At 49.2% G+C, this 103,031-nt stretch overlaps 10 protein-coding genes across 20 annotated transcripts; 7 read left to right on the top strand and 3 right to left on the bottom strand.

Moving 5' to 3' along the window:
- The first annotated feature begins 1,316 nt into the window (after positions 1-1,316).
- On the top strand, positions 1,317-10,003 carry ARRB2 (arrestin beta 2). Of its 4 annotated transcripts, none has more exons than XM_068530284.1 (15): positions 1,317-1,411; positions 4,249-4,279; positions 4,923-4,983; positions 5,096-5,140; positions 5,370-5,566; positions 5,849-5,908; positions 6,281-6,348; positions 6,482-6,617; positions 7,133-7,217; positions 7,514-7,586; positions 7,882-8,019; positions 8,728-8,811; positions 8,914-8,993; positions 9,108-9,162; positions 9,450-10,003. In XM_068530284.1, exons 1-15 carry the CDS (start codon positions 1,389-1,391, stop codon positions 9,541-9,543), a joined length of 1,230 nt encoding a protein of 409 aa, XP_068386385.1. In that variant the 5' UTR covers positions 1,317-1,388; the 3' UTR covers positions 9,544-10,003. The 4 variants fall into 4 exon arrangements, 3 of the variants coding, with proteins under 3 accessions (XP_068386385.1, XP_068386384.1, XP_068386386.1); XM_068530283.1 differs by having other exon boundaries at positions 9,072-9,162; XR_011071873.1 differs by lacking the exons at positions 7,882-8,019; positions 8,728-8,811; positions 8,914-8,993; positions 9,108-9,162; positions 9,450-10,003 and having other exon boundaries at positions 6,727-7,217; positions 7,514-7,571.
- An 8,470-nt stretch (positions 10,004-18,473) lies between these two features.
- Positions 18,474-20,139, top strand: MED11 (mediator complex subunit 11). Its single transcript, XM_068530608.1, has 3 exons — positions 18,474-18,638; positions 18,835-18,965; positions 19,644-20,139. The coding sequence occupies exons 1-3, from the start codon at positions 18,554-18,556 to the stop codon at positions 19,779-19,781; spliced, it is 354 nt and encodes a 117-aa protein (XP_068386709.1). The 5' UTR covers positions 18,474-18,553; the 3' UTR covers positions 19,782-20,139.
- A 358-nt stretch (positions 20,140-20,497) lies between these two features.
- CXCL16 (C-X-C motif chemokine ligand 16) lies at positions 20,498-42,593 on the bottom strand. Of its 4 annotated transcripts, none has more exons than XM_068529644.1 (9): positions 42,525-42,593; positions 28,796-28,918; positions 24,976-25,587; positions 24,501-24,583; positions 23,749-24,001; positions 23,253-23,391; positions 22,864-22,946; positions 21,233-21,652; positions 20,498-20,782 (listed from the first exon to the last, which is right to left on the bottom strand). In XM_068529644.1, the coding sequence occupies exons 5-9, from the start codon at positions 23,813-23,815 to the stop codon at positions 20,736-20,738; spliced, it is 756 nt and encodes a 251-aa protein (XP_068385745.1). In that variant the 5' UTR covers positions 23,816-24,001; positions 24,501-24,583; positions 24,976-25,587; positions 28,796-28,918; positions 42,525-42,593; the 3' UTR covers positions 20,498-20,735. The 4 variants fall into 4 exon arrangements, with proteins under 4 accessions (XP_068385745.1, XP_068385742.1, XP_068385743.1 ...); XM_068529641.1 differs by lacking the exon at positions 42,525-42,593 and adding an exon at positions 29,186-29,354 and having other exon boundaries at positions 23,749-24,045; XM_068529642.1 differs by lacking the exon at positions 42,525-42,593 and having other exon boundaries at positions 23,749-24,045; positions 24,976-25,352; positions 28,796-28,994.
- ZMYND15 (zinc finger MYND-type containing 15) lies at positions 25,014-30,219 on the top strand. Its single transcript, XM_068529646.1, has 13 exons — positions 25,014-25,614; positions 26,053-26,287; positions 26,374-26,529; positions 26,794-26,954; positions 27,499-27,651; positions 27,972-28,052; positions 28,199-28,315; positions 28,420-28,508; positions 28,596-28,694; positions 28,858-29,011; positions 29,094-29,152; positions 29,389-29,549; positions 29,923-30,219. Exons 1-13 carry the CDS (start codon positions 25,029-25,031, stop codon positions 30,092-30,094), a joined length of 2,223 nt encoding a protein of 740 aa, XP_068385747.1. The 5' UTR covers positions 25,014-25,028; the 3' UTR covers positions 30,095-30,219.
- Positions 42,594-53,348: 10,755 nt separating the features above from the next.
- Positions 53,349-59,775, top strand: TM4SF5 (transmembrane 4 L six family member 5). Its single transcript, XM_068529645.1, has 5 exons — positions 53,349-53,568; positions 58,497-58,577; positions 58,954-59,090; positions 59,328-59,511; positions 59,586-59,775. Exons 1-5 carry the CDS (start codon positions 53,395-53,397, stop codon positions 59,598-59,600), a joined length of 591 nt encoding a protein of 196 aa, XP_068385746.1. The 5' UTR covers positions 53,349-53,394; the 3' UTR covers positions 59,601-59,775.
- An 826-nt stretch (positions 59,776-60,601) lies between these two features.
- Positions 60,602-61,539, bottom strand: VMO1 (vitelline membrane outer layer 1 homolog). 2 transcript variants are annotated; one of them, XM_068530456.1, is made up of 3 exons: positions 61,354-61,539; positions 61,160-61,275; positions 60,602-60,899 (listed from the first exon to the last, which is right to left on the bottom strand). In XM_068530456.1, the coding sequence occupies exons 1-3, from the start codon at positions 61,537-61,539 to the stop codon at positions 60,602-60,604; spliced, it is 600 nt and encodes a 199-aa protein (XP_068386557.1). The 2 variants fall into 2 exon arrangements, with proteins under 2 accessions (XP_068386557.1, XP_068386558.1); XM_068530457.1 differs by having other exon boundaries at positions 60,802-60,899; positions 61,180-61,275.
- A 2,368-nt stretch (positions 61,540-63,907) lies between these two features.
- On the top strand, positions 63,908-65,921 carry GLTPD2 (glycolipid transfer protein domain containing 2). Its single transcript, XM_068530455.1, has 4 exons — positions 63,908-64,052; positions 64,159-64,223; positions 64,480-64,646; positions 64,746-65,921. The coding sequence occupies exons 1-4, from the start codon at positions 63,947-63,949 to the stop codon at positions 65,260-65,262; spliced, it is 855 nt and encodes a 284-aa protein (XP_068386556.1). The 5' UTR covers positions 63,908-63,946; the 3' UTR covers positions 65,263-65,921.
- A 5,221-nt stretch (positions 65,922-71,142) lies between these two features.
- On the top strand, positions 71,143-73,165 carry PSMB6 (proteasome 20S subunit beta 6). Its single transcript, XM_068530271.1, has 6 exons — positions 71,143-71,282; positions 71,706-71,773; positions 72,102-72,233; positions 72,349-72,478; positions 72,677-72,821; positions 72,947-73,165. Exons 1-6 carry the CDS (start codon positions 71,181-71,183, stop codon positions 73,087-73,089), a joined length of 720 nt encoding a protein of 239 aa, XP_068386372.1. The 5' UTR covers positions 71,143-71,180; the 3' UTR covers positions 73,090-73,165.
- Positions 73,166-74,745: 1,580 nt separating this feature from the next.
- C20H17orf114 (chromosome 20 C17orf114 homolog) lies at positions 74,746-75,429 on the bottom strand. Its single transcript, XM_068531142.1, has 2 exons — positions 75,357-75,429; positions 74,746-74,918 (listed from the first exon to the last, which is right to left on the bottom strand). Exons 1-2 carry the CDS (start codon positions 75,427-75,429, stop codon positions 74,746-74,748), a joined length of 246 nt encoding a protein of 81 aa, XP_068387243.1.
- An 11,358-nt stretch (positions 75,430-86,787) lies between these two features.
- On the top strand, positions 86,788-99,304 carry PLD2 (phospholipase D2). 4 transcript variants are annotated; one of them, XM_068530110.1, is made up of 25 exons: positions 86,788-86,928; positions 87,624-87,733; positions 87,822-87,952; positions 88,058-88,200; positions 88,636-88,741; positions 88,834-88,899; positions 89,023-89,081; positions 89,229-89,321; positions 89,414-89,566; positions 90,180-90,329; positions 93,400-93,483; positions 93,626-93,704; positions 94,484-94,594; positions 94,775-94,945; positions 95,323-95,449; positions 95,642-95,760; positions 95,861-95,974; positions 96,115-96,219; positions 96,441-96,529; positions 96,636-96,749; positions 96,927-96,976; positions 97,242-97,376; positions 97,611-97,764; positions 98,148-98,262; positions 98,514-99,304. In XM_068530110.1, the coding sequence occupies exons 2-25, from the start codon at positions 87,625-87,627 to the stop codon at positions 98,736-98,738; spliced, it is 2,802 nt and encodes a 933-aa protein (XP_068386211.1). In that variant the 5' UTR covers positions 86,788-86,928; position 87,624; the 3' UTR covers positions 98,739-99,304. The 4 variants fall into 4 exon arrangements, with proteins under 4 accessions (XP_068386211.1, XP_068386210.1, XP_068386212.1 ...); XM_068530109.1 differs by lacking the exon at positions 86,788-86,928 and adding an exon at positions 86,983-87,071; XM_068530111.1 differs by lacking the exons at positions 86,788-86,928; positions 90,180-90,329 and adding an exon at positions 86,983-87,071.
- Positions 99,305-103,031: the final 3,727 nt, after the last annotated feature.

Here is a 103,031-nt window from a genome sequence, read left to right as displayed (position 1 = left end):
CTTCCACTCTACTGTTCATCATCTCTCCTTGACTAGTTTTCACCTACAACAGCCATGCCCCACTCCCTCCACCCTCCACACTGCCCAGAATTATCTTCCTAAAGGAGAAATCTCACCCTTTAGGAAGATTTTAAGCCACCCCTTGGCTTAAAAAAACCACTACTGGATCCATGTGTCCTCCTCCACGGGAGGCCCCTGTCTCACTCCTTTACCTGCTATACAATATCCTTCACACTCCTGTTCCAGCCATCCTCCTCAGCCTTATCTCTCCTGCCCTCTAACCCCACAAACACCTCAGAACAGGATGTGCCCCTTGCCTTTCTCTCTCTTTGGAAAACCCTTTCTCAACTTCTGCCCACCCTTCAGAAAGATTGTCCTCAAATGTCCCCTCCTCTGGACAGCCTGCACTGCCTCCATCCCTCCCCCCGTCAAGCGCTGGGAGTCACTTTGTCTTCTGAGTCATACCTCTATTATAGCATTCCTGGAATCATAATACCTCTTTATTTGTCTCCTCAACCATACGAGGAAGGCAGGGGCCATGTTAATTCATGTCTGGGTCCCCATCGCCTAGCATAGTGATTAGCACAAAATAGGCATGGATGGATGCAGGCGTGCATGAATGGATGTTAGCTTTGATGAACGGATGGAGAAGGGTGGTTAAGAGAGATTAGGAAAAGTAACCCTGCAAAGATCAAAGACAGACACCAGGGGGAGCTGACACACCACAATAAAGAAGCGGGAGGGCGGGCCAAAGACGGCTACAAGCTCTGGGGTGAGCAGGTGAGCGACGCGCAATAGGCGAGTATCACGCAACTGGAACCGTTCACCCACGTGTGCCTCCCCTCATCCTCCTTCCTAGACTGTGCTTGAGCTCATCCACCGCCCCCACCACCGCCTTCGCCTCCACCGCCACTGAGAAAGCAAACAAAGGGGAGGGGACCCCTGCAGGGTCCAGGATGCAGGGAGCCAATCAGAGGGCTTCAATCCCCTGGAAGGCGGGCGCCTTCGTTTGAGGAGGCCCAATCAGTTCCTAAGCGGGTGCGGAGGGGCGGAGAGATGGGCGGGAAGAGCAGGGTGTAGGGACAGCGCACGCCGGCGAGGGATCCTTCGGCAAGGGTGGGGCTGGGGCGCGGAGGGGAGCGGGTGGAGCCAATCACCGCGCGTGCCTGTGAAGAGAGGGCGGGCAGCGCCGTGGCGCGCGCGATCCGGGCTGACGCATCTGGCCTCGGTTCCCCAGGATCCGAGGCGGGGGGGACAGGAGGGGAGGGGGGAGTGGAGAAAGAGCGGGGGCGCGCGTGCGCAGTGGCGCGGGGAGGAGCAGGGACCTGGCAGCGGGCTAGGAGGCTGCGAGCTAGCCGCGAACCGGGCGGGCGGCGGGCGCGCGCACCATGGGGGAGAAACCCGGGACCAGGTAAGAGAGGTGGGGCCACGCGGCGGGACGTGGGCGGCGGCTCGGGGCGGGTGCCGGGACGGTCCCCAGACAGGGACCCGGGGGAGAGAATCCGGGGGTCGGACTCCTGGGTCCCTAGGGGACGGCCATCCGGGGCCGCACGCCTAGGTCCTCGGGGATGATGAGGGGGACGCATGCCACAGCCCCTGCAGAAAGCGAGGGCTGAAGGGGATCAGGAAACCTGCATCTGGGTTCTCGCAGAGATGTGGGGGCCGGACGACTCCGGTACAGGCTGCGATGCAGGGGCGGAGGAGGGCGGAGCAGGTGGCCGGCCCCGAGGGGACGGGTATGGGCAGGCTGGATGCCAGGAGGGGATCCCCCCTAGACTCGTGCCGAGCCACTGGAAAGCCTCCTGTCCAGTAACCCACAGGCAGTCGGGCTGCCCCAACCTGTCCCAAGGGCCGGGTGGCTCCGCTTCCAAACTTCTGCCTTCCCCCGGGTTGCTAGGAGCAACAGCTTCATCTTGGTGGAGCAGAGTGCTTGGCGACCCTTCCCGATTCTGGGCCTGACCCCTCTTCCCGGGGGTGAGGGAAGGCTGTATCTGCCCTGGGCACGCCATCCACTCCCCGGATGTTTTCTGTGCAATCGAGGCTCCTTCCTTCCACTGACACCCCGAGTTCTCCTTTTTGGTCTCTAGCAAAATCCACTTCCTGTTGTGACCCAACACCCCCAAGGGGACAGTGGGTGAACGCCTGAGTCCCTGGGGATCAGGAGCAAAAGAGGAAAAAGATTGGGGCTATTTGCTTCTCTCCAGAGAGGATCAGGAATGGGGGCCTGGTTCTGATCTGTCACTTGTTCTGCAAAAAAATTTTACCAGCCCTACCACTCCCCACCCGTAGAGTAGAAAAGCATAGGTTTCTGAGCACCAAGTCAACTGATATTGGAGAGATGATCAGAGGGAGGATTGGTGTCCTGGATTAGGGGTTAAACACAGAGAAAGGGGAAGTTGCTGACTTGAGGGAGGCCCCAGATTTCCGTTACGTGGTTCAGGGAGGGGGACGGATGGACCAAAGGGGGACTGCTGACTTGGCACAATTCCTCCCACCCCCATCAAATTCTGGGCCACAGGAAATGGAGAGAATAGCAGGAAGTGTGAAGGGGCATCTGCTTCTGCTGCCCCCCGCCACCTCACTGGGTACCTCTTTGGTCACGCCAACCTCAGTATACACATTGCTCCTCCCTAGCCCGCAGGAGGCTGGCTGGGTTAGGATCCAAAGGGCAGGTGCCCTGCAGCTGCTTCAGGGCGATTACCCCAGAGCCACACTCCAGTTGTCCAACGGATTGTGGCTGTCCCAACCCTCTGCCAGTACTCCTAATAGGAAGAAACACTAGGACAAAGAGGAAAACCAGAAGCAAAGGGGAGGGAGAGCTGGAGGATGCCACAGCAGTCAGCCCCCAAGTGGGGACAGGAGATAGGGTGCTTATCCTAGCTGCCACCTTACCAATGTTTGCTCTTCTTTATTAGATGGGGATACCTGGGGGCCTCCATACCCTATGCCTAATAGTCTTTGGATAGCTTGGCCTTCTGGGGAGAAGGGGCATGTGAAGTTGTTATAGCAAAAACTAGGGTGGTGGAGTTGGAGGAGGGATAGGCCAGTTGGCAGGATTTCAATTTCTACTACCTGGCGACCCTTCACAGATATCACTGCGGAGGCAGAGTGGATTGGGAGGAGTAAGATGGTGCAGCAAAGAATAGGCCCACAAGTGGCCAGGACATAGGGGTTGCCAGACACCTCCCTACCCTCCCAGCAATGGGTGGAGTCCAGGCTTAGATTGTTTCAGCAACTGGAAAGTGAATCTCCTTCACTCCAACAAACCTAATGCCAATAACAGAGGCAGGATAGTACAATAGTTTAGTGATGAAGAGCCAGAATACCTGTTTGCACCCAAATTCCACCATTTACACTCTCTGTGACCTTAGGTAAAATATTTGACCTCTCCTGTGCCTCAGTTTCCTCACCTGTAAAATGGGAACATCAGGACCTCCATCATTGGGTTGCTAAGAGTGTTAAATGAGATAACACACATGAAATACTTGCAACAGTGCTGAGCATAGACCATTCATCCAATAAATGTTAGCCAGCATCATCATCTTTGTCTCATGGCTGGTGCTGTGCTGGGGACACCCAAATTAATAAGGCCTCTGCTGCTCACAGTCTATCTAGTGAGACAGATGATACACAGCTAACTGCTTTTGCACGCTATCACACCATAGGTAAAGCATAAACAATGTGTGACAGGAATCCCAAAAAAGGGAGTGACCAGAGTCTGGGCTGGATCTGCTTTCTAAAGGAGGTGATACCTGAGCTGGGCCTTGAAAGACAAATAAGCTTTTAAGCTGCTGAGATCAGAGATGGGGACAGTTGGAGGTTAATGGAGAGTAGGGTCACACTTAGGTACTGCCCATAATAGAAACCATTTTAGAGCCATTGCTCTTTCAAGTACTCCAGCTCTTGTGGGAGGTGGAGACCAGAGATGGAAAGAGAGTTAGGCCTTACACAGACACTACTGCAACCTGCCCATTCAGGTTCCCTTGGGGGAGGTCCTCTGGGAAGAGCCTGAGCGGTTCCTCTGGCAACCAGCTTTGAGGGGCTGCCATGCTGGGAGTATTAAGGACCTCTGGTTACCTTTCCTTCTGGGAAGAAGTGGGAACAGGTAGGGCTGGGTAAGGCCCCAAAGCCTCCAGGCAGGAATCTCCGGTGAGCTCTGCTTCTCAGGCTGGGAGGGACAAGGTCCTGGCACCGGGGTCCCTGCTGAGTCTGAGGGAGGCAGTGGGGTTTCCCTTTCTGTTTTGTTAGGGTCTTCAAGAAGTCGAGTCCCAACTGCAAGGTGAGTCTCCCACAGTGCTTCTCCCAACCCCCCCTGGGCCCTCACAAGGCCCAGCCTGCCCCTAGACAATCCCCAACCCCAAGCTCCCCACTTCCTGTGACAGCTAAGAGCCGACTTCCTTCCCTCCTGGAGCCCCTTGCCGCAAAGGCCTGAGCCAGCAACAGGGCTGGGTGGGGACTGGCTCAGTTCAGTTCGGGTCCCTAAGTGAGACCGCGGGGGAGGGGCCAGAAGCTCATGCCTGGAGCCCTCTTAGGAGCCAACCCACGGTGCCTGGGGCTGGGAACAGATAACATCCCCACAGGCTATGGCCTGTTTATCCCAGAGGTCCTTGAGGACATGCAGTGAGGCTCTCTGCCTGCCTGCCTAGCGCCAGGTCCTCCTGGACCCATGCACACACATACACACACCCAACTGGTGTTCAGAAGTGCGAAAAGATATTAGGGAGCAGTTAAAAAGCCTCAAGATTGGCTAGTCCGGCAAAGCCCACCACTCTCCTCTTCCAACCCTACTGGGAGGAAACCAGGAGAAACTCCTTCAGATACCCCAGCCTGGGAAGACCAGGGTCAGGGCAGCCACTTCTGAGGGCTCTGAAGCCCTGCCACCCGCCTACCCAATCTTCCCTGTGACCCCTCTACATCCTCAGCTCACCGTGTACCTGGGCAAGCGGGACTTCGTAGATCACCTGGACAAAGTGGATCCTGTAGGTAAGTGTGCCCAGAAAGTGGCATCACGTGCCCCAAGAGGGGAGGAAGTTCCTGGGCCCAGGAGTGGAGGAGAGGCGCTGACAGGAACTGAGCTCATGTGTCCCCTTCCCAGATGGCGTGGTGCTAGTGGACCCTGACTACCTGAAGGACCGCAGAGGTACTGGCCCCGCGTCCAGGGGCCCCAGGGGAGGCAGCGAAAGGGGGACGTGGGGAAATGAAACGGGCGGCACTGAGAGGGGCCCTGGGGAGACAGAGGGCCAAGGCGGAAGCCAGGAGTAGGATTCAGGCAGGTGTTATGCTGCTGAGGAAGGAGCAGCTGCTGCTAGGAAGTGGGGGGACTGTGGGAGGGGGGCTCCTGACCACCCTACCTTGCCCACCTTTGCCAGTGTTTGTGACCCTCACCTGTGCCTTCCGCTATGGCCGCGAAGACCTGGATGTCCTGGGCCTGTCCTTCCGCAAGGACCTGTTCATCGCCAACTACCAGGCCTTCCCCCCAACACCCAACCCGCCCCGGCCCCCCACCCGCCTGCAGGACCGGCTGCTGAGGAAGCTGGGCAAGCATGCCCACCCCTTTTTTTTCACAGTGAGGACGCCCCCACCCTCTGCAGAGCAAGGCGTCTGGGACTGTGTTGGGGGGGTGGTGAGGCACCTGTTACGGGCAGGTCTGGGAGAAACAGTGAGGAGGGACCCTAGACCACCCCCCTTCAGGGTCACCCTGCACTCAGGAAGCCCTTGCCTCTCTGCCTCCCCCCCTGGGGCCCCTTCCTTTTTCCTTTCTCTTCCCCAGGAGTCCTCCAGCCTCTTGAGATTGGGAGGAAAATTCCGGGGCTTTCTGGAAGAACTGAACTCTTTTCTTCTGCCACAGATACCCCAGAACCTGCCCTGCTCCGTCACCCTGCAGCCAGGCCCAGAGGACACAGGGAAGGTACGGGAGGAACAGGGTCCAGCAGGAGCCCGGGAACACACCCGAGGGGGGGAGAGGAGACGTCAGGGTGGGACTAAGGATAGGGAGATGTCCCCGATGGCAGTGGGTATACGGAATGGTCCCTGTTCAGTTGCGACACCCCCTGCTCTTGACCTGCACGGCCCTGAGTAGAGGGGCTCACCTTGTGCAGCGAGGACCGAGCCTCTGCCGGGCCGGGCCTCGGGGAGGCAGAGGCGGAAGACCCAGGCCCTACGCTCCTCAGACCATGATGGGGCAAGAGTCCATGCCCAAGACAGGGAAGTGGGAAGGAAGGGAGTGGCCACAGTGGCAGAGGCCTTGTGTAAGATGTGACCTTTTCTTCCCCCTCCCAAGGCCTGTGGGGTAGACTTTGAGATTCGAGCCTTCTGTGCCAAATCACTAGAAGAGAAAAGCCACAAAAGGTGAGAGAAGCAACCTCCCCTCAGGTCTGACCATTCCCTCTGGGTCCCAGGAGCCCCAGGCCCCTGTGGGAGGCGGGAGCCAGTGTCTGGGCATCTGAGGACTGACCCTCTCACCCCTCATCTCTGCCCCCAGGAACTCTGTGCGTCTGGTGATCCGAAAGGTGCAGTTTGCCCCAGAGAAACCCGGCCCCCAGCCTTCGGCTGAAACCACACGCCACTTCCTCATGTCTGACCGGTCCCTCCACCTTGAGGCTTCCCTGGACAAGGAGGTGGGGTGGGGACCCAGGTGCTGCAGACCCGGGGGGGAGGGGTGAAGCCACATGTCAGGATGGTGGGTTTTTTTGTTTTGTTTTTTTTTTTTTTTTTTTTTTATTTTAGCTGTGTTGGGTCTTCATTTCTGTGCGAGGGCCCTCTCCAGTCGCGGCAAGCGGGGGCCACTCCTCATCGCGGTGCGCGGGCCTCTCACCATCGCGGCCTCTCCTGTTGCGGAGCACAGGCTCCAGACGCGCAGGCTCAGCAGCTGTGGCCCACGGGCCCAGTCGCCCCCCGGCATGTGGGATCCTCCCAGACCAGGGCTCGAACCCGTGTCCCCTGCACTGGCAGGCAGACTCCCAACCTCTGCGCCACCAGGGAAGCCCCAGGATGGTGTTTTTAAAGGAGGCCGCCTTAGCTGGGGGTGGGCTTGGGTTTAGAGGGAGGAGGCCCAGCAACGTGTGGGGGGGGGGGCACACCAATAATGGGACCAGTGAAAAAAGATCCGATTAACCTGACCCCCCCCCAAAAGCTGTACTACCATGGGGAGACCCTCAATGTCAATGTCCACGTCACCAACAACTCCACCAAGACTGTCAAGAAGATCAAAGTCTCTGGTAGGACATGGGGGTTGGAAAAGTGTCTTAGGGGAGGGCGTTGCTGCAAATGTGGCCTCAGGCATCAGCTCAGCCCCAGGACATAGCCCAGTGGGGAGACCCGAGGGGCTCAAAGGACTCAGGCTGTCTGTCCCAGGATGAGATGGGGGTGGGGTTTACTGTTAGGGGGAGGGTGCGGGTCATCAGAGGGGCAGAGGCGGTGATGCGCTGGGGCCGGGCCCTTGCCTGGGTCTGGAGTTGGGGGGAGGGCTGCCGGCACTCCATGCGGAGCTGCTTGGCCCTACCCCACCCCACAGTGAGACAGTACGCCGACATCTGCCTCTTCAGCACCGCCCAGTACAAGTGTCCTGTGGCTCAGATCGAACAAGAGTGAGTAGCACAACAGCCCTGGGTCCCAACCTCAGGGGAGAAGAGTAGGCCCAGGGAACGTGAGGTTGGGGGGCATTTCTTCCCGAACTGTCTCCGCTTACAAGGGCATTTCCTCCAGCTGAGTGGCTCTGAGCTGCTCATTTTATTGAGCAGGTCGAGCCAAAACCTACTCCCTATGACCTGTGCCCAAAGAGGGCAGGGGCTAGTGACGGGGGAGAAGCTGCTGGGGCGGGGGAGCTGCCCCCTCACCCCATCTGCGCCCCCAGAGTCTCGCTCTCTTGCCCCCACCCCCCAGTGACCAGGTGTCGCCCAGTTCCACGTTCTGTAAGGTGTACACCATAACCCCCCTGCTCAGCAACAACCGGGAGAAGCGCGGTCTCGCCCTGGACGGGAAGCTCAAGCACGAGGACACCAACCTGGCGTCCAGCACCATGTGAGGGGGGCTGGGGGAGGGGAGTCCTGCAGCACAGGAGACAGACACTCGCTCCACGCCAGGCGTGTGCCAGGCTCTATCGGCGAACAGGACAGACCCAAAACATCTCTTACGTTCTCGGAGACGGAGGCCAGACAGATCAGATAAATGGCAAAATACAGAGCATGTTTAGTCATAGGTGTTGAGAAAAAGCAAGGCAGAGAAAGGAGATATAAAGCCGCGGCGGTGGGGCGGGGGGCGGGGTGCGTAATCCAGAGGTGAATTCTGAGGGAAGGTGTGAAGGAAGTAGGTACTGTGGATGCGCAGGGGAAGAGCCCTCCGGGCAGAGGGTACTACAGGCGCAAAGACGCAGAGGCAGGCGGCCCCTCGTGTCTGAGGCGGCAGGAGGGGCCGCAGAGCCACTGCTGGCCTCTACGGGCCCCGTGCCTCTAGGAACAGCTCCGGCAAGTGTGGGCTGGATTTCACCCACACTGGCGCCTCTGTACACGACCACACACAGCAGGCCTTGAGGCCAGCATGGGAGCAGGAAGTGAGGTCAGAGGGCTAATGGAGAGCAAGACAGTGCAGGGCTGCTGGGTCACAAGGACTTGGGCTTTTACTGGAGAGAACTGAGAAGATGAGAGGAAGGACGCAGCCGGGTACCTTACACGAGACCAGCCTAGGGTGCAGGGCAACGGGCTCTGGTCCAACTCCTCCTCCCACTTGCAGCGTTAAGGAGGGTGCCAACAAGGAGGTGCTGGGAATCCTGGTGTCCTACAGGGTCAAGGTGAAGCTGGTGGTGTCTCGAGGCGGGTGAGTGCTGGGGTCGGGGAATCCTGGGGGTGGGGCGATGGCGCAGGGCTTTCCTCTGGCTCTGCACTGTCATCTCTTCACGGTGCCTCTCTCTCTCCCCAGGGATGTCTCTGTGGAGCTGCCTTTTGTTCTTATGCACCCCAAACCCCATGACCACATCACCCTCCCCAGACCCCAGTCAGGTGAGCTTGCCACCTGCCCAAGCCCCGCAAGGGAAGGCCTGAAGCAAGTCCAGTGGAGAAAAAAGCCGGTCCTTTCAGCAACCCCCCACCCCGCCTCTCTCCTCCTCCCCTCAGCTGCTCCTGAAACAGATGCCCCTGTGGACACCAACCTCATTGAATTTGATACCAAGTAAGAGACTCACCCCCTACCTTCCGAGCTTTGACTCTCTTTGGACAGAGATCCCTGTAACATTCAAACCTACCCTCTGCCCCTCATTGTTTTTCTCTTTTGGGGGAGGGATGGTTGAAGCATCCAATCGAGAGGACTTAGCCTTGTGAGCTGCCGATTACCTGCCCTTCTCTGTCCCTTCTTGCAAATACCTCCAGCCCCATGGCTGCCTCTGTCTCCGGGAGGGGAGTGGGAGGTGGAGAAGGAGGGCTGGAGCCCTCGCCTCACCCCTCCTTCCCACCACCAAGCTATGCCACAGATGACGACATCGTGTTTGAGGACTTTGCCCGGCTTCGGCTGAAGGGGATGAAGGATGAGGACTACGACGACCAGTTCTGCTAGGAAGCGGGGCTGGAAGAAGGGAGTGGGTGGTGCTGGGAGACGCAGGGGCAGGACCAAGACCCCCACCGTCACTGGGGGGGATCCCAGCCTCTCTTCCTTTCCCCTCCACCCAGCGGCTTCCTCAACCAACCCCTCCCCTCCCTCCCTCCCCCATCCCCCACCAGATACACACTGGACCCTTCTCTTGTGGATCGTGGGCATTAATTTTTTGACTACGGCTGTGCTTCCCCAGCCCCCCAGTGGGTGGCAAGCTGGGTTCGTACCTAAATTTTTTGGAGGGGGACACTGAAGAGGATAGTAGGGAAAGGGGGGGTGGAAGAGCTCCCACATTCAACCTCACACCAACACCCCCTCCTGTCACTATCTCTGCCTCCCATTCCTTCAGGATGAGACCCTTTGGGGGGCAAGGCCAGTTCTTTGCTTCTGAGCATAAAGAAGAAAATAAACCTTTTAATAGGCATGAGCGTGTGTGTTTTCTATGCAGCGTTTAAGGAGCACATAGTGTGCGTACCCATGACTCTTAGCTGTGAGTGAGGACGCAATCTCTTCTCTGCACCCACATGGCACCTGGCCCACAGGCTGTCAGTAAACGTTTACTGAATGGCTGAGCTGTACCTGAGCTCCAAGGTAAACATGGAAACTTGATTTGGTCAGTCCCAACTCAAAGGTACAGTTTGGTAAAGCCACAAAGTAAACTTACTCATTTACAGAGGGAATAATAACTCACTTCCCTGCAGACTAGATGCTCTTGGGAGGTGGGCAGGGCAGGCCCTTCCCTGTTGCAGCTGACACACATGACCGCATGGTGACCTGTTGTGACCGAGTGTGTTCACTTCCACTGCTCCTATGGTTGCTCAAGCTGTCCACTCCTGGGGCTCAGCGGGACCACGGCTGCAGGCAGAAGCCACACGACACACATCTCTGTGGAGCCTGGTCCTTACACTGTTAACACAGACACCGAGGCTTTGGGCAGCCACAGAGAGTCATGCCGCTGTGGACAGGTCCAAGAAGCTACATCCTACTGCTGCTCCTCTGACGTCCATCAGGGACTCCCAGAGGCTTGGCTGAAGCCCCAGGCTGGGCTGGAGGGAGCACTACTCCACTGACATCCCTCACCCCACCACCCACTCCCACTCCTGTAGCCCAAGCCTTCTCCTTTTTCTCTTATGGCTCATTCATTCATTCCATGAACAATCTTGATTTAAACCACTATTATGTGCCAGGTATAGTATAGGGTTGGCAGTGACCGAAGCAAACATTAAATCATTGCAGTATCTGTGCTCCAAAGGAGAAATGCAGGAGCTAGGGAGTTCTGACCTAGGCTAGGGCTGGAAGATTTCCCTGGAGCTAGGGAGTTCTGATCTAGGCTAGGGCTGGAAGAAGATTTCACTGGAGGTAGTGACCTTTGAGCAGAGTACTGGAAGATGAGGAGGAGTTCCAGTATCCCAGGCAAAAAAGTGTAACACCACGTGTGAAGGCAGGAGGGAACACAGAACATTTCAGAGACTGAAAGAGGCCAGAGGGACTGGGACAGAGACAGCCAGTGGCAAAGTAGTTCCAGATGAGGCTGGTGAGGCAAATGGAGCCGCCCATACAGGCCTTTAGTCTATGTTATGGCTCATGACATCTAATTAAATCATGATTTACCCACAGGCTTTAAGTGCTGCCAAAATGCCAATGACCTTGCTTACCTCTCCACAGTAGCAGCCTACCCTGCACACCCTGGTCTTCTTCATGTGGAGGAGCCGTCATCATCCCTCTGACAACTACAAACCCACTCCTTGACCTCTGAGCTCTTGGCCCATGGATCTCAAACTTTTTCAGGTGAATCAGAATCCTCTGGGGTACGTGATAAAGACACAGAGTCCCAGGCTTCTACCTTCCCCAATTCTGATTCAGTCGATCCCAGGAAGAATCCATGAATCGGGATTTTGAATTAGCACATGCTTTGAGAAACAATGCCTTTTTTCTTTTAGCTTTTCACGTTTTTAATGTTTTTAAGTAAAACAAGCACACGGCTTAAAAAAAAAAAATCCAAACAGTAAAGAGTGAACAGAAGGCTCCCTCCTGCCCCGATCCCCAGCCTCCCGTTTCTCATTCCCAGAGGCGATCACTATCAGCAGTTCCTTGATTACTCTTCCAAAGACATTCTTCAGACACAGTCATACACATATGAACATATTTCCCCCTTATTTTAAATATAGATAGTAGCATACTATGCACACTCTTCTACACCTTGCTTTTTTCCCTTAATAATGCAGCTAGGAGAACATTCCTTTAGCAATCCACATAGATCTACCTCATTCTTTTAAAGAGTTGCCTAGGGGCTTCCCTGGTGGCACAGTGGTTAAGAATCCACCTGCCAATGCAGGGGTCACGGGTTCGAACCCTGGTCCGGGAAGGTCCCACATGCCGCGGAGCAGCTAAGCCCGTGCACCACAACTACTGAGCCTGCGCTCTAGAGCTTGCGAGCCACAACTACTGAGCCCGCGTGCCACAACTACTGAAGCCCATGCGCCTAGAGCCCGTGCTCCACAACAGGAGAAGCCACCACAAATGAGAAGCCCGCGCACCGCAACGAAGAGTAGCCCCCACTCGCCGCAACTAGAGAAAGCCTGCACGCAGCAACGAAGACTCAACACAGCCAAAAATAAATAAATAAAATAAATATATTAAAAAAAAAGAGTTGCCTAGATGTCATTTACTTGTACCAATTTTCTATCAATGGACATGAAGGATGTCCATTCTTGCTAATTCAAACAGTATTACAATAATTATCCTTGAAGATATGTCTTTTTGCACATGCAAAGTGCATCTGTAGGACAAACTCTTAAAAGTAGAATTGGTGGGGGAATTCCCTGGCAGTGGTTAGGACTCCCTGTTTTCACTGCCAACGGCCTGGGTTCAATCCCTGGTCAGGGAACTAAGATCCCACGAGCCACCACGTGGTCAAAAAAAAAAAGTAGAATTGGTGGGTCAAAGAGGGTAAGCATCACTACTGTATATAAAATAGATAACCAACAGGACCTAACGTGTAGCACAGGGAACTACACTCAACATCTTGTAATAACCTATAATGGAAAAGAATCTGAGAAAGTATATATATATAAAAGTATCCGGTTGGCCAAAAAGGTCATTCGGGTTTTTCTGTAAGATGTTACGGAGGTCATTCGGGTTTTTCCGCAAGATGTTACGGAGGTCGTTCGGGTTTTTCCGCAAGATGTTACAGAACATCTTATGTAACATCTTACGGAAAAACCCGAACGACCTTTTTGGCCAACCCAACATATAAATATAAAAGTATACAAGGACTTCCTTGGTGGTCCAGTGGTTAAGACTCCACGCTTCCACTGCAGGGGGCACGGGTTCGACCCCTGGTTGGGGAACTAAGATCCCACACAGTGTGGCCAAAAAAAAAAAAAGTATATATGTAAGAAAGTATATGTATATATTAAAAAGTATACATATAACTGAATCACTTTACTGTACACCTAAAACACATTATAAATCGACTATACTTCAATAAAAACTTTTTTAAAAAATGAGATAAAAAAAGGGTGAGCGCCTTTTTGATTACGGCCAATCAAGCAGATGACATATGGTATCACCCTAGTTTTAATTTGCATCTCTTTGATCATGAGTGAGGATGAACCCGATTTACTGGGTTGATGTTGTTTTTCTTAAAGTACCCTGAGAACTCTTTATATAGTAAAGCAATTAACCCTTTGTCATTTATTTTGCTCATATTTTTCCCACTTTGTCTTCTGAATTTGTTCCTAGCTTTTTCTTCTTTTCTTTTTACTGAGGTAAAATTCATATAACATAAAGTTAACCATTTTATTTATTTTATTTATTTATTTTTGCTGCGTTGGGTCTTCGTTGCTATGTGCGGGCTTTCTCTAGTTGCGGCGAGTGGGGGCTACTCTTCATTGCGGTGCATGGGCTTCTCATGGTGGCTTCTCTTGTTGCGGAGCACGGGCTCTAGGTGCACGGGCTTCAGTAGTTGTGGCTTATGGGCTCTAGAGCGCAGGCTCCGTAGTTGTGGCACACGTGCTTAGTCGCTCCACGGCACGTGGGATCTTCCCGGACCAGGGATCAAACCCGTGTCCCCTGCATTGGCAGGCGGATTCTTAAGTACTGTGCCACAAGGAAAGTCCCAAGTTAACCATTTTAAAGTGTAAAATTGGGTGGCACTTAGTTCATGCACAATGTGTGTAACCATCACTTCTAGTTTCAAAGTATTTTGCTTCTGGTATTTTTAATAATTCATAATTTTTATATTTAATATGTAGTCAATTATAATCACTTTTTTTTAATGACTTCTTGGTTTTTTGTCACAAAGCTCTTGGCCCTTCTGTTTTCTCGCAATTTAACACTTCCTTTTCTTTCCAGACTAAACTTCAGGATCATCACATCAACCACTATCTCATCAGCACCCTCAACTGTTCCTCCTTTCACAAAACCTGCTCTCAAACCCCACTCTTGGCTCTAACCACCACCCCGCCCTTGTCCCCTCCAACACGGGGCTGCTGAGGCACTGTCAGAGAAAAATCACACAACCACATTTACTCATTCATCCAACAAATATTTTTAACGCATCCTAGGTGCCAACACCGTGCTCGGCGCTGGGTACGGATTTGGGCCACTACAAACCTATGGCCTTTAACCTCAGCCGGGCCCTCAACACCTGATAACCCCCTGTCCCCCTCCACGACCCTGGTCACCTCCTACTCCTGCTCCCATCCAACTCATTAATTTTCTAAACCTTCCTCACATTCAGAGTGACTTCTCCCGCTCTTCACAGAGATTAGGCTCTGAGGGATGAATGATTTTAATTCCCACCTCCTACCGACAAGCACCGACATCGACACCATTTCTCCTACACAACCAAGGTTAAGATGCCGCCTCCAGGTCGAAGCTAATCCCTCCACCTGTGCTCAGATCGCTCCCCCTCCCACCTCCTCTGAGACCTTGATTCATCAAACCGCCCCCATCTCTTCAAACTCTGCCTCTCTCTACTGGTTCTTCCTCCATGGTAAATAAACCCGTGCAAGTCTCTTCCGTTAAAGAAAGAAAGGGAGAGAGGAAGGAAGGCAGGGAGGGAAGGAGGGAAAAGGGAGGGATAAAGGAAGGAAGCCAAAGAAAACACTCCTCCACACTCAGGGCTCTTTCACAGTAAAGTCTATCTCCTCTCTCGCTTTTCATGTTTAATTTTTATTTCCAAAGTTGTATATCCACATAGTTGAAGGAGTCAGATACGACTACAAGGGCTATTACAAGAAAAAGTAAACTCCTTCCCCCTGCAATTTCCTTCTCCTCAGAGGCAATCACTTTCACCTCCGTTCGATGTTTCTTTTGGCATTTACCTCCATCTCTAAACAACATGCTTGTTTTGCTACTTCTTGATTTTTGTTTTAAGCATTGTCTACAGGCTTCCTGCCATGTAAGGTGAAGCCTGAGAGCCCTTTCGCCCCCCTGCCCCAACATGGGAAGCTCTCCCAAGGGAATTCTATCAATCGGGGTCAGATCAACATCCAGGATTTATTGCAAATGTTATCCATAGCTGCGTCATGTGGTCTATTATGATTACCTTTCTCTTCTTGCACAACTGTTTTCCCTGAATAACTATCATTTTTAAAATTTGCTTATTCTCTGATTTATCACTAATTCTGCTCTATACTTTCCTCCAAAAATCTATGTATCCTCTCAATTCATTCAAAACAAAACAGATGTTATCTCTTCCATCTCCTTGAAAAATCTCTCTCCAGGAGCCTTCTGACTTGGGTCTAACTCTAGTCACCTCCTGAGAAGGGTACTTGGAAGAGAAACTTGAGACCTTGTACATATCAAAATGTCCTTATTCTATCTTCGTTATTGATAGTTGGGCTGTTGTGAGAGTCTAGATATCCCCTAAAACCTATTCTGCCATGGCGCTAGAATAGCTAGCCACCTAGGTAAGGACTGGATTTCCCAGAACCCCGGAGCTGGTAGGACCACATGACTGAGTTTTCTTCAAAGGAATGTGAGTAGAAATTATATGTGCCACTCCCTAGCCAGACCTCCGAGACAGGTGTGCCTCCTCCATATTTTCTCTTCTGCCTTCCTGCCAGCTGCAACCCACGGAGGGCAGCAACCCAGTTTTGACATTGCACACAGCAATGTCCCAGAGCAAAGCACCGTTTCTCAAAGTTTACTGTGCATACAGATCACCTGGAAGAGAAAAGCAGTGTTTCTCAAAGTATACTGTGTATACAGATCCCCTGGGATCTTCAAACACAGATACTGATGCAGTGGGTCTGTGGTGGGGCCTGAGATCCTGCATTTCTAAAAAGCATCTAGGTAATGCCAATGCTGTGGCCTGAAGACCATACTTTTGAACATAAGAGCCTAAAGGATGGCAGAGCTGCACTGCTTGCTAGCCTCGGTCTCGGTCTGATTTGTGGAGCACACTGAACTACCCACACCAAACTGTTTTCTGAGAAAAAGTTAAGTTCTATTTGGTTGAGCCACTGCATTTTTAGCCTTCACCCTACTACAGCTGGAGTACAGAACTCCACATTGGAAATCACTTTCCCCCAAAACGTTGAAGGCGCTGCCCCACTGGTGTGGAGTGTTAGTATTCAGAGGATCAAGGCCATTCTGATTGCTGATCCTTAGCATGTGGTCTATTTTCTCTCTGGAAGCTTCTGCAAGACCCTTTTCTGTGAGACTAGTGTTCTGATATTTCATGATGTGCCTTGATGCTGGGCACTTAATGGGCCCTTTTCATCTAGAAACACAAGTCCTTTCTTCCCTTTGTTTTCCCTGTTCTCAGAGAATTTAAGCCCGCTGGACTGATTCTCTAATTTTCTCACGTCGTCTTTCCTATATGCCATCTCCTTTCTTTTGCTTTACTTGCTGGGAGACTGCTTCAATTTCTCTTTCAACCCTTTTGCTCAATTTTTCATTCCTTCCCTCATGGTTTTATTTTTCAAGTGTGTTTTCTTGGATTCAATCCTTTATTATAGTATCTCTGACCCAAGCAAGTCAATATTTTTTTTTCCTTAAGTTTTACTCTATGTCATCGAAGTTGGGGTTTTTTTGGTTTGTTTGTTTGGGGTTTTTTTTTCTGTTTATTTTGGTCTCTGCCTTCCATGTTAGAAAGTTTCTGCAAACATCTAGAAATCCTTTGTCTTATGTCTGCTCATTTTAAGGGTGACATGCTAAGAAGCTGACTAGAAGATCTGTGGACACAGTTGGGACTTATCAACTGTGGGTTTCACTATGGCGTGATCCGGCTAACTGCTTTGTTGGAGAATCCCTGATGTTAATACCCTTAGATCCTTCCTCTGAATAGTCAAATTCCCCAGATGAGAGTCTTCCAGTCTCTGACCTGGAAGGTAAAAGCCTGGTTGCCAGAGTTCTAGAAACCACCACTCAGTAAATAAACTTTCACTCAATCTCTGTTTTAAATACAGTCATGCCCTGGTGCCCTCCATGCCAAAGACTCTCTGGTTTCCATCTCCAACCAAGAAACCTCCAGCAATCTGATGAGTTGGGGGTAAGCAGCTGCCAAGATATATGAGGATATAAAGGAGGAGATGGGGGGGGTCTAACTATTTCAAATAATCCTCCTAATTTTAGTACTACCTACAGCCCAGCTGTACTGTGATGCCACTGATTTAAGGGTAAATCAACTTGCTTCTAAGCCAATCAACTATATTTCAATAAAAAATTAAATTAAATTTTAAAAAAAGTTGCTTCTAACTTTCTTCACTGCTGGCTTAATTACCACTTCACTGCTAAATCAGTTACCACATACGCTTCTGTCTTGCAGTTTCTATTTAAAGTTTTGCTATTAACTCCTCTTTCTCCTTGACTCCTTTCTAAAATCCCCTTATTGCTATCTTCCTAGGATTTAGTAAAGGAGTGAAGTTAAACGCTAGATCCCTCAAGTTTAACTGAAAGTCTCCACTCGTTTGCTAACCCTGTGCAAACTGGCTTCATTCTCAATCTTCCATAAACTGTTAAGATTGATCTTTCCTAAAAGGTACAGCTGGTCAGAATACCCTTGAAAATCCTTCAAAGGCTCCCAAATGCTTTCAAAATAAAGTCCAAATTCCTTAGCTTGCAAGCCATTTCCTGATCTGGCTCCCCACTCCAGTCTCCCCAGTCACACCTATCCACCACCACACTGCGTTCACTCCAGTCAAACTGAACCCCTTGCTGGACTTCCAATGTGTCAGCCCCCTCACACCACCATGCGCTTGCCTGTGCCTTTCCCTTTTCCACTCCAAGCTCTCATCCACCTGGTTAACCCTTCAGATTCAGTTCACGCAGCATTTCCTCCCAGAATCCTTTCTCTGTGCTCCCAGAGACACACCCTGGGCGTATCCCTAACGAAACATTTATCCCTCTATCACGTGAGAGTCCACCTCACTCACCTTTGTATCCCCAGAGCCAACCACATTAACAGGCGATCAGAGAGGGAAAAGGCTGATAGGAGCCAGCTTCTCAGAATATACTGACAGTCCGTGTTTCAGGGCTCCCGTTCAGGGGGAATCGCTAGGGCGAATAAGGTCACACTCACCAAGTCCAGCTTTCCCCAGGCTCCGATAGGTGGCGGAGTGGGATAGGCAAACACAGGGTCCATGGCTGTCCAGTCTGTAAACACCCAGAGCTCCCACCATCATCACCTAGCACCCAGCAGACGCTCACTAAATTCTTGTAGAAGAAATTAAACACAGACCACAAGACAGTGTCGTGAAGGTGAACAGGTTTGAAGGGCGTGAATATTTCGATACTGCCTCTTACCACAGGTGGTCACGCGGTGGTGGCGCAGACCTGGGCATGCGCAGGAGACCCTGGGAGTTGTAGTTCACCAGATGAACCGAGAACGGCGAGACCGCGCTGAGCATCCCGGGAACTGTAGTGTTAGCTAAGGGGCGCGCTCTGCGCGGGCGCAAACGGACAGCCATTTCCGGGCACTTTTCCGCAGCATTTCGCAAAAGGAGAGAATCCAGGAGTAGCGATGGCTACCTACAGCTTGGCGAATGAGCGACTACGCGCCCTGGAAGACATCGAACGGGAAATTGGAGCCATTCTTCAGAATGCAGGTTCGGGATACGACGACCAGAGGAGGAGCGGCAGCGAGAGCGAGAGCTAGACCGACCGTGCGCACATGCGCCGACCGGTGACTGGGAGTGTGGCTGGGAGGGATCCTAAGTGGGTGCAGGGGTGGGTGGGGCTGGCTCTGGGGCGCGGCTATACTGGCAGTCTCCGGATAGCCCCGCCCACTCTCCACCCTGGCAGGTACAGTGATCTTGGAACTTTCCAAGGAAAAAACCAATGAGCGGCTCCTAGACCGACAGGCAGCGGCCTTCACCGCGTCGGTGCAGCACGTGGAGGCGGAGCTGTCGGCTCAGATCCGCTATCTCACTCAGGTGGGTGGGTGTGTGGGTGTGTGTGTGTGTGTGTGTTGGAACGTCCTACGCGCGTGTGTGTGTGTGTGTTTTGGACCATGCAACACGCCCACCCCAGCTCTCTGCCTTAGCCTTAGCCTTCAGGAGTCCCGGGCAGAGCTTTGGTCTCGGGAGCCAAGCAAGACCAGCCCTACCCAGCAGGCCTGTTGACCCTGGCAGGACCCCTCCCTTCCAGGGTAGGTTTCCTATGTCACTGAGTTGCATCACATGAGCCACTGGATGGGGAAGTCCTGGGAGAGGGTGTGTGAACAATACGAAAGCCACAGGATATGCTCTTAGAAACTTGACCTGACCTCAAGGGTATGGAGCCCCAGATGGCTACCTCCTGAGGAAAGGAACAGGATTGAAAGGGTTCTGAGGTCATTATAACAGCAACTACCCTTTACTAAACTTTTACAGTGTGCCAGACACTCTGCGTTATCTAATCCTATAACAACTCTAGGAAGTAGTTAGTTACTGTCATCCCCATTTTACAGATGAGGTTAACAGAAATTCAGTGATATGCCCTAGGGAATCCAGCTAAGCACGTGGCATAGCAAATTCAGACGCAGGGAAGAAATGAGGCAAGAGACCTGATGCCTGGCTGGGGAGATGGGAAAGGGGAGGGGTGCTTCTTTGATCAATCTAAATGTCCTGTAGGTGGCCACAGGGCAGCCCCATGAGGGCTCCAGCTACTCTTCGAGGAAGGACTGTCAGATGGCCCTGAAGCGAGTGGACTATGCTCGTCTCAAGCTCAGTGAGGTGGCTCGAACCTGTGAGCAGATGCTGGAAAACTAGGCCAAGCAGGTGAAAAGCTTGGAAGGAGAGCTCCACCTACACCCCAGGACAGAACCTGGAGAGCATGGGCTGCCCCGTACATGCCTTGCTGGTCAGAAGCCATGAGGACAAAGGCACAAAAGGTGGGAATGGAGAACCTTAAAGACCAAGCCCATGCATGGCTGTGCCCTGGCTCCTCCTGCCATGCACTTCGCCGAGCGCTGACAAGCTCAGAACAGGAGACAGAGACTAAAGACGCCCAACCCAACTTCCTCAGGTCCCTGCCCCAGGCTTCTGGCAGACTTGGACCAATGCAGACACATTTTTGTTCACTGGAAAAGATAAAATGAGAACTAAGGGTTTTGATAATAAAAACAATAACACTAAAAACAAGGAGCTCAGACTCTCATTGGGGCATATATGGGTGATGTAAGGGGTTGAGGAAGTAAAACCAGGCTGTATGGCAGCTGCTGAGGCGGGGGGGTGGGAAAGTGGGAGAGGGCTGAAGTTGGGGAGGAACACTGCTGTGGTGTGAAGAGACAAGGACAAGGACAAGACACAAGGGACTTGGGACAAGGAGGTTGGCAGGGATTGGGGGATGCGCCGAGGGGGAAGGTGTCAGGTGGCCATCAGCAGAGAAGCTGAAGCCAGGAATCATGGTAAGGGGGCAAGGGCATGAGACCAATGTCTGCAGAAAGAAGAGTCAATAATTATAAAAATAAGTTTTAGTAGTTAAAAATATCCACGTATAGAATTTGTACAAGATATCTAGTATAAGAGGTGATTTTACATTACAGCATAGAAAAAAAAAAAAAAACGGAGGGAAGGTTTAAGAGAGGGCAGTGGCTGGTTAGTTGTGTATTAAACATTGACAAATATGTAGAGAGTGCCTACCATGTGCCAGGGATTGCTCTAGTATATTAACCGCATTTGATACTGAATAAATCATAATCTTCCCTCACAAGCTTCCATTCTTTAAGCATTGGCGTCTGCTGCCACACGCACATAATGAAGGTGCAAATCTGGAAAAGATAAAGAAATTGAGAGATGAGCTCTGAGATAAAGGGAAGTTGGGCGGGGGAGTGGGGGGCAAGGTGTGATAGCTTGAACTGGGGAATCAGATTCCAAAACATTGACTATAGATCAGGTACATAGTAGGTGCTCAATAAAGATGTGTGAATTGAACGAATATCTCCTACCTTCCTCCATCGCTTCATGTCCCACTCGTCTGCTCTAGCTGCAGTCTTGATGTTGCTCAAGCACTGCCTGGCTTTGAAGGCCATGCACTGGTCCCTCGGCCTATGGTGGCTTCCCTCCCTCCCCATTCTGTAGTCTGGCTGACTCTTCCCTCATCGCCTGTTGTCCATGGTGCAGGCAGCCTCCACATTTGCCAGCCTGAGAGCTACTGTGGGCAGGATCCCTGCCAAGGAGGCTCTGGATCCCTGGAGGAGGGGTTCAGAAGCCCAGTTTACCTGGAGGACACTGCAGTGACTGCTCCCTCCTCTTCTTGCACAGCATGTAGAGCAGGGCTCCAGTGAGGAGGAAAACGATGCCCAAGAGGGACAGCACCGGCACCATGGCTGATGTCCCAGCTGCAGGACCCACATTTTCTCCCAGCTGCTTCTGGTTCCCCATGGCCCCAGGCCTTGCCCCCAGACGGTGGCCCGAAGTGTAAGTGGTAGTCTCATTGGGGTGGATGAGGTTTTTGTCCAACGAAGGTGCTCCTTCTGGAGGGGTGGGCTGCTGGGAAGGCTGCAGGGTGGATGGCAGGTACTTCTGTGCAGGGGTGCCCGTGGCTGAAGGTGTCTTTTCTGTGGGCTCAGGAACCTGGGTGCTGCGGGGAGGTACATGTCCCTCGCGGGCCACACTCCTGGCGTGAGCACGTCCACATTCTGAAGAAGCAAGAAGTGAGGAATCAGGGCTATGAGGGGATAAGGTGAAGAACTAGATAGAGAGAAGGGTAGTGAGTGGGTCAAGGAGAACATCAAGGGAACAGCTAAATGCCAGGAAAGAAAGGCAGGGGCAGAGGGAAAACATGGGGAGATGGAAGTGAGCAAACCACAACATGGAGCCACTGGGGCGAGCATGCATTCTGAACTGGGAAGTCAGGAGACCTGGGTTGGAACCCGGGCTCTGCTACAAAGTAGCTGTGACCTTGCCCCTTGTCTCTTAACCTCTCTGGGACTCATTTCTTTCAGCTGTAAAGCAGGGATAATTTTAGTACTAAAGGCCAGAGTAGCCAGGAAGAGTAAATGAATAAGGTAGGTCTACGTAGCCAAAGGGCAGTAGGGGTACCACCAATGCTACAGAAGACAACTTTAGCTGGGACCTGGAAGAACACTTTGTGTCTTAATGGTTATGTATTTATTTTAGGAGAAAAATACAACCAGCATATCAAATTTGTGACTTCACAGATGTTCCTGCTTAGGACTAGTTGCCATTAAGTTTTTCATAAGTGGCTGTGTGTACACTTAAGATTTATTCGTTTCATTGTTTGTAAATTTTACCTCAAAAGAAAAAAAAAAGGAACAATAAAATATAAAACCCTCCTTAATAATACACATGATGAAATGTCTGGGGATAAAGTATAGTCAACCCTGCAACTTACTTGGAAGTGCACCAAAAAATATTAGGCAGGTTGATGAGGAATAGAGGGATGGATAGACAGATGGGTGTGCAATAAAGCAAATATAGTTAAAATGCTGTAAACTCGATATTGTAAAATATAAAATATATTTGCTTTATTATGTACACATATAAAAATCAAATATTATAGAATCTAGGTGGTGGGTATATGGATGTTCACTGTACAAATCTTTCAACTTTTATTTATGTCTTTAAATTTCCATAATAAATTACTGGAAAATAAAAATAGTGCCTTGATTTCAAGGAAAACATTAAGTAAATGCACAGGTGATAGGATGAATTGGCAAAAATCCTGGAAGTGATGGTGAGTGATTTCTGGTAAACAGGGACTTAAGTGAAAGTACACAGAATAGGAATGTGAGGTGTCAAAGGGGAAAGGGCTGAGGCAAAGAAAAGTGTAAGGTGGAGGCGCCGAGCCCTGGAGACAGAGCCTGGGGAGGAGGGAGAAAGCGCTCACCTTCACGATCAAAGCAGCGCATCAGTTCCTGGACCCACCGGTCACTGCTGCCTCCACACACACTTACCAAGGGTAGCTGGAACCTGTAAGGAAGGACGTGGTCTCAGCTGCGTCTCCGATCTCCGCTCCCCTTCCCTCCCCCCCTTTCGCAGCTCTTTCCTCGTTCCAAAGAAGTGAGGTCACTGCCAAGATTCAGCAGTTTCTGCTGGGACTGGGAAATCCCAGGTGGGACAGGGAAACTAAGGTGTGGAGAATTAGGGCAAACATAACCTAATGTTATGGGGACTATAGAGGGGACTAGGGGTCCTCCCAGAAGGAGCTCAAGTCTGACCAGAGAGGGTCCTGGAGGCTCCAGGAGGCTCTGCGCTCCCAGGGGTGGGTGAGATTACCTGACGTAGGAAGAGCAACGTTGATAGACTTTCAGGTATTTTCGGAGACGTCCCATGTATTGATCGTTAGGAGGGGAGTGGGAAGAAATTCTTCTATCACAGGGACAACTTCCAGCGATGCTACCTTCATTGCCATAGCCTGAGCGGGACCGAGGTGGTCGGCACAGGTTCCCCGGTTCAGGGGCTCACACAGCGGTAAATTTAGCCTCCAACCCACAGCCCCACTGCAGCCTCTCCCCTAGACCCGGGGATCTGAGCCCCTCCCACCCCCCGGGCTCAACTCACACATTACACTCCCCAAACACGTCCATAATCACACCTGGACCCTGGTGTTCCCCAGCCCGTCCCCAACCCCAGGCAGCTGGCCCTCCCCCTGCCCCGGCTGCCGTGGGGACCCTGGCTCCCCACTTATTCAACTCAACCCCGCGGCCCTCGTGTCCCCCAACCCCCTTCCCCGGATTCGGGGATCTGGGCACCAGCCGGGCCCCTGACGAACCTGGAGGAGTGTGGCACGCTAGAAAGAGTAGGAGCAAGAGGAACCGGAGTTCCCAGCCCAGCATCATCTCGGGCCCGCCTCGCCCTGTCTGACTCCCAGGCGTGCTCCGGAGTCTGACGTCCAGCCGGTTTCTCAATGGCTTTCGCTTCCTTCTCCCGCTACGGCCGAGATTGTGCGGGAGACGGCGGCCGTCGGCACCGAGGCGGGGCGCGAGGCGGCGGAGCCTCCCTCTGGGCGCCCTCACCGTCTCGAACTGATAAGTGCGGTCAGTACCGTTTTAACCGCGTGATCGCCGGCCTGGGGCGGCGGGGAAACTCCGGGAGGCGGAGCTCCTCCGCCCGCGCCCCCGCACCCAGCCCAGAGCCCCGTCGAGGGGGCGGCCAGGAATGTTTGAAGAAGGCGAAAGAAAGCGCAAGAAAGTCCAGGCTGCAGGGCCAGGCGCGGCGGGCGGGCACTGCCCACTAGGCTGATCCGGTTCGGCCCGGGGATGCCAGCCCCGCCCGCCCGCCCTCCGCAGGTCAGTCGGCTGGACCTCCTCCTTCGAGAGGCTTTCACTTTTCGGGCTCGGGTCTGGTGCACGGGGATCCAGTCACATGGCTGGAGTGACCGCGGCGGATGAGTCCGCGCGCCCAGCAGCGCAGACACTGCCCTGAGCGCCTCTGCGCCGCGCAAGACACGGGGGGCGTGGCAACCCGAGGAGCCGGCGCGGGGCTCGGGCAGCCTGACGTCACGACCCACCCCGAGGTATTTACCTTCGAAAAGTGGTGGCGGCTGCAGGTACCGGAGTAGCGGACCGGACGGGAGGGGCTAGGTGTACCGGGGCTCACCGCCAAACCTATTCAAGCCGAAGAGATGCCCTAGCTCCTGTCCCCCTCCTCCCACACCCCACAGACGGATCCAAAACTTCCCTCCTCACCAAACCCTTGCCCATAGGATTAGCCCTCTCCCACTTCTATCTATCCTCAACTCAGACCCTACCTTTGAGGGTTTGAGCCTCAAATTTTGAGCCCCAAAGACCATCTCCCTCCCGACTACTCATCCTTAACCCTAATCACCCACTTTCAAGTCTGGACCCCATTCTCACCCTGAATTCCCATCCTCAGCCCTGAAAACTCCTTTCTCGCTCCTAACACTCATCCATAGATTCCACCCTAAGTGACCCTCAGACCCACACTCTCCCCCATTTTATGACCCAGCCCCAAACTCTCCCGAGTACCTCTCTCTCACCATATATCCCTCCCTCTGCTCAGTCTGGGCCCAGGCCTTGTGCCCCTGAAGACATGGAGTTTGTGTCTGGATACCGGGATGAGTTCCTGGATTTCGCTGCCCTCATCTTTGGCTGGTTCCGCAAGTTCGTGGCGGAGCGCGGGGCCGTGGGGACCCGCCTTGAGGGCTGCTGGCGGGAGCTGGAGGCTCAGATCAGGAGGCTGCCCCAGGACCGCGCCCTTTGGGTGCTCCACGTCTTGCCCAATCGTAGTGTGGGCATCAGCCTGGGGCAAGGGGCAGAGCCAGGCCCTGCACCAGGCCTGGGGGCTGCCCGGCTCCTGGGAGACGAGCCCCCACTCCACCTGCGGGACCTAAGCCCCTATGTCAGCTTTGTCAGCCTGGAGGAAGGGGACGAGGAGGAGGAAGAGGAAGAAGGAGAGAATGGAGAGGAGGAGGATGCAGGCACCGAGAAAGCAGAAACAGAGGAGGATGGGGAGCCAGCCCCTACCAGCAGGGACTCCCCACAGGAAGCAAACCCCCCAGGGGAGGCAGGGGAGGCAGAGGAGACCGAGCAGGAGGCAGGAGGTCGCGAGGTTGGCTGCCAAGAGGACAGGGCGGAGGACGAACCAGGGCCTGAGAGGAGGAAGGGACAGAGAAGTGGTAAGAACCCAGGGCTGGCCCTGCCCTGCCCCCACCCAGGCATACTCCCCTTCAAAGCCCTCCTCTGCCCCTCAGAATCCAGTTAGGAGTCACAAATGGGTGGCCCTCAGGCCAATCTGGCCTAAAAAGGTGTCTTCATTGATCCACAATGTTCTTTGTTTTTTAAATTTGAGCCAACATTTAAACATTAAAAGAAAAAAATTCCAGAAGTCTGGAGTTACCCCTTCTCAAGAAAAATGTAAACTTCCCACGGCAGGCCCACATTTCCACCTGGCAGCAAATGCTGGTTCTGTGTAGCCGCAGTCCCCTTCCGATGAGGCATGCCCTCTCTACCTAGTCCCCTTCGCTCAGTCTCCTAGTCCCCGTGGGCATTTGATTTGGTATCCCTGACCCTGACAGTCTTTGCCCCCCCGCCCCCGACTTTTCCCTTTTCCCCAGAGGCGGCCCCCCTGCACCTTTCCTGCATCCTACTGGTGACGGATGAACATGGCACCATCTTGGGCATTGACCTGCTGATGGATGGAGGGCAGGGGAGTGCAGGCAGGGGCTCAGGGACACAGAACCTGGCTCCTCGGGCCTATGCTCTCCTCTGCCACAGCATGGCCTGCCCCATGGGCTCTGGAGACCCCCGAAAGCCCCGAAAGCTTACTGTGGGAGACGCCCAGCTGCATCGGTACAGAAACCTGGTAGAGGGTGGGGAAGCCTGGGGCCCTGGGCTCCTGAGCCCCCCAGCCTGATGCCGTCTCCACCCCCATTCAGGGAGCTGGAGAATCTGGTCCCAAGGCTGAGAGTGAAGCTAGCCAAGACCCCGATGCGGACATGGGGTCCCCGGCCCGGCTTCACCTTTGCCTCCCTTCGGGCTCGAACCTGCCATGTTTGTCACAGGCATAGCTTTGAAGTGAAGCTAACCCCCTGGTGAGCAGCCTGCAGAGATGGAGCGAGCGGAAGGAAGACCCCAACAGTCAGGCAAACAGAGAAGAAGCAGGCTGGTGGGGGGCCCTGCAGACAGAGTGAGGGACAGGGAAACAAGAAGATGACACACACAAAAAAGCTGTTATAGGCAGAGAGAGTACAAACAGACTGAGTGCGTACGGGCAGCCGCAGGACAGATGGACAGCAGACAGGGGACCTACATACACTAACACTGAGTGCCCACCCCCCCACCCCCTGTGACCCCAGCCCCCAGTGTGGCGCTGTCTTGTACTGCGGAGAGGCTTGTCTCCGGGCTGACTGGAAGCGATGCCCAGATGATGTGAGCCACCGATTTTGGTGCCCAAGGCTTGCAGCCTTCATGGAGCGGGCCGGAGAACTGGCAACTCTGCCTTTTACCTACACCGCAGGTACCCTAAGGAGGTCAGGATGGGTGGGGGAAAGTGGGACCCGGTCTTTGGAACTGGGGCCCCAGGTGCCTGGGAACAGGGTCCTGGGCTTGAAGGCTAAGTGCCTGGGGCTGGAATCTAGATCCCTGGAATAACAGCTGGGTGCTGGGTATTTGGGGCTGGGGGCTAGACCCCTGGGGCTGGACACAGCATCTCTGGAGCTGAGGACTGAGTGCCCTGGTCCCTGAGAGAACTTATGGGATTCGGGAGTAGGGATTCAAATACTTGCTTCTCAGCTTCACCACTAACTGGTGACCTGAAACAAATCGCTTTACTTCTTAGAGCTATTTCCTCACCTGTGAAGTGGGCAGACTAACAAATGTTAAAACCCATGGAATTGTTATATGGGTTCTGTGGGCTACGCTGTAGACACTCAGAAATGTTAATAGTTCTCTGTCTGACTAGAACCAGACTCAGACTCAGGGTGCTGGGGAGAGACTGAGGAGAGCCAAAGTCTGGAATCCTGGCCACCAGGCCCTCAACCCCTCCCCTCATCCTTCTCCAGAGGTGACCAGTGAAACCTTTAACAAGGAGGCCTTCCTGGCCTCACGAGGCCTCACTCGTGGCTACTGGACCCAGCTCAGCATGCTGATTCCAGGCCCTGGCACCCCCGGGCACCCAAGGGGCAGCACGCCATCCCTCAGCGTTCTTCTCAATGGTGCGTGGGGCCTCTCTCCAGGCATAAGTCCCTCAGACTAGAGGGAAGGACGGGAGAGCAAAGAGTTGTCCGGATCCTAGATAACCCCTCCACATACACACCAAACTTCACCACCACCACCAGGGCATTTCATGCCTCTCCCCAACCCTCAGAAAAGTCACCCCTGCCCAGCCCATCCAGAAGCCCCATCCCTAGGCAGCTCCCCATTCCTCCTGCTGCAGCTCCAGGCCCTCTCTCAGGGAACACAGCTCCTTTGGAAGAAGGAAGAGGCCAGGTGGGGACCTCCCTGACACCAGGCTCCTCTTCTTTCATCCTCTCAGGAGATCCCTACCAGCTTCTTCAGGGGCATGGGCCTGCTCTGATGCCTCCTGTGCCCCCAGATCCACCCAGGGGCCTCTTTGGTGAGCTGGAGGGGCCCTGAGGGAGCTAGGGGTAGGGACGGGGCCTGGAGGGCCAGCAGTCTCGGTGGCTGAGAAAAGGGGCTATTAGACAGGAGAGGTGGGGGTCCAGGCCTGGGGCAAGGTCCCCGGTAACCCACTCTCCCCAGGCTCGTGGCAGGATTACTACACATGGCGGGGCCTCAGCTTGGACTCCCCCATGGCTGTGCTTCTCACCTACCCGCTGACTGTGTACTACGTCATCACCCATCTGGTGCCCCAGTCCTGTAAGGAGGGCGGAGGCGGGGGGAGGAGTGCGTGAAGCAGGGAGGCCAGGGGGGTGGGAGGGGAGGAGGAGACCGTATTCTTAAATGGCTAGCTTATCACCCAGTCCCTGAGCTCAACATCCAGAACAAACAGTCACTGAAAATCCATGTGGTGGAGGCTGGGAAGGAGTTCGACCTCATCATGGTGTTTTGGGTAAGTCCCTCCAGGCCTGAGGGCTGGGCATTTGGGTGTGGAGGTGGACACAGGGTGGGACCCAGATCTGTCCTCTTTGCCCTTCAGGAGCTCTTGGTCTTGCTCCCCCACGTGGCCCTGGAGCTGCAGTTTGTGGGTGACAGCCTGCCCCCTGAGAGTGACCAGCAGCATTTTACCCTGCAGAGGGTGAGGGCTGAGGGGGGCCCTGCTCTTTAGCCCTAACCCTCCTGCTGTCCTCCTGGCTGGGCTCTGCCTTTCCGATCCCTGCCTCCTCCCCCCTGTCTTACCTGATGCATCTTCCAGTACCGTAACTTCCACCGGCTTCTCCACCCCACTCCAAACTCCCCAGGATGACCTCGAAGTGTCTGTCCGTCCTGGTTCCGGGGTATCAGCACGGCTCAGCTCTGGGACTAAGGAGAAGGGGGGCCGCAGGGACCTGCAGATCAAGGTGTCTGCACGGCCCTACCACCTGCTCCAGGGGCCCAAGCCTGACTTGGTTATCGGTAAGCGCCTGGGGTAGGAGCATGGGGGAGGTGGGAGGAGGCCATGGGAGCCAGCTTCTCCCTGCTCTCCTTCCCTCCGCAGGATTTAACTCTGGCTTTGGTCTAAAGGACACTTGGCTGAGCTCGCTGCCCCGGTTACAGGTGGGGGATGGGACAAAAGGGACCTTCTCTCACCTCCTGCCCGGTCCCTCCTCCTTTTCTGAAAGTCTCTTCTTCCCCATCATCTGCTCTACAGACCTGGGGTGCGCCAGCGGGTCCTCCTACCCCCCTCTGTGCCTGCCTCGTGCCTCTCCCCATCCCGGTCCGTCTGGGTCCTCGGGAGGTATGTGGGGTTGGAAGCCTTTCTGAGAGTGTCTGAGGCCCCGCCCCCACCCCAGTCCCTCCGAGTGCCGGCCTTCTTCACCGAGAGCAGCGAGTACGGCTGTGTGATGGACGACCAGACCATGGCGGTGGCCACGGGAGGGGGCACCAGCCCTCCACAGCCCAACCCTTTCCGCTCCCCCTTTCGCCTCAGAGCGGCGGACAACTGTATGCCCTGGTAAGGCCTTCTTACTCTCTGGCCGCGCATCCTGAAAGGCCCACCTCTACCCTCGTCTCTGCGGTCCTGGGACCCTCCTGGCCCAGCCCTACACCCTGCTTTCGCCGCCCGCACTCCCACCACCCCCACTGGAGGGTCTCGACAACGCCCACACACCCCTCTTTAGATGCAGCTCACAAAAATCTCTCCAACTCCTCGTTTCCCAGCCTCCCCCCACCCAACCCCTCTGCAAAAAAAAGCCAGGTTACGCTCGGGCTGGCAGAGCCCTAAGTTTAGCCCCACCCCCTGAAACTCGGAGCCCACAAACTCCGCCCCTTGGGAAAATCCCGGCCTCTTGGCCCCGCCCCTGACGGCGCCACGCCCCCCCCCTCAGGTACTGCAACGCCTTCATCTTCCACCTGATCTACAAGCCTCCGCAAGGGAGCTGGGCCCGCCCCGCGCCAGGGCCCGCGCCCCCCGCCCCAACTCCTACCGCTCCTCCCGCCCCCGCCCGTAGGCGCCGAGGAGAAAAGAAACCTGGGCGGGGGGCCCGCCGGCGGAGGTGAGGGCGGAGAGGTAGCAGTCCACCCCCTCCCCTAACACGCCTCAGAAAGGAACACGAAACAGGCGAGGCCGAGGGGGAGGCCGGTTGGCGGAACACGAAAAGGTAAATAAAGTTACTTGTTTGAAACCACTGAGTCAAACGCTCATAACTGGGTCCTTAAATGGAAAGAGGATTAAAGGATTTACGGATGACATTTTCTTCCATCTTTCTTCAGTTCCTCGACAGCTGTCCCCTCTCTTACTTGGGATTCTGACCCTCCTGGGTAATCCCAAACTTCTTCTAATGTGTGTGTTGATAAGGCATTTTCCGGCCCCAGTAACAGGCAGGGACCGGATCCGAGTCAAGCAAGACCAAGAAACAGAAAGTGGCTTCTCTCTGGGGGGGAGAGGGGGCGGGGGCAGGGGAGGCATGCAACCTCCTAGGGGCACTCACAACCTTGGTTTAGAGTCAGTGAAAGACCCCAGCCACCCAACTGTCCAAGTTAGAAACTTCATGGCCATCCTTGACTCCACCTTCTCTCATCCTTCACGTCCCATAAAGAACCAGCTCCAGCTGAGTCAGGCTGCTGGTCACTCAACATCCAGCAGTTTATGTCCAGTCCCACTGCAAATGCCACCATTATCTCGTGTTCCTTCCAAAACAGACATTCGAAACATTACTCTCTGCTTAAATCCCCTCAATGACTTTCCTCTACTTTTAAAGTCCCCGTGAGTGTGGGCCGGGCTTAATGACTCTTATCACAAAGTATAGAAAGGGAAAAATAGTGGAGAAACCTGGCAGACACCACCTGCACCAAGTGACTAGGTTTACAAGAAATAAGAAGTCATGTTGACGTTATGCTCCCTGACATGATGCAATAAGGCCACATCCCTTCTGTAGTATTCTTCCCCAAAATCCATAACTTTAGACTAATCATGAGAACACACCAGACAAAACCAAACTGTGGGACAGTCTACAAAACCCCTGACTGCTATTCTTCAAAAGTATCAAAGTCACGAAAAGCAAAGAAAGACCAAGAAACGGTGACAGATTGGAAGAGACTAAGGAGACATGACAACTAAATACGACGCAGTATCCTGGTTTGATCCCTGGAACAGAAAAAAAAAATTAATGGAAAAACTGGAGAAATTCAAATAAAGTTTTCAGTTTAGCTAATGGTATTGTATCAATGCTAATTTCTTAGTTTTGATAAACACGCTGTGGTTATAGAAGAAGTAATAAGATGTGTGAGGAGTATTTGGGAACACTCTACTGTCTTTGCACCCCACCTATAAATCTAAAATTTTTTAGATTCTTTCAAAAAAAAATCTTTTTCAAAAAAAAAACTTATTCAAAAAAAAAGTTTAAAATTTCAGACTCTTTAGTATGGCTTGTAAGGTGCTTCTCTTTCTGTCATCCTCTTTTATTATAACTATCTTATTATCAAAGTTTCCAAATATACACAAAAGCCCAGAAGACTCAGCATAATGAATCTCTGTGCGCCCATCGCCCAGCTTCAACAATTATCAACATTTTTCAAATTTTATTATTACTCCCTGTGATAATGTGATAATATAAGAAATATATATTTGGTCTGCGTGCCCCATCTCTGGCACAAGAGCTTCTATAACCTGAGTGACAGAGGTGAGAGGAGCATCTTTTGTTATTCATGATAAGCCCCTTTCAACCATACCTGAGTTTAATAAGGTAACTCTAGGTGGGCCCTTATTTAACTTCAGGATGGAAGTTAGATACTAGAGGAACCAACCGTATGATTAGAGGGCTGAAACGTTCAGCCCCACCCCTTGCTCTCCAAGGGAGAGGAGCGGGGCTGGAGATTAAGTTAATCACCAAGCAACGTGCATAAAAATCCCTAAACGATGGGGTTCAGAGAGCTTCTGGGTTAATGAACACACTGAGGTACTGAGGCTGGCACACCTGGAGAGAACGTGGAAGCTCCAGGCTACCCCCTCTTCCCTCACCACACCTTGCCCTATACCTCTTTTCCATTTTGCAGTTCCTTTATAGCAAACCAGTAATAATTAGTAAACCGTTTTCCCGAGTTCTGTGAGCCATTTTAGCAAATTATTGAACCTGAGAAGGAGATCACAGGAAGCCTCAGCTTATAGTCAGTTGGTCAGAGGGCCCAGGGCTTGCAATTAGCATCTGAAGTGGGGGCAGTCTTTTAGGACTGAGCCCTTAACCTGTGGCAGTCTGTGCTCACTCTGGGTATTTCGTGTCAGAAGTGATTGAATTGGGACTTCCCAGGTGGCACAGTGGTAAAGAATCTGCCTGCCAACGCAGGGGACACAGAGGTTCAATCCCTGGTCTGGGAAGATCCCACATGCGGTGGAGCAACCAAGCCTGTGCGCCACAACTACTGAGCCTGTGCTCTAGAGCCCACCTGCTGCCAACAACTGAGCCCGTGCGCTGCAACTGTTGAAGCCCACATGCCTAGAGCCCGTGGTACGCAACAAGAGAAGCCACTGCAATGAGGAGCCCACGCACCGCAACGAAGAGTAGCCCCCGCTCGCCACAACTAGAGAAAGCCTGTGTGCAGCAATGGAGACCCAGCGCAGCCAAAATATAAATACATACATACCCTGTTTAAAAAAAAAAAAAAAAAAAAAAAGAATTGATTGAACTGTAGGACACCCAGTTGGTGTCAGGGTAGTTGGAGAATTGGTTGGTGTGAGAGAACAAACAAAAACAGAAGAAACACCTACTTGGTGTCAAAAGCGCTATTAGTAAAAACAGCTAACAGTTGGTGTCAGAAGTGAGATTTGCTAGACTGGCCCTAGCTCACGGAAATACGTGGTTTGAGAGGAGAAAGGATAAAAGGATGGGAGATGCAGAACCTTTGATTCCTGGGTGGCCATGTGGTCGCCCATGGCGTGGAGCAGCAGCTGTGCTGCACTCAGTTACTAAAGGTAAAAGGAACCAATGGAATTTAAAGTTGGATTCAACTCCCAGGAAGTTGCTTCACTAGATGCATAAGGCAATGCAAACCAAAAAGAAAAAAAAGTGAAATATACAATCCCTTGGTGATTATGTGTAACAGCTAGAATGAAATTTAAAAAGAGTTCTGGTTTGGACTTTGGTGCTAGACTAAGCTCGGGTTTGAGCCAGTCTGAGTTTTGGCCACTAGCCTCAAAGCTATCCGGTAAATAATTAGCCTGGGACAACAGAAAGTACCTCTAAGGCCTCTGCTCACCAAGAAGGTAGTCAGCATGGGGGGAAGGCAAAAGCCAGGGATCTACTGAAACCGGGAATATAGGTGTGAAGGAGTCGCTTCATTTTGTAGATCGGTACCATCAGCTTCCTGAAGGACCTTTACTAAAATGGATTGTGAGAGTGACTAATTTAGGGGCAGTGTCTTTGTTTATAAGTGGTGCAGGATAGAACAGCATGTTTGGGTTGATACAGGACCCACAGTTCACTACTAAACAATCATAGATGGCTGTACGCCAACCAGACACACAGGAGGTTATTCCTGAGGAATAATCCTAAAGCTATCCAGGACCCACCAAAAGTCACCTCATTAGCATAAACTCAGGTATAGTCAAAGGGGCCTGTTATGTATAACAAAAGACACTCCTCTCACCTCTTATCACTCAGGAAATTCCAAGGGTTTTACACGCTTCTGAGCCAAGAACCTGGGATGAAGACCAAAATATGTATTTCTTACATCACAATATCACACACCCCCCCAGCTGTTTCCCAGAGTGTTTTAAAGCACACCCCAGACATCAGTTATCTCCCTTATATGCATCTATAACTAATAAAGGCTTTTAAAAAATGTAACCACCATGCCATTATCATACCCAATAAATTTAACAATTATTCTTTAATATCATAATACCCAGTTCATATTCAAATTTCTTGAATTATCTCAGAAATGGCTTTTACAGTTGGTTTGTTACAATCAAGAAATGAATAAGATCTACACATGGCTTTCGGTTGTTATCGCTCTTAAGTTTTTTTGTTTTTTTCTGTAACAGAACTCCTTCCCTTTTTTATTTTCAGTCCACTGATTCAATGAGAAACTAAATCACTTGTCCTGTAGAATGTTCCTCATTCTGGATCTGGCTGATTATTTCCTCTGGGTGTTTTTTTAATCTGTTCATCTATATTCTTTAGTTCTATAATCTGGCAGTTAGATCTAGATGACAAGGCCCTTTTAACGTGGCCGCTGCCAGCCTCCACAGGCTGATCTCATCCTGCTTCCTGCCCCCTCTCTACCCTCGAGCCAGGGGCTCTAAATGAAGACACGACACTCTCTCAGTGTGGAACTTCCCTGTTTTCTTGCACAATTAGTTCCTTCTCAGCCTAAAGCTCACTTCCTTAGGAAGGGAGGACTTCCTTGACCCCAGATGAGGGTAGACACCCCCTGATAATACCTTGTAAATCCCCTACAGCCATAAAAGGGCAGCCTAGGTCCCTGGTGGATTGAGGGGAAAGAGAACTTTTCCCCACTCCCTTGGCCAGAAACATAACCTCTCCCTAAGTTCCTGCCATCCCCTACATGAAAGCATATTGTTATCTCCGAGCAGCGGGGTTACTAAGGATTTGTTTATTCATTTTGTTTTGCTGTCCTGCTCATTTTTCTTCCGTGAACACACAGTACTTTTGTAATAAAGACGTTTAATTTACAAATTTGCCCACCTTAATAATTCACTTACTAAATACTGATTGAATGCACACACGGCTTTGTGTTAGAGATGCAGTGGGGGAAAAAAAACAAGAGAATGGTCCCTGCTTCCATGAAATTTGCAAGGATCCCTTACCCCCATCACTCTCTATCACATTACTCTTTTATTTTCTTTGAGCATGTATCACAGTTATTTTGTTATGTCATTCATTTATTTATGTTTATTACCCCTCCTCCTCCAATACACACTAAAAAGTGAATTTCATGAAAGGGGAGACCTTGTCTGTCTGATTATAACTATGCTCCAGCACAGTGCCTGGGACGTAATAGCCACTCGGCATTTACTAAAGGAATTTTTTTTTTTTTTCTGGCTGCGCAGCTTGAGGGATCTTAGTTCCCTGACCAGAGACTGAACTCCGGCCCACGGCAATGAAAGCACCAAGTCCTAACCGCTGGACAGCCAGGGAATTCCCTAAAGGACTTTTAGAAACTTATTCCTGCTATACTGGAGGGAAAATAGACTATGAGAGGGTAAGACTTGAGACAGATCAGCTAGGAGTTTTTGGTAGCAATACAGGCAAGAGCTGATGGTGCCTTGATGCTGGAGAGAAACAGGTTAAATCCTAGGGCTAATGAGGAGGTAGAAGTAACAGGTGGTGAGCAATCATATTGGAACAAGGGGAGGGCAGAGAAGGAGCTGAACGTTCCCTGCCAGGACAACCAGATCGAAGAAGGAAGTGCCGTGTGCTCAGCGGGGACACAGGAAGAGGAGGGATGGAGTTAGAGCGGTTGGAAGGGGTGGGAGAGAAAGGTAATGAATTCAGGGTGGGACTTGTTAAGTTTGAAATGCTCATGGGACCTCGCGGTGGAGATTCTGGTAGGCAATTGACATGTGAGATGGAACTCACACAACTAGGAGAGTGGATGAGGACCCTAGAAAGAAGACGGGGCCTTCAAAACAGAATCCTGGTGGAGGTAAGGATGGTCAGAGGAAGAGGAGCCAACTAGGAGAGGGAGAAGTGCTGAGAGCAGTGGAAAACCAGGAGGGTTCAGAAACAAAGAAAGGGTGGTCAGCTGTGCCAGACGCTGCTTAGGCCAGGTCAGATCAAGGTGAAGAAATGTCCCCTGTACTTCACAACAAAGACAAGAGAGTATTCAACAGAGTGGTGGTGGCAGCCTTGAGAGGGTGGATAGTGAGAGGGAGGCGAATTGGAGGCAACAATTGGGCAACTTAGAGAATACAGAAGGCCCTAAAAGGAAAATTCAAATGGCCCTCAATCCCAACACCCAGAGATAACCACCGTCGCCATTTTGTTGTGTTTACAGTCTCTTTTATCAAAATGTACATATTTTTACAAAATTTAATCATATTGTACATCATGCTAACTAGCTTGCTCTTTTAATAAAACAATATGTTATGAACAGCTTTTGGGGACTTCCCTGGTGGCACAGTGGTTAAGAATCCGCCTGCCAATGCAGGGGGCTCGGGTTCGAGCCCTGGTCCGGGAAGATCCCACATGCTGCGGAGCACCTAAGCCCGTGTGCCACAACTACTGAGCCTGCACTCTAGAACCCACGAGCCACAACTACTGAGCCCTCACGCCACAACTACTGAAGCCCATGTGCCTAGAGCCCATGCTCTGCAACAAGAGTAGCCACCACAATGAGAAGCCTGCGCACCGCAACAAAGAGTAGCCCCCACTCGCTGCAACTAGAGAAAGCACGCACGCAGCAACGAAGATCCAACGCAACCAAAAATAAAAAGTAAATAAATAAATAAATGTATAATATGTTATGAACAGCTTTTTATGTCATTAGACAGTCTCTTTGTCTCATCTGTCTATACAGATGGCTGTATATTAGTTTACTTTATGAATGTGACATGGCCTAGTGGGACATTTAGGCAGTTCCTAACTTTTCTCTATTATAAAGGAAGGAGGAAGTAGAAAGTGTCCCAGCTGGGAACCAAAGCGGGACCCAAGACTGTCTGGGCCTCCCTGGTGGGCGGGGAGTTGATATGCCTGAGACACTTCGCATGGAGTTTCCGGCCAAGGAAGGAGGAAGGCAGTTTGCAGGGTCCGAGGTAGAAGCGTAGGATGAGGAAGACAACATGGGCCTGTGTGGGGTGCTAGTCCCAACCCAGCCTCGTGGACACAGATCTGAGGCCTAGAAGACAGGAACCACAGACAGAAGCCAAAGAGCTGCTGTAAAGCCGAGGGGCATGAAGAGCACAGCACAGCACCTAGAGCCCAGGAAGCAAAGTCATACGCTTCCACTGTCAACACGCCAGAAGTCCACACTTGCCAACATACCTGTTCTCACCTTGACTTATCCCCACATGACTCTGTTCATCCCCTCTTGGGTTCAATCTCCTACCTCCTCCCTTTCCTGCCCCAGATCCTCTCATTGGACCCTCTGGGATTTAAGATCAACAAGATCCCCCAAATCATCCACCTCTTCTCTTGGTTTTCCCTTTGCCTTCTTGCTCTCAGAAACTTGGTGCTCCTCCAAAGCCACTACCCCCTTGCAACCCTTTGAAGAAATATTTTTTCTCCCACATTCCACAAATTCTGAGATGAGGCAGTTGTCTTTCTTACCGTATGTTTTTGCTTCCAGAAAATTTCTCCTCCCTCCAAAACCCCAGCCTCTTTGAAGCACATGCCAGGAGACTAGACCAGCCATTACCCTTCCTGTGGCAATCATCTTGTAACATCTACCAGCTTCATCAAGGGCTTAAGCATTTGGCTTATGTTTACTTCTCCACCATTAATCATGTCTTCATTTGTGTAACTAAGACATCCACTGAGATAATCCATCCAACAGCCCAACCTCTCAGCTCCCTGTCCTCTTCTCTTCCCCCCCTCCTCAGCCACACGCTCCAATAGCCAAACCCTAGAGCCCTGTCATTACCAGTAACGGCACCTCTTCCAACCTTCTGATTCCCAGCGCCCCACTACTATCCATCCTTCTAGTCCCCTCTCTGATATCCTCAGTTCAACAATCCTTCAACCTTTCAGGTTCTTTAGTCCACATTTTCACTGTCCATCACCCTCTTCACATCTTCACATCCCACCTCACCCAGGTTAGGTCCGATTGTCCATGACTATAATGATTCCTTTGCACACACTCTTAATGCTCTTGTCCCACCATTTTCCTTGCAAAACTGCAAGAAGGATCAAACCAAACTCCACCAACAATGAGACTTTCCCTGAGCAACTGAGCACGGCTGGGGATAAACAAGTGTGCTGACAAATCTCACTTTGAATGTGTAACAACAAATCACAAGTGGGCTCGTAGCACACCCAACCATCCTATGATTTCTCTGCTCAATACTCTCTTCTGCCCTCTGAAATTCCCCTTCTTGCCTCGGATGGCAACACTGCACGCCCCCATCCTCAGAACTTCCTCATCTTTCCACCAGCGCTTCTTATGATATCTATTCCCCGCAATTTCCGTTTTTCTGTTTGTTTTTTGGTCATTCGTGTTAAATGCATTCCTCAAATGTCTGGTCATCCTTTCTTCTCCATTCACATCCCAACCACTCCGATGAAGAGTACCCTTGTTGAGATAATGCCAAGCCCAATGGTCAGTATTCACTCTCTTAGCAGAATTTAACAGAGTTGTTAAATGCACTCGCTCTTTGAAGCACTGTGTTGGCCTCTGGGACAGCACATTCTCCTGGTTTTCCTCCCCCTTTGCTAGGGTATCCTTTTGCTGTCTCCTCCTCCTCTTGCCTCTCTGTCTATCCTCTACTCTCCTTTCTCCCTTGCCCTCCACACCTGTCTTCCCCGTGCTTCCTCGTGTTTACTTTGTTTCTAATATTTATTTATTTATTTAGCCGCGCCCGATCTTAGTTGCGGCATGCGGTATCTTTAGTTGCGGCATACAAACTCTTAGTTGCGGCATGTGGGATCTAGTTCCCTGACCAGGGATTGAACCTGGGCCCCCTGCATTGGGAACGTGGAGTCTTAGCCACTGGACGGCCAGGGAAGTCCCTTTTTTTTTTTTTAAGTATTTATTTTTGGCCATGCCGTGCAGCACGCGGGATTTTAGTTCCCTGACCAGGGATCGAACCCATGCCCCCTGCAGTGGAAGTGCAGAGTCTTAAACACTGGACTGCCAGGGAAGTGCCTGCTGTGCCCATTCTTTGCAGGCCAAGCCCGTTTCCCCAGGGCCTTTGCACTTACTGTTGCCTTCGCTGGAACACTCTTCCTCCCAAATCCCACTCCCTTCCTGAAGGTCACTGCCTCAGAGAGACCTTCCCTGACCTCACTAACTAAAATAGCCTGTCAGTCTACCTCCTTGTTTCCTTTTTCTTCACAACACGTATTTCTCCCTAAAGTTGTATATGTATTGTTGACTTGTTTATTGTCTGCCTCTCCCCAACTGAATCCCCAGCATATTGAACAATATCTGGTACACAGTAAGTACTCAATAAACCTTTGTCATATGAAAGAAAGAAAAGGAGAGGGAAGAAAGAGAGAAAGAACAGGTAAGCAAAAAGCCTGAGAAAACAGGTTTCAGTTAAAGCCAGCTTAAATCACCAGCTCCTTCCCTCTGCATACTCCATCAATCATGTTGATGGTAGCACAGCAATTACAAGCACAAGAGTCTGCCAGGCATGAGTACAAGTCCCAGTTTGACTGATGTCAGCTGTGTGGTTTTAAGCAAGTTACTTAATCTCTCTGAGCCACATACCCCCCTTCGGCAAATTTTTATGAGTGCCTATTTACAACAGAGGCATTACGCCATATCTGTTGTGAGGATTATATAAGATAATTTATGAAATGTCTCTGATACCAATAATAAGTGCTAATCATAAGTACTCAGTAATCTGGTGTCATTTATGACCATTCTTCAAGTTTTGCCATGATACATTTTCATCTGTTTATAATCATCTGTGTTTGCAATTCAGATTTTCTCAGTGATCAAAGAATTATTTAGGACTTTTGGTGGGTTTTGTTTTGTTTTTTTTGTTTTTGGCCATGCCACACAGCATGCCGGATCTTAGTTCCCTGACCAAGGATTGAACCCGTGCCCCCTGCAGTGGAAGCGTGGAGTCTTTTTTTTTTTTTTTTTGGCTGCGTTGGGTCTTCGTTGCTACGTGGGGGCTTCCTCTTCGTTGCTGCGTTCGGGCTTCTCATTGCGGTGGCTTCTCTTGCTGCGGACCACGGGCTATAGGCCCGCAGGCTTCAGTAGCTGCTGCATGCAGGCTCAGTAGTTGTCGCTCACGGGCTCTAGAGCGCAGGCTCAGTAGTTGGGGCGCGTGGGCTTAGTTGTTCCGAGGCATGTGGAATCTTCCCAGACCAGGGATTGAACCTGTGTTCCCTGCATTGGCAGGTGGATTCTTAACCACTGCGCCATCAGGGAAGCCCGGAAGCGTGGAGTCAACCACTGGACCACCAGGGAAGTCCCAGGACTGTTTGGGGGTTTTTTAACGGTTGGATTTTTTTACTTAAACATTTGTAAATTTCTGGTTTATTGCATTGTGGTTGGAGAAGGTGGCCAGTACAATTTCAAGTTTGGGGTTATCTGGTATTTCCTTCAGAACTTCATATTTTATCAATATTTATAAATGTTTCATTGACATTGAAAAATGTGTGTTCTCCATTTATGAGATACAAAGTTCAAGAAATATCATTTGAAGGCAAGCTCCAGGATGGAGACTTTATCTATTGCTGTATTCCTGGTATCCAGCAAAGGTCATGGTGCACATCAGACACATTCAGTAAATATTTGCTGAATGAGTGGCTAATTAATCAATCACCTTATTATCATTTAGATTCTCAATACCTTTGTACCTTTGTGTATTTTTTCTTACTTCATCGGCCAAAGACTGCTGAGTTATGTCACAGTTTCTCACCACTATTATATTTTCTAGTCTATATAGCTATATAGATATATATATAGTTTCCCAGGGTATTTCTAAGTATTTGGACTTTATATATTTCAATACAATATGATTTCGTGCCTAAAGGTTTATGGCTGTTATATAATCATTGTAAATATACTCTACATCAATGTAAAATGAACACTTAACAAAACATTATCGATACCATATGGTTTAATTTTATTATGCATTTATTATTTGGAATAAGCAAAACATAATAATAAAATTCAAAATGTGCAATAGTACCTTTTCATAAAAGTGAAAAGTAATTTCCCTTTCCCTCTGGTCTCCCATTGCCCTGTTTCCCTCCCCTGAGGCAACTACTGTTAACAGAATTTTGCTGATTAGCCTAATTTGGAAACATTTATTTTTTTCATAGAGTTTAAAATAGTTACATGAATTGTTTTGATCCATATATTTGGTATAATTAGTGATCTTATTTTATGTTTTCTCTTTCTTATGCCTCCTTGATGCTTTATATTCTGCTATATGGATTACATTTTCTTTGCTTTTATCTTCTCTGGAGGTTTGCAAGCCATATATCTCATTTTTTATTTCTCTAATGTTTTCCTTTAACATTTCCAAAAGTATTCTTAACTTGTATTTCTTGACTTGAAGTCAAGAATAAAATAACATGGGAATTCCCTGGCGGTCCAGTGGCTAGGACCCCGCGCTTCCACTGAAAGGTGCACAGGTTCGATCCCTGGTTGGGGAACTAAGATACCGTATGCCATGTGGCATGGCCAAAAAAAAAAAAAAAAAAAAAAGAGTAAAATAACATGTTATGAGTCTCCCCAGTTAAATCAAGAAGTTAAGCATATCTGTTTCCTCCCCTCCTCAGATAATGTTGATAAAACTGGGAGTTACAGATAGAGATTGTTATTATTGTTCTAATCTTGCTCTGTGGTTGTAAGGGAGACTTACCCACCTGTTAAGGGTTCAATTGTATCTCCCCAAAATTCATATGTTGAAGTATTAACCCCCAGTACCTCAGAATGTGACTGTATTTGGAGACAGGGTCTTTAAAGAGGTAATAAAGTCAAAAAGAGGTCATTACAGTGGGTCCTAATCCAATATGACGGATGTCCTTATAAAAAGAGGATATCTGGACACCAACGTGTAAAGAAGAAAGATCATGTGAAGACACAGGGAGATGGCCGCCACCTACAAGCCAAACAAAGGGGCCGCAGAAGAAACCAATCCTACTAATGCCTTGATCTCAGACTTCTGACCTCCTGAACTGTGAGAAATAAATGTCTGCTCTTTAAGTCACCCAGTCCCTGGTACTTTGTTATGGCAGCCTTAGCAAACGAATACATCACCCAAAATAACTCAAGGAAAAAGGGGATCATGGGCAAGCCCCCTCTCATGGTCCCACACAGTGTCTCTAACGACCCTCTAGAGAGGAACCTATAGAGGGGGACGGAGCACGATGTATTACCGCCTGCCCTGCCCTGCCCTCTGTGGGCATCTCTTCCTTGACACTCAGTGGTCCCTGATGAGGATGCAGTGACTGATGCCTCTTGGATGACATTGACCAGGAAGTGACCCTCCCCTGCTCAGGATTCTGCCTTGCTAGCTTCCCATTATAAGGAGGTAAACAATATTTACTGCAACATTTAGATATCTTCCCCTGGAGGGAACGAGGAAGAGAGACACCAGGCATGAACTCCTGCTCTAGTGACCTTGTCCCTTGCCCCACAACCGAGATTGTGTCTCACTGGCAGATAACTCATTTCCAACGCTCCACCTCTTTCCACAATTCTCTCCCAGTCTCTGCTGAGTTGATGCCCTTTTCTCAGGAAACACCACCCCTTCCTTCCTATGGAAAGAATCTATTCCCCAAACCTTCTTGGGCCTTGTAAACATTATAGCCAAATGCATTTTTCCTGGTATGCAGTGCCTACTCACCACAAACATACAGTGGAGGGCGACTGTGGGTGCGTGGGTGCAGCGAGGTCAAGTCTCCAGGGGTCTCAGCTGGGAGAGGGAAGAGAAGAGAAATGCTGAAGGGTTGTATCTGCAACCCTGAATTCAAACACTCCACACCATCTGATGAATATTTCCCTTCTGAAGACTCCATCTGATCCTCATCTGGCTGATAACACTGGCTTCACCAAGCTAAGAGAGCATTCACCCTCCACCCTACCCAGGTTACATTACAAAACATCCGCAGTCGAAATTCATAGGGTCCTCTGAACAGCGTCACTCTTACGCCTGGGTCTCCCTCCATACCTCTCACTTCCATGGTTTTGACTTCCCCACTTCAGGGAAAAAAACCACTACCCATTCAGTTGCCCAAACCCCAAATTTAGAAACCATCTTTGATTTCCTTCTTTTTTTCCATCACCTCCACATTCAACTCACCCGTGATCCAGTTCTCTCCCTATGCATCCCCGTGGTCCACACCTACGTCATTTCTCACCTGGGCTACTGTGATAGCCTCCTCACATTGGTCCCCCTGCTTCCACTCCTCCCCACCTCTGCCAATACAATCCATTTGCCAGGCATCACCAAAATGATCTTTTAAAAATTAAATAAAATCATGTCACTCCCTTGCTTAAAACCCTCCAAAGCCTTCTAGACTCCCCAGAAGGCCCTACCTGATCTAGCCCCTGCCTACCTCTCTCATCTTGCCTGTCTCCTCCTCTTGGACCCCTCTGCCCCATCCTAATCACTGACCTCTTTCTGGTTCCTTAATACGACTCTTCTCCCCCAGAGCCTTTGCCTGTTCCCTCAACCAGAATGTGCTTTGCCTCCAGCTCATCACATGGCTGTCTCCTCCCATCCTTCAGGCCTCCTCTGAGAGGCTCCCCTCTCTGAGTGGAAGCAACAGAGCATCATGGTCAAGAGCACAGACCCTGGAGCCAAACTGCCCAGGATTCCAATGCAGGCTCTTCCAGTTTCCTGATCTGCAAAACGGGGATGAGGACAACCATTCCGCTTCCTCATAGGTTTGTTATGAGAATTACAGGAGTTAATACATGTTAAATACTTAGACTGGCATACAGGTGAGACAGTATTATGATGTCAGTTGTTATTATTATTATATCCTGCAGGCCCACTGCTAACATTTGTAAGGCCTAGGACAGCAGCACAAATGAAGGCACACGTACTGTAAGTCTAAATATTTTATTGTATTGGGACTTCCCTGGCGGTCCAGTGGTTAAGACTCTGCACTTCCAATGCAGGGGGCGTGAGTTCAAACCCTGGCTGGAGAACTAAGACCCCACATGCCACGCGGCCCCCAAAAAACAAAAACAAACAAAACCAAAAAATAAATATTTTATTGTATAAATCAAGCTATGCTCAAGGCCAGGCCCATACATATTCACCCCCTTGGCCTGCTCACCTCCTCGTAATCCAGAGGCTAAAGGAACCAAATTCTTCCCGGACCAGGGCTGCTGCCTGCAAGCCTGAGGGTTAGCCCAGAACTGGTGGGCAGAGTGAACAGAGCTGCCCAGATGCCTACATGGTTGACCGAGACCCACCACCACCCCCAACAGCAGACTCTCAGCCTCCCATCCACTCCAATTGGCCCATTGCTCTCTCGTAATTCCCATTTGCTCAGTTGCTTACCACCCTTGCAAAACCCTTCTCACAGGCCAAAAGTGAGGGAAAGGGGCCTCGTGTTTCAGCATTTGTGATACACCGGGCGCCCTGCAGCCTTGCCACCAAAGTGCGGTCCTTGGGAAGAGAAGCCTCAGCATCACCCGGGCGCGTGTTAGAAATGCAGACTCTCTGGTCCCCTCCTAGCCCTGCCGACTCAAAATCTGCATTTTAACAAGATCCCCTGGAGACCTGCATAAAGTTAAGCAGAGAGCCAGGTAGGGGCCCCTCTTGCCCAGGTCTCAGTGTGGTTCTGGTTCCCTAACCACAAGAGCTAGAGTAGCCACTGGCCCAAGTCACTCCCCATCACATCACATTGTTGATTTCCTTCATAAAACGTAGTATAGTCTCTAATTTCTAGTTTACTGCCTGTCTCCCAAAGTGTAATATAAGCTACGGGGAGGGACCTTGTCTGTCAAGTGTTTAGTGCTGGATTCACTGGGTCCAGAACTGGGCCTACACAGAGAATTCCACTAAGACATCTTCAATTGTAATACACGCTATTATTTTATGTACCACTAAGAAAAAAATGCTGCCTGGTAAATTATAACACAATGCTTTCTAAGCACTTAAAATATGTATTGTATGCTAATTAAAAGTTATTTTAGGCCCTTCAAAAAGAAAAGCATTCTGGTGCATACATGAAAAGAAAACTGTAAGTAAAACAAATTGGTTAAAATATTCACAAAGTTTCTTCCGAGTCCGACTCTCTGATTCATTTTCTGACTGACCTCTCTGCCATTAAGAGCACTGGTGATGCAGCACTTCTCAAGACTGATCCCCTACTGTCACTGAGATTTCCTTCCAAACTGCTGGTGCTTTCCTGTTTTACCTCATGGTAAATCATGTGGTAAATTAACACCTTCACTCATGTCCAATTTTTGCCCCACTACTTTGCTTCCATGACTTTCTTAATATATCATTAGTTTTTTTTTTAAATTAATTTATTTATTTATCTTTTGGCTGCATCTCATGTCATGCAGAATCTTAGTTCCCCAGCCAGGGATCGAACCGTGCCCCTTGCAGTGGAAGCACAGAGTCTTAACCACTGTACCACCAGGGAAGTCCCTATCATTAGTTTTTTTGTCTCAATTTTAAAACACAATGTAATCTTTTTGGAGACTTTTCAAAATTGAAATATAATTGACATATAACATTGTATATATTTTAAGTGTACAACGTAATGATTTGTACACATACATGTATATACATATATATGTATGCGTGACTGAGTCACTTTGCTGTACAGAACAAATTAACACAACATTGTAACATTTTTTTTAATTTATTTATTTATTTTTGGTTGCGTTGGGTCTTTGCTGCCGTACGCACACAGGCTTTCTCTAGTACTGTCGAGCAGGGGCTACTCTTCATTGCGGTGCGCGGGCTTCTCATTGCTGTGGCTTCTCTTTGTTGCAGAGCACGGGCTCTAGGAGCGCAGGCTTCGGTAGTTGTGGCACGCGGGCTCAGTAGTTGTGGCTCGCGGGCTCTAGAGCGCAGGCTTGGTAGTTGTGGAGCACGGGCTTAGGTGCTCCGCGGCATGTGGGAACTTCCCAGACCAGGGCTCGAACCCGTGTTCCCTGCATTGGCAGGCAGACTCCTAACCACTGCGCCACCAGGGAAGTCCCAACACAATATTGTAAATCAATTATACTTCAATAAAATTTCTAGGGACTTCCCTGGTGGCACAGTGGTTGGGAATCTGCCTGCCGGTGCAGGGGACACAGGTTCGAGCCCTCGTCCGGGAGAATCCCACATGCTGCGGAGCAACTGAGCCCTTGCGCCACAGCTACTGGAGCCTGTGCTCTAGAGCCCGTGCTCCGCAGCGGGAGGCCACCGCAATGAGAGGCCCGCACGCCGCAACTGGAGAGAGCCCATGTGCAGCAACAGGGACCCAATGCAGCCAAGAATAAATAAATAAAATAAATTTAAAAAAAAATTTCTAAAAAAAGATCTACTCTCTTAGCTTGGACACTTTTTTAAAAAATAGACTATATTTTTTTAGAGTAGTTTTAGGGTCACAGCAAAAGTGAACAGAAAGTACAGAGCATTCCACATACCCACTACCCCCACACGTGCAGAGTCTCCCCCAATATCAACATCCCCCATCAAAGTGGTACATTTGTTACAATCAATGAACCTACATTGACATATCATTACCACCCAAAGTCCATAGCTTAAATAAATAAATTAATTAAAAAAAAACAACATTGTTTATATAGGGTTCACTCTTGGTGTTGTACATTCTATGGGTTTTGACAAATGTATAATGATATGGATCCACCATTATAATATCATACAGTATAATTTCACAGTCCTAAAAATCCTCTGAACTCTGCCTATTCATCTCTCCCCACCCCCCAACCCTTGGCAACCACTGACCTTTTTACTGTCTCCAGAGTTTTGCCTTTTCCAGAATGTCATATAGTTGGAATCACATAGTGTGTAGCCTTTTCAGATTGTTCCTTTCACTTAGAAATATGCATTTAAGTTTCCTCTATGTTTTTCATGACTTGAGAGCTTATTTCTTTTAATGTTGAACAATATTCTATTGTCTGCATGTACCACAGTTTATTTAGCCATTCACCTACTGAAGGACATCTTGGTTGCTTCCAAGTTTCGGCAATCATGAATAAAGCTGCTATAAACATCCACGTGGGGCTTCCCTGGTGGCGCAGTGGTTGAGAATCTGCCTGCCAATGCAGGGGACACGGGTTCGAGCCCTGGTCTGGGAAGATCCCACATGCCGCGGAGCAACTAGGCCCGTGAGCCACAACTACTGAGCCTGCGCGTCTGGAGCCCGTGCTCCGCAACAAGAGAGGCCGCGATAGTGAGAGGCCCGCGCACCGCGATGAAGAATGGCCCCCGCTTGCCACAACTGGAGAAAGCCCTCGCACAGAAACGAAGACCCAACACAGCTAAAAATAAATAAATAAATAAAAACAAAAAAACAAAAAAACAAAAAACATCCATGTGCAGGTTTCTGTGGGGACATAAGTTTTTCAAATCATTTGGGTAAATACCTAGAAGCATGAGTCCTAGGTCTTATGGTAAAAGTATGTTTAGTTTTATGACACTGCCAAACTTTCTTCCAAAGTGCCTGTATCACTTTGCATCCCCACTAGCAATCAATGAGAATTCCTGTTGCTCCACGTCTTCATCAGCATTTGATGTTGTCAGTGTTTTGAATTTTGGCCATTCTAATAGGTGTGTAGTGGTATCTCATTATTGTAGGGAAATGACATATGATGTTGAGCATCTTTTCATGTGCTTATTTACCATTTATATATCTTCTTTGATGAGGTGTCTATTCAAGTCTTTTGCCCAATTTTTACATCAGGTGGCTCTTTTTTCTTCTTGTTCAGTTTTAAGAGTTCTTTGTATGTTTTGAATAACAATCCTTTATCAGATATGTCTTTTACAAATATTTTCTCCCAGTCTGCAACGTGTCTCCTTATTCTCTTGACAGTGTCTTTCACAGAGCAGAAGTTTTTTTTTTTTTTTTTTTATGCTTAATCTACTTTATTACATTATATTTCTCTGAACATTGATAATCAATACACTGTTTATTATTTGATTAGCCAAAATACTTCATTCCCTGCTCTTTCTCCATCAATGTGTTTTACACAGTATGTGCAAAACGCACATTTAACAAGAGCAGAAGTTTTTAATTTCAATGAAGTCCAGGACTTCCCTGGCAGTCCAGTGGTTAAGACTTCATGCTTCCACTGCAGGAGGCATGAGTTCGATCTCTGGTCAGGGAACTAGGATCCCACATGCCACGTGGCGTGGCCAAAAAATAAAAATAAATTAATTAAAATCAATGAAGTCCAGATTATCAATTATTTCTTTCATGGATCACACACAGAAGTTGGTTCTGCCTTTGGACATTTTAATTACCTGAACCAATAAATGCTCTTTTTGTTTCAGTAGAGTTGAGTTTCTGTGACCTGATAAGTTTCCTTAAAATGGACTCTAGTCATGGCCGGCAATAAATGATTGACATCTTTACTACTGTTAATATAATTTTTAGAATTTACACTATATATTTTATCTTTAAAAGGATTTTTTGAAACTTATATTCAGTGTCATAACTGGGTTTATAAAAATTATTTCCAGTTATGCCAAGATTTCCCCATTTTTGGAGTTTTTATTTCACTTCATCTCTTGGTGAGTTAAAATATCTTAAAAAAAAAAAAAAAAAAAAGGAGAAGAAGGAGACATAGTGGTATTTCCAAACCCAAACATTCTCAGAAATGCAGTTCTGTTGCCCTTCACACGCAAGAGGAAACTTGCATACACGTACAATAACTGACTCATAGCTTGTGTCATGACTATATATGTTGCTCCCTTGTCTTCTGGGCATTTAGTGTTACAGAGATGTCTCAAGCCTGAACGACTTTTGTTCCTTTCTAGGAAGCCTTTTAACTTTGCTGAGCTGTATTCTTTAATTCACATATTTAGTCAGGATGGATCTGGGTTCAGTTCACTTTTAATACTTCACCTGGGATACAGTATGCCCTCCAGCCCACTAACTCAAGTGGAGCCGCGCCCTGGGGAAGCCTTCTCCGAGCACAGATTTGTCACCTGTGACGTCACTCCCACCAGCTCTGTTCTTATCTTTGGGAGCAGCTGGTTTCCTTACCTTCCGTCTCTATTCTCCCTCTTATCTTCCCTTGTGCTGTTTTGATCGCTGGTCCTTTTTTCTAATCTTTTGGTCCTTTTCCTGTGCATCTTGCTCAAGTTTGTCCTCTGTATCCCTCTCCCGCTTTGCCCCACTTTCAGTCTTGTTCTTCAGTGCTTCTCACGTGGACTTTAGCTCTCTTTGTGCATTTTTTGAGTTTCCATGCAATTCTCCTTCTTCCCCAAACACGCACTGGTGCCTTTTCATCTCAGTCTTTCATTCCTTAAAGAACTCTGCTCCTCCTTCTAGTGAAACCCTTCCTGAAAATTCCTTCCAAATCCTACAGTAAATATTTCTCAAGAGTTCTGTTCCTTTCTTTCAGTCTTCAGGACGATGTGCCCTTTCCCTTGTTTTGATGAAGTTTTTCAGAATCCCTATAATGTTTTTAACATTATTATTCCGTGCATACGGAGTTGTACAAAATGTAATAGAAATGAATACACAACCACCCCCCACACACAACTTTTCTTTTTTTCTCTTTACTTATCCTGAAAAGCAGAACCATCTCTCAGACTCAGGACTGATGAACTTGCAGTGAATATGCAGCTTCTCTTGGCCCTACTCCCTGTCCATCAGGACAATGGCTGAATCCCCGCTCCAGGCTTAAGTGGGAAGACCCACGACATGGGTATCACAGCTGCTCTAGTGGTTCAACATCACTTCCGGTGACTCAGCAGAACCACGCGTCCTCTGCCTCAGCTCAGACCCGGGCTCCCCACCTCTACTCCCCAGGGCTTGTGCTTCTTCCTCCTGCACTGTTTCTGAATACCTGTTCTCTACACAATTCTCTTCCTATGGCTTCTGCTTATTTATGGATTCAGTTGCCTTGTGGCTTTTGCTCACTCCCTGCTTTCATACTTCTCTCAGTTCCCTCTGATGACTCTCAGGTTGGGGCCATCCTTCCCTCTGATGACTCTCAGGTTGTCTTCAGTCAACTTTCCCAAGAATGAAGATCCAATTCATTGATCAGTCATCATTCAGTGAGGGTACCTCTCTCTGTTGGGCAGTGTTCTTACCTCAAGCAACCACACAGGTCTCTGGTTTCATGTCTGCTTTTGGGTTGGCTACTCCTTCTTGGATCAATCAGCTGTGGCCTAGATAATGGGGTCTGTGTCAGTCAGCTATTGCTGTGGAACAAAAAAATCCCACGAAGTCTTAGTGGCCTACAAATATCAGCATTTATTTCACTCATACATTGGTTTCACTCAACATTGGTTGAGTGAAACCAGTGTGTGGATTGGTTGGAGGTCAGCTGATGTAGGCTGGAATCTTGTATCTTACACCTTCCTTTTACCAGTGAGCTAACTCAGGCATGTTCTCCCGAAGCCCATATCTGGGTCTCACGCATGCAACTGAGAATCCCTGTACTCTCCAGCAAAAGGCTCTGTCCACAGCAAGGGCTTAATGAATTCATCTCTGTGTCAAAAAAGACTCTTTAGGAAATTCCCTGGCAGTCCAATGGTTAGGACTCTGTGCTTTCACTGCCGAGTGCCTGGGTTCAACCCCTGGTCAGGGAACTGAGATCCCACAAGACACACTGCAGGGCCAAAAGAGAAAAAAAAAAACTACAGATTCAATGCAATCCCTATCAAATTACCAATGGCACTTTTCACAGAACTAGAACAAAAAAAAATCTTAAATTTTGTATGGAGAGACAAAAGACTCCAGATAGCCAAAGCCACAGTAATCAAGACGGTATGGTACTGGCACAAAAACAGAAATATGGATCAATGGAACAGAATAGAAAGCCCAGAGATAAACCCACACACATCTGGTCACCTTATCTTTGACAAAGGAGGCAAGAATATACAATGGAGAAAAGACAGCCTCTTCAATAGGTGGTGCTGGGAAAAATGGACAGATACGTGTAAAAGGATGAAATTAGAACACACCCTAACGCTATACACAAAAATAAACTCAAAATGGATTAAAGACCTAAATGTCAGGCCAGACACTATAAAACTCTTAAGACGAAAACATAGGCAGAAGACTCTATGACATAAATCACAGCAAGATCCTTTTTGACCCACTTCCTAGAGTAAAGGAAATAAAAACAAAAATAAACAAATGGGACCTAATGAAACTTAAAAGCTTCTGCACAGCAAAGGAAATCATAAACAAGATGAAAAGACAACCCTCAGAATGGGAGAAAATATTTCCAAACAAAGCAACTGACAAAGGATTAATCTCCAAAATATACAAGCAGCTCATGCAGCTCAATATCACAAAAACAAACAACCCAATCCAAAAATGGGCAGAAGACCTAAATTGACATTTCTCCAAAGAAGACATACATATGGCAAACAAATACATGAAAAGATGCTCAAAATCACTAATCATTAGAGAAATGAAAATCAAAACCACAATGAGGTATCACCTCACACTGGTCAGAATGGCCATCATCAAAAAATCTAGAAACAATAAATGCTGGAAAGGGTGTGGAGAAAAGGGAACCCTCCTGCACTGTTGGTGGGAATGTAAATTGATACAGCCACTATGGAGAACAGTATGGAGGTTCCTTAAAAAACTAAAAATAGAACTACCATATGACCCAGCAATCCCACTACTGGGCATATACCCTGAGAAAACCATAATTCAAAAAGCTACATGTACCACGATATTCACTGCAGCACTATTTACAATAGCTAGGACATGGAAGTAACCTAAATGCCCATCAACAGATGAATGGAGAAAGAAGATGTGGCACATATATACAATGGAATATTACTCAGCCATAAAAAGGAACGAAATTGAGTTATTTGTAGTGAGGTGGATGGACCTAGAGTCTGTCATACAGAGTGAAGTAAGTCAGAAAGAGAAGAACAAATACCGTCTGCTAACGCATATATATGGAATTTTAAAAAGCGGTACTGATGAACCTAGTGGCAGGGCAGGAAAAAAGACGCAGATGTAGAGAACGGACTTGAGGGCACAGGGTGGGGGAAGGGGAAGCTGGGATGCAGTGAGAGTAGCATTGACATATATACACTACCAAATGTAAAATGGACGGCTAGTGCGAAGATGCTGCGTAGCACAAGGAGATCAACTCGATGCTTTGAGACAACCTAGAGGGATGGGATAGGAAGGGTGGGAGGGAGGGGATATGGGGATAATGGGGATATATGTATACATATAGCTAATTCACTTTGTTGTACAGCAGAAACTAACACAACATTGTAAAGCATTTATACTCCAATAAAGATGTGGAAAAAAAAATGCTGTCGTGTGCAGCTCAAAACAGAGGGAGGTTTAAAAAAAACAACAAAGAAAGACTCTTTACCCTGCAGTTGACAGAAGCACAACTCAAACTGGTTCACATAATCAAAAGTTTCCAAGGACTGATCAGGCTTCAGGCATAGCTGGATCTACACGTTCACATGATGTCATCAAGACTTAGTCTTGTGAGTTCCTTAGCGGTCCAGTGGTTAGGACTCTGCGCTTCCACTGCCGAGGGCCCAGCTTCAATTCCTGGTCAGGGAACTAAGATCCCACAAGTCGGGGGGTGGTGCGGGGGGGGACTTAGTCTCTCTCCATCTCTTGACTGGTCTTTCCTCTGGATTTTCTTCACTCTCCAGCAGGCAGGTGACAATATGCCACCAGCAACTGCAGCAGCGCAACAAAAACAGGAATTCTTTGACCTCAGATTGCCAACAACAAGAACCAGAAATTGGTTCCCACGGGGCTGGCTTGGATCACGTGGCCATTGCTGAATCAAACACGGAGGCCAGGGGGATGGATGCTTTAATCAATGAGACCTCAGTGTTGGTCTCAACAGGAAGACGGTTCAATAAACAGACATTAGCAAGAAGAAACAAAAGGCTAATGAACCTCCACCACCATCTTTAGTTTCTTTCCAGGAGAAAATCTCCCTATGGGACTAATAGGGCACCATACACTGGCTTAGTGTGTCCTCGGTTACAAAATGTTTCTCACCCTCACCTTGACCCTTTTTTTTTTTTTTTTTGGCCACCCCACGCGGCTTGCAGGATCTTAGTTCCCCAACCAGGGATCGAACCCAGGCCGCAGGCAGTGAGGGTGCTGAGTCCTAATCACTGGACCGCCAGGGAACTCCCTAATCCATTTAATCCTCACCACCTGCCCGCGAGCCAAGGGCATACCTTGGCTGTATACCCTTTGTACAGATGAGGCAACTGAGACAGAGACATTAAGGGGCTTGGCTAAGTCACAAAGCAGGTAAGGAGTCGACCAAGGTTCTGTGGAAAGGTGTGTGCAGAAAAAGAGGAAGAACACACTGAGCCCAGGCAACTTCCTCTGCGTGTCAAGCTCCCCCACCTCCTCCACCACATCCTCCCCTTTGCCGCGTCTCTGCTGCTGCCCCGTGTCTCCTGCCTCTGTCCCTTATCATCAGCTACTGCCAGCTTCACCACACCTCCTCCTCGACCTTTGCTCCGGGCTTGTTTTTCCCTCTGGACCGGGGAAGCTCGGGCTCACTTTCACTTGCTGCCTGTCCTTGCCAAGAGCCTCACCATGTGCACAGGAAAGTGTGCCCGCTTCGTGGGGCTCTCCCTCATCCTCCTCTCCCTGGTCTGCATTGTGGCCAACGCCCTCCTGCTAGTGCCCAACGGTCAGACCACCTGGACCAAGGACCACCTCAGCTTGCAAGTCTGGCTCATGGCTGGCTTCATCGGCGGGGGCCTGATGGTGAGAGGGCTGGGCAGGGCACACGGGCCAGGGGGCTGGGCGCCACTCTCCGGGGTCCTGAACAGGAGGGAGAGGGAGTGAGGGAAAAGGATGGCTGCCCAGGAAGGGATGGCGGTGGCTTGGTGGGGACCAGGAGCCCGCCCAGGCTGCCCCCAAACACTAAGCACTCTGTAGGGGAGGTTCTCAGCCCCAGGGTCCTGAGCTGAATGTCTGAGGGGGATGAGAAGGAAGGAGCCTTACTGCTCGAAACTGTTCCCTCCTGGGTACGGAGTATGTCCTACCAGCCCCTCGCCATCCCCCCTGCTGAGCAGATGCTGGGAACACCTACTACAGGGGTTGAGGCAGAAGGAAGAGCTGGTTGCATGGGAGGTTATCAGGTTAAGATAATAATGGGCTTGGTGTGGGTGTGGTTTACAGTGACAGCATCTGGAGCCAGGGAGCGATGTCACAGGTCAGTCTTTCTACCTATCAGCTCAGTGTCACCTCCCCCACTTCCATGTCCCTTCACTCTCCACCCAGGTTTCTGGATACCCACTGTGCGCTGGGCACTAAGGATAAACTCAGAACCCGGGTCAGTATGGTGGGGAAGGGGTCCCCGTGGCTCCCTGGAAACTAGGATCTGTCAGGAGAAATTGAGGAAGGGGAGACACAGACTTCCTGGACTTCCTAACCCCCATTCGCCACCCCCCTCCCCATTCAGGGAACTTTTTTGTTGTTTTGTTTGTTTGTGCACCGTGTGGCATGCGGGTTCTTAGTTCCCCCACCAGGGATTGAAACCGTGCCCACTGTCTTAACCGCTGGACCGCCAGGGAAGTCCCTAGGGGAACTTTTTGGAAGGTCAAGCCAATTTAACATCTTTATGGCATGAAGACAAAAGATCTACCCTGCACGGTTCCCCACTTCTCAGGATGGCTGACTGATGAAATTCTCTGGGGGATGCCTCACCTTTGTCTCTTTCACTGGCCACAAGTCTGTTAGCTAATGGGGACACCTCTTCTCCTTTACCCAACAATCCCCTCTTACCCATCCAGGTCTGTCCTCCTACTCCCCCTCCCCCTCCCCCATGGATTTATGGCTGCTGGACTCCACATCATACCTCTGACCTCAACCCTCTGAAACGTCACACTCCTCCCAGCCCCACCCTCTCCGCCGCTGTCACATCACACCCCTCCTCCAGCCCAAACCACCACCACCTCCCCACGATCTTACTTGCCTGCTTCTGGGGAGACCCCCAAGGATGCCCCCCCAACATGCTCATTCCCAGCTGCCCTCCGGCCTCCATGCTCTCAGCCACCCTGGAGAAGGTTCTCAAGTGTATTCACAGTTCATGCTATGCCACAGGCACACAGGCAAGGGCCCTGCACTCCCTGAAGCCGGTGTTTCTGCTGGGGAGACACACAGTATCAACGAAGCAAAAATGTACGCCCCACAGGAGGAAGGGCTGCCTGTTTCATTGGCTGCTGTGTGCCAGGCGCCTAGGCCTGGATTAACAGGCACTGGATTAATAGTGAATGAACAAAGTAAACAGACGAGCGAGGTGATCTCAGATAAAAGTAGGGACCATCAAGAAAACAAAGCAGGATGCTGTCGTAAAGAGCTCCTGAGGCAAAGTGGGGGGCCACTTCTTACAGCATTTTCAAGGAAGGCCTTGATGAGGTGACTTCTGAACTGCGACCCAAAAGACAAAAAGAAGGAATCAGCATGGCAGACAGGTGAGTACAAAGTGTAAGGCAGGAATAGGCCTGCACATCTCAGGACTGGAGAGGCCGCCAGTGCAGCTGAGGTTTGATGAAGTGAAATCGGAGGAGGGCAGAGGCCAGAGCACCTATACCCTTGCAAGGCACAGTGAGGAATCTGAATTTTATTATAAGTTCACAGAAAACTATTGAAGGACTTTTTACCTTTTTAAAAAGTCATACAGACAAATGCCCAGATCCTTAATATACAGCTCAGTGAATTTTTATAAAGGGAACACACCCATATTCTCGGCACTCAGATCAAGATGTGGGTCATTACAAGAACCCCAGACATGCCTCCCACCAGGCCCTACCCCACACCAACAAGGGCCGCACTATCCTGACTTCTATCCCAGAGGTTAGTTTTGTCTGTTTAGCACTTTATATAAATGGAATCATACAGAGTGGACACTTTTGTTCTGGCTTCTTGAGGTCAACATTATGTTTGTAAGTTTCATCCATATTGTTACACAGTGCTGTAGTTTATTATTTCTAATATTTACACAATTATCTCCATTGTGTAAGTATTACTACAATTTATTTAAACATTCTACTGTTGATGGACATTTGGATAGTTCCCAACTTGGGTTTATTCTAAATAATGCTCTATAAACGTTCCTGTAAATGTCTTTAGGTGAATGTACGTTTGCATTTCTGTTGGATAGATACCTAGGAGTAAAACTGCTGATTCTTAAGGTATGCAAATGTTCAGTGCTAACAGATATTACCAAAGAATTGTCTGAAGTACTTATGCCAATTGTATTCCCACCAGCAAAGGATGAGAGTTCTAGTTGCTCCATATCCCGCTGGATATGGCTGGCTGCTGGGTGGTGAGTAAACAGTAGGAGGTCAGCACTGGATGCAGAAAGACCAGACTGAGGTCACTACAGTTGTCCAGGGGAGATGATAGTGGCTTAGATGAGGCCAGTGGCCATGGAGATGGAGAAAAGTAAACAGACTCGAGCTATAAACTCAGTGCTTCCTCCTGCCTTTTCAATTACCCTTCCCTTTTCAATGAGACGAGATAGCAGAGAGCAAGACAGACGAGTTCAGACAACAAAAGGAAACACTTTGGCTAGAAAAGTAAAAATCAGGGACTTCCCTGGTGGTCCAGTGGCTAAGACTCCGTGCTCCCAATGCAGGGGGCCTGGGTTCCATCCCTGGTCAGGGAACTAAGATCCCACATGCCGCAACTAAAGATCCCGCGTACTGCAACTAAGATCTGGTACAGCCAAATAAATAAGTAAATATTTTTTAAAAAATCACAAACAGGGCTTCCCTGGTGGCACAGTGGTTGAGAATCCACCTGCCAATGCAGGGGACACAATGCAGGGCTCGATCCCTGGTCCGGGAAGATCCCACATGCTGCAGAACAACTAAGCCCTGTGCGCTACAACTACTGAGCCTGTGCTCTAGAGCCCGTGAGCCACAACTACTGAGCCCACGTGCTGCAACTACTGAAGCCCATGCCTAGAGCCCGGGCTCCACAACAAGAGAAGCCACCGCAGTAAGAAGCCCGTGCACCTCAACAAAGAGTAGCCTCCACTTGTGGCAACTAGAGAAACCCTGTGCGCAGGAACAAAGACCCAACACAGCCAAAAATAAATAAATAAATTTATAAAAAAAAAAAACCCACAAACAGAGAGGTCGTTTGAAATTGGTAAATCCAAATTCCAGGTGTCTTTGGATCCAGGAGCTTCTGAGTAAGTGATGTAACCAGAAAGGCCAAGCAAGGGGGCCAGCACTGGCCCTAGACCTGCCATGAGACATGGAAGAGGGAAGAGTGTCTGGTGGAAAGTTCATTCAACTCTGCAGGTGTTTCTGTAAGGTTGCTGTGGATGATATAATGGAACTAAAACTCTCAGCCCCTCCCTTGGAGAAGATCAAAATGCCGCCTTGTTGGTGTGTGCCAGACAAGGAAGACAGGGAGGCAAAGATCCAGACAGCTGTGGAATTCCAGAGATGGGAGACGGGCAAAGAACCTGGTCTGGTGCAACAAAGTTAAGGCTGGAGCCAAAAGTGAGACGCCTCGAACGCCTTCCTGGAGTTCAGTCTTGATGGGCTACTCTTTGAGGAGACCCTAAAGGATTGGATCAGGGAAAAGACCAGTTGAAAGCTAAGTTTAAACTGGTGGTAGCAATGTAGAATTGAATGTGAGTTGGCACAGGGCAAGAGATACAAAAATCTAGTAGGGAGGCTGAGCACATCCTTCTCATGGGAGGTGATTGGGGATTGAACGTGGGGAAGAAAAAAGGACTGACAGATTCAAGAACCACTGAAGGAAAAGTTCCAAAGACTTGAGGTCTGGCTAGGTGTGAAGGATTCAAGTTTTCAGGCCGGGGTGACCTGCAGGGTATTTCCACTGATGGAGACAAGAAAGCCAAAGGGAGATGAATTGGGGGGAACAAATTGTGAGATTAGTATGAGGCTGGATGAACTTAAGCTAAAACCAAGACATTCAAACGAACATACCCTTCAGGCAGTTAGATTTGAATTTGGAGGCATCAATTTAGGAGACAACCATTGTTAGAGGGAGCAGCTGATGCCCTGGAAGGGGATGGGCTCTCTGAGGAGGGCCATGGGAGAAAGAAAGACAAAGAGGATCAGGGCTGTATCTTGGGGATTCCCACTCTTCCCATCAGAGTCTTACATGCTCCTCCACCCTCCACCATAATCCCAGTTCGCCAGGCATTCCAACACCACTATTCCTTCCTGCTGCTGAGGGACTCTATAGTTATTGACCATTTACTCTGAGCAAGTCTTGACATCAAGGCAACCTGTTATTTCATTAAATCCTGAGAACAGTCCATTTTACAGAGGACAAAACTGAGACCCAGAGAGATGAATCAATTCACGGAGTGTGAAGTGAGCAAAAGGTTGGCATTAAACCCAGGCCTCCTGACTCCCATTCAGTTGGGCACCTACTATATGCTGAGATTTATGGGGGATATAATGATATTGCGCCCTATCCTCCTGGAGGCTACAATCTGGACAGAGATAAGTAGGCACATAAATATAGATAAATTTAAAGCAGAGCCCCACATTGCTCCAGGAGAAGTAGAGATAAGGTCTCCCTATAGTCCAAATGACTGAAGGCATCACAGGAAGCTTACCTCGTCACATTACGGGGTAAGCACTGATCCAAGTTGGGGACCTGGGTGACTCGCTATCACATCGACTCTGATCCCACAGGTACTGTGTCCAGGAATTTCCGCCGTCCGGGCAGGGGGCAAAGGCTGTTGTGGTGCAGGCTGCTGTGGGAATCGCTGCAGGGTAAGATGCAAATTAAGACGGCACTCAGCATAGGTCTTTGAATCGGTCTTCGAAGAATCACACCTAAACCCCTCCACAGAATTCCCAGCTTCACGAGCTCCTCTGCAGAGTCCTAGGCTCCATCTTACCGCTCCCTCGCACACGCAAATCTTAGGCTTCAGTGGGCCTGACCGGAGGGAACTACAATCCCCATGAACCTCCGCGGCCACTGGCTCTTAGAATTAGCCGAACTCCAAGCCCTGGAGTTTGACGGGAAATGTATTTTTAACGAGACTGGCTAGAGCTCGGTAACAAAGGGCGGGGGTAGCTAGGCGCGCTTTGCCCACGAGTGGGGCGGGGACGGCCCAACTCACCTCTCCTCGCACTGTGTATCCAGATGCTGCGATCGGTCTTCTGCTCGGCGTTCGGGATGCTTGGTGCCATCTACTGCCTCTCGGTATCAGGAGCCGGGCTCCGAATTGGACCACAGTGCTTAATGGACGGCTCCTGGGCATACCACTTCCAACAAACCGCGTAAGGCTCAGCCTGTATTCGCGCCCCCGGCCCCATTCTCTGCTACTGCCCACCTGCCTTTCCCACGTGGACTGAGAAACCTAGGTGGGACTCGGCTTCGAGACAGCTTCCTCCACGTGGGCCGAACGAGTCCTTTGCATATCCCCCTCGGCGCCTGCGCGGGGCGGGGAGCCCCGGGGGGGGGGGGGGGCGCTCCGCGTGACCTCCTTCTCTCACGTGACCCTGCCCCGCCCGCAGAGGCTCCTACCTGCTCAACCGCACTCAGTGGAGCTCGTGCGTGGAGCCGCCTGGTGTGGTCTCCTGGAACGTGACGCTCTTCTCGCTGCTGGTGGCCGCCTCCTGCCTGGAGATTTTGCTGTGTGGGGTGCAGCTGGTGAACGCGTCCATTGGTGTCTTCTGCGGCGACTGTCGGAAGAAGGAGGTGGGAAGGTGTGGGATGGAGCTGTCGAGGAAATCTATTTACTCCCTGACTGCGTCCTCACTTTTTTTTCGCAGGGCGCCCCTCACTGAGGCTCCACGGATCTGGTCCGTCGCTCCTGGACACCCGCCTGGCCCGCCCCCGCCCTGGAATAAAGTATTTAGAGCTCTCTTCCGCGTCTCAGATTGTGCCCTATACAAGGAGTGTCCGAAGGTCTCCAGATACACCGTGGCTTGGGGCTCTCGTGTTTGGGACCCTTGCACCCGGCTTGTTATTTCCTTAATAAATAGTTATTGAACTATTAGTGCACTGGAAATACTGTGTAAACAAGACAGGCAAGTTCTGTGCTCTTAAAGAATTTAACATTCCAGGGGTAGAAGATGGGCAATTTTTAAAAGAGGCAATAGATTATTTTAATTGGTGATAAGTACTTTTTTAAAACACGGAGGTAGTGGGATAGATATTGACTGATGGATGGACTTTTTTAATAAGATAAAGTCCAAGAAAGAGAAATTGGAGCTGAAATCTGGTGGATGGGCTAACCATCTGGACAGTTGGGGGATTCCAGGCAGAGAGGGCAGCAAGGACAAAGACCCTCAATTGGACTCAGCATACAGAAAAGCCACTGTTTGAGTTTTGGCGGGGGGAGGGCGGGGAGGAAAACTATGGAAAAGACATGTTAGCCTCCTAAGTTCTAGAAAATGAAACCTTAAGACGATATAGCATTGTCACCTCCTAATTTGGTAGAAGTTTCTTGATCTGGGGTCACTGGTGGTTCAGAAAGGAGACAACCTGGTCTCTTAATGGGGACGATGTGTCTGCAGAGGCTCACAGAAAGGCAGGGACTTCCTTAACTTGCACGCAAAATTCTGTTTAAGTGTGTCTTTTCTGAACTATGGGTCGGTAACTTTCAGTAGCTTGCCATGGACTCCTGAGACCAAATCCTAATTGGGCCTGGCCCAATGCTAGGTTAGGAGGAAGATGGGGCTACGCAGTTTCCCACCCCTAAAACAAGCGAGACCAAAGCCAAGACAGAGAAGCTTTAATAGCGGAGGTGGGACTAGGCTTGGGCTGGGAGAGGGCGGCGATGGTGTTAACTGCGACAGCAGAAAAAGCGCGCGTCGTTAACAGCGGTGTCATCGCGGAGGCCTCTAGGCTGCTCGATCTTGGTCTGCAAGCCGCACACTCCTTTAGGGCAAGGCTCACTCCAGTCTCCAAAGTCTCCCCAGGACAGACCGGGCCCCTGCAACTCCGTGCTGTCGGAGCAGCGGAAGCGCACGTTGTTCGCAGCCGTGTTGTCCCCGGGGGTCACGGGTGCCTCCACACGAAGCGAGAAAGCCACCAGGAAGCCGCTGCCGGGACACCACAGCGGCTCACTCCACGCGCCCCACCTGCGAGGGAAGCAGAGACGCGCGGTCTGCGCGGGCGCCCCCTACCCACGTCCAGCCGGACCCAGGCCTCGGGGCTTCCCAGCCAGGTTCAACAGTCACCTGACCTCCACCGAGGTGCGGAGCTGGGAGTCTCCCACCCGCTTCCCAGGTCTAAACCTCCCCACAGCTCTGGAGGAACCTGCCTGTCGGTACGGGATGTGCGTAACGGAGAGCAAGGGGCATACCCCGACCCTAGGGGATCCTCGGCCCCTGCCCCCCACCTTCCAGACTGGGACTCCACCACGTGCGTGTTGAGCTCCGCATTCCCGCGCGCGCAGTGCAGCCGGATTCCGTTCAGAGCCGTGTCGTCGCCAGGAATGCCTTGGGGGGGCTCCACCTGGGCGGCGGAGGACGAGTCAGAAGACTGCCATCCTCTGCTTGGGGTCCCCACCGAGACCTAGGCCTGAGCCCCTACCTTGAGCGAGAACCCGCTGGCGAAGAATCCGTCAGGACACATCTCTGGCCAGGCCCAGTCGCCCCAGGGGCCCCCGTTGGTCACCTCGATGACCAATGTGTAGCCGCTCAACGCATCTGCTCTTGCACGCCCGAAGCACGTCGCCCACAGCAGCAGAAGCAGCTTGGCTCCCGCGCCCTGCTCCATCCCGCAGCCTCTGTGAGCCCGGGCCCTTTGTGCAGGTGTATACCACCTTTGCCCTAAGAGGGCTCCGATTGCGGAAGGGCCACCTGAATTAAGTGACACTCAAAACCAATCCGTTCCGGAAGCCTACAAACTTGTTTCTCAGCTCAGGGAGACTGACGCTCCCAGCGCCAGAGGAGGAGGGGCAGCAAGAACCCACGGGTTTAAATAACCACCAACCTACCGAACGTTTACAGACTATAGGCCACGAATCATGGTTAGCGTTTTGCTGGCATGTTTTATTTAATCCACACAACAATTTTAGGAGGTGAGAATTACCATTCCTATTCTGCCAGTGAGGGAACTAGGGCTGCGAAATTGCAAGCGACTTGCCTAAGGTCACAGTCAGCAAGCCAGGGAACATTCCAACACTAGGAAATGGGGAACCCACGGCTAGGGATGGAAGTGATGGTTCCAGAATCCCACTGGACAGGGACCCCAGGGACCTCCAGGATGTGAGGGAGCATCGGAGTGAGACAGGGCAAGAATCCATGAGCTGTGGGAGCTGGGAAGCATCTTGTGAGTGACTGGGGACCCGACGCCTTGAGAATCTGGGACACCCCTTCCCCTCAAAAGAAAATGTACACAGAGACAGGAACAGTTTTAAAAAGTTTATGGACAGGGAACTGAGAACAGGAGACGCTATTTCTTCCATTGCTTCGTGTAGCCTTTCCCTCAATGTTTTTCCCCCTGTGACCACCAGGGGGACTCCTAATTTTAAAAAAAAAACAACAAACAAAATTGCTATGGGGAGTACCACCCCTGATTTGCCTGCCCTTCATACACATTCCTTTGTCTATTCAATATATACTTATTTAGAAATAATGTGTTTTGGCCCAGGCAATATTCTAAACGCTAAATAGAGCAGCCACCAAGAAAAGGCCCCTGTCTTCATCAGAGCTCACATTCCAGTGGGGGAGACAGATGATAAATTCTCCAATGGACCCTGAGCTCTGTGAAGGCACATTTGTCTTCATGGAGCCTAGTACAGGGCCTGGCATGTGGAGGTGGTTAATAAAGGTTGGTTTGATGAATGATTGAGGAATCAATCTGGAGATTAAAAAAAGTAAACTACAAAAATGTAAAAGGTGACAGCCTAAACTATATAATTGAGACCTCAGGCATGCAGATTAAGATAAGGTCCCCTGGGGGGCTTCCCTGGTGGCACAGTGGTTGAGAATCTGCCTGCTAATGTAGGGGACACGGGTTCGAGCCCTGGTCTGGGAAGATCCCACATGCCGCGGAGCAACTAGGCCCGTGAGCCACAACTACTGAGCCTGCGCGTCTGGAGCCTGTGCTCCGCAACAAGAGAGGCCGTGATAGTGAGAGGCCCGCGCGCGCACCGCGATGAAGAGTGGCCCCCGCTTGCCACAACTGGAGAAAGCCCTCGCACAGAAACGAAGACCCAACGCAGACAAAAATAAATTAATTTTAAAAATAATAATAATAATAATTTTTTTTTAAAAAAAGGTCCCCTGGGCTTCCCTGGTGGCGCAGTGGTTGAGAATCCGCCTGCCAATGCAGGGGACACGGGTTTGAGCCCCGGTCCGGGAAGAACCCACATGCCGCGGAGCAACTAAGCCCGTGCGCCACAACTACTGAGCCTGCGCTCTAGAGCCCGAGAGCCACAACTACTGAAGCCCGTGCACCTAGAGCCCGTGCTCCGCAACGAGAAGCCACCGCAATGAGAAGCCCGCGCGCCGCAACGAAGAGTAGCACCGGCTCACCGCAACTAGAGAAAGCCCGCGCGCGGCAACGAAGACCCAACGCAGCCAAAAATAAATAAATAAATTTATAAAATAAAAAAAATAATAATAAGATAAGGTCCCCTGGGGAGAGGATAGAGTATTTAGAAGTGGGTGTTCTCTGAATCCCAGGTGCTCCATGCTTGAACTTAAAAGGTAAGATTTATGGAGCAATTGTGGTAAGCTTTTCCATTTACAGTGTTTGCACATGTGATATCATTTAATCCTCACATGAAGCCTGCAAAAGAACATATTATTATCCTCAATGTACAGTGGAGGGAACTCAGGCCCAGAGTCAACTTAGGGTCCACCATTGCTCAGTGGGGAAACTGGTTCTGACCTCAGCCTCTCCTCACAATACCCAGGCTTCCTCTTACTACAACCTGGCCTTACAGGGAAGGGAAATGTAGCGACGTGTCACTGCTACTGAACCCCCAAATCCTCTTCATCCAGTCCCTCTCTCCTCAGATGCTGCCCTCTCGGGCAAAGGGCACAGGGGAGGGGGACTTAGTAGGTTAATTATTAACCCTTTGCGCCTCAGGCACTGCGGCTTCTCTCCCCTCCTAGAGGCGAAGGGACAAGGCCTGGCAGGGGCTGGTGAGGGGGCGGCGGTCCCTGCAGCAGCCATGCGGGTCCCACTGCCTCAGCCGGTCCCTTGGCGCTGGTTGCGCAGTGCGATTCCTCTTGCTATCTTCACACTACTGCTTGTTTATCTCTGGGCTCGGAGCCTCCGTGAGTACCCCTTCCCTCACCTGCTCTGGGAGGAACCGGGGAATCCAGGCCCTTGAGACCTAAGGTCTCTCCTCAAGCCCTCGCTGCTCTGTTTCACTTCCCTCAGGTGCCCTCTCAGGCTGCAGACCTGGGGCCCAGTCCTGCATTGCCAGGGAACCGCCTTCTTTCCAGGTATGCTCCCGGAAGGGCTGGGACTGGGAGCTCCAGATAGGGCTCTGGGCAGGGGGAAGTGGACCAGGCTGAGGATCTGATGAAGGGCAGGCCCTCCTCCTCCTCTCCCTTCTCCCGTCAGAAGCTGAGAATACAGCAAGAGGGACACCATCTAGATCTTAGGAATAATTTCTTCAGAGCCCAACCGGGCTGCTTGGTGAACCCAGCAAGCTAGGGGTTCTGCTCCCACTCCTTTCCCCTCCTATCTCACCCCCAGGTCCGGCAACAGTCGGGACCCTTGGAGGCCCCGGAACGGGAAGAGCCTCAGTGTCTGGGCCCTCAGGGGATGCTGGGCCGCATGATGAGGCCGTTCCGCGCCAGTCTGAACCCGGAAAGGGATGTGGAGTTGTCGCAGTACCTGGCAGGATGGAGGGAGCTAGTCCGGTGAGTGGTCTCTCCCCCGACCCCATCCAGTCCCCGCCTCTTTGTGCCTCCATCGCCCTCTCTCAAACCTTCCTACCCTTCCCACCATCACACACACAGGTTCCTAGCTCCCCTCGGCTCCATCTTCGCCTTCGCCACAAGCGAGGCCTCCGCCAAAGTGACAGCCCTCGAGGCTCTGGTGCACGGCCCAGAGGCCGCGCACTACACGTCGCTGGCGACCATGGTGGCGTGGGAGCGGCCCGGAATCGCCCCACGACTCTCGGCCGGGTGCCCGGGCTCACTGACGATGCTCTTGCTGCACCGTGCGCTACGCTGGTCCCAGCTCTGCCTCCACCGGGTGGCGACCGGGATGCTCGGAGGCCCGGACGCTGGCGCTCAGTGCAGCGACGCCTACGGCACGGCCCTGGCTCCGCACCACCCCTGGTTCGTCCGTCAGGCCGCCCACCTCGCATTCCTCGCCTTCCCGGGTCGCGGCCGCTTGCTCGAGCTGGCGTGTCCGGGTTCCAAAGAGGCGGAGGCGCGGAACGCGCTGGTCCGGGCCGCGGGCACCCTAGAGGACGTCTACAACCGTACTCAGAGCTTGCTGGCCGAAGGCGGCCTGCTCGAGCTGGCCTGACGCCTACTGGCCGGAGGAAGGAAGCGCCCTGGGGAGGGGTCGGTGCAGCTCCAGGTTGAGCCCTTGGCCCCGCCTCCTGGTGCCGGGGGCGTGGTCGCCATTACCCCGCCTGCTTGGTGACGTCACCACCCCTGGAGGCTCACCTCGATAGGGGTGGGTTTTTTAGACCCTGCCTCTATCCGCAATCTCCGGGAAAAGGGAGGAGCTGTGGGAAATAAAAAGTATTCTTTGGGACTTTCCTGGTGGCAGTGGTTGAGAATCCGCCTGCCAATGCAGGGGACCCGGGTTTGAGCCCTGGTCCGGGAAGATCCCACATGCAGCGGAGCAACTAAGCCCGTGAGTCACTACTGAGACTGTGCTCTAGAGCAGCGAACCACAACTACTGAGCCCACAGGCCTAGAGCCCTTGCTCGGCAACAAGAGAAGCCACCGCAGTGAGAATCCTGCACGGCAAGGAAGAGTAGACCCTGCTCGCCGCAAGTAGAGAAAAGCCCGTGCACAGCAACGAAGACCCAACGCAGCCTAAAATAAATAAATAAATAAATTTATTTTTAAAAAAGTATTCTTTGGTAGCCGTCGATTTAGGGCGTTTTGTGTGATGACAGCAGGTGCTTAAGGGAAACAGGAAAAAATAGACGTGGGAAGATGTGTCATCCCTGTTTCCGGCCGCCGAGAGACTCACGCTACTCCTGGCCTATGTCAACCACTCCTACAGCTTCAGTTGCCAACTACATGCCAAGTCTCCAGACCAGACCTGTCCCCTGAGCTCCAGCCCCCAGAAAGCTCCAGCCCCAGGTGTCTTTCCTGGACACCTCCACAGACACCACAAATGCAACACATCCAAGGCGAATCCAGTCACCTCCTCCCAGAACTGCACCTCTTCTTGTGTTTCCTATCTCAGTAAGTGACACCCTTTCCTGTCAACTACCCAAGGCTAAAACCTGTGCGTCTTGCCTCACGCCAAGCAGGTGCTCAGCTCAGTAATGTATGTTTATTAAATGACTCCACTCCCACTATTGTAAACAAAGTTACACACTGATAATTCCCAAATTATAACCTCAACCCACTTTCCCCTGGACTCCAGAATACTATATATCACTTCCTTATTCCACATCTCCACTTGGATTTCAACTAGAGATAGCAAACTTAACAAGTCCAAAACTGAGCTTCCAATATTCTCTCCTCCCAAAATACTCCCCAGTCCTCGCTAGCTCAGTAAACGACAATTCCATTCTTCCAGGTCCTTAAGCCAAAACCCTTGCAGTCATCCTGACTCTTTGGTTTCTCTGTCATCATACCCACCTCCAAGCAGTCAGAATCTATTTCTCACTATCTCCACTGCTACCAACCTTGTCAAGTCAACTTCATCTGTCACCTGGATTATTGCAATAGCCTCCTAATTGTTTCTCTCTCCCATACTTTGCGTCCCTACAGTGTATTTTCAATAGAGCAGCCAAAGTGATCTTTAAAATGTAAAGCATATCATGTCACTTCCCTGCTCAAAACTTTCCAATGGCTTCCTATTGCAGGAAATTTTCTGGATCATATTTTCAGTTGAGAATGATGAAAAGCTTCTCAAAGGCCCTATATGATCTGATTGCACTAGCCAAACTGGCCTCGTCAGTATTCATTGAATATGTCAGGCATGATCCTGCCTCATGACTTTGCACTTGCTCTTCCCTCTGTCCAGAATGCTTTACCCCAAAATATACAAATGACTTCCCTCCTTCCTTCTGATCTTTATTTAAATGTCTCTCCAGTGAGACCTTCCCTGATTATTCTTTCTAAAATTTCAACACACACACACACACACACACACACACATCGTCCTATCTCCCTTCCTTGCTTTTTCTTCTTAATATGATTCACTATTTAACATGCTGTATATTGTACTTATTTTTTTGTCTCCCTTAATACATGTAAGTTCCATGGGGCTAGGAATTTCTGTCTACTTTGTTCCCTGATGTACTTCCAGTACCTCAAACTGTGCCTGGCACCTAGTAGACATTCAACAGCTTTTGTTGAATGAATGTATGAGCAATAAAAATAGTTCACATGGCTGGAGACAAGAGTGTCAAAAAGAAAAGAGGGGATTGCACAACAAAGTAAATGTACTTCATGCTACTGAATAGTACACCAAAAATGGTTAAAATGCTAAATTTTATGTTATTTATATTTTATTGCAATAAAAAATTTAGAAGTAAATAAGAGATGTGATTCCAGACAGGTGGGCAGGAGCGAGTACATGAAGGGCCTTATAAACTATGTTATAGAGATAGGACTTTATCTTGAGAGTTAATTTTAAGTGGGGGATTGTCTGGATCATATTTTCAATTCAAAACACCAGCTCCAGGGACTCTCTGGTGGTCCAGTGAGTTAAGAATCCATCTTGCAATGCAGGGGACGCTGGTTCAATCCCTGGTCAGCGAACTAAGATCCCACATGCTGCAGAGCAACTAAGCCCACGTGCTGCAACTACAGAGCCCACCCGCCACAACTAAGGAGCCCCCGTGCTCTGGAACCCATGCATTCTGGAGCCTTCACACCACAATTAGAGAGAAGACCATGCACCACAACGAAAGATCCTACGTGCCACAACTAAGACCCGACGTGGCGAATAAATAAATAAATAAATATTAAAAAAAGAAAAAAAGCACCAGCTCCAGCTGCAGTATGTAGAAATAGTATGGCAGGTTCATAGGAGGACTACTCCACACAGTAACAGCAAAATACACATTCTTCTCAAGTGCACATGCAACATTCTCCAGGACGGACCATAGGGTAGGCCACAAAAAAGTCTCAATTAATTTAAAAAGGTTGAAGTCACAAAATATTCTCCAACTAAACTGGAGTGAAATTAGAAATCAATAGCAAAAGGGAATTTGGGAAATTCACAAGTATGTGGAAAGTAAAAAAACACACTCCTAACCAACCACTGGGTCAAAGAAGAAATCACAGGGAAAATATTTTGAGGTTAGTGAAAATGAAAACAAAACATACCAAAACTTGGGATGCAGCATAAGCAGTGCTCAGAAGGAAATGTGTAGCTATGAATGCCTATATTAAAAATGAAGAAAGATCTCAAATCAACAGCTTAACCTTCTACCTTAATAAACTAGAAAAAGAAAAGCAGGGAATTCCCTGGCAGTTCAGTGGTTAGGACTCCCTGCTTCCACTGCATGGGGCCTGGGTTCAATCCTTACTTGGGGAACTAAGATCCTGCAAGCCACGTGTCACAGCTGAAAAGAAAAGAAAAGAAAAGAAAAAGGAGAGCAAACTAAATCTAAAGAAAGCAGAAGGAAGGAAATAATAAAGATTAGGGTGTAAATAAATGAAATAGAAAACAGAAAAACAATAGAATCAACTAAAACAAAAGTTGGCTCTTTGAGAAGACCACTAAGACTGATGAACCTTTAGCTAGACTGACCAAGAAAAAAAGAGAGAAGACTCAAATTATTAAAATCAAAAATGAAAGAGGGGATGCTGTGGAGCAACTCAGCCCGTGCGCCACAACTACTGAGCCTGCGCTCTAGAGCCCGTGCGCCACAACTACTGAGCCTGCGCTCTAGAGCCCGTGCGCCACAACTACTGAGCCTGCGCTCTAGAGCCTGTGAGCCACAACTACTGAGCCTGTGTGCTGCCACTACTGAAGCCTGTGCGCCTAAAGCCTGTGCTCCACAACAAGAGAAGCCACCGCGGTGAGAAGCCCGCACACCACAACGAAGAGTAGTCCCTGCTTGCCACAACTAGAGAAAGCACGCACACAGCAATGAAGACCCAATGCAGCCAAAAAAAAAAAAAAAAAAAAGAATTTATAGAAGAAAATAAAAAAGAGTATTAAAAAAAAAAATGAGGGACTTCCCTGGTAGCTCAGTGGTTAAGAATCCGCTTGCCAATGCAGGGGACACAGGTTCGAGCCCCGGTCCAGGAAGATCCCACATGCTGCAGAGCAACTAGGCCCGAGTGCCACAACTACTGAGCCTGCGCTGTAGAGCCCGCGAGCCACAACTACTGAGCCTGCAAGCCACAACTACTGAGCCCGCGTGCCACGACTACTGCAGCCTGCGTGCCTAGAGCCTGTGCTCTGCAACAAAGAGAAGCCGCCACAATGAGAAGCCTGCACACCACAACGAAGAGTAGCCCCCGCTCGCCACAACTAGAGAAAGCCCACGCACAGCAACAAAGACCCAACGCAGCCAATAAATAAATTAATTAATTAATTAATTTTTTAAAAAAAAAGAAGAAAGAAAGAGGGGGAGTTCCCTGATGGCCTAGTGGTTAGGATTCCGGGCTTTCACTTCTGTGGCCCGGGTTCAATCCTTGGTCAGGAACTGAGATCCTGCAAAAAAAAAAAAAAAGAAGAGGAAACATTACTAACGATCTTACAGAAATAAAAATTATTATAGGGAAATACTATAAACAATTGTAGGCCAATAAAGTAGATAACCTAAATGAAATGGACAAATTCCTAAAAAGACACACACTAGCAAACCTGACTCAAGAATAAGTACAAAATCTGGGACTTCCCTGGTGATCCAGTGGTTAAGAATCTCCCTTCCAGGGACTTCCCTGGTGGCGCAGTGGTTAAGAATCGGCCTGCCAATGCAGGGGACACGGGTTTGAGCCCTGGTCTGCGAAAATCCCACATGCCGCGGAGCAACTAAGATGCCACTAAAAAGAAAGCCCGTACGCAGCAATGAAGACCCAACGCAGCCGAAAATAAATAAATTAATTAATTTAAAAAGAAAGTGAGAAGACAGTCCATATTTGCAAATTGTATGTCTGATAAAGGTGTAGTATGTAGAATATAAAAAGAACTCTTACAATTAGGAGTATGGGATTAACAGATGCAAAGTACTATACATAAAATAGATAAGCAACAATGATTTACTGTATAGCACAGCGAGCTATACTCAATATCTTGTAATAGCCTATAATGGAAATATATATATATAACTTAATCACTTTGCTATACACAATATTGTAAATCAACTATACTTCAATTTTTTTAAAAGTTTGATGTAGGGAGTTCCCTAGTGACCGAGTGGTTAGGATTCTGGGCTTTCACTGCCGGGGCCCGGGGTTTAGTCCCTGGTGGGGGAACTAGGATCCCACAAGCCGCGCGGTGCAGCAAAAGAAAAAAAAAGAAAAGAAAAAGTTTGATGCTTTGCTCGTGAAGGGAAAAAAACCCACTCATAACTCAACAATAAAAAGATAACCCAATTTTAAAACAGGCAAAGGACTTAAATAGATATTTTTCAAAAGAAGATATGCAAATGGTCAATCAGCGCATGAAAATATGTTCAATGTCACTCATCACAGAGAAAAGCAAAAACAACAACAACAACAACCCCACAAGATATCACTTCACACCCACTAGGATGGGTAAAATTAAAAATGCACCACAAAAATTAGGAAGTGGAGAAATCGGAATCCTCATTCATGGCTGGTGAGAATGTAAAACGAGGCAGCTGCTGTGGAAAAGCTGTCAGTTCCTTAAAATGTTAAAAAGTTACTAAATGACCCAACAATTTCACTCCTAGTATATACGCCTAAGTATATACCTAAGAGAAATGAAAACATAGTGCGGTCATTCTAAATCGGAGACGCTCAAGTCTATCCTGAAGCCTCTTGGAATCGCAACTCCGATCGGATATATCAGCCCGCGTACACCGATAGGAAAGTAGTTTTTCCAGACGGTTTGGAGCTGTTTGTTTCTTTTTTGTTTTTTGTTTCTTTGTTTGCCACCCACGCTGCCATCAAGCTCTCACGGTCGCAAAGAACGTTCACCACACATTTCTTTTCCTTTCTGCCGTCAACCGTGGCGCAGCTTCGCCCCCAGAAGGCCTCAGAGCACGACTAAAGAGAGTGACGGAGCACTTTACGACAGTTGCTTTGTGGCCGTACCGGAGGAGGAAGATGGCGGCCACCTTAGTAGCTGGTCGGGGAGTGTGCCCAGCACCAGCCTGGGGGCCTGAGGCCATTACCCCCGACTGGGAAAACCGGGAAGTCTCAACAGGGGTGAGGAAGGACTCGGGGTTCACGAGATATGCACAAGGATTGAAGCGATGGAAAGATAAGGCTGGAGTGGGTTGGGAGAACTGGAGGGGCGGGGAAGAGAGGTGGTCTGTGTGATGCGCTCAGGCAGGGGAGGAGGTATCCTAAGGACGCTGGAGTGGTGTGGGAGGAGGTAGAAGGTAGGCTGAAGCGTGGAGTTCTGGAATCTTGCAGGACGAAAGCTTAAGGTCAGGGTGGACCTTTGGGAACTTGAAGATTGGATTTCTGGTGTTCTGCGGGTTATTGAGAACCCCATGAGATTTGACGATGTGTTGGTGGCGCACGACTTTCTCATACTCTAGGGACTGGATAGACGGATCATTAAGGTTTGTGTATGCTGGAGAATATGGAGAGGCCCAGACTCACCCCTTTCTCCTCTTTTTCCAGACCACTATCATGGCTGTGCAATTTGATGGGGGCGTGGTTCTGGGAGCCGACTCCAGAACAACCACTGGGTGAGCTCAGGACAGATATGTGAAAGGTCTTCTCCCCACCTTTCCCTTCCTTCCTTCCTTGCCTGCCAGCCCATCCTTACCCTCCATAGACTACTGTGGGAAGGGAGGTTTCTCCCCTCCCGGGAGATAAGGATTTGTTCCAGCTTCTACTGCTTCGTAGTTCTCTTCACCTTTTGGTGAACTTCTTGCAAAAGTTTGTTCTCCAGCCTGCTTCAGTTTAGATGAGAACTAACAGGAAATACTGGAATTCCTGTTGAGGGAGTGGGTAGTAAAAGATGAAAGTGGGAGACAGGTGGGGTCCTTCCCTCACTATTCTGCTATCCTGCAGGTCGTACATCGCCAATCGAGTGACTGACAAGCTGACCCCTATTCACGACCGTATTTTTTGCTGCCGCTCAGGCTCAGCAGCTGATACGCAGGCAGTAGCTGACGCAGTCACTTATCAGCTTGGTTTCCACAGGTACTTGTGGGCAGGGGGGGAGCAAGTATCTGAAAGGAGTTGGGACCTGAGGAGCTGAATAGTCTGACTCCCAGGTCCTGACACTGCCTTCCCTATGACTCCCTTCACCTTCTAGCATTGAGCTGAATGAGCCTCCGCTGGTACACACGGCAGCCAGCCTCTTTAAGGAGATGTGTTACCGATACCGAGAGGACCTGATGGCAGGAATCATCATTGCGGGCTGGGACCCCCAAGAAGGGGGGCAGGTCAGATACCACAACCCCGAGAACATTGGAACCATGCCTTTCATTCTCTCCCCACCGCAGGCATTTTCTACTTCTCTTTCCAGTCTCTACATCACTTACTATTAACTTTTCGCAGACCAGTTCCGCAGTGGACAGGCGAACATACGTGTGTTGTGGGGAGGGTACAAATGGTGACACTCTTCTTCCTCCGTCTGGCAGGTGTATTCGGTACCCATGGGGGGTATGATGGTAAGACAGTCCTTTGCCATCGGGGGCTCCGGGAGTTCCTATATCTATGGCTATGTCGATGCTACCTACCGGGAGGGCATGACCAAGGAAGAATGTCTGCAATTCACTGCCAATGGTGAGAACTGCGGCTTCTGGGTCTGTGAGCATAAATCCCCATACTCAAGCCAGGTCAGCATTCCTCTTTCCTTGCCATGATCCCAGCATCTGACTCCAATCCCAACTTTCTTCTTTTCTCCACAGCTCTTGCTTTGGCCATGGAGCGGGATGGCTCCAGCGGAGGGGTGATCCGCCTGGCAGCCATTGCCGAATCAGGGGTAGAGCGGCAGGTACTTTTGGGAGACCAGATTCCCAAATTCACCATTGCCACTTTACCACCTCCCTGAATCCTAGGATTCTAAGATACAACAAGAGACACCCCATACTGATGACAAAATTCAATAAACAGTTTGTCAGTGAGAATCTGTGTGCTTTGGGGTTCTTTTCTTAACCTCAAACCTGAACTCCTCTGGCCCATTTCTGTTTGTATAAACCACTGCCCTGAGGGAGCTGGAGAGGACCCTTCTCCAGGCCATCATGCCCCACACTTTCGTTAGCATATCCAGGTCTTTGTGACACTAGTGTGGCTGGTGTGGAGGCTCCCAGCAAATGGCCCACTCCCCTCCCTGTTTAAGCCTAAGAGGGAACTCAGAATTCTGATAGAGACTGGAGTCACCTCCCCTCAGCCTGCCTCCTGCCTCCTGGCAGGCTACTGGCCCTAAAGTCAGAAGGACTCCACATGTCCGGCCCAGGCTCACAGTCCCCTCTCTTCACAGTCACCTCTGTCACCTCATCTTGTCAGAAGCAGCAGTGTGACTTCTTTGGCTTTTGGGAGGAAGTTGGACCTTGGTGCACATGGAGTTTAAGTTTGACCTTGAGTGGGAGAGGGCGGCCACTGGGAGTGCTGTGGGTCGGCTCCAGAAGCCACCATTCCCATGGGGAGGTGATAGGAAGTGACCTTTCAGCCCCACGGATAGGAAATGAGAGCGGGCTCTGGCCCCTGCAGGACGGTCCCCACTCCAGCCAAGTGCTCATTGACAGTGACCGACAGTCTTGCCCTAATCTACATTTCTCCAGTCTATGGATAAGGGAACTGTGGAAGCCACATTTGAAAACCTGGTTCCAGAATATAATCCTACCTTGGAGGATTTTGGGGGGTACAGAGGAGGCTTCCTAAGGAGGTGGTGAGTTCCTGAATTAAGTGAAGAAGGATCTCGCACCCCAAACGTGTATCTCAAAAGAACCAGTGCAGAGCTTTTGATTTTCTGCAAAACCTGTTCTCCCGGTCCTCCCAGTCTCAAGGCATCTTTGATTCCTCTTTCGCTTGTACTCCACAGTCCTGAGAACTCTACGTCCCTCAACAGAAAGGCCTTTCCTGACCACCTGAATTTTAAGAAACACCACCCTCCTCCACCCCGCTCTCACATTACCTGTTTAATTTTCTTCATAGCAGTACTTACCGCTATCTCCTATTACCATGCTTATTTATTTGTCTGCCTCCCCTACCAGAAAGCAAATTCAGTGAGAAGAGAGAACTCCTTGTGCTTGATTCACTGATATATTTTCAATGCCTGGCAGGGAGTGGACATTTCATATTCATGGAACGAATACGCTCCCCAGCCCCATCTGCTGTCCTGCCTACCCCACAACCGCTCCAAACTGCTCTCACCACACTCAACTCTGAAGCTTGATTTCAGCAAACCTACTTACTGCTAGGCACACCTGGGCGCTGCATGAGATCAGCTGCCTCCTGTTCCCCACTCCTGCGTCCTCACTCCCACGCCATGCTGCACTTCCCACCTCAGCCCCATAACAGCCCTGGTGTCGTGGTCCCCATCTCCTCTCCAAAACATATGCACATACACACAGCACTTGGCAATTCTCAGTGTATTTAATAAGAAGGTCATGAGGGATCTGAGGGAGCCAGACACTGGGATGACTGAGAAGGCCGGGGAAGGAAGGTTGCCAAGGCCTCCTGGAAGTTCAGCCCCTGGTTGTCCCCTTCAAATGGTGGAGTCATTGGCCGATGCTATGTCATGCAGCTGGTGGTGGAAGGAGAGACGGGCTTTCCTGCTGAAGTAGGCGCCAGACCCAAGGGACAGTATTCCTCCTTCAGCCACGATGGGGGCTACAGCTGGGCTGGGATCTGGATCTGGAGGGGCAGCTGGATCCAGGCCTAAAAGGGAGATTGGAGGGGGAAGAAGGGAGTTGTGGGTCAGGAGGAGGAAAGAGGCCAGGGAACCTAGGGGGTGAGTGTCACTAGCATCAGCAGGGAGAGGAGAGGGGACTTTGGCAGCAGGGCTGGCTTCCCTGGCCCGTGACCTATGCACTGGACATGGGACCACACTCAGAAGGGCCCCCATGCTTGGTGTAATGCTCTGCTGTCACTGTCTTGAAATTCTTAATAATTTTTTTAATAAGGGGGTCCCACTTCTCCATTTCGCACTGGGCCCTGCAAAGTGTTTAGCCAATCATTTGGCGAAGTGATAGATCCACCTCCCGCACAGGGGGCAGATTATCCTTTTCCCTTCCCTGATTTGAGCATTTACCTTTCTCCCTGATGCAGTTTGTCTGTCTGCCTGGCAGCCCACCTTTTCCTCTGTCTCCCCCATACCTGCTCCTCTTTCAGTCCCCCGCTGTCTCCAGCACCCACACCATGGGAAACACCATGCCCCCTTCAGACCCATCTCAATAATGGACGAGACTGGGATGCTGACAATGGCCAGGAGCGCCCTAGGAGGGGTGTGGTTTCCAAGCCCCTCCACTGTGGGCAAAACTACCACTCAGCCTCAGACCGCCTGGTGATTATAGGTGCCAGGAGATGGAAGGGGGAGAAGAGGGAGGAGGGAAGGGGTGGGGGATCCCCCACTCAAACACCTATCCTTTTATGCCCCCTTAATTTTGGGGTTGTCTCTGATCCCCATGGAGAAGCAGGAGAAGACTAGGAGGGGAGGCATGGTAGAGACAGACACACAAGTGCCGGCACAGACAGATGCAGTGAAAATTCATCGCAGCAATGCCAGACAACTTGGTGCCAGGCTGGACCATGCTGGGGATTCATTTGTATTTTATTTTATTTTTTGTTAATATTTATTTATTTGGCTGCGCCGGGTCTTAGTCGCGGCACGTGGGATCTGCGTTGCCACACGCAGGATCTTTTAGTTGCGGCCTGTGGGATCTAGTTCTCTGACCAGGGATTGAACCCGGGCCCCCTGCATTGGGAGCGCGGAGTCTTAGCCACTGGACCACCAGGGAAGTCCCTCATTTGTATTTTAGAATGAGATTCATTTGTATTTAGAATGCCCAAGATGTAAAAAATTGAAAGAATAGTTTATTTTTTTAGAACAAGAAACTTTACTAGTTAGGGAAATGTTATGTTCTCAAATGGTCCAGTAGCTCTCAACCCCTTTTATGAAAATAGTTGTAATTGATTAATTATGCTGTGCCAGGTAGATTCTAGGGACTTTTACATGTTATCTCACTTGATAGTGTCAATGATTTTTTTTTTTCCCCCACGGGTTTTTAAAAGTAATTTTTTTTTTTTCCACACACACACACTGTATTTTATTTTTACAAGAGATAGATAGACTGACACCAAGCATTGTACATGGATGACCACAACAAAAGCAACAATGATTGCAATTACCAAACATGAAACACACTCATCTATGTCATAATATTGACATTCAGTCCAGTAATCCTCCACTGTAACAGCTCCTTTACTTTGCAGTGCAAAATTGATTTGTATATTCTTTGCCTCTGAGTCCTTGTGGGATTTTTTTTTTTAAATTCAGACAGAAAGTCACAAAAATTATACTCATCCTCATCAGTTCACTCAGTCCCATGTAATTAATTTTTTTTCCATCTTGATCTTTTGTTAGCACTTTTATGAGTTCATCAGTTTTTCATTAGAGTTCTGAAAATGCTTATTCATTCAGTTCAGCAGTACAGTCAGTTACCAGAAACCTGTACTTGTCAGAGTCTTTTCCATGAATTTCTTGAAGATGAAAGCCTTTTATAGGAACATATTTGCAAAAGCATCAGAGTACACCCAGAACTGTCTGTAAATGACAAAAGACTTAAAAATGACCACAGTTAAAGATTTGATGAAAGTTCATAATAATGCAGTTGACAAGAAAATTAGTTATTTCTGCGATATACATTTTAAAGTAATAACTAGGATTATTACTTATAACATTATACCAGAACATATAAGATTTTTAGAAATTTCATGTAATGTCTGAAACATTTATATTAATATATTTCCATACATATTTCCATACAAATACAAATATAAGATTTTTAGAAATTTCATGTAATGTCTGAAACATTTATATTAACATATTTCCATACATATTTCCGTACAAATACAAATATAAGATTTTTAGAAATTTCATGTAATGTCTGAAACATTTATATTAACATATTTCCATACAAATAACCCAATGAAAGTTTAGTATTAGTTGTTTTGTTTGTTTTTTTATACTGCAGGTTCTTATTAGGCATCAATTTTATACACATCAGTGTATACATGTCAATCCCAATCGCCCAATTCAGAACACCACCATCCCCACCCCACCGCAGTTTTCCCCCCTTGGTGTCCATATGTCCATTCTCTACATCTGTGTCTCAACTTCTGCCCTGCAAACCGGCTCACCTGTACCATTTTTCTAGGTTCCACATACATGCATTAATATACGATATTTGTTTTTCTCTTTCTGACTTACTTCACTCGGTATGACAGTCTCTAGATCCATCCACTTCTCAACAAATGACTCAATTACGTTCCTTTTTATGGCTGAGTAATATTCCATTGTATATATGTACCACATCTTCTTTATCCATTCGTCTGTTGATGGGCATTTAGGTTGCTTCCATGACCTGGCTATTGTAAATAGTGCTGCAATGAACATTCGGGTGCATGTGTCTTTTTGAATTACGGTTTTCTCTGGGTATATGCCCAGTAGTGGGATTGCTGGGTCATATGGTAACTCTATTTTTAGTTTTTTAAGGAACCTCCATATTGTTCTCCATAGTGGCTGTATCAATTTACATTCCCACCAACAGTGCAAGAGGGTTCCCTTTTCTCCACACCCTCTCCAGCATTTGTTGTTTGTAGATTTTCTGATGATGCCCATTCTAACTGGTGTGAGGTGATACCTCATTGTAGTTTTGATTTGCATTTCTCTAATAATTAGTGATGTTGAGCATCTTTTCATGTGCTTTGTGGCCGTCTGTATGTCTTCTTTGGAGAAATGTCTATTTAGGTCTTCTGCCCATTTTTGGATTGGGGTGTTTGTTTCTTTAATATTGAGCTGAATGAGCTGTTTATATATTTTGGAGATTAATCCTTTGTCCGTTGATTTGTTTGCAAATATTTTCTCCCATTCTGAGGGTTGTCTTTTCGTCTTGTTTATGGTTTCCTTTGCTGTGCAAAAGCTTTGAAGTTTCATTAGGTCCCATTTGTTTATTTTTGTTTTTATTTCCATTACTCTAGGAGGTGGATCAAAAAAGATCTTGCTGTGATTTATGTCAAAGAGTGTTCTTCCTATGTTTTCCTCTAAGAGTTTTATAGTGTCCAGTCTTATATTTAGGTCTCTAATCCATTTTGAGTTTATTTTTGTGTATGGTGCTAAGGAGTATTCTAATTTCATTCTTTTACATGTAGCTGTCCAGTTTACCCAGCACCACTTATTGAAGAGACTGTCTTTTCTCCATTGTATATCTTTGCCTCCTTTGTCATAGATTAGTTGACCATAGGTGCGTGGGTTAATCTCTGGGCTTTCTATCTTGTTCCATTGATCTATGTTTCTGTTTCTGTGCCAGTACCATATTGTCCTGATTACTGTAGCTTTGTAGTATAGTCTGAAGTCAGGGAGTCTGATTCCTCCAGCTCCATTTTTTTCCCTCAAGACTGCTTTGGCTATTCGGGGTCTTTTGTGTCTCCATACAAATTTTAAGATGATTTGTTCTAGCTCCGTAAAAAATGCCATTGGTAATTTGATAGGGATTGCATTGAATCTGTAGATTGCTTTGGGTAGTATACTCATTTTCACAATGTTGATTCTTCCAATCCAAGAACATGGTATATCTCTCCATCTCTTGGTATCATCTTTAATTTCTTTCATCAGTGTCTAATAGTTTTCTGCATACAGGTCTTTTGTCTCCCTAGGTAGGTTTATTCCTAGGTATTTTATTCTTTTTGTTGCAATGGTAAATGGGAGTGTTTCCATAATTTCTCTTTCAGATTTTTCATCATTAGTGTATAGGAATGCCAGAGATTTCTGTGCATTAATTTTGTATCCTGCAACTTTACCATATTCATTAATTAGCTCTAGCAGTTTTCTGGTGGCAGTTTTAGGATTCTCTATGTATAGTATCATGTCATCCGCAAACAGTGACAGTTTTACTTCTTCTTTTCCAATTTGTATTCCTTTTATTTCTTTTTCTTCTCTGATTGCCGTGGCTAGGACTTCCAGAACTATGTTGAATAATAGTGGTGAGAGTGGACATCCTTGTCTCGTTCCTGTTCTTAGAGGAAATGCTTTCAGTTTTTCACCATTGAGAATGATGTTTGCTGTGGGTTTGTCATATATGGCCTTTATTATGTTGAGGTAGGTTCCCTCTATGCCCACTTTCTGGAGAGTTTTTATCATAAATGGGTGTTGAATTTTGTCAAAAGCTTTCTCTGCATCTATTGAGATGATCATATGGTTTTTATTCTTCAATTTGTTAATATGGTGTATCACATTGATTGATTTGCGTACATTGAAGAATCCTTGCATCCCTGGGATAAATCCCACTTGATCGTGGTGTATGATCCTTTTAATGTGTTGTTGGATTCTGTTTGCTAGTATTTTGTTGAGGATTTTTGCATCTATATTCATCAGTGATATTGGTCTGTAATTTTCTTTTTTTGTAGTGTCTTTGTCTGGTTTTGGTATCAGGGTGATGGTGGCCTCATAGAATGAGTTTGGGAGTGTTCCTTCCTCTGCAATTTTTTGGAAGAGTTTGAGAAGGATAGGTGTTAGCTCTTCTCTAAATGTTTGATAGAATTCACCTGTGAAGACATCTGGTCCTGGACTTTTGTTTGTTGGAAGATTTTTAATCACAGTTTCAATTTCATGACTTGTGATTGGTCTGTTCATATTTTCTGTTTCTTCCTGGTTTAGTCTTGGAAGGTTATACCTTTCTAAAAATGTGTCCATTTCTTCCAGATTGTCCATTTTATTGGCATAAAGTTGCTTGTAGTAGTCTCTTAGGATGCTTTGTATTTCTGCGGTGTCTGTTGTAACTTCTCCTTTTTCATTTCTGATTTTATTGATTTGAGTCCTCTCCCTCTTTTTCTTGATGAGTCTGGCTAATGGCTTATCAATTTTGTTTATCTTCTCAAAGAACCAACTTTTAGTTTTATTGATCTTTGCTATTGTTTTCTTTGTTTCTATTTCATTTATTTCTGCTCTGATCTTTATGATTTCTTTCCTTCTGCTAACTTTGGGTTTTGTTTGTTCTTCTTTCTCTAGTTTCTTTAGGTGTAAGGTTAGATTGTTTACTTGAGATTTTTCTTGTTTCTTTAGGTAGGCTTGTATAGCTATAAACTTCCCTCTTAGAACTGCTTTCGCTGCATCCCATAGGTTTTGGGTCGTCGTGTTTTCATTGTCATTTGTCTCTAGGTATTTTTTTATTTCCTCTTTGATTTCTTCAGTGATCTCTTGGTTATTTAGTAACGTATTGTTTAGCCTCCATGTGTTTGTCGTTTTTACGTTTTTTTCCCTGTAGTTCATTTCTAATCTCATAGCGTTGTGGTCAGAAAAGATGCTTGATATGATTTCAATTTTCTTAAATTTACTGAGACTTGATTTGTGACCCAAGATGTGATCTATCCTGGAGAATGTTCCGTGCGCACTTGAGAAGAACGTGTAATCTGCTGTTTTTGGATGGAATGTCCTATATATATCAATTAAATCTATCTGGTCTATTGTGTCATTTAAAGCTTCTGTTTCCTTATTTATTTTCATTTTGGATGAAAGTGAGGTGTTAAAGTCCCCCACTATGATTGTGTTACTGTCAATTTCCTCTTTTATAGCTGTTAGCAGTTGCCTTATGTATTGAGGTGCTCCTATGTTGGGTGCATATATATTTATAATTGTTATATCTTCTTCTTGGATTGATCCCTTGATCATTATGTAGTGTCCTTCCTTGTCTCTTGTAACATTCTTTATTTTAAAGTCTATTTTATCCGATATGAGTATAGCTACTCCAGCTTTCTTTTGATTTCCATTTGCATGGAATATCTTTTTCCATCCCCTCACTTTCAGTCTGTATGTGTCCCTAGGTCTAAAGTGGGTCTCTTGTAGAGAGCATATATGGGTCTTGTTTTTGTATCCATTCAGCCAGTCTATGTCTTTTGGTTGGGGCATTTAATCCATTCACGTTTAAGGTAATTATCGATATGTATGTTCCTATGACCATTTTCTTAATTGTTTTGGGTTTGTTTTTGTAGGTCCTTTTCTTCTCTTGTGTTTCCCACTTAGAGAAGTTCCTTTAGCATTTGTTGTAGAGCTGGTTTGGTGGTGCTGAATTCTCTTAGCTTTTGCTTGTCTGTAAAGCTTTTGATTTCTCCATCAAATCTAAATGAGATCCTTGCCGGGTAGAGTAATCTTGGTTGTAGGTTCTTCCCTTTCATCACTTTAAGTATATCATGCCACTCCCTTCTGGCTTGCAGAGTTTCTGCTGAGAAATCAGCTGTTAACCTTATGGGAGTTCCCTTGTATGTTATTTGTCATTTTTCCCTTGCTGCTTTCAATAATTTTTCTTTGTCTTTAATTTTTGCCACTTTGATTACTATGTGTCTCGGCGTGTTTCTCCTTGGGTTTATCCTGTATGGGACTCTCTGCGCTTCCTGGACTTGGGTGGCTATTTCCTTTCCCATGTTAGGGAAGTTTTCGACTATAATCTCTTCAAATATTTTCTCTGGTCCTTTCTCTCTCTCTTCTCCTTCTGGGACCCCTATAATGCGAATGTTGTTGCGTTTCATGTTGTCCCAGAGGTCTCTTAGGCTGTCTTCATTTCTTTTCATTCTTTTTTCTTTAGTCTGTTCTGCAGCAGTGAATTCCACCATTCTGTCTTCCAGGTCACTTATCCGTTCTTCTGCCTCAGTTATTCTGCTATTGATTCCTTCTAGTGTAGTTTTCATTTCAGTTATTGTATTGGTCATCTCTGTTTGTTTGTTCTTTAATTCTTCTAGGTCTTTGTTAATCACTTCTTGCATCTTCTCAACCTTTGCCTCCATTCTTATTCCGAGGTCCTGGATCATCTTCACTATCATTATTCTGAATTCTTTTTCTGGAAGGTTGCCTATCTCCACTTCATTTAGTTGTTTTTCTGGGGTTTTTTCTTGTTCCTTCATCTGGTACATAGCCCTCTGCCTTTTCATCTTGTCTATCTTTCTGTCACTGTGGTTTTTGGTCCACAGGCTGCAGGATTGTAGTTTTTCTTGCTTCTGCTGTCTGCCCTCTGCTTTTTTTTTTTTTTTGTGGCCACGCCGTGCAGCATGTGGAATATTAGTTCCCGGACCAGGGACCGAATCCATGCCCCCTGCATTGGGAGTCTGAACCACTGGACCACCAGGGAAGTCCCTTTTTGTTTTTAACGTCAATGATCTTTTAAAGTAAGTGTTATTATTATGCTGATTTCAGAGATGAGGAATCAGAGGCACTGAGAGATTAGGTAGCTTGCCCAAGGTCGCACAGGCAGTTACCAGGAGAGCAGTACTTTCCCTCACCCTCTTCACTCTGACCCCAGAGTCCACTCTGTTAGCTGCCACACTGAGCTTCCCAAGCATGTTCCTGGCAGGTATTGATGTCCTCAGCCAGGTGTAGGGCAGCCAGAGCCCGGGCTGGGAGCCTCAGGTCCACAGTATGCTAACCAAGGACTCTAAATGCCCTCCAAGAGCTATATTATCATTCCCTAAGGGTATCATGATGTGGGAAAGGTTGGAAAGCACTGCTGACTATGCTGCCTGACTGAAATCTGCTATTTTATTTTATTTCTTTTTAAATTTAATTTTTATTTTATATTGGAAAATCTGTTTTTTAAATTAACTTTATGGAAGTAAAAATTTACATACAATTTAATGCACACATTTTAGTGTACAGTTCTATGAGTTTTGACAAGTGCATACACCCATGTAATCACCACCTGAATCAAGATATAGGACGTCTCCATCTCCAAGTTCCCTGTGTGGCCTTTACTGTTCCCCACTCCCTGCCACAGGCAACTACTGATCTGATTTCCATCACTATAGATTGGTTTTTCCGTTCCAGAACTTTATATTAATGGAATCATATAGTACTACTCTTTTGTGTATGCTTCTTTCAGCATAATGGTTTTGAAATTCACCTGTGTTGTATGTATTAACAGTTTGTATTTTTTGTAATAACAACTTTATTGAGAAATAATTCATGCGCCATAAAATTCACCCTTTAAAGTCTACAATTCAATGGTTTTTTACTATATTCACAGAGGTGTGCAACCATCACAACTAATGTTATAACCACCTCATCACCCTCAAAAGAAACCCTGTACCCATTAGCAGTCACTCCCCTGTCCTTCTCCCCAGCTACTGTCCCAGCTATGGTCTCTTTGGATTTACTTATTCTGGACATTTCATAGAAATGGAATCATATAATATGTGGTCCTTTGTGTCTGGCTTCTTTCGCTTAGCATAATGTTTCAAGGTCCATCCCTGTTGTAGCATATATCAGTACATCATTCCTTTTTATGGCTGAATAATATTCCATGGTAGGGATACACCACATTTTGTTTATCCATTCATTACTTGATGTACATTTTGGTTTGTGTCTACTTTTTCGCTATTTGAATAATACTACTATGGACATTCATGTACAAGTTTTTGTGAGGGCATACATTTTCAATCCTTTTTGGAATATACTTAGGAGTGGAATCGCTGGGCCATGTGGTAACTCTACGCTTAACATTTTGAAACTGTTTCCAAGGTGGCTGTACCATTTTACACTTTATTCATTTTTATTGCTGAGTAATAGTCTATAGGCCACAAATTAATCAAAATAAAAAACCTCTGCTTTTCCAAAGGCACCATTATTTTATTTATTTATTTATTTTGGCCACTCTGAGTGGCTGGGCCCCAGCAGTGAAAGAGCCAAATCCTACTGGACCAACAGGGAATTCCCAAAAGGCACCATTATTTTAAAAAGACAAGCCACATTCTGGGTGAAAATATTTGCAATACATATATCTGATGAAGGATTTGTATCCAAAATATATAAAGAACTCTTACAAATCAGTAATAAGACAAATAACATGGTTTTTAAAAAAATCAGTGAAAGAACTGAACACTTAAAAAGAGATATAAAAATGGTCAATAAGCACATGAAACATGGTCAACATCATTAGTCATCAGAGAAATGCAAATAAAACTATGATGATGTACTATTTTACACTTATTAGCATGGCTAACACTAAAAAGATAGACAATATCAAATGTTGGCCATGCTGCAGAACAAATGGAATTATCATACATAGATTGTGGAAATGTAAAACAGAACAACCATTTTGGAAAACAGTTTGGCAGTTCCTTTTACCCCCTATCTTAAAATATTTCACTTATTTAAAAAGTGCTTTTTCGGAGCTGGAGGAATCAGGCTCCCTGACTTAAAACTATACCACAGAGCTACAGTAATCAAGACAGTATGGTACTGGCACAAAAGCAGAAATATAGACCAATGATACAGGATAGAGTGACCAGAGATAAACGCACACACATATGGGCACCTAATTTACGACAAAGGAGGCAAGAACATACAATGGAGAAAAGACAGCCTTTTCAATAAGTGGTGCTGGGAAAACTGGCCAGCTACATGTAAAAGAATGAAATTAGAACACTACCTAACACCATACACAAAAATAACCTGCAAATGGATTAAAGACTTAAATGTAAGACCAGATGCTATAAAACTCTTAGAGGAAAACATAGGAAAAACACTCTTTGACATGAACCACAGCAAGATCATTTTTGACGCACCTCCTAGAGTAACGGAAATAAAAACAAAAATAAACAAATGGGACTTAATTCAACTTCAAAGCTTTTGCACAGCAAAGGAAACCATAAACAAGACAAAAAGACGACCCTCAGAATGGGAGAAAATATTTGCAAACGAAACAACAGACAAAGGATTAATCTCCAAAATATACAAACAGCTCATGTGGCTCAATATCAAAAAAACAAATAATCCAGTTAAAAAATGGGTGTAAGACCTAAATAGACATTTCACCAAAGAAGACATACAGATGGACAAGAGGCACATGAAAAGATGCTCAACATCACTAATTATTAGAGAAATGTAAATCAAAACTACAATGAGGTATCACCTCACACTGGTCAGAATGGTCATTATCAAAAAATCTAGAAATGATAAATGCTGCAAAGGGTGTGGTGAAAAGGGAACCTTCCTGCACTATTGGTGGGAATGTAAATTGATACAACCACTATGGAAAACAGTATGGAGGTTCCTTAGAAAACTAAAAATAGAACTACGATATGACCCAGCAATCCCACTACTGGGCATATACCCTGAGAAAACCATAATTCAAAAAGAGACATGTACCACAATGTTCATTGCAGCACTATTTACAATAGCCAGGACATGGAAGCAACCTAAGTGTCCATCAACAGATGAATGGATAAAGAAGATGTGGCACATATATTCAATGGAATATTACTCAGCCAAAAAAAGGAACGAAATTGAGTTATTTGTAGTGAGGTGGATAGACCTAGCGTCTGTCACACAGAGTGAAGTAAGTCAGAAAGAGAAAAACAAATACCATATGCTAACGCATATATATGGAATCTAAAAATCAAACAAACAAAAATGGTCATGAAGAACCTAGGGGCAAGACGAGAATAAAGACGCAGACCTACTGGAGAATGGACTTGAGGATACAGGGAGGGGGAAGGGTAAGCTGGGACAAAGTGAGAGAGTGGCATGGACATATATACACTACCAAATGTAAAATAGATAGCTAGTGGGAAGCAGCCACATAGCACAGGGAGATCGGCTCAGTGCTTTGCGATGACCAAGAGGGGTGGGATAGGGAAGGTGGGAGGGAGGCTCAAGAGGGAGGGGATATGGGGACATGTGTATGCACATGGCTGATTCACTTTGTTGTGCAACAGAAACTAACACAGTATTGTGAAACAATTATACTTCAATGAAGATCTATTTTTTAAAAAGTGATTTTTAATGACCATTTAAAAATAGCCTTTATTTGTCACTTTCTTCACCCTGCCTCTATATAAATGTGTGCAATTAGAGATCAAACAAGTCTGGCTAGTTTATTAAAAAGTTAAAATGATGGAGCAACTACACTCCTAGCTATTTACCCAAGAGAAACGAAAACATATTTCTACACAAAGACTTACCCAGGAATGTTTATAGGAGCTTTATTCGCAGCAGGCAAAAACTAGAAACAACCCAAATGTCCATGAAGAAATATCCATCAACCCACTCTTCCATATAGAAGAGATTAAGAAATCTACTTTTTAAAAAAATGAAATATTTTGTCTGTTAGAACCTGAAATTTTTCCTGTTTCCCCTTAGCCTGTTAGTTCCAGAAGAGCAAGTCCCGTGATAGTCTTGTTCACTACTGTATGCTCAGAGTCTGGCGCGGAGAAAGTACGCAGTAAATAGTGAATGAATGAAAGAATGCAAGCTTGCGTACGTTAATGAATTTGTGGCCACCAGCCCTCGGGCCTTTCATCATTCCTTCCATCTACAAACGCTGGCTAGGCCGGCCCAATGTGGTTCTCAGCAGGCCCGGGAAGGGGACACAGCCAGGTCCCTGCCGCGGAGGCGCGTCCCGCCAGGGTCCCTGGCGGGATCGGTGGCCGGAGAGGACCCGGGGGGGCCGGCGCCCGAGCGGAGGAGGGTGCGCAGAGCCGAGCGCCCACAGGGAGGAGCGGGCCTGCACGGACCGACGGCGCGGGACAGACTGACAGCCCGGCAGACGGCGCCGCACCGATGAACGGAGAGGGTAGCGCCGTCCCGCAGAGCCGAGGGCGGCCCCAGCGCCGAGGCTGCACGCAGGACTGCAGGGCGGGCCGAGGGCGGCGGCGGCGGGACAGGACCGACGAGAATCCCGAGGAGGTGAGGCCGGGGGCCGTCCCGCCCCCAAGGGCAGGCCCTGAGCGCCCGCCCCGCCCTGGCCCTCTGGGGTGTGGGCTCCCGCTCTGACTCTGCTGGCTTCTTCTGCTCGCGAAGCCGCGCTGCCGCCGGCTCGGGCTGCCTGGGTGAGGGGACCGGGGAGGGGGCGCCGCTGAGATCCCGGGCCCAGGAAATCGAGCGGGGACGGGAATGAGCTTGGGCTGCGGGTCCTCCTGACTCAGCCTCATGCTCAGATTTCGGGGTTTCCCTCCCGGGCGGGGAACGCGTAACTTCCTCATTCCCGCCTGGACCCCTTCTTCCAGCTGGCTTGGCCTGGCTGGAGCCCCGGTGGCTCGGGACCCCTGGCAACCCCCGGGACCCCTCCCCTGGCTTCTCTGCTCTGCCCCACTTCGGGGCCATCCGGGCCTGGCCGGGTGTTCCTCGGCACCCTGGTTACGGGACGGGAGGCGGGACTCAGGCATTCCGGATGCAGGAAGGATCGAGATAGGGGATGGAGATCAGAGGCGGGTTGGCAGGGCGTTGCAGACCGATGCGCCATAATCAGAGAGACTGGGAGTCAGCGGGAGCCAAGTGGGGGGAAGCGGGGGACCTGTGGGAGATGGAAGACCGTGGGGATGCGATGGGGGGCAGGGTTCTGCAAAGCAGGTCACCTTCCTGAGGCCTCCCCATATTCCTAGGATGGCGGCGACCTCCGAGAGCCTCTTCCCCTCTGGGGGTGACCTGGACTCCAGCCAGTTACAGATGGAGCCCGATGAGGTGGACACTCTGAAGGAGGGAGAGGACCCAGGTACACAGGGAGGACGCCCTCAGGGAGAGGAGGGGGAGGGGGCTGAGACCTCCTGGAGTCCACATTCTTCCACTTTCTCTCCTGTCAGCTGACCGGATGCACCCCTTTCTGGCCATCTACGACCTCCAGCCTCTGAAAATTCACCCCTTGGTGTTTGCCCCTGGGGTTCCCGTCATAGCCCAGGTGGTGGGCACTGAAAGATACACCAGTGGATCCAAGGTGGCTGGGCTGGCACCAGGGAGGGGGCTAAGGGGAGGGCTGGCCAGAGCGGGGGCTGCCACCCAACCAGGGAACATCCATTCAGTCACTTCCTCACTCCCCCAGGTGGGCACCTGCACTCTGTATTCTGTCCGCTTCACTCACGGTGACTTTACCTGGACAACCAAGAAGAAGTTCCGTCATTTCCAGGAATTGCATCGGGACCTCCTGAGACACAAAGTCTTGACGAGTCTGCTCCCTCTGACTCGGTGAGGGGGACAAGACTGCCTCCTGTGAAGGGCAGGTGCCCCCTCACGGCGGGGCAGCATGGGATGTCACTGCCCCAGCCCCCATGGCTGCTTTCCGTCTGTCTCATCCCCAGACCACAGCCTTTCCTCCCCCAGCTGCTTTCCTCCCCCAACTCTGGCCACTGGGCCTGCTCCTCTGACCCCGGTTACCAGGAAACCTTCCCTGCTCAGCTCTTTCTGTCCATGGTTCTGGGCCAGTATCTCAGCAAGGCTGGATGCCCAAAGTACCCTTGGCAGCCTCCCACCTTTTTCTGTCTCCATCCTCAGGGTAGGGGGCATTCCTTCTGCCAGCCTCTAGGTCCCCTCGCCTCCTCCAAGACCCTACCTCCAGTGCTTCAGGAACCAAGGCACCCAGCCTCCCATCCTCCTATTGACCCTCCCCCATCCCTTCCACAGCTTTGCCGTTGCCTATTCTCCAGCCCAAGAGGCAAACAACAGAGAGATACCCTCTCTACGCCGAGCAGGTCCTGAGGGCTCCGCCAGACATGCATCCAGCAAACAGGTGGGACCGGACACCAGGTCCTCTGGGAAGGTGTTTGGGTGCAAATGGTTCTGGTCCCATCTGTCTCTCTCTCTTTCCCATCCCTACTTCAGAAATACCTGGAGAATTACCTCAACTGCCTCCTGACCATGTCTTTCTACCGCAACTACCACGCCATGGTAAGGTCAAGAGGCTGGTGCCAGGTCTCTTGAGATGGAGCAGGGGGCAGAGGACCAGGGTCGGTGGAGTCTGAGGGGCTGAAAACAAGAGTCTCTCCTCTGAGCCTTTTTCTTCCTCTGCAGACAGAGTTTCTGGAAGTCAGTCAGCTGTCCTTTATCCCAGACCTTGGATCCAAAGGACTGTGAGTGTCTGACACCCCTCACCCGCCATCTGCCAACATCTGGATCTCTCCCTGGATGAGAATAGGGAAAGAGCAGTGCACAGTGGGCTGGAGGTCTGGATCCCTCATCCAGCCTCATCCAACATCTCTTCCTGGTTTTCCCCACAGGGAGGGGGTGATCCGGAAGCGCTCAGGTGGCCACCGTGTTCCTGGCCTCACCTTCTGTGGCCGAGACCAAGTTTGTTATCGCTGGTCCAAGCGGTGAGGCCTGAGCAGAGCCGCTGGGCAGTGGGTGGGGGTGAGGAAGGAGATCCCAGGGGCATGGAGGAATGGTCAGAGCCCTTCCACTCCAGGTGGCTGGTGGTGAAGGACTCCTTCCTGCTGTACATGTGCCTCAAGACCGGCACCATCACATTTGTTCAGCTCTTCGACCCTGGCTTCAAGGTACAGGTGGGGAAAAGGAGCACAGAGGCACGGTATGGGGTCCGGATCAACACCTCCCACAGGTAAGGCCTCCCTGGTGTGGACGGACACCTGGTGAGTGAAGAGCCAGCCTGGGGCCCTAAGGGGAGTTAAGTGGAAGAGACCATGGAAGAAAGGAAGGCGTTCCCACCTCCCTGGAGCCGGCCATGATTTGGAACCAGAGAACTGTTCTAGTCAGATGCTTGGGGCTGCTCTTAGAGGCTGGGCCCAGAGAAAGAGAGTTGAGTATAAGCCTGGGGGAAGGACTTTCGGTGCAAAAGATAGGGCACTCCATTCATTCATTTATTCATTCAACAAACTTAAGGGACTTCCCTGGTGGTCCAGTGGTTAAGACGCCGTGCTTCCACTGCAAGGGGCGCAGGTTTGATCCCTGGTCGTGGAACTAAGATCCCACATGCAGTGCAGCATGGCCAAAAAAAAACCCAAAAAAACAAAAAAACAAACTTAAGTGGCTGGCACAATACTAGGTGCCAAGGACCCAACTGTGAATAAGGCAGATACACTCCCTGTCCCTGTGAAGTCAAGTAGGGACTAAGGGAGGAGGTAGGAAAGAGGTGATAGCTAAAGGGGAGGTTTCTGAGCCAGGCCAGAGGTGTTGGGGGTGAGGATTGTGGTCCACCCATTGTTTCCGTCCAGGTCCTTGATTCTCAAGTGCAGCAGCTACCGGCAGGCACGGTGGTGGGCCCAGGAGATCACTGAGCTGGCCCGGGGCCCGGGCAGAGACTTTGTACAGCTGCACCGGCACGAAAGCTACGCTCCACCCCGGCCTGGGACCCTGGCCCGGTGGTGAGACACTGACGTCCTTTCTGAAATTGTCGGTGGCCTTTTCGACCTCCTTGGTGTTCTCTGAGTCCCTGATCCTCTTTATCTCCTCTGACCCCTTCTGACCTCAATAACCTCCTCCTTTGACTTCTCAAATCTCCCTGACCCCCTGACCTCTTTAATCATGCTGGTCCCTCTGATTCCCCTCTGATCTTTCTGAACCCCAAACTGGGTAATCTCTGACCCTGACCCCTCCGACCTCCTGTGACCTTTTTAACCTCCTTTCACCACACTGACCCTCTCTGTTCTCAGTGGTCTCAAATGTCTCTGATTTATTTGTCCATTTAATAAACATTTTCTGAGCACCCACTTTGTGCCAGGTCCAGTGGCAGGGATAAGACTCAGTAGGTGATTCAGTCACGAAACAATGGGAGTTTGCCACGCTGGTGGTAGATATAGGGTACCAAGCACAGAGGAGGGGCATCTGCCCCAGCGTAGGATGTCAGGACTGGCTTCTAGAAGGCAGTAACCCTGAGGTTAACCTTAGCAAGATAAAGAAAATGGAGAAGGGCAGTCTGTGCAGAGCAGCTAGAAATAGCCCAACGTGTTTGGGAACCACAAGACTGACTACTGTTGCAGCGTGAGGAGCAGTGGTCAGTAAAGAGTCTGGGGGTCGCAGGGTCTGATCGGTGCCTCTCCCGCTAAGCTGAAGAGGTTAACCTTTATCATAGGCAGAGAGGAGTCATGGAAAGAATTTTTCTTGGAGGTGGTGTTGAGTTTTTTTTTATTGGAGTATAATTGCTTTACAATGTTGTGTTAGTTTCTGCTGTACAACAAAGTGAATCAGCTGTATGTATACATATATCCCCATATCCCTTCCCTCTTGAGCCTCCCTCCCACCCTCCCTACAGGGAGATCAGCTCGATGCTTTGTGACGACCTAGAGGGGTGGGATAGAGATTTATTTATTTATTTTAAAATTTTATTTACTTTATTTTTATTTGTTTTTGGCTGCATTGGGTCTTCGTTGCTGCGCTAGCACTTTCTCTAGTCGCAGCAAGCGGGGGCTACTCTTCGTTGCGGTGCGTGGGCTTCTCATTGCGATGGCTTCTCTTGTTGTGGAGCATGGGCTCTAGGCGCACAGGCTTCAGTAGTTGTGGCACACGGGCTCAGTAGTTGTGTCTCGCAGGCTCTAGAGCGCAGGCTCGGTACTTATGGTGCACGGGCTTAGTTGCTCTGCGGCATGTGGGATCTTCCCGGACCAGGGCTCGAACCCGTGTCCCCTGAATAGGCAGGAGGATTCCCAAGCACTGCGCCACCAGGGAAGCCTGAGATTTATTTTTTAACATAAGAACTGATCATAGCTAATACTTACGTAGCACTTAGTGTGTGCCAGAAACCGTTCTGAGTGTTTTGTGTTTATGAACTTACAACAACCCCGTGAAGCAGGTACAGTTGTTATTTCCACTTTACCGGTGAGAAAACTGAGGCAAGGAGAAGTTAAGTAACTTGTCAAGGTCACACACCTTGTAAACAGTGGAACCAGGATTCAAATCCAGGTAGTCTAGGTCAAGACCCTGCTCTTCACCATCAAACAGGACTGTTAGTTATTAAAAGTCTAACAATACGGAAACATACTAAGTAAAAAATTAAAGTTCTCTGCACAAGCCTTTACCCCCCGGCCCTTAGTTCTTCTCTACACCCTCTCCCCAAAATCCCATTTTTCTCCCCAGAAGTAATCCTGGTGATAGTTTGATATTTATCCTCCCAGATCTTTTCCTGCATATTTTCATGTGCTTAGCATATATGTTACTTTTTGTTTTAATGTAAATGAGATCATGCAGTCTCTTCTTTGTTTTACTTTTTCACTTAACACATGTGTTAGAGATTAGGCATTTACATTATTTCCCACTTTCAGTCTTATAAACGATACTGCAATGAACATAATCTTTGGTTAAGCACTTAATAGGATGTCTTCCTAGATATAGAATTACGAAGTGCATTTAATGGTATTGGGGGTATGTGGATTTAATATTCTGATAGATACTACCAAACTGTCCTCTAAAAAAGCTATAAAACCAATGTATATTCTCACAAACTATGAGAATACTCACTTCCCCATATGCTAATATTGAATGTAACCTGCAATTTTAATTTTTGCCAATCTAGTGAATTTAAAAAGTGTTATTCATTTTAATATCAATTTCCTTGTTTAGTGATGAAGTTGAACATCTTTTCATCTATGATTGGCCATTTTCCCCCTGTGAACTATCAGCTCTCTTTTTTTTTTTTTTTGGCTGTGCTGTGCGGCTTGTGGGACCCTGTTGCCCGACCAGGGACCAAACCCGTGCCCTCCGCAGTGAAAGCACAGAGTCCTAACTGCTGGATGGCCAGGGAATTCCCATATCAGTTCTTATTCTTTGATCAGTTGGCCTATACGTCTTTTTGTTATTGATATGTTGGAACTCTTTATATGTGATGTATTTTTTAAAATAATTTACATTTGCATGTAAGCCTTCAAGCATTTTGTTCCACATTGCAGTTTAATTTTATTTATTTATTTATTTATTTATGGCTGTGTTGGGTCTTCGTTTCTGTGTGAGGGCTTTTTCTAGTTGCGGCAAGTGGGGGCCCCTCTTCATTGCGGTGTGCGTGCCTCTCACTGTCGCGGCCTCTCTTGTTGCGGAGCACAGGCTCCAGACGCGCAGGCTCAGTAATTGTGGCTCACGGGCCCAGTTGCTCTGCGGCATGTGGGATCTTCCCATACCAGGGCTCGAACCCGTGTCCCCTGCATTGGCAGGCAGACTCTCAACCACTGCACCACCAGGGAAGCCCTATATGTGATGTATTAATCTTCCCAATCTTTAGTCATTTTCTTTGGTTTGTTGTGTCTTTTGTAGTTTGTAATTTTATTTAGCTCATACTGGCAAATTTATCCCACTTTGATATATCTACCTGCTACTGTCTGACCTCTCTGATCACTCTTGGTCTTTGACCCTGCTGTCACCTCTGACCCATGACTGTCCTCCGGTCTTCACTCTCCAGAGCTTTCTGGCTTCTGACTCCCCTGACCTCCTTGGCTTGGCCTCCCCCAGGTTTGTGAATGGGGCAGGTTACTTTGCTGCTGCAGCTGATGCCATCCTGCAAGCTCAAGAAGAGATTTTCATCACAGGCTGGTGGTAAGTGGGGAAAAAGCCTGAGCAAGAAGCGGTAGGATAGGGCCTGCAACAGATCAGCTTCTGGGTCAGAAAAGGAGTGGAAGGGGAGGAGTGACTGTTGTCGGGAGCTTAGCTTGCCCTTACCCCCTGCCCTGAATCCCAGGTTGAGTCCTGAGATTTACCTGAAGCGTCCGGCCCATTCAGATGACTGGAGACTGGACATTATGCTCAAGAAGAAGGCGGTGAGGAGAGTGGTTGGGCTGGAGGGGAGGTATGGTGGCGGGGTGGCCTGTGGGTGGAGATTGGTTAGAAGGGACTGTAGCATGGGGGAAGGCAGGGAATCTGAAACTTGAGGAGGAGGAAATATGCCCATCCTGGCTCAGTGTCTGGCAAACATCACCGCCTCCCCTTCCCTAAGGAGAACTGACACCTCCCTGTTCTTGCCCTTCCTCTATCTGGTACAGACTTTCCTCCCAGTATCCATTACACTCTGTTGTGTTACTGCAGGGTGGACATGTCTGTCTCTCTCCCTGGACTGATTAATATCACTAGTTCCAATACAAGGCATAGTGTCTGCTATGTTGGGAGCATCCATAGATATTGATGGGTGGGAGGAAAGATATGTGGATGATGGAGAGTGGGTGCGTGAATGGATGGGTAGATGATGGAGAGGGAGATAGATAGAAGGATATGAGGTTGGGAAGGTGGATCAGTAGGAGAGTGGGTAGGTAGATGGATGAATGATAGATGGTAGATAAGGGGATGAGTAAATTTTGGGGAAAATGAGTGGATAGATAATGCTGGGTAGGCGGGTAGACGTGTGGATGGTTGAGCAGATAGATGATATTCAATCTAGGTTTGCTGTAAGCAACAAAGCAGGGTGTAAGTGGCAGAGCATTGAGGACCTCCAGTCAGGGAGGAGGAATATACAGGAATCCTGAGCATGGGGAAGGGTTTGGGAGGGTGGGAAGGGGTCATTCCAAGAGAGGCATTAGGATCTGATTCCCTCACTGACCACCAGGAGGAGGGTGTCCAGGTGTCCGTACTGCTGTTTAAGGAAGTGGAGTTGGCCTTGGCCATCAACAGTGACTATAGCAAGAAGGTTCTGATGCTACTGCATCCCAACGTAAAGGTGACTCTCAGGCCTCAGAGACCCCTTCCCTGCAGCCCTCCTCACCACACTTTCCCATCCCCTCAACCCTCCCTTTCCTTGAGCATCTCATCCTTCCGTCTTTCCATTCTCTCCCCCAACACCTCCTCTTTCTTCTCCCACCTAAGCTCACTCTCATGAACTCCCCCATACCTGCTCCAGGTGATGCGCCACCCAGACCAGGTGACTCTGTGGGCCCATCATGAGAAGCTCCTGGTGGTGGACCAAGTAGTGGCCTTCTTGGGGGGGCTGGACCTCGCCTATGGCCGCTGGGATGACCTGCACTACAGACTGACTGACCTTGGGGACTCCTCTGAGTCAGCTGCCCCCCAGGTAATTCCCCAAGGCCTTCCTGAGCTCCCCCAAACTCAGCTAACCTAAATCCTCACCCCTTCCCAGCTCCAGCCTTCCCCTCCAGTCATTCCAAGCCCACACTCAGGGTTCCTTGGCCTTTCTGGGACCCCAAGAACCTGCTTTGAATATACTATGACCCAGTCCCCTCCCCATGTCCATTACCCACCCCTCCCCCCATTCCTCTAGGGATTTCAAATGCATCTGAAGGGGAGGACCAGGGACTCAAACTCTCTCTGCTTCATTCTTTGTGTCTCTCTGTCTCCCAGTCTTCCAGTGCTCCTTTCTTCTCTTTGGCCTGGCTCTGTACGGCCCCATGACCTCTCCTTGCCCCTGGCTTGGGTGTGTTCCCCCTACAGCCTCCCACCTCATGCTCAGACCCTCCAGCTACACCAGACCTCTCTCACAACCAACTCTTCTGGCTGGGCAAGGACTACAGCAATCTTATCGCTAACGACTGGGTCCAGTTGGATCGGCCTTTTGAGGGTAGGAGTCCCCTTCCTCCAAAGCCCGTGAGAGCTGGGAGCAGGGGCAGAAGGCAGGGCTGGGACTGAGGATGGGATGAACTGGGTCAAGGGTAATGCACCCTCCCCTCGGGTTGGCTCCTCCTCCTCCCTGCCCCAAGTGTCCCCAAGAGACCATCCCTGACCTCTCCCCTGACTCTCCTGGGACCCCCAGATTTCATTGACAGGGAGACCACCCCCCGGATGCCATGGCGGGACGTCGGGGTGGTGGTCCATGGCTCACCCGCCAGGGACCTTGCCCGGCACTTCATCCAGCGCTGGAATTTCACCAAGGTGCTCGATCCCTCCTGCTCCCTCCTGTGAGGCTGGAGGGCGGGAGGGAGCCTGGGGCAGCTCGTCACCTCCCTCTGACTCTGCCATCCCTCTTCCTCAGAACACCAAGGCCAAGTACAAGATACCCACGTACCCCTACCTGCTGCCCAAGTCCACTAGCACCGCAAACCAGCTCCCTTTCATGCTCCCGGGAGTGCAGTGCGCCACCGTGCAGGTGAGGCTCCGACTTCAGCCTGCCCTCGCCTCCCTCCCTTCAGCCCAGTGCCCCGGCCCACTCTCCCTGACCTGAGAGCCCCCGCCAGACCCCTCCTCTCCCGGGCTCAGGAGCCACAGCATATTCGCCGTCCCCCCCAGGTCTTGCGGTCAGTGGACCACTGGTCAGCGGGGACGTTGGAGAACTCCATCCTCAATGCCTACCAGCACACCATCAGGGAGAGCCAGCACTTCCTCTACATTGAGGTCTGACTTGGGGGAGGGTGGGGCAGAGGACGGAGGGGACATCCCAGGGGAGAGACTTAGGATGTCAGTGGCATCAATCATTGAGGACTGGCGTAACTGGGCCTGGAGAAATGCAGAAGCCTGGGGCCAGGGCCTGGAGCCTGGGGGTGGGGATGGCAGCGGGAGCTGAGGGCAGGGGCTGGGGCCAGACTGCTGATGTCTGTCATTGGTCCCTGCCCCAGAATCAATTCTTCATTAGCTGCTCAGATGGGCGGACGGTGCTGAACAAGGTGGGCGATGAGATTGTGGACAGAATCCTGAAGGCCCACAAGTAAGATGGACCAGCCAGAGTGTGAGGATTGTGGGTGTGGTTTAAACCCAACTGGATGGGTGGGGCTTGGGGGAGAGGTCACACCTCTGACTCCACCCCTCCCCAGACAGGGGCAGTGCTTCCGAGTCTACATGCTTTTGCCCCTGCTCCCCGGGTTCGAGGGCGACATCTCCACAGGTGGTGGTAACTCCATCCAGGCCATTCTGCACTTCACTTACAGGTGACCCCCGGCGCCCCCCTCAGCCAGACTCTGCCTCTCCATGGCCCCATCCTACCTATGCCTCCATCCTGACTCCGTCCTGATCCCTTCTTGCTGGACTTTTGAGGTCCACCTCTCTCCTGACATCCCCCATCTCCTCCCCAGTCTCCACCTCCCTCACCCATTCTCTTCCCTCAGGACGCTGTGTCGTGGGGAATATTCAATTCTACATCGCCTCAAAGCAGCCAGTGAGTGCTGGGAGCTGGGGGTTCAAGCCCTGGATCCCCGGGGAGGGGGCGATTGAGGGACTGGATCCCCAGGGATGGAGGGAAGGAGGCTATCACTCCTGCATGCTTCTGGGGCTACTGCCTGAGCCCGCAGGTGGCCTTACACTGCAGAGAGAAGTATATAGACCAGGGCTTCTGAAGTGAGGAGGTAGATGGGACAGGGCTCTGTCTGCACATGGAGAGTACCTCTCACCTCACTCCCCTTCCCCCCATCTCTTACTCACAGTGGGGACAGCATGGCGGGACTATATTTCCATCTGTGGGCTTCGCACACACGGAGAGCTGGGTAGGCACCCGGTCTCAGAGCTCGTCTACATCCACAGCAAGATGCTCATTGCAGATGACCGGACAGTCATCATTGGTCAGTGCTGGATCTCGGCCCTGGCAACGAGAGGAGGGTGGGGAGAAGTGGAGCAGGGCCCAGCCAGGGGCAACGGGGATGGAGGTGGGTGATGGAGATTGCAGCTGAGGCCCAGTTGGGGATGGAGGCCAAAGAAGGCGTGTTGCCCACAGGCTGGTTCTTGGGTAGAGGTGATGGGGTCTCCTGGGCTCAGGAGGACACAGTGTGTCCTGCACCCCTCCCACCCCCGCCCAGGCTCCGCAAACATCAATGACCGGAGTTTACTGGGGAAGCGGGACAGTGAGCTGGCTGTGCTGATCGAGGACACGGAGATGGAGGCATCCCTCATGAATGGTGTGGAATATCAGGCGGGCAGGTTTGCCTTGAGTTTGCGGAAACACTGCTTCAGGTAGAGCCGGGGTGGGGTGCTACAGCGTAGTGGGAGAGGTGGAAAGGGGGAGGGTCTGCCTTCTGAGCAAGTGTGAGGATGGCTTAGAGGTAGTACTGGATTTCCCAAGAGGCAGACTCATCCAGTTTAAGGCACCGGCAAAGCAGGGATACCAAAAAAATGAGAAACAAATATTTCAAAAGTAACTTGGTATATCTTTTAAAGCATTAAGGTAGTCGCCAAAGTAGAGACAAATTAAAGCTCTGTTGGACTCGTTTACACTTATTTTACTGTTTAACATTGCTTCTATTTTGAAATACCTGGGTAGGCACATTATAATTTTCTGGTATTCAGGCTTTCAAAGGATCTTAATCTGGCCCTGCTGGGACCCCTTTCTCCCGCAGCGTGATTCTCGGGGCAGATGCCCGGCCGGACCTGGATCTCCGAGACCCTGTCTGTGATGACTTCTTCCAGTCATGGCAAGACACAGCTGAGAGCAATGCCAATATCTATGAGCAGGTGGGCAAGGCGGGTGGGCAGGGGTGCTGGCAGGGGGAAGTTCACGGATTATCCTGTCTAGGGTGGGATAGAGAGGAGCCCCCGCACAGCCATCCTCATAAGGGGATGAGGGTCTGGGGACATCATGGGATTCAGTGGCTCAGGGTCAGTGTAGAGGGATATGGTGGGCATGGGGGCGTCTAGCCCAGTTGGGCTTGGACTCTTGGGCAGTCTCCCCAAGCCTTATTGGTTTCCATGCCCCTCGCCCATAGATCTTCCGCTGCCTGCCGTCCAACGCCACTCGCTCCCTGCGGGCACTCCGGGAGTATGTGGCCGCGGAGCCGCTGGCCACGGTCAGCCCTCCCTTGGCCCGGTCTGAACTCACCCAGGTCCAGGGCCACCTGGTCCACTTCCCCCTCAAGTTCCTGGAGGATGAGTCTTTGCTGCCCCCCCTGGGTAGCAAGGAGGGCATGATACCCCTAGAAGTGTGGACATAGCTCTCCAGCCCGGGAGAGGTCACCAGCCGCTGGGCTCCACCTCATCTGGCTCCCTGCCCCCTCACCCTGAGGACCGAGGGCAGTGCCTCTGAGACCTGGGGGAGGCAGGCATCCCCGGAGGGGACTAGAGGAGTCACAGAGGACCCTTTCTTGAGAAGCAGCGAAAGAGGACACTCTCAAGCCCGGGCTGGGGAGGCAGAAGAGGGTCCAGAGAAGTTCATCCTCCTCGCTGCCCAGTTCAAACCACTGCTACAAAGGAGAAGCAAAACTCCTGCCAGGATGCCTGGGGCCAGCCTCCTACTCCAGGAGGACCAGATTCTGCCCTGGGCCTTCCCATCTCTCCCTTCGTCTTCCTGCCCTGGAACCCCCTCCCTGCCCTAGGGCCCTTCCCAGTTCATTACTGCCAAAGTGGAGGGAAGGATGGAGCCACTCCCGGCTTCAGTGCCCGTGGTGGGGAGGGGACGGGGGCTGGGGGGATGCACACTAACCCCCTCCACCAGCTGATGACAGACACTAACTCTGTTATCAGTTCAATAAGCGTTTCATAAATAAAAGCCTAGAAAAGGTCCTTGCCTCTTCCTTGGCTGAACTGAGTGCTTGTCTCAGCTGCCCGCCCCCAGGCCTACACACAGCAGCACAGGCCCCTTCACCCTCTCTCCACACCACTGGTTTCTTCTTTCTGTGACTTCGTCTCCGCTCCGCTTGTCTGTGGCTTCGGGAGCTCCGTCACCAGGTGCTGGGAAGACAAGGTGTTCACACAGGGATGCCTGGGTAAAAGAAGGGCGGGGCCAAACCAGGACTCCTGGAGGACAGTGGAGCTGATGGTGCAGCTTCAGGTGAGGGAGGCGCCCAAAGAAGGGCCCAGAGGGGCTGCCTCTTGTTCCTCAAGTGACTGCAAGGGGAGAGGCTTAGCGAAGCCCCTGGGAGTGGATAAGGGTATAGGTCAGGAAGAACTGGGCCCAAATCCTGGACTTGTCACTTACTACCTTGGTGACCTTGTCAAGTCACATCACTTCTCTGGGCCTCGGTGGTCCCAACTGGGAAATGGGAATAATACTTAATAACTGGCTTGCTGTAAAGATTCAGTCATTGACTTAGATATTTATTGAGTACCTGCTCTTTGCCAGACACCATTCTAAACTCACAGCAGTGAGTACAACAAAGTCCCCACCCTCGTGGGACAGGCACGTATGTCCTGGAGCTTCAGTGTCCAGTATAGTAGCCACCAGCCACATTTGGCTATTTACATTTAAATTAATTACAATTAGAAATAGGTAAAGATTTAGTTCCTCACTCGCAACAGCCATATTTCAAGTGCTCAGGAGCCACTCGTGTCTAGTGGCTAGCATATTGGACGGTGCAGGTATAGACCATTTCCATCATTGCACAGAGTTCTATTGGTTGGCAGTGCTCCAGAGGGAAGAGAGAAAATAGATGGTGTAGTCTACAAGAGAATGTAGTTCACACTGGACTGAGGAGGGTTACCTCCCATGGCAGGTGGAGAGAAAAGGATAAGATAACAGGGGTATACAGAGAGAGCTCTTTGAGTGAATTGGTGACTTTTATTTCTTAAGCTGGGTGGTGGGATATGAACTTTATATATATTTTTCCATATCTTTTTGTATATCTGAAATATTTTTCAATTAGAAAAAAGTTTAGCACAGTCCTGGATCTTGCCCTTTGTTCCCCCAGCCTCACTCCCCAATCTCAGAGTTGACCACAGGAGCAGGAAGAAACAGAGGGGAATAGAGTGAGCAGTTTAGGAGGCCTTCCTGGAGGAGGGGTGTGCTTGTGGATGATGACGTGGAGAGAGGGGATACTGTGGCCTTGCTCCCATCCTCTCTTTTGAGTCCAGCCCTCCGTTCCTCTGAAGAAGCCACTTCCACACAAGAAATTCCCCCTCCCATGTATAGCCAGTCCCCAGGTACTAATTGGCATTCTGCTAATTAGCCTCATTGTCAGCACTAAGGGCCTCTTTCCCTAGGGGACCATTACCTCATTAACTGTGGAGTGGAGTGAAGGCAGCAGCTGCCCCAGGGCCGGGCCAGGGGTAGGTGGGCTTCTGCTTCATACTGTCTGCTGGTCTATCTGCTCCCCACTCACTGGTCCTGGAGTTTCTTGAATAGAGGCCCACACAGTGTAGGGAAAAAAAGCAGTGGGCCTGCAATCAGAAGAGTTGCCTCTAGACCCAGGGTGAAGAGAATGAATCCAGCCTCCCAAGGTGGGTGGGAGGCCCTGAGGGTGATTGGGTCTGTGCAAAATGTCCAACCCCCAGGGATCCAAAATTTGTCTTATTTTTAATAGTTTAACTTTTCTTGATGCCTGATCCAGGGTTTCCTCTACCACATTGTCTCTTTTAAAGTTATTATGGACAATTTCATATATACATAAAAGTAGAGAATAGACTGATGAAACCTCAGGTACCCACACATCAATACTCCAGCTTCAATAATTATCAGCAGGACTTCCCTGGTGGTGCAGTGGTTGGGAATCTGCCTGCCAATGCAGGGGACACGGGTTCAAGCCCTGGTCTGGGAAGATCCCATATGCCGCGGAGCGACTAAGCCCATGAGCCACAACTACTGAGCCTGCGCGTCTGGAGCCTGTGCTCCGCAATGGGAGAGGCCGCGACAGTGAGAGGCCCGCGCACTGCGATGAAGAGTGGCCCCCACTCTCTGCAACTGGAGAAAGCCCTCGCACAGAAACGAAGACCCAACACAGCCAAAAATAAATAAATAAATAAATAAATAATGATAAGAATAATAATAATTATCAGCACAGGGCCAATCTTGTTTCTCTATCCTCCCCACCCCCCAGGTTAGACTGCCTCTTGAGGTTTGGGTGGCCATCTGTCCTACCTCTGTGGTCTTAATTTGCTCATTCTTTGATTCCGTATGTCTTTATTAAACACTGCCTGAGTCAGGCATTAGTAAATTTACTGAGGACCTTGAATATACCAAGTGCTTCACATACCTAATTTTATTTTATCCTAACCTTCCTGTTATTATCTCTGTTTTACAGATGATAGAATTGAGCCTGAGAGATTAATGACTTGCACAAAGCACTGTGTTTTTTCCTACTACCCCATGCTCTTGTCCTTGAGTTACTATATTTCACAGTGCCTACCCAGACACAGAGGCCTTCATTCACTTGCATGTTACTGAACCTCTAGTGGGTGCCAGGCCCTGTGTTGAACAAGGCTGACATAATTCTTGCCTTTAAGGAGATTCAACATTTACAATTCAAAGTGTTAAATGTTACCATGGGTTTAAGCCAGGTAGCTAAAACAGAGGAGCCAAACTCAGTCTCAGGGGGTCAAGGAAGTCTTCATGGAGGAGGTGATTTAGACATGAAGGACAAAGCAAAAGTCAGTGAGAATGGGCATGGTCAGAATATTCTGGGGGAGAAGAAATGGTTGAGGAGGGTCTTTTGAATTCCGGGAACTGCGTGTAGAGGATTTCCATATGGCTAGAACATGTGAGGTTGAATGGTGGAGTACTGAAAAACAGGGCAGGAGAAGCAGGCAGAATCTTGAAGGGTCATGGTTGCCACACTTGAGGCTCCAAAGACAGTGGGGAGCTAGTGAGGGATCTTAAACAGAAGAGTTACATCAGATTTGAGTTTTAGAAAAATCACGCACTCTGAGTATAGAGAATTGACCTAAGGAGGTCAGTCAAGAAGACCAAGTAGGAGGCTAATAAGAGTATTGGAGGTAGGTGATGATTATGGCTTGGACAAGGACAATAGCAAGGTAAACTGGGCATGGCGGGGGTGGGTGGGAGAGGAGCAAGACTGGATGTGCGTGGGAATGTGCAAAGGAGAAGGGTCCAGAAAGGAGGATGTCTGCCTCTTTCCAAGGACTTTTCATTCAAACTCTTCTAAGCGATGTTTACATTAAGGCTGACAGTGGGGTCTTTTGGAGATACCATCATTGCTGGAAGTGATCTCAAAGATCAAACGGCCTTCTCTTTCTTTCAAATTCACAATGAAAGAAAGGCCCAGAGAAGCAAAGCAACTTGTTCAAGGTCACACAGCATGTCAGTGGCAGAACATGACTCCTTGTTCTTTATATAGCATTACCCAGCCTCCAGTGAGGCTAATGGCTGGGGGTGCTACGCCAACATGACTAGACCTGAGGTGACCCAAGCAAGATTGGAAGGGGCTGGACATAGATCCCTCCTCCTCCCTTCCACCTCCCCTTGCCACCCCCTCCCCCTCGCACAGCTCCAGGGATCAGTCAATGAATAATTGTTGAAACAGTTCCTGCGTACAGAACAAGAGGTGCAGAGACAA

Source organism: Eschrichtius robustus, chromosome 20, assembly GCF_028021215.1.
Source record: "Eschrichtius robustus isolate mEscRob2 chromosome 20, mEscRob2.pri, whole genome shotgun sequence".
Classification (NCBI taxonomy): Eukaryota; Metazoa; Chordata; class Mammalia; order Artiodactyla; family Eschrichtiidae; genus Eschrichtius; species Eschrichtius robustus.
The sequence above is the reverse complement of the archived record's forward strand: the minus strand, read 5'-3'. Positions and strand labels throughout refer to the sequence as shown.

Coding starts and splice junctions, on each gene's coding strand:
- ARRB2 (XM_068530283.1), top strand. CDS start 1,389: ATGGGGGAGAAACCCGGGACCAG. Junction 8,020..8,727: donor AACCTGGCGTCCAGCACCAT/GTGAGGGGGGCT, acceptor TCCCACTTGCAG/CGTTAAGGAGGGTGCCAACA. Junction 8,994..9,071: donor CCTCCCCAGACCCCAGTCAG/GTGAGCTTGCCA, acceptor CGGTCCTTTCAG/CAACCCCCCACCCCGCCTCT.
- MED11 (XM_068530608.1), top strand. CDS start 18,554: ATGGCTACCTACAGCTTGGCGAATGAGCGACTACGCGCCCTGGAAGAC. Junction 18,639..18,834: donor AGCCATTCTTCAGAATGCAG/GTTCGGGATACG, acceptor CCACCCTGGCAG/GTACAGTGATCTTGGAACTT. Junction 18,966..19,643: donor AGATCCGCTATCTCACTCAG/GTGGGTGGGTGT, acceptor AATGTCCTGTAG/GTGGCCACAGGGCAGCCCCA.
- CXCL16 (XM_068529644.1), bottom strand. CDS start 23,815: ATGATGCTGGGCTGGGAACTCCGGTTCCTCTTGCTCCTACTCTTTCTA. Junction 23,392..23,748: donor AGCGTGCCACACTCCTCCAG/GTTCGTCAGGGG, acceptor GGTCCCGCTCAG/GCTATGGCAATGAAGGTAGC. Junction 22,947..23,252: donor CGTTGCTCTTCCTACGTCAG/GTAATCTCACCC, acceptor CCTTCCTTACAG/GTTCCAGCTACCCTTGGTAA.
- ZMYND15 (XM_068529646.1), top strand. CDS start 25,029: ATGGAGTTTGTGTCTGGATACCGGGATGAGTTCCTGGATTTCGCTGCC. Junction 26,288..26,373: donor GGAGACGCCCAGCTGCATCG/GTACAGAAACCT, acceptor ACCCCCATTCAG/GGAGCTGGAGAATCTGGTCC. Junction 28,053..28,198: donor TCCACCCAGGGGCCTCTTTG/GTGAGCTGGAGG, acceptor CACTCTCCCCAG/GCTCGTGGCAGGATTACTAC.
- TM4SF5 (XM_068529645.1), top strand. CDS start 53,395: ATGTGCACAGGAAAGTGTGCCCGCTTCGTGGGGCTCTCCCTCATCCTC. Junction 53,569..58,496: donor TCATCGGCGGGGGCCTGATG/GTGAGAGGGCTG, acceptor CTGATCCCACAG/GTACTGTGTCCAGGAATTTC. Junction 59,091..59,327: donor TACCACTTCCAACAAACCGC/GTAAGGCTCAGC, acceptor CCCCGCCCGCAG/AGGCTCCTACCTGCTCAACC.
- VMO1 (XM_068530456.1), bottom strand. CDS start 61,539: ATGGAGCAGGGCGCGGGAGCCAAGCTGCTTCTGCTGCTGTGGGCGACG. Junction 61,276..61,353: donor CCAGCGGGTTCTCGCTCAAG/GTAGGGGCTCAG, acceptor TCCGCCGCCCAG/GTGGAGCCCCCCCAAGGCAT. Junction 60,900..61,159: donor GTGGAGTCCCAGTCTGGAAG/GTGGGGGGCAGG, acceptor CTTCCCTCGCAG/GTGGGGCGCGTGGAGTGAGC.
- GLTPD2 (XM_068530455.1), top strand. CDS start 63,947: ATGCGGGTCCCACTGCCTCAGCCGGTCCCTTGGCGCTGGTTGCGCAGT. Junction 64,224..64,479: donor GGGAACCGCCTTCTTTCCAG/GTATGCTCCCGG, acceptor TCTCACCCCCAG/GTCCGGCAACAGTCGGGACC. Junction 64,647..64,745: donor GGATGGAGGGAGCTAGTCCG/GTGAGTGGTCTC, acceptor TCACACACACAG/GTTCCTAGCTCCCCTCGGCT.
- PSMB6 (XM_068530271.1), top strand. CDS start 71,181: ATGGCGGCCACCTTAGTAGCTGGTCGGGGAGTGTGCCCAGCACCAGCC. Junction 72,234..72,348: donor TATCAGCTTGGTTTCCACAG/GTACTTGTGGGC, acceptor TTCACCTTCTAG/CATTGAGCTGAATGAGCCTC. Junction 72,822..72,946: donor TCTGCAATTCACTGCCAATG/GTGAGAACTGCG, acceptor TTTTCTCCACAG/CTCTTGCTTTGGCCATGGAG.
- C20H17orf114 (XM_068531142.1), bottom strand. CDS start 75,429: ATGGGTCTGAAGGGGGCATGGTGTTTCCCATGGTGTGGGTGCTGGAGA. Junction 74,919..75,356: donor GGGGACTGAAAGAGGAGCAG/GTATGGGGGAGA, acceptor TCTCCCTTTTAG/GCCTGGATCCAGCTGCCCCT.
- PLD2 (XM_068530110.1), top strand. CDS start 87,625: ATGGCGGCGACCTCCGAGAGCCTCTTCCCCTCTGGGGGTGACCTGGAC. Junction 88,201..88,635: donor AGTCTGCTCCCTCTGACTCG/GTGAGGGGGACA, acceptor TCCCTTCCACAG/CTTTGCCGTTGCCTATTCTC. Junction 90,330..93,399: donor CCTGGGACCCTGGCCCGGTG/GTGAGACACTGA, acceptor GGCCTCCCCCAG/GTTTGTGAATGGGGCAGGTT.